This window comes from Camelus ferus, chromosome 16 (genome assembly GCF_009834535.1).
Source record: "Camelus ferus isolate YT-003-E chromosome 16, BCGSAC_Cfer_1.0, whole genome shotgun sequence".
NCBI classification, from domain to species: Eukaryota; Metazoa; Chordata; class Mammalia; order Artiodactyla; family Camelidae; genus Camelus; species Camelus ferus.
In genome coordinates this window covers 48,610,736-48,721,869 of record NC_045711.1, presented here as the reverse complement: position 1 = coordinate 48,721,869, position 111,134 = coordinate 48,610,736, and the positions used below count along the sequence as shown (strand labels likewise).

Below are 111,134 nucleotides of genomic sequence, written 5' to 3'. Positions count from 1 at the left end.
AAGACTTTAATAATAGAGGAAACTGGGAAGGGGTGAGGGCATGGGCTGGAGTAGGGTATATGGAACTCCGTGTAATATCTGCTAGATTATTCTGTAAACCTAAAACTATACTAAAAAATAAAGTCTATTTTTCTAAAAACAATCTAAAAGCAAAGAGACCAAAATAAATAACTTTTTGGTTCTAATTATAAGAGTAATATATATGCTTTTATATCATACAAGAGTGATATCAAACAAAATAACATGTGGGAAGTATAAAGTTTTTATTACATTATATTTTGCTACTCTTGACCTTAATATAGTCTTAGGTACAGACTGTTTGTTTGTAAACAACAAAACATATTTCATTAAAAATCATCCACTGATACTTACACTTTCCTTTGCATGCTGGTGATATTAGATTAAATGCCTTCTTAGAAATGCCATGTCGACTATCTTTTTAAGATTTCTAAAATGTATGTTTTCCAATGTTATCATCTTACTGATCTTACTTAATGGAACTATCTGTGACTCTCTGGGATGTGAGCAAGTCATCTTATGTCTCCCACCTCCACAAGCAAGAACAGTGCTTTCACCTTTAGTCTTCACATTGTGATTTTTGAAGTTTATGGGCAAGTTTTAGCTCCGTAGATACGCGTGGAAACACAAGTCTGACATGTAACATCGACATCAGGACTAAACGTCCCAGGACTACAAACCACTGCAGAGGAAAACACAATGGAATAGATTATTATTTCACTTAGAGGTATTTTATACCAAGAATACCAACTGCCGTCAATGTCACACCATCCCTATACCTATGTTACACTGAGTAATGTTCAGCCAATTAACATATGGAAGATTATTCATGAGTTTTAAACATTGTTATCTGATGATCTTAAAGGTAGGAGGAAGTTAGAATCTTAGCTATTTTTTCCTTTAGTATCAGCATTTTACAGTATCTTCTGCAGTGCTCCATTTATGAGCTCCTATTTCTCATTTTCTAGTTCCTATTTCCAGTTTCTAGGTAGGAACATTTTGCTGTCTTTCACAGTATAGTAGCTTAAGCCAGAATACCACAGAAATGTTTTGTAATACAAAAGACTACATTAGGCAGAATTAATATACATGAAGATGATTATATTTAGAAATCTGGACTTTGAATTTTTACTTCCCTTTAACTAAGTATGTTTTTTGGGAAGAGAATCACTATAAAGATTCAAATCAGTTATGCCAAGTGAATTCTGACTATAAAACCTAAATATTTAGATATTTATACTTTATAATTACCGCAACAACTAGCGCAATTGCTGTGCAGACCTTCGTTTTTCCCAAAGCCTGGACGACAGCTATCCATACGCATTATATGAAAACTGTGGTCCACAAAATGCATAGCTGGTAGAGTCTTCTTAAAGTCATGCTTGAAAATATATGCTTGGCGCCGGAAAAATTCTTCTATTCGATCTCTTGCCTAAGATTGAAAAATACCAGAGAGAAGTACAATTACTAAACTGTGAACCAAATTTCTCCTCTTGTATCAGAGGCAATGAAATGCAGTATAAGCATGCTGTGCTTTACACAGCAGAAGAATTCCTGAAATGATGTGTGTTAATATTAAAAATTAGTCTAGCCTAGACTTTATCAATTATTGTCAATTTATATGTACAAAGGTTAATAAAAATTAAATTGAGGTTAAAAACACTTGTTTTGAAATATTTGCAGCATGTCTATTCCATATGTAGATAACTGGGAGTTCCTTACTTCTAATTCCAAAGAGCCAAGGAAACCAAAACTTTTCTCTAATCAGCATTACAGACGAATGATGCAAATTTTATCTTTTGAGCATAAAGTTTAAATAATTAACTAGTAATAACTAAATGATTCCCATAAACCATGCATAATATTACGGGTGTAGGCTCAGGGACTAGACTAGGAAAGTGAAGGAAATTTTTAGACTATGTCCTTAGCCTCTGAGGAGGTAAAGGAGAGAGCAGGTATTATCATCAGTACGATACAATTCTGGAAGAACTACTGGCTTAACCTGGGATGACATGATTGTAAGGTTGTTCTTCAAGCTGCTGCTTAGTTATCATTTGGAGAACAAAGACCAGTGAACCATCCTTCTGTCATAGGGAAAATACATCATATTAATCTGGGGAGCTATACAATATTGCAGATAACCTATTCCAAAACAAAACATCTTTAAAACAGCCAAGATGCTCAGAATCTGTTTATAAAACTGAAATGAAGCCAAAAATCAGTAAGACTTCATATTTTAAGTTTTTAAATAGCTTTACTGACTATTCAAATACTTTCCCCTTACACTGAAATTCTTACCTGGAGGATATTATGATTAGTGGTATCTTCACAGTCAACAGACTCATTGCATGTACCTTTCCACCTCGGTGCAAAAGGATTAACTGGAGGGGGAAAAACAACATCTTCACAAAAGGATTCTAAGAACTTACAAACATTCCAGTAAAGCTCCAAATGCTGAATTCAGTATGCATGTGTGCATGTGTTTAATCTGTGTCATTCTAGTAATAAAGGAAAGGTTCACAATTTGAATAATTTATACATTATGATTTCACTCCATCTGGGGGCTATTGGAGGTAACTACAAGGCTTTAGAGTGAATAGATGTAAGGTCCTACTGTATATAGCACAGGGAACTATATTCAGTGCCTTGTAATGGCCCATAATGAACAAGAATATGAAAAGTGTATGTGTGTGTACGTGTGTGTGTGTATATATATATATATATATATATATATATATATATATATATATATATATATAATATTAACCTGGGGAGCTATATAATATTGCAGATATCCTATTCCAAAACAAAACATCTTTATATATATATATATATAAATGAATCACTATGCTGTATACCAGAAATCAACACATTGTAAATTGACTATACTTCATTAAAAAAATAAATTAAATAAATAGAAATAAATTTAGTTTGGTTTCTCCCTTTTGCTAAGTTCTCAAAAATACAATTTAAAATTCTATAAGAAGTTATAAGTTAAATATTAGCTGCTTAAAGGCCATATTTATAAAATGAAATTGACTTCTAAAAAGCAACAAATATCATAGGTAAATATGAAGGTAAATAATTAATGTGTTAATTTTTAAAATCACAACCAGGCTAAGACCAACCGTACACTTTAGTTCTTAACAAACATTTAAGGCCTACTATTTGTAAGCTATCTTATATTAATATGGTAATTAATTTTGTAATCAAGATTTAAACTCATAAAATTAAAGAAACATTAAAAAAATTTTACCTTGAAAGGCTATAAACAGCTCATGAGTGAGGCCATGTTTTGGAATTTTAACAAAATGGCATTTATATGATGGTTCTATGATATGGCATGACAAATCAGAAATTAAATTATTCAAGATTTTCTTCAGCACTTTAAAAAGCAGATCATTATATTTTCCTACACAAGATTTTGTGGTAAAACGTACAGCTATCTGATATGCATAATCAGGTTCCCGATAGGCTTTAAAAGATAAGAATAAAAAACAATCATGCCTAGCATTACTTTTCAAATAACAGGTAATATTAAATCCCACAATCTTGCAAACCAGCACAGAAACTTACTTTATCTAATAAAATATTTTAACAGTTTGTCCTCACAAAAAGATAAAAAACTAATAACTTTAATGAAAAAAGGTTATTTTCATCTAATATATTATCTACTTCATACAAGTGAAGATATGGCTTCTGTGGGCTGGCTATATATATGTTACAAGTGTCAAGAAAAAAATAAGATTTTGTCAGGGAGGGTCTTAATTTATAGAAGTGTCACTGCTATCAGCACAGTCCAGTGAAAAGAATCATTAATTTGCTTTTATAGATATGAGCATCAATTTTTAAATTAGCTGGCGATATTGTGATAAAGTAGATTGTGCCTGCATACGCAGACAGTGGGAAGTGGGACGCAGAAAGAGGATTATTTAGGACACACTATTTTGATGTCAATTTTAGAGTTCTCCTAGTCAAATACTCCCCAAATACTCTGTAAGTCATAATGATTATATATAACAGACTCATTTTCACTAAATGAAGAAACCATATACTTAATTCTGACCCAAACTAAATGTATAAGTTAAACTGTGCCTGTATTCTTACCAAAAAGCATAAAGTCATATCTCTGCTTTACTGTCTTTTCTTCTTGGGTTTCTGCTTTGACAGTCTTATAAGAAAGAGTGCATGTGTAAAGTCCGGACAAAGGCTCCAGAAAGTCTTTTACCAGCAGCTTTCCTGTTTTAGTTATATTTATCCTACTAGTTCCTAAACAGAAGTAGTAAATTACTTGGTTATTTAACATGTAACAATTCACACATTATTTCGTAAACTTGAGGTTACAAATAAATACAAAAAATTAAAAATTAATGGGCTATTTTAACTTCATGATTTCAACTAAATCTTAATTCTGTGGTATTGCTCAATGGAAAACTACAGGATATAAGTACACTTTTGAAATATATTTTGGTTTTCTTTAATGTATTTCTTGGCATCTAATTTTGATGGATTTATGCCAGTAATTCAGTAAGGGAGATTACACTGCTTTGTGACACTATGCAATTTTTTCACATAAGACAGGAAGTAATAATGCTTATATTCCAAGAAACCCTTCTAACCATGACAAATTATATATTAATTACCACCTCTCCTACCACAGGTGCTTTTATCACATTTATCACAAGGATAAATTTTAGGTTTTATAAAAACTTCTGAACTAATACAGCTCTGGGGACTAACGTACAAAAAGTACTGCTTTAGTTTTTGCATAAGGAGAAAGTAAGACCATAATATAAATATGATTTAACTATGGAGTAAGTGAAACTGCAGTTAAAATTAAATTTCAATTTGTTTATTCCAGTAAGTGACAGTGCATTTCTTTAAAAAGTGTTTAAATCATTTAAAAAAGGAGATATTAAAATCAAATGATTTACCTGTTAATGGTTTTTCATTAGGCCCAATCCATAAATAGGTGGGGTCCACCGTTTCCTTTTGAGCACGTTTAAAATCAGTACAGAGAAGGACTGGGCTATTGTGATGTAATTCTACATATAATTTCACTGTGACAAAATACAACAATATATAACTACATTATATAGCAAAATTAAATTAAGAAATACACTTCCTACCATTTTGTCCCAAAGTTGCTTTGATTAGTTCTTTTTGGAGTTCACTATTTTAAAAATCAGCATATAATTATAACACTTAGAATGCTGAAGTCCTTTTTGCTTCTCATAGTAGATTTTTAAAACTCTAGACTGCTAGGGAGTCAATTTTTTTCTTCTTTCTGTGATATTATTGTGTTATTTATGAAAAAGTACATAACACATTTACAAGTTGGTTTTAACGCACAGATTCAGAACCTTCAGAAACAAAAACTTTTGAGGTTAGTGGAATCATTTCAAAGATCTGAAAACGATCTTTTTGGTTGCGAAACTATTTTAAAGATGATCATTGTCATCCCCTAGGCAAACTTGATATTTAACTATAAATGTTCTCTGTTAGGAACAATAATTAAGCCGATGTGGAGCATACAAGGAAGATTTTCGGCAGTAACTTATTCTGCTTCGGATTTGATGGAAGCAGAAATAATGTGTTTGGAAACAACACAGGCCCACAAGATACTAGTTTTAAAGCCTACTGAACGCCAGGCTCTGAACATAATGAAGACACCATCCTACAATTTGGTGGTGGCAGGGAAGGGGAGGGTCTCCTTCCAAACACGGAGAGATTCCAAACCTGACAAATGCTATGAACTGGCCTAAAGTTACCTAAAGTTAGCCTTAGTAACCAATTTTCCTTGGGGAGTGTGAGAAAGTTTCATCACAATGACAACTCACATTTGAGCTGAGCCATAAAGGATGTGTAGGATTTCTGGTTAGTAAGGGAAGGGCTAAGGGCATTCCAAACAGAGGGACTTCCAGCCCCGGAAAGCACTCCTCTGAGTGGGCCTCGCACTTTGCTAAGCAACAGGGACACCTGGAAGTAAGGTGGTGTCAGAGAAAGAGGTGTGGATTCAATCCTAGCTCCTTACAAGCTGTGCGGCTTTAGGCAAGGAGATACAACTGAGGTGCAGCAGCGTCGCTCTAAAGATGAAACGATGTAACCATCGGGAAGTGCCGAGCACACGGCAGACGTTCAATAAACGTTCGCTCCATCTCCCTCCGCGGGAAGAACGTTAGCAGAACCACGGCACCCCCGGCTCTTCGGATACACTCTGCGAGTGAAGAGGTCCTTATTACCTGGGCGTCCCACTTTGCCATAAACGAAGCCTTCCTTAGTGATTATGGAAGAACGCTGCCATCCAACTGCGGAGGAAAGAAACCACTGACTTTTTACGTAGAAGAGGAGCCAGGGCTCAGAGTCGGGCAGGGCGGGGCGAAGCAGAGGAGGCAGGATGGGGACGAGGGGAGAGGCCTGGGGGCAGGGCGGGAGGAGCCCCACCTCCTGCGAGGTACCAGAGCACCGCGGAGAGAAGGACCCACGCTCGCATCACGGTTCAGGGGTTAGTGTCGCAGGAGGCGTCGATGGGGCGGGCTCCTTTCTACCTCAGCCCCGGCACGACGCCTCCCCATCTCTCCTCCGCACAGCGGAGCAAACCGCCAGTGGTCAGCCCCGTTATCCGTCCTTCGCTACCGCGAGAGTCGACGCGCAAGAGATCGCGTGCGTGCTCGGGGGCCTCGCGCGCCTGAGCCGGGCGCAGGGCGCGTGGGCGGGGCCGGGGCGGGGCGAGGCGAGGCCAGAGGGCCGGGCCCTGGGCTGGTGCGCGGGAGGCGAGCGCCCCGCCCCCTCGCTCGCACGCGGCTGCCGTCGTGCTGGTGCTTCGTGTCTCCCGTCTGTGGCCATTTCCCCGCGCGCTCTTCGGTTTAGTTTTCTGAGAGATCTGTGAGAGAAGAAAGGAGTAAAAGAACCCAAGGCTTCGCGTCTCGCTCACTTTCTTAGTCTAGGGGCTGAAGAGATCGACGAGAGGAATACCGTCCTCCCAATGGGATAGGGCAGGTAGGGGATGCAATTCCATTAGGACCTCAGGAGGGAGAAGCTTGTGAGAATTTCCACTTCACCGGAAACAGAGAGCCCCTGGTGGGAATTTCCTATGCCTTTCTTCTCATGAACTCTGAAACTGTGCACAATCTTTTTCAAATCCTTACACCCAGTTTTTACCGATCTGTATTCTTCTACCCACAAAGCAAAGAGCCCGAAGAACCACTAGGGTGCCAACAAGGCGTCTCCAGGCCTTCCCACTCTAGAGGAACATTTCATCTTCATTTTCAACTTCAGTTATCAGACGACGTTGAGAGACCCCACATGCAAATTTATCTAGGGATGTGAAGTAAACCTGTTTTTAAGAAACGGACCCTATTGAATGGCAAGATCCCCAAATCTGCTTTTCCGGTGGGTGGGATGGTAAGTCAGGATCAGTGAGCTCCCAAAGAGACCATGCCAGTGTCTTTCATGGTTCCTTCTTGGCTACTAGTTTAGTGGCCTGGAAAGCCGTGTGTGTTGTCTGTTTCTTAGCAGCGGGACACCCTCAGTGGTGGTTTTGAGTAGGCTGGTGGGTAAAGAGCCCAAGGTTCAGACAGGGTGCAGAATGATTATTTGGGGGTGAGATCAAGAGTTTTCAGTTTTCTTTCCTTTGAGCCGAGTCAGTACTTGGACTATTTCAGATAGTCCGGGAGCAACCTTTGTCAGTGATTTCGTTTTTAGTCACTGTTAATTTTACCTACCTAGCATAAGCCATGAAATGTGATTCTTTGAGTCAGATCCACCCATGTCAGTTACTGTGTCTAGATTCATGATTTAGTCTTAACTGTCTCCTTCTTAAAGTGAGAATAATGGAGACAAATTTAGGCATTATCTTTGAATCCCTGGAAATTTATCATTCCAACTTTAGTCAAAGTACATTATTTTAAAAGTATCTTATTAGGGAAGGTATAGCTCAAGTTGTAGAGTGCATGCTTAGCATGCATGAGGTCCTGGATTCAATCCTCAGTACCTCCTCTAAAAATAAATAAACTTAGTCACCCCCCCAAATAAAATAAATAATACAATAATAAATAAGTAAAACATTTTTTAGAAGTGTCTTATTAGCTTCCCAGTTATAAGTCATTGATCCTTGTAAATCCTGTGTGATCAACTTTGAATCCTTTGAGAAGAAACTTTACCAAGTGAGTAGTAGTAGTTTGTTCAAAGTATCCACCCACTCTTTCAAAATACTAACATCTTAACATTAAGTTATGGTACATTTCTTACAATTAATGAACAAATGTTGATACCTTACTACTAAATAAAGTCCATGCTTTATTCAGATTTCCTTAGTTTTTACCTAATGTGCTTTTTCTGCTCCAAGATCCCAGTCAGGATCCCCCATTACATTTAGTCATCATGTCTCCTTTTGGTTGTGACAGTTTCTCAGATATTTCTTGGTTTTGATGACACTGACCTGAACTTAACGGGTCAGATACTATGCAAAATGCCTCTCTATTGGAATTTCTCTTAATTTTTTTCATTGTTAGACTGGGGTTATGGGTTTGTGGGAGAAGACTACAGAAGTAAAGTGCCATTCTAACCACATCATATCAAAGGTACATACTTTCAACATGCCTTATATCACTGTTGATGTTACCTTGATCACCTGGCTCAGGTAGTGTTTGTCTGGTTTCTCTGATATAAAGTTACTCTTGCCACCCCCTTTTTCATACTGTACTCTTTGGAAGGAAGTCACTATGTGAACCCCACACTTACAGAATGGGGATTTATGCTCCACCTCCTTGAGGGTGGAGTAGCTGCATAAATTATTTTACCTATTTATTTTGTAATCTATCCCCTTAAGTATAACTCTCTTGAGTCTGAAATACTTAATTCTGAGCTAATTATTTACAGAGTAGTAACACATTCCACTGTCAAGTATAAAGAATGTTGTAATGGAAGACAAACATTTCTACAACTCTTCAGTAACCAAGTAACTATTCATCCTTATACCATCCCTGTGAAATTTTACAGTTCCTCTTCTGCTACTTTTGATGTGCTATTTTTGCCTTTAGAAACTAACAAACAACAAATTTCCCCTTTCAATACTAAAATTAAACCTAGTGTTTAGAGTATTTCTCTGAAATTGATATTATCCTGTAGGACTCCAACCCATACAAGCTACAGAGTTGCTATCACTGTGCCATGATCTCAAAACAAAGCTAATACAAGTTATTAACTCATTAAAAAACTGTGTTTGTGTATATATATGTATGTGTGTGTGTGTGTGTGTGTGTGTGTGTGTGTGTGTGTGTGTATATAAAATCCCCTATGCCAAGGCATAAAATAGACTGAATGTTTAAAATAAACTAAAATTCATAAAATTACAACAGTCATACTTTAACTGGTAAGTGTGGGTTTATACTGATATAGTCTACTGATGTATAAACCTACCTTAAGTCTCAAATATATTTGTGTATACTAACAATGTAAGTTTCTTACAAGGGTGAAAGTGGTCTCTTTGCAAATCATTCACATTTATCCAATTCAGCACGCTGGGTAACTTATAAGGACTCACCTGAACAATGTCCCTTAGTGTGAAGAAAAGTTCTGCTTTTGAAACATTATGTGGTCATGTCCCCTTTCCTCTCTCTATAGTCAAATGTGTGCTTGACCTCTATAAATTGGGAAGGATGTTGGGACAAGATGTTAACTAGTACGTCTTTGTGCACAAACATCTTTGGGTTAATTTTACTATCTTATTGTGTCCCCCTTTGCTTTAGCACATGTGTAACATTATACGTGTATTTTTGTAAGCTATCTCAGATCCTATTTGGAAGAAGGCAGGATAGTAGAAAATAAACACGCATAAATAACAGTGTGTAGCGTTTTGTGAGTGGTGGCAAATGAACCAAGCAGTTCCCAGAAGGGAAAACAAAAGTGAGAGGACTGCTTCCAAAAATGAAAAAGTTGAGCCGATAAAAGTGCCAAAATGCTTTTGAACCATCAGAACATTCTGAGAACTTGGACCAAGAACTTTTATTATGTGAAATGAAAAACTGAGGAAGAAAAACATAATACAGCGACTGAAGTGCGTTCTCAGTGATTGTATTCATGGCTGTCATCCCCAAATTTAGACCCCAAATTCCAGATTTTGTTCAATTTAAGGCAAACATCTTTGAACTTAAACTTGCAAGAAAGCAATCCGGATCCCACCTCCCGGCATGTGATATCACTCCCCCATCCATTATCCTTTAAAGAAAAACATTTTTAGACAGTTTACTGTCGCGCCGTTTCCATCCTATCGAGGTTTTCGGCTTTGACATTCAAACGGGGGCTGGAAGTGCGGTACCTCGGGCGCTCGGCAGCGAGCGTCCTTTAAAGCCGCCGCCAGCCAGCGCCGCTGTAACCCCGCGCACTCGCCGGTCGCCGGCTCCTGCCCCTTTCAATCTGCGCCGACGCGCGGCCGGATCCCGGGGACTCCCCGCGCTGGGAATCTCCCGCCAGCTGCGCGCTGCGTCCCGGCGACGGCAGGAGCACGTGGAGCGGCCGGGTAGTCAGAGCGGCAGCTCCAGCCCAGCCTAGCCCAGCCCAGCCCGGCGGCGAGATGGAAGGTGAGCCTCCAGCCCGCTTCTTTTCTAAGGGGTCTTTGAAATGTTCATCCGGTGCACGCAACAGAGAGAGTTCCTTCTGAATCTCGGTTTTACTTCTATTTATTTCTTTTGTCAAAAGTAAATATGAGGCATTTCAGAGGGCAAAGTGTGTCGGTTCTTGTACATCTCTCATTTGCTCCCCACCCCCCACCTAACTTTGGAAAGTGATAACTTCTCCTCAGTTTTATTTCTTAGGGGTTGTCAAGGGTCAAGTCTAAGTCTGCAGAGGAAGAGTACTTATGGGGTGTCCCTGAAATGGCAGCAAATCTGAGTTGGAATAAGTAATCCTTTTGGATGGTTTTTTTCGTCCGCGGCCTCGGTGTCCCTTGGAATTAGGCTAGTTTGAGTGATTTGTTTAGAATGAAAGGTGACTGTTTTTTTCTTCTAAGGGTAAATGCTGTTATATGGGAAGCTAAATTGTAAGGCGTTGGCACTTGTGGTTCCCTTGGGACGCGATCTTCTAATGATAACTTATTTACTCAAAGCAAAAATCAGGCTCACGCTGAGTTTCATTTAAATTAATTTTGAAAGTCGTAAAACTATCCTCGCTTTTCAAAAAGTTTTCAGTGTGTACTTTCTTGGGATAACTAAAATTTCATACTACTATTGTAAACTTTTCTATAGTCTTTTCAACAAGTGTTTCTAAAACCTTGAAAATGGCAGATGCATCTCAGGTTGGGGGAGGTGGTGACAGAAAATCAGAATTTGTGAGAAATGTATTCATTCTATTAATAAATGAAATCCTGACACCTAATTAAAATGTTACCTTGATAAATATTATGAATATACTGGATATTTTCTTCATCATACTAGAAGGCTCTCTTATTGCCAATGAACCTTGACTTTTGGCGGCTTTAGGTCTAGAGCATATGAAGTTACTAAATTTGATTGAATACTTTGGGACACAAGATAAATTTTATTTCATAACATAGTTGAGTGCAGGACTGTGGTCCTAAGTCCTTACTTTGTACTTGGGTGTATTTACAATTTTTAAAATTGATTTGGCCCTCATAAACATTTTTTTCTCTAAGTAAAATGCCAAGTGATGATAAGTCAATGAACAGTATGTAGTTAGTATGGATGTAGAAAATTTAAAATGACCATTATTGAATAATGCTTCAAGTATTTTCTTTTATGAAAAACTCTTTAGGCTTTCAATTAGAAAAAATTGTCAGGGTTTAAAAATAACTCTAAAAAATTTGCACTTTGAGTATTTGAAAAATAGTTTATAATGTGTAATTTTTAACAAGTGATGGTTTCATTGGCCAAAAACAGGGGAAAAAATTAGGTTGCTGTACAGTATGAAAAAAATAATTTTAAAAACTCTAATTCTTTGATTGTTACATAATGAGTGTAATAATTGCTGAGATGAATTGCTGAATTTGTTTTTGTTAATCAGTACCCCCATGCTATTTTTCCTAGTCTTAACTGTTTCACTTCTCAAGAATAACATATAGAATAGTATAAGACAGTGAAGATTGGAATATTTCTCTGTAAATGTTAATACTTCTGAATTCAATTATTAACTGAATAGCATAATTTAGGCTATTAAAACCCTAACAAAGACTTTTAGATATGTCTGAATAAAAAAGGAGTGAAAACTTATGTAGAATTTGATTTGGAATGTATAGACTATAAATAGAAAGAGAATGTAGAATATGGATCAATGATAAGTTGTGAGTTTAGATGAGTAGATTATAGCCATAGATCCATAGAGATAGATGTTATATGGTATGCTTAATGCAAAAACTTCAAAACTTATATCAAAAAATAAAATTAACAAAAATGTTAATGATGTGGATTCAGCCATTCTAACGTCAGGTCCTTGAAGGCCAGAGTGTTTGATGTAGTAAAAGATCTGGTTCATTGTAGCCACCCGAGATTGACTAATCTGGCTCATATGTTTGATATTTAAAACAAAGTACTTTTATATTACTTGATATTTTGGTCTCAATCTAGAATTTGACCTATAGTGTATATCTTTCATTTCTTGGCAATATAAGAAAGTAGAGTACTTCAAGGAGTATTTTATGCCTAATTGGAAGATCAAATTAATATGCTACAGTAGTCAGTCATTTCTTTAACATATAAAATTGTCTTTAAAAAATTCATTCTTTTTTTCACTCATTACCATTTTTTGAGAGTTTCTATGTGTAAAAGTGTCAGATGAAATAAAATATTGAAACAGAAAGTTTGTTATATAAAAATGAATCATAGGATAAATCAAAGCTATTATTTTAAAAATTTCTCACAATTTGTGATCCTAAATATTTTCTATCCAGAGATCCTTTTATTACTAAATTTTGTTATTTGTGCTGTAATAACACCCCTTCTGCCTGGTATGGTTCAGGAATGAAGTGGTTCACAAATATGAATTTCACAGGTATTGGCGTATTTCTCAATATAAAACTTTTAATATAAACAATAACAGATATAGATCTTTCTGAGTGTAATTATCACGTAGCCCCTGCTTTATAAACAAGGTACACAAGAGATAACTTTATCTCGGTGACCCAGGTGACTATTCTGACCATCAGGTAATGTGTTGTCCTATAGTATATTCTCATAGGGGTTTTGAACTGTGCAGAGCTGAACGTCCCTACACAAAATATTCCCAGGTTATTGTGTAATTTTTGTCTCCTTCTTGATGTCAGTTTCTGCTTCTCACCGCATGCTTTTGTGGTAGCCGTTTCTCATTTCTACATCCGTTTCTATGTGCTGGATGGTTGAGATTAATAGAGACATAGCCTCCAGGTGGTGGAGTTTACTAGCCCTCCATTATGAACATGTTAAGGTTGAAATGGTAAAATTCAAAGGAACAAAAGCCACAGAAAGGCCATGGGGTCTTGGTAGAATATTATTTCAGAAAATTCCTGTTTGTGCGTCCTATAATCTAATATGGTATTTCATACTTCCGTGTCTCCGCTAAAAATTTTCACCCCATTTTTACCTAGTTATGCCTAATCATCTTTCAAGACTCTTCTCAGGCACTATGACAAAGGACCTCTTTCTCATGACTTTCCCTGGTGCCTTCCGGTGGTCCTCCTACCCAGTCCCTTGCCTGCCTCCAGCTAGGCTAAGTGTCTTTCCTTACTGTTCATACTTCTGCCAACTGTATTCAAATTATTTATTGATATAAGTGTTTATTCCCTCACGGCCTTTAAGCTTCTGAGGACAGACTCCATGTCTTATTTTTGTATGCTCAGTGCTAAAAACAGTGCCTAGTTCATAAAAGACCCTCAGAGTTTGCTGCATTCAATTTTTAAAATGGTGCTGAAAGGTAATACTCATTATCTTTATTATGATGCCTTTTATTTAATTAATTTTGTGTGAGTAAGGGATTGGTGCTAGCAATTTTTCATTAGAACTCAGAAAAATTTTAAAGTACTTACAAGGTATAACAGAAAAAGAAAACAAAAATGTTGTTGGTTTTTTGGCTCGAATATCACTTAATGTCAAATCATATCATTTAACTTTATATCACCAGATTTCAGGATCACAAAATACGAATTGAATATGAGCAAAAATTTGCTTTCTCAATCAGTAAGAACTATAGATGGTGTCATAAAATTAGCATACATTTTCCAGTGATACTTTTTAAATACATTGTTATAAACTTGTCATTAATGTATAAATGCATATATTTACACTTACTTGGGACTAAAAGATTATTGGTAGATCTTTTATCAGACACCCAATATTAATTGGCTCCTAACTCAAGCTGTAGTTCTAGACCATGTGTGAGAAGAACTGAGTGAGTAACACAGAAACCTGCCTGTAGTAAGTGCTCAATAAATACTTTTTTGTGTGTGCTAAAGAGTCATTAATTATTGTGAAAAGAGACTCTAAACATCACAAGGACAGAGAGTACACTCTACTATCAACTCTTCTAAAAATACAATTCTCCCATTAACTAGTACATTCATAATAATTAGAAGTCGTAAGAATGACCCTGAGGCTTTTTGAATCACTTTTTCCAAAAGATGAAATAATGAAACTGTAATTATATTTCTATTATATGTAGATTATTTGGAAAGTGATCTATATATAACTCTATTAATTATCATTACTATATAATCTATCAGAATACTTTAATCCCCAGTGATTCTCAGTGAGATAACTTTTCAGCCTTAATTGAAATCTGCTTTCTGCATCCATAATTAAAGTTCTTAGAGTCCAAAGCGGTATAGAGTAAATCAAAATAATTTGGATGTTACCATATTATATTGGATATGTGTCCCATCTAGGAGAGATGAAAAACTAGATGTTTAATAATGGATAGGAAACAGAATAAAATGCTTTTATGAAACAGTACTTTTTTACTCAATGTCAAAAATTCAAAATCACCTTACCTCCTGACTTTTTATATCAATGGAATTGGCAATGCATCACAAATTTTATTTATTAATGAGTGTTCTTAGAGATAAAATTTTTAGCACATCAAGTTATTTGTGGGTTTATAAATGGAACTTTTTTAAAATTAGAGAAATGGAAAACATTTCAATAGCATCACTGATGAAACAATGCAAAACTGTATTTTTTATTAAAAAAATTTTTTAATTGAGGTATAGTCAGTTTACAATGTTATGTCAATTTCTAGTTATTATTTTTAGTTTTAACTCTTAATTATCTAAATATTATTTAACTAGGTTTCTTGCTTATTTTGATCATTAATACACCTGTAGCCCTGTCTAGACTGTCAGGTTCCAAAGTATTGTGATCTTTTTATCACCAATGATAACTAGTACCCAGCCTGGTCTCTATCACATAGTAGGACTGCAGTCATATTTATTGAATAAATTAATGAATGAGTTGCCTGTATGTTTGGTCATTTGACTATTTATGTGCTCAGCTTTTATGGTTAAGAGAGTAAGGAAAACAGTGTCATGGAAACTAGTTAATTTTGCTGGTTGGTTTGTCAGAGGTGCTGTTAAGGTTTGGTAGAAGACTTTGGAATGTTGGTTAAATCCAATAGGATGAATACTGTTACCTTTTTCTAATCCAATATTGGCTCTACTCTGGACAAAATAATATAGTGAAATCTGACTTTTGAATTTAAATTTTTTGCTACCTTCTTTGTTTCGGTGAAGCACTACAGTTCCCACAATAAACTATTTCTTCACAACAAATGTTTTGATTCTTAAAGTTAAGAATAAAATATTTTACTTAGAGTTCTCTATCACAGCATGATCAGTTTATTTGCAAATTGTCATCTATTTGAGAGACTTTAAAGATATCACAATATTTGGCACATCAGAACAATTTCCTATAATAGTAGTCATGTAGGCTCTTTGGATATGAAAACAAGATCATGCTCACTAACCTATAAATATTTTTATAGATGTGGAGTTACATCAGAGCTGATGTAAAATATAATAGCTCCAGTCTGAAAAACTAATTTTTGTTATATTTAACAACTAATCAATTTTGCTATCATCTGCCTTTATCTCTGCAGTTAAATAATCACTTGCTAATACTCATTAATTAATAATACTGATTCTATGCTTGTGTACCATATAGACAGTACCACAAATGTATATCAGAGTCTTGATTTAAATTTCATTTGACTTTTATGCATATTATTTACCAAATTTTAGTGCATTGAGGATTGTCCATACATAAATTTATTTTCTGACCTCAAAATAAAACTTCTTAACCAACTCTTTGAAAATATCAAAAATTTATAAATGTGAAGTGAGTAAAGTTGTGGTTCTGCACTGATATTTTTTTCTTGTGCATATTTGCTTATGTAAAATTATTTAAATGAGAATACCACTAACTCTCCTATTCCCTGTATTTAATTAAGTGCCTATAAAGGCTTAGGCTAAGATGCTTGAGACATGCTTTTGTCACTGTGTAGTAATCAGCTCCTTAATGACAAGAACATGTCGTGTGGTACATCATGATTATATATAATATATTATATATTATACATTTAAAGAATACTGAGTGCAAGGCTGGAGTATCTCTTGCCTGATTTTATGTTCAGAATTAAAGAATATGGGCAACTATTAGATATTTTAAAACAAAGATTATTTAACACGCTCTTTCAAGTTTCAGGGAACAGTTTAACTAAAAACTATTCTAAAATAATAAGGCAAAACCCTTGGAAGTGGTAATAGTTTTTATATGTGTGCATCTTCATTGGTTTTCATATTGGCAAATAAGACAAAATATATGGACTAATTTACAAGTTGAAGCTGACATAAAGTTGCAACTTTCATCCGTAACTAGATTTTTAGTTTTTGTTTATTAAAACAACCTTATTATTATCATTGTTTGGGTTTTTTTTAGTAGTTAGTATCTATTTGAACTTATTATAATTGTATATTACGAAGATATCACTTTATCTTTTTTTGTATGGTAATCAGTGTAAGATTTCATTTGAAAAAAATTAAGTGCTTCTTTAAGAAAAAGTTTAAAAGCTACTGGTATAGAAACAGATGCTTTCCTACTAAGTAGTCTTTGGATGCCAGTATTGCTTAAGATTCAGCAAGTTCTAAGGAAACTATGACTGTCAGAAATTAAACCCCTGGTCCCTTTGGTTATACAACTTCCTTTGTAGGACAGAGCTTCCTAACTTCATTTTGCTACTCTGGATATTTTGCTCTACCATTCAGACTCTGAGACATAGACAGCCCATTGGCTTACAGGAAATATTTGTCTAAAGCAGTCGTATGCCAGTGGATTCAAGGGAGTCAGGGGAGAGAACTTACTCAGAACTGGCATAAACCAGGAGTTCTCGAACTCTCTTGGTTTGCGAATCATTTCAGCAGGACAAAAGAGTTTATGGTCCATCCTAACCAACACACTTCTGCTTGCCATCATGAAAACTAAATTCTCCAGAGTTAATAGGAATATTTTTGTGAGTAGATGCAAAAATTAGGATGAGACACCATTGTAACATTTTTCATGCATTCTGAAAATAAAACCGTGAACTTCTTTGATAAACAATAATTTAGTATAAAATGGATCCTTGGCATTGATGAATGTAACTTGCTAGTTTGACTCTTTGTGAGTGATCCTGAAGGAATACAGTAATGCACAGTAATTTGTAAATGTTACAGCTTTTGTAACATTTTAGATAGGATAATGTATATAAAAGTCCTAGCTCAGATTTGAATCAGTAGGACTGGGAGACCAGAATACACAAACAAGTATATAGCTTTGAAGTTAACCAAGCCAACAGCATCCATGCACATCTTAGTAAGAGAAATTTGGAAATTCTCAAAGGACTCCATAGTTATTTGTTGCAAACATCAATGACCTAAAGTGGTCCTATTTACCCCAGACCTGATTATAGGTAGTCAAATTTGGGGATGGAGGTACATATATAATAGCACAAGTAATGATTAAACAATCTGATGTTAAGAATTAATATAGTGCTTATATATCTTATAGCTGCTATTTCTATACAGTGATACTTGATAATTGTATGATGGCCCCTAGAAGTGTTCTAGTCAGCCTCACAGTTGAGCAAGAATTGGGATGAGACATAAAAACAAGACAAAATTGTTTTTTTGTAATCATCAGAATACCCTTTTGTACCAAAATCTTATGTAGGACAGATGTTCCAGGCGGGAGAGGGGAGAGGGCAAGAGACCACTGCCTAGGCCTGCCTAGCTGTTGACCCTTTCCTTCCTCTGCCACAGATCAGCCCCTGTGGCAGCCTTTCAGAACTCTGGAGTGCCACAGGACACATTTTGAAAACTACTGATTCAGACCGTTCCATGTTTTTTCTACTGGTAACCCTGTATCTAGACTTTCCTCTTTGAATCCATTTTGAGGATTGCTGCCAGAGTGATCTTCTGAAAGTATCAAGTTATCCCCCTACTCAAAAACCATTTTAAGTATTTCTTAGTTGGGCATTTAAAATAATCCACAATGTGGCTTCACTATACCTTGCCAGTGGTATCATGTCTTCTAATGTGGTTATTTCACACTGCTTAGTATTCCTTGAGCGTACATTGCTTTTCCTTAACTCTCATGTTTCTAATTCTCTTCAAACTCAGGTCCAAGAGTGAACTCATTGTCTCTCCAACCCAAACCAACTTCTCAACACTATTAATATCACCACAGTTGTGCCATTATTGTCCATCCCAAATGCCATGTCTTTGAGGAAGCTGTCCCTCGTCCTAGGTTGGAATCATTCCCTTTTCTGAAACTTGATAACATTTTATGTCTATCTAATGATTTATAGAACCTAACTCCATTTTATGTATAAACATGAAGTATTTTTTGCATTGTTTTAATACAATTTAAATTATCTAAGAATGCAACTGCTACATAAATTAGGAGATGATTCTTTGTTTAGTTCAGAGCTGAGATACTTTTACCATTATTGATGCAGCGTATATCCTGCATTTTTTATCTCTTGCTTTCGTGGTGATTCTACAAACACATCTATCTTTTTATCATATCTTCTAGAATAATTGCTACTTTGACTCTTTGTGAGTGATCCTGTACATTTACATATTGAAATACTAATCATTTTATTATCAATTTATTTCACCTTTATGTTACAGTTAGGGCTTTATTTTTTAAAAAGCTTATATGTGTGGATAGGTTATACTTAATTTATGATGGTAAAAGAAGTATTTATTATAAAGTGTTTTTTCTAAAAGGAGGGGCATTTGGTCTTGGTAAGGTTGAGAACCACTCTAAGTTTACTGAACTACAAGAGACCAGCTGTAGTCTGAATAAGATAAGGTGTACGAAAATCACCTAGCATCCTGCTAGACACAAAGTTAGGGCCCAGCAGATGTTCGGTTTAGTTCATAAATCATTTACAAGGATCCTTTAGACCTTTGCTAAGTATGGTCTATGGACCAGCAGTATTGGCAACATCCGGGATGTGTTATAAATGCAAACTTTCAGGCCAGACTTGCTGAATCAGAATCTGCATTTTAACAAGGTTCCTAGGGAATTCTTGTGTGCACTAAATTCTGATAAACATTGCCTACAGTTTTAGAAGTATTGGTAAAATTCATTATCACTCTCATAACACATGTTGGATTAGTGGTGGATCATCTTTATATATGTATTTAAAATATATTTTTTATTGCTTAAATGCTGGTTTTAAAACATAGCTGAGCAGTGAAAGTTTTACAACATTTAATTTTGACTTACTTTGTAACAACATTCATAACACAGTATAATTCAAAAGTCAGAAATATTCATTCATTCTTCATTCAAAAAATATTGAATGTCTGTTCTGTCCCATGTATGCAAAATATTGGCAATAAGATGGTGAACAAGACAACAGTGCTTTTGCCCTTACGGAATTTACAGTCAGATGAGGAAGGTATGTTCCCAAACAAATAAATATTCTTTAAAAAAATTAAAATTATGCTAAGTGTTATGAAGGAAATAAAATGTGCTAAAATGGAGAATAATGGTTGGGGACAGGGTTGGTGAATCTCTCCTCTAAATAAAAGGTCTGGCAAGTTTGGTGGTCCTCAGTACATAGATGATACTTAGCACCATGGGAATGACTGGGGTCACCTAAAGAGACAATGTATTGTGAGAAGGGAGCTCAGGATTGAGCCTTGAGAAGCATCTAATTTAAGTGGTCAGGTAGAGGAGGAGGAGCCAGCAAAAGAGAAGCAGCTGTGGCAAGACTGGAGAAAAACCAACAGGGTGTGGTGTAACAGAATTCAAGAGAGGAGAATGTTTTATGAAGGAGTGGGTGGTCAGCTATGTTGAATGTTGCTGGAAAGTCAAGTAAGGTGAGGACAAAAAGTGTGGGTTGATTTTTGGCAACATAAAACTTGCCAGTGACCTTAACAAAAGTGGTTTTTGTGCAGTGGTGGGGATGGAAACCAAATTGAAATGGTTAAAGCAGAAACAGGAATAGAGGAAGTCAAAACATTTATACAGACCATTTTCCCTAGAAGTTTAGCTAGGAGGTGAAAGGGAGAAATAAGTGCTGGAGAGAAATGTGGATCAAAAGATTTTGTTTGTTTGTTTGTTTTTGTTTTCCAAAGATGAATGACACAAACTATCTGTAGCCTAAATTTATTGGGGAAAAAAAAATCAAAGATCAAAATAGAAACAGATCTTGAAATCTCAATTCTCAGGAAAATTTGATCAGCTATTTTTGTTACTCAGAAGTTACTTTTTAATTTTTATTTTAAGATATCACCAAAAATATATTCATATTTAGTTGGCACATAACATGTAAATAAATTTCCTCGCCATGAGAATTTTTATATGGTGCCCATTCAATGGATGGTTGGTATAGATGTAATCCATAAAGACTCTATAGAAGAATCCTGAGTAACCCTTGAAATTCAAACTTTTTTCAAAAGTGGGAAGATCCTTCTAAAATTCCATTTCTAAGGTTTGGCATTTTATTTTATTATTTTTTAATGGAGGTACTGGGGTTAGAACCCAGGACCTAGTGCATGCTAAGTATGCACTCTATCCCTGCACTATACCTACCTCCCCCAGGTTTGGCATTTTAGATATTTGAAAATGTTTGTGTTCAATAGATTTTTTTAAAATTAAGGAATAACTTATATAATGAAGTATATATTTCTCATGTATATAGGTTGGTTGATTTTTACCTATATACACACCTTCCAGGTTAAGATATGAAATATTTGTATTCCACCAGAAGATTCCCTTGTGCCCATTTATAATACCTCCCTTCACCCCAAGTAAAATGCTATTCAGACTTCTGCCATCATAGATCAGTTTTCCTCTTCTTGAATTCCATATAAATCATACTGTATGTACTTTATGGTGTCTGGCTTCTTTTGCTTAATATACTTTTGAGATCCATCCATATTGTTCCATTTATTAGTAGTTCATTCTCTTTTATTGTTGAGCAGTATGAGCATACCACATTTGTACTGTTGATGAACATTTGATTGTTTCCAGTATTTATCTATATGTTGAACATTCTTTTTTTCTTTCTTTCTTTTTTTTTTTTTGAGGGAAAAGGTAATTAGGTTTATTTATTTATTTACTTACTCAATAGAGGTACTGGGGATTGAACCCAGGACCACGTGCATGCTAAGCATGCACTCTACCAATTGAGCTATACCCTCCCCTTTATATGATGAACATTCTTATACATGTCTTTTGGTGAACAAATACATTCATTTCTTGGATAGATACCTAGGACTAGCATTTCTGGGTCATAGGGTGGGTGTATATTTAGCTTCGATACATACTGCCAAACAGTTTCCAAAATGGTTGGACCAGTTTACCCTTCCATAGTGTCTGAGAGCTCCAGTCGTTCCACATTTTGTCAACACTTGCTATTGTCAGTCTTTTTAATTTTAGCCATTCTGGTGGGGGTGTAGTGGCCTTTCATTGTGGTTTTAATTTGCATTTTCCTGATGAGTAATGATGTTGAGTACATTTTCGTATGTTCATTGGCTGTTTAGATATCCTCTTTCCTGAAGTGCTGTAAGTCTTCTGTACATTTTTTTTTAAGTTGTGTTGTTTGCACTTTTCTTATTGATTTCGTAGGCACTTAAAGTTTTGGAAACATGTACTTTGTCAAATGTGTATTGCAAATATTTTCTCCAAGTCTGTAACATGCTTATTTATTTTCTTAATCTATTTGATAAATAGAATTCTTAATTTTATCAAAGACTAATTTATCACTTTTTTTCTTTTGGGATTAAGTGCACGTTATGTCCTGCTTAAAAAATCTTTGCCTATCCAAGGCCATGAAAATATTCTCTTTTGTTTTCCTCTAGAAATTTGATTGTTTTAACTTTCACATTTAGATCTATTACCTACTCCAGATTAATTATTCTGTTTTTGATTCCACCTATTTTATAATAGAAACTAGCCATTTTACAGCTACAGAATCAAAATCTTACTTGGAATATGTTGGATTCAATCACATTAGCACAGTTTTTAAAAGTATCAATTGACATGAAATACCCATTCTTCCTTTTCTCTCTGCATGTTCGTTTGCTGGCATGTGATATCCTTGGTAAAATACAAATATATTTATTTTTCTACAACTTTAGAGTAACTGATCTTTCAAGGAAAATAACACTAGATATTGAATTTGTTGTTTTAGACCTGTGCCCTATAATCTATAATTTCTTCACTAGACATTTAATCTAGAGAAAAAATGGAATATTTTGTAAAAAAGGGTAAGGTAAGAGGTATTAAAATGGTAGTGTGGGCTGTATTTGATCTGATGTTCTCAGACAATTAACCTCGATATTTCTTACCTTTACATTAATCCAGGAAAGAAGAGAAGGAGATATTTCATGGTTGGAGAGATTGCTCTGATTTTTAAGTCATGCTCCCTTTTTAATATCTTCCTTTTCTCTCAATCATAGTCACTTGAGGTGTTTGAAATTAATTGAGTTTAAAATTTCTTCTAGTTTTGACCTTCTTCTAAGATCTATAATCTATACAAGAAAGCATTTTAAAACATTATTTCAATTCTTTGAAACAAAGGTGAATCTCAAGAAACGAATCCTGCTTCTCTTCATAAGGTGTCACTGACATTGTACCTTTGGACAATTATATGACTTTATATTTTTTTGTCATTCTTTGTGTCTTAAATTTTGTCTGTAAAATGGGGAGAATAATAAATGCCATTGCACCTGTTTATCTTCCCGAAATGCTATGAGATAATATGAAATCTCATTTAACCTCCTGAGCTAAGTGCTTGATGCCACATTTTTGGAGGACCACAGACAAACAAAACCAGGTCCAAAAGAAAGCTCTCACTACGGTTAGGGAACTGACTGGTAGCATTTGTATAATAACTTATTCTGGATGTTCCCAGAAAGCTGAACTAGGACCTGAAACGGACAGTTTAGGAAATTTGAGTTCCACTACATTTAAGGAGGAACTTTTAAAGCATTACAGTTTTTCTGAAATGGAAAGACATAACTTCTGATTCTTGGAAGTGTCTAAGCAGAGGCTTACAACCCAAATAGGGAGATACTGAAGGAAATTCAAGTATCAGATAGCAGAGAAAGCAGAGATAAGATAGTTAAGATATCCTCTCCCATTCTAATATTCTAATTTCATCGGTTACAGGGATCATTTTTTTTACCCAGAACTGTTCTTGTGATGGTAAGATTCCAGGAATGATTGTATGTGGTAGCAATAAAGAGAACTCATGAAGGACCTTTCAGAAAGAGTAGCTAACACTTCTGTGCCACATTTATGGTCCTGAGTGTTAATGTTACAATTATGAATACATCTTTGTAGTCAGTGACTCCATTTCCATAGTTTTTAGTTAAAAAGTAAAAGTGGACTTTTTAGATTAAAAAAAAAGGTAAGGGGATAGAGGAATCAGTTTACTGTTATAAAGATAAAGAGGAACGTTGACATTCAGAGACAGCTTTCTGGCAGCTGGCAGACTCGGGGCAGGATTCTTTCTGAGATTGACATTTTGCTCTCCTTTAACTTCTTTATCTCCTACTGGAAAAACAGACCAGCAAGTTGGAATCTGATCTCAAAACTAAGAGTAGAACTTTACTAGCTGGTATTCTTAATTGAATGATAATTACTTAATAGTATCAAAATAAAGGCAAGTTTATAGCCATTCGAGTTAAAAATATGATTGCAGATATTGTTACTAATGTAAATATTTGATTTTGTTCATAGATAACCTATTATTCACATGTGAATTTTGATAAAATTTCAATTAACCAGACTCCTGCCATTTCCAAGTTTATATTTTATTTGTAATCTACCCCTTTTCATTTTGCACCACATAAAATGCTAGAATCTCTGAAGGAAAAAAACCCTTTAACAAAAATTCTAACTAGTGAAAAAATTTTAAACAGCATCTTTGTCAAAGAAAAGAGAATCTGAAGCAATAAAAACAAATTTGAAATTGTCATGTCTCAGTAAGCAATGTGATGAGGCTTGTTTTCAATACTGGTAGAAAACTATTTGAGATTGCCAGTAAAGCTTTGAATTTACAGAGTGCTTGGAAGGCTACAAAAGAAATAACCTTTAACTTTTACAGTCCAGTATATATGTGTGCTATATCAGTAACAGAATAGTTATGCTTTTACAAGATGTGTTATTTAAGAGAAAAGATGTCAATGGAAAACACTTAACGATTCATTTAAGCCTAAAACATATCAGGAAATTGGTTAGTTGTGGGAAGAGCAGGAGGGCAAATGATATGAAAGTGTTGATCAGAGTTTTCTTCTAAATTATAATTTTGACTTTTAGATGAGAAAGAAAAATGGGTTTATCTAATGATATAAAAAAATCCTAATGTATATGCTAGGTATGTATTTGTATGCATATGTATAGGTACCTTCTAAAATGTTACATCTGAATGTTTGGCATCATGTGTTTTTTTTTTTAACCCTCTGAAAAGTCACATTAATTTTTTAATCGGTTAAATTTGTAAAATGCTTTGTATGAAAGGTACTGTCTAAATCTTTTATCTCTTTGATTACTGCATTAATGGAAATTGCAACTTTTCCTTGAAATTCCAATTGCAAAAGTTTTAGAAATGTTGATAGAAGATTGTAATTGTTAAGATGTTTCCTAGTATAATATCTTTAGAATTTTGGTTGAAATTTAATTTTTATGAATTAAGTATTGATTCATTAAAATCATATTAATTTATCAAACCATAAAATGGTTTGATTTACTTCTTTTTTCCTGATTCAGAGTTTGAATGTTTGTTTTCAAAGAAATAGCTTTGCAGTGAGTGGTATCCCAGGCAGCAGCAAGATATTCTAAAATCTAGAGCAGACTTATTCAGTAGAATTTTCTGTGCTGGAAATGTTCTTTATCTGTGCTGTCCAATATAAAAGCTACTAGCCACATGTTCTATTGAGTACTTGAAATGTGGTTGGGTGACTGAGAAACTAAATTTTTAAATTTTAATTAACTTAAATTTAAACTTAACTTGGCATATGTGGCTAGTGGCTACTGTACAGTACAGTATTAGAGATAGTATTAAGAATAGATTTAGAGCAGATCTTGACAAACTTTTTCTGTAAAGGACCAGATAGTGAATATTTTAGGCTTTGCAAGTTGTACGGTCTCTGTGGGTTTTTTTGACGGTACTCAACTCTGCTGTTGTAGGACAAAAGCATCCAGAGACAACGCATAAATGAATGAGTTTGGCTGTGTTCCAATAAAACTTTATTTATGAATGCTGCAGTTCGAATCCTTGTAATTTTCAAGTTGCATGAAACAGTATTATTCTGATTTTTTTCAACCATTTAAAAGTGTAAAAATCCCTCTTAGGTCACAGGCTGTACAAAAACAGGTGATAAGCTGTAGTTTGCAGAACCTTTATCTAGAATGTCCATAAGTATCAAAGATAGAGATGTAAAAGTCCACGTGTTCATTTATTGAGTGATCATCACAAGTGGACACTAATTTGGAAGCTGAAGATATAGCAAAGTAGTAATAAAAAATAACATTCAACATCCTTTTACTCATGGAGTTTACATTCCGGTGCAGGAGACATATCTAAAAAATGAACAAATATATGTCAAGTGGTGACAATGAAGAAATCTTAGGAAGAAAAGTAAAGCAAAGTAAGAGAAAAGGAAGTGACAATGGAGGATGACATTTCACATTAGAGTAGTTAAGTAGAGCTTGTTTGATAAGGTGACTTTTGAGCACACACCTGAATGAAGAAAGTAAGTGGGTCAGGTGACTATTTAGAGGAAGAGGATTCCAGTCAGAGGGAAGGGCAAAAGCAAAGGCCCTGGGGCAGAAGCGTACTTCTCCTACTCAAACAACAGGAGAGTTGTAGAAAATTGATGAGATTTGTATTTCAACAACAAAAAAACCCACTTTGGAATTCTTCCTTCGTTGGCATCAAATATTTAAAAACAAGCATATTTCTATCAAAAGCAATATAAGGACCCTTCCTTCTTAACTTTCTGGAGCATTCTTTTTGGACAATAGCTGCCAACTGGTTAAAAAGACCCCAGTAGACACCATCAAATGGAAACTTTTTCAAAGCTTTTTTAGACTAAAGTATGAAGGAATTACAAAATGGTCCATTAAAAACTGAAAAGTTTTTGCTGCACTTAGAAATATTTAACAGGTTTCTGGTCTTTAGATGGGAATTCCTTTACCATCTATCTACTCCTGGACTTCATGTTTTTATAAAGACCCTTGAGTTTAGGGGAAAAAATGCATTCCAGTTTATTTTGTCCTTGTGTTTTAAGTATTTTTTAGTACCTAAGAAGAAACATCCATGTAGCCTGATTACAGATGGTGTTAATGTCTCCTTTAAGTTCTAAATACTCATGTAGTCAGAATCTCCTTTTTCTCTTGGAAACTGTACTCAGTTACTTCTGGTGTTATTCACAGCACACAAAGGCTGCTTGAAAAAAATACTGAGAGCTATTTAAATGTCATTGTCAGAGGTTTAAAAGGTTCAGGGGATCAGGACCTTTTTCCTTTAGGTCACCAAATCAAAAGCCATCTTACTGTGTAGTAACTAAAAGATGTTTTCACATGAAGATTGCTCATGTGAAACTTTTGAGATCGTTTTCTTTCTTTTTTTCCTGTTAAGAATCCCTTTAGTGTGCAGTTAAAAGTTTCACAGTTAGCTTTTTTAAACTAAAAAAAAAAAAAAAAAAAAGAAAAGAAAGAAAGAAAGAAAAGAAAAAAACTATCAAACTTACAGAAAAGTTGCAATACAGTACAAAAAACCTGTTTTTTTTCCGGAAATTTTGAGAGTAAGTTGCTGACGTGAAATCCTCTCACCCTTGAATACTTTAGTGTGTATGTTCTACGTTCTCCTACATAACCACAAAACAACCATCCAAATCAGGAAATTAACACTGGTCCATTACTACCATTTAATCTTCAGGCCCCATTCAGATTTCTCCAGTTGTTTCTATAATGTCCTTGACTTCAGGAAGATTCAGCTCAGAATCACACACTGCATTTAGCTGTCACACCTCTTCAATCTCCTTCAGTCTTAAATAGTTCCTCAGTCTGTCATGACCTTGATGCTTGAGGATAAGCCAGTTATTTTATAAATTATCCCTCAGAGTTTATTTCCTCATGTTTTGCTTACTTGACAAGAATATCACAGAAGTGATGCTGTGTTCTTTTCATAATCGGGAGCACATACTTTTCATTTGTCCTGTTACTGACGATGATCACTTTGCTCAGTTTTAGTAGTGTCTACCAGGCTCTCCACTATATAGTTTCTCTTTTCATCCTTGAAATAAGAAGTTATTTTGAGGAGAAGCACTTTAAAACTCTATAAATACTCCATTTGTTACTACACTTTCAATTTATTCACTTACTTATTAATGTCAATATGGACTCATGAATTTCTATTCTTTTTCAATACTATCGTTATGATTTTGATGCTCTTTTGTCTCAGATTTGGCCAGTGCAAACCCCTTCAAAATGATTTCTATATTCTCTTAGTTCTGTGAGCACTTCCTTGCTTTCTGGAACAACAAAATGTTCCAGACTCACCTGCACTTTCCCTGCCCCAGCCCTGGAGTCAGCCATTTCCCCAAGGAGTCTAGGTCATTTAAGTTGAGAATGAAATTTGGAAGATTATCTGTGTATGCTAGAAGCTGGGGTGGTGTCCCTCCTCCTAGGCGCTCTCAGTGGACAGGGCTAGAGAGTATATGTGTGTATACCTTATATATACACACACGTTTATGCCTATATTTTGTATCTATATATGGTAGAAGCTATGTGTTCCTGCCAATACTTCTGTTTCCAATATGGTACCACAGGTTTCTATATTTTTAACTCGCTTCTCTGACAGAGAAAAACCTGGGTCTCATTATCCTTATTACAGTTTTCGTATTTGATCAGTCCTCCTTTATATAACCAATCATCCATTGCCACTGCCATCCTCTCTTCAGAGAAGTTGCTCTCCTTGCCTCACTTGGGTTCTGACACCCTGTACCACAGCCACTGATCAGTGTGGACACTCTTTTCAGCTGTTGGGGTCTGACATCTCAGTGCAAGGATGCCCCTAATATGTAGATGCCCTCCACCCCACTCGAATTCTGGCACTTTGCGCTCCCATTCACAGAGGTTCTCCTCATTCCATTTGGGCTCCATGGTGCCAGCCCCCACTGTCTCTGTGTGGGTGCCTTGCTCACCCTGTTTAGTCTCTGAAACCGCACACCAGACCACCCCCAGGCATAGATGTCCCCTTCACTGTGCTCAGGCTCTGACTCCTCATCCCTTACTTGGATACCCTCTTCATCCCTCTCAGACGCTAATGCTCCAAGTCATGTAATTCTCCTGCATGGGTGCCCTTCTTATCCTGCTCAGGTTCTGACTTCCCATATTGGCTACCTTCATGTAGAATCCCTCCTGATCTCATTCAGAATGCCCACCCCACGCAGGCACACTCTTCATGCTGGTTGGTCTCCAGCAGCCTGCCCCGGCCTGTTCCCATTCCTGGCATGGACGTTCCTTTCCCCCATCTTGGGTTTTGACACCACGTACCAGGCTACCCATTTGCTTACTTAAAAAATATGTGTATTTTCTCTGCCTTTATGCTTTGCTGCTAACATCTATTGGGTGACATGTTAAATTTTTAAATTAGTATAGACTGTACATATAGTGACCGTATTTTTCAAAACAAAAATTGGAATATGACTGAAGTGTAGTATAGAATATTTGAAAGTAGTTCTATCCTGAACAGTTTTGGGTATATAATCACTAGTAAAGAACAAAGGAGAGTTTCAATTTCGAGTAATGGAGGAACATGTCTTATTGAACCAAACTTCCAACAGATAACAAAATACAGATTCTGGACAAAATATAGAAAGGCTGTTACTTGCACGGATTGGAAAACAAACAAAAGCCAACCTTTTTTATGGTATTTTTGCCCAAGGGAAGGCCTCAGTTTTAGCCTCAGGGTGACCAAAACACAGTTTTATTGGTTTAAAAAATCATAGCAATCATAGTACTGGGAAGTAAAGGGAGAAATCCTAGAATGTGTGTAAATTCTCTGGCTGGACTAAATCTTTAGCTAATCCTTGAACTACACATATATGGGTCACATCCTGAGCAATCCATCTGAGGCTAAAGTGACTGAGCAGAGATTTACGCTTCTGCAAGAACAACCAACTTGTCCCAGTTTCCCTGAGACTGTAAAAGTTCTGTAGTCTGGGGAAACCCTCAATCCCAGATATAGTGGGGCATTTGGTTACCCTAGCTGCTACCCACCACAAGTGACACAGAATTTGAGTTTATGTTAACTATACACTTTAAAAAGCAAAATAAACAAAGAAAAACTTCTATACTCTTGAAAGGAACATAACAGCTCCAGAAATTCTGTAACATATTTTTGTAATGTCCAGGGTACAACCCAAAATTATTTGGTCATATGAAGAAGCAAGAAAATGTGACTCATACCCAAGAGAAAAGGAAATCAAAGGTGCTGATCCCAAGTTGACATAGATTTTGGAATTGGAAGACAAGAATCTTAAATAGGTATAATGATTATACTCAAAGATGCAAAGGAAAATATGCTTATAATAATTAACAAATAGGAAATTTCAACAAAGAAACTATAAAAAAACAATGAAAATTCTAGAACTAAAAATTACATTATCTGAAATAAAAACTCATTGGACAGGCTTGACAACAAATTAAGATGACAGAAGAAAGAGTAAGTGAACTTGAGGATTTATCAATGAAAGTATTCAATCTGAACACCAGAAGAAAACATTGGAAGGAAAAAGAACAGAGAGAGCCTCAGGAAGCTGTGAGAAAATACGAAAAAGTCTAACATACACGTAGTTGAAGACCTAGAAGAAAAAGGAGCAAGAAAATGGAAGAGAAAAAGTATTCCAAAAAACAGTGGCTGAAAATTTCTCAGGTTTGATGAAAAACATAATTTTATAGATAAGTTCTGTAGACCCAAGTGAGATAAATTCAGATAAAATCACACCTAGGCATATCATAGTCAAACTGCTGAAAACCAAAGGTAGAGAGAAAATCTTGACAGCATTTAGAGAAAAAAAATACATATGGGAAAACATCAGTACAAATGTTCTCATCAGAAACAATAGAAGCTGGAAGATAGTGGAATGCTGTCTTTAAAGGGCTGGAAGAAAACTGTCAACCCATCATTCTATGTCAAGTAAAAATATCCTTCAAAATTGATGGCAAAAATAAAGATATTTCCAGAAAAATGAAAACTAAGCAAAGTTGTCACTTACACAGTTGCCCAACTAGAAATACTAAAGAAAGCTCTTTACTAAACAAAGACAACACCAGGTAGGAATTCAGATCTTCATGAAAAAATAAAAAGTACCAGAAAGTTTACGTATGTGGGTAAATATAAAGTACTAATTTTTTCATCTTAATCACTTTAAAATATAATTGCTGTCTAGATGATTCCTTTTATTCTCCTTGAGGCACCTTTTAGGGAGGATATAGGGAAAAAAATAGTCCAGCTCCGAAGAGGAGCTGGACTATTTGCTAAGTCTTCCAAAACGATGTCTTTATTTAATTGAGAATGCTCAAATCTGAAAAAAATTTACTCTAAGTAGCTAATATTTATAATCCTTTTCTTTTCAGATATAAAACCAAATGTGGAACTGAAAAGCACTCAGGAGCAGTCTGTGCCCACAGGTAATGTCAGGTCTTTCCTCTCTAAAAATATACCTTTAGTGAATAGACCGAAGAAGGAGGAATATTGTGATTGCAGTAAAAATGTGTTGGGGAAAACAAATGTGATTGTCTCTTCTTGATACAAAGATAACCCATCTATTTAGATCACATGAGTTCCTTGGCATCACGGAGCCAAATCATACCACCTAATGTTAATCGCTGTTTTCTTTCTCTTCTAAAATTTTTTCAACTGATTGGTTTCAATAAACAGTTTTTGTTGAACAATACAGTAACTTATATTTGAACAACCTGTGCTTTTCACTCAAGAATGGTGGTCAGCAAGCTTTTTTTGGTAAAGGGCCAGATAGTAAATATTTTAGGCTTTGCAGGCTGTATATGGTCTCTGTTACATATTTCTCTGTCTATTTTTTACAACCCTTTAAAAATGTAAAAACCTGGGACCATACGAAAACCGGCCATGTCTGCATTTGGGCCTCGGGTCACCGTTTGCTGACCCCCTGCTCCAGAATAAACTATAAACATTTAAAATAATCTATTTCCTAAGAATAACTTCTGTGTTTTCTCCATTGATTAACTCATTTGAATCAAAGCTAATTTACCACTTAAATGCCTTGTTGTGTTACTGTAACCCTATGTTTTAGTTGAAACTGTACCTCATACTGGTTGTTCAGGTGCGCACTGTATGCCCATCATTTCAGGCCTGAGAAAAGTAAACTATTATTTAGAGCAGTATTTTAGAGTCCTTGTGTCTTAGAGTACATGTTATAATATGCAGAAATTAGAAACTTTACTGATAAATCAAAACCTGAGTCCATGATGACCACATTTTCAGGACCTCTTAATCATGGATTTTATGAGATCTATTTCCATTTCATTCCTACATTCCAGTAAAAGTCCTGCTTCGTGTGTTCAGTCCTGCCTGCAGCTAAAAGGATCCACTAGAGTTTCTAGTCACCTCTCCTACTTCAGCCCCTCCTTAGCGCCACCGGATTCCGTGTCTTTGACTATTTGTTGTATATAATAGGTTCTCAGTAAATATTTTATTGAATGTTGGAGAGGAGTTTGGTAGGAAGTGGGTATCTTTTCTGTTCATTTCTTTTGTTATCATCTTTTTGTTAAGCTCTCATGTTTAGATATGAAATAATTCCAGCTACATTGTTCCTTCTTCCTTCCTTCTAATATTATCAATATTTATTATAAAAATTATATTTTTGCTAAACTCCATTTTTAATAAGTTTGCTGTTTTACTTAACCATGCTTTTGTTATGTCTACTGCCTTTTACTTGCATATGCTTTGTATTTCCCTTAATCTCTTGTCCAAGTCTACATTACAGACTTGTATTACCTCTTGTCTAAGTCTCACATTATAGTTGTGGGCTTGTCTTATTGACATCTGCGAAGTATAAGCTCTTTGAAGACTTACGGAATTATGACATTCCTATCTGTAGCCCTGTCAACATTTAGTAAATGTTTGAAGAAGTAAAGGAACTTAGGGGCCAATATGTTTTCCACAGAATTACATTCATAATGTGAACAGAAAGGGAAAATAGAGTTTGGTATACAGAAGCTTACAGGCTTTCTCTCAGGAAAGCATCTTTCCCAAATTGAATTATGCCAGTATTTTCAGACTTTATTTGAAAATTTGTTTCAGACTTTATTTGTTATCACTATACATTAATATTAATAATATTTATATTAATTATGCTGTATATTATAATTATATTAATAGGTATAATTATATATTATATTAATATTTCTTGCTTATAACTAGCAATGGCATCCTACTGAATATTGTGAGGTATACCGAAGGAGAGAGAATTTCTATGCAGAAGAAACTTAAGTGCATTTTAACTCAGGCGAAAGAAATATTCAAGAAAATTATGTCTAATGGAAAAGCACATGAACCCTGGGCATATTTCTAAACCTCAAGAGGTTTCACATAGAGCCTACTTGGGGTATGTAAAAGGGATATCATCCATCACTAAGGGATTGGGTGAAGCTGAAATGGGAGTCTTAATACATGTTTATAAAAATCCTTTAAAATTGACTGTATCATTAAAATTCTTTTTATCTCCTAGAAGGTTCAGTGCTTTTGAATGACTACGATTTAACCAAACCTCATGAAACAGAAAATGTGGATGGTGCAGAAGGCCCAGCCAATGAAGATGAAGACATAGGAGGTGAGCCATAGTGTACAAACCAGAAACTAGAGATATGGTTGAGGCTCAATTTGGAGAAGAAATCAGGAAATATGCAAGGAAACTTGCATTTGTGGGTTGAGTTGGGAGAAATTCAGTATTGTTCACTTAACAGATATTTGCATTTAATCATTTGCTACAGGATAATTGCAAATTTTGAGAATTTAAGGTGCCTATTCAGTGTGCAAGTTATACTAACTTCATATTTCAATAATGTGTTTATTTTACTCTTTTCCATCATGAAAATTCTTGTTCGTTAGGAAAGGTTTGTCTGGGATGTTTTCCACCAGTTCTCCAATTCTCCAGACACCAACTGGGCATCCAACAATTCAATTCAATTCTTACGCTAGCTTCTAGAATTGGTGCAGAACCCACAGGTTAAGGGTTCAGTCTCACAAGACTGCCCTCCCTTCAGACAACAGTTGGAAGTACCAGGTCCCCAGATTACCTGCACTTCTGTTTAACTTGACCACAAATTCAGGATTTCCCACAACCACCCCTCAGGTTAGATAATTTGCTAGAATGACTCACAGAACTTAAGAAAGTACGTTACTTACTATTACTGGCTTGTTGTAAATGACACAACTCAGGAAAAGCCAAATGGAAGAGATGTGTGGAGCAAGGTATGGGCTGGGAGGGTGTGGAGTTTCCATGCCCTCTGTGGGGGCACCACCCTCCCAGCACCTTGATGTCCTCGCAGAAGCTCTCTGAATCTTACAGTTCAAGAGCTTTAATAGAGTTTAATATCCAGTCCTCCCTCCCCTTCCTGGAGGTTGGTGGATGAGGCTGAAAGTTCCAACCCTCTAATCACTTGGTCTTTCTGGTGACCAGCCCTTCCTGAGGCTGTCTAGGGGTTCCACACTAAGTCACCTCAGTAGCATAAACTCAGGTGTGATTGAAAGGGGCATGTTATGAAGAGCAAAAGACACTCTTACCACTCAGGAAATTCCAAGGGTTTTAGGAACTCTGTGCCAGAAACCTGAGACAAAGACCAAATATATATTTTGTCTTTGACCATGAATCTCTTACAGCAAAAGGATCATAAAAGTCAAAAGATATTGGCACATTACTAGAGTCACATTCAGTCTGTAATAATTAGTCCAGTCTATCATCACTTCATATCATCAGACACATGAAAATGTCTCCCAGGGTGAGACCAGTCAGATTTGCAGGCTTCCATTTGATCTTGTCAGCTTCCAGAGACAGCCGTGGTCTCAGCAATACATGGTTTCAACTTCTCTAGCATCCCTTATTCCCTTGCTCTGAGCCCCTCTTGAGATTGTAATATAAATTGGATTTCCTCTATTACATAACCCATTGATTCATTCCTTTACCCTTAACTACTATTCCTCCTTCTCTCCATTTATTTATACCTAAATTTTTCCACCTCTGAGAGGAGCTTTAGATTCAGCCACTGTGCTGGTCTAGATTTCAGGCAATAATACTAGTCTAGTAATTACTTCCCCTTCAGTTCACTTCTATTCCGATACATAGAGTTACTTAGGTACAGAACGAGTGGGCTATTTTTACCGCCAAGCAATAGCTGCATTCAGTGTTAACCTCGGTTTTGCCAAATGGAGTGAAGGCACAGCCCACCCTTTCAGGCCTTTAGGAATTCTGACATAAGGGTTTAAATCTATAGTTACAGTTTCTTGCTTAGGAATCATCCCTATTTATGGCTCTTGTAGTTATGCCCCAGTCCTGTGACCACAGGGCATCAGATAGGAAAGAGAAAGTTGAGATATGTGGGGAAGGAAAAAAAAGTACAGTTATCATACTAGTCTTTTCTCCCCTTGGGAAGAACCATGTCATTATCTTCCTCCCATGGGAAAATTGCACAGTCATACTAGCAGCCTGTCCCCACCCCCTCTTCCCCAGATCCACCAGAGGGACAGAGGGATCTGTCTAGTGAGGACAGCACTGCCATAGCCCCTCTTATGTTGAGTGTGAACACACACTCATGAAGACATGTAAACCAGCCCTTCCTGTCTACATCTCCCCCTGTTCTAAACAACCCATGTTTCCACTGCCTAGTCCAGTTCTCTGTGAAACTGTTATTCTCAGGAGAATCTCTCTCTGCTCACTCATTGTTTGACATCATGAGTTGTAAAGTATGTCCCTTGGTCTGAAAAAATGTGATTTGGTGATCCAGACTGGTGCAATATCTTCTGTTTCAGTTCTTTTATAGCACACTGGTCATTTGCATCTACCACCAGGTAAGCAAAGCCCAGTCCAGAGTCAGTGTCTATTCTGTGCAAAGCCATGTGTAGCCCCACTAGGCTACTGGCATTCGTTCAGGGTAATCCACTTGCCAGCTATGTGTGAGGTCTTCCCCTGAGGAATCTCCCCCATTGCCATCTACAGCCTCTATTTCTTCTAGAACAGTTCTTGTTGGCATTTTGAGCCACAGAAGGTGCAAAAGCCATATGTCCAGATTCAGCCCTCTGTGCTGCTTTGGTCCCCAAATGTCTATCTGTTTCATGGACCCAGGTGCCCTCTTCAAGTTAATACACTGTAATATGCACTTGTTATTGGTCACTGTGCAAACCTGGAAGGGGGTTCTTCTGATGGGCATCAACCTGTCCTACTTTAATGTACTCCTCAAATTCCCATAGTGATTTCTATAGGACTCTGCCCCATATGGGCATCCCTTTAATAGATCAGATTTCCATTGCCCTCTGCCTGTCAATATTGGCAGGCTATTTGCCATCACTCATGAGTCAGATAAAAACCAAAACATAGAGGCTTTTATTATTGTCCAATTCTTCCATCACTGCTGGGAAAACAGCTTGTAATTCATCCCACCAAACCATTTGTTTTTACTTCTTCAATTGGAGTGGTAGTCTTCCAAACCAGATATTGGCCATTCGCCATGGAACTGCCATCCATGAACCAAGCAGCTCTTTGTTGGTCAGTCGAGAGCTGTTTATAGGGCACTGTCCAAGTAATGATAGAATCCAGCAGCTCCTCGCACAGTTCCAAAGTCAGTACTGGGAAAAAGGGGGCTCTTTACTTGTGAGCATCTCCTTTTTGCATTCCCTGTGTAGCATAATCCTGTATAAACCATTTCTATTTGATTATGGAACTCGTCTGGGCACTGCTCTCCCCATTAGAGCATTTTTATGACATCACCTAAGACATCATGGATATTTCAGATATTAAGGTTATTTTTTGTCCTGCAATCATAAGGGCAGTTTCAGTTAATGTCTGATGTTAGCCTGCTAATTGCCTCTCAAATAGAAATTCTCTATTCCATCATCCCAATAATTGTCCTTGGGAAGTGCTTGCAGGCTTTTGCCATGAGCCCCAATCTATGCTCCATGTAGAGCTATCACACGGAATTTGTCCGCACCAGCACTCCAGCTTCTCTTCTCTGCTGTGTGGACTTGGGCAATCTTAGCCATTCCCTTATAGCATGTCCAATTAATATTGCTAGAAGGATAGATTTACATGCCTCTTGTTTTACAGAACCAGTTCCCTAGTCAGATAAAACGTCCATCCCCATGACACATTCAGGTAAAGGAGATAAGTCCACTTCAGCCATGCCAGTTTTCCTCCAGACTTTCACCTTAATCCATCAGCCTTTGTATTCCTGACTGTAACCTGCATTAGGACATCATCAACAGGTTTTGGTTTTACAATATTAGGTAAGAGAGTTGTTCCCTAGTCAGACATACTGTCCATTCTCATAGAACATTCTGGTAAAGGAAACACAACTTCTTTATATAGCCTGTTTAAAACATCCCAATTTTCATCCAAACCTCCACCTTAATCCTATCAACCTTGCATTTCGATATTCTGTCAATCTAATTGAAGCCCCTTTTAGGGCTTCACTAACAAGTTTGGGTACCACAGGGCATGAGGCACCCATGTCAGGGAGTTCCAGAAACTTTTCTCCTCCACTCCCTGACCATTTTACCCTTTCATGTACAAAGGGCTTTGGGACCCTAGTGAGAGGTTGAGTCAAGGGACCCTGGTTCTTTTGTCATGACAAAGATTAATCTGTCTGACTACTGCCCTGGACAGTTTCTGGTCAGATTTCTCATTGCAGTCTTTGCCCTCTGGATTTTTATTTTCCTCTACACTGGAGTGAATAGAGTGGACTTATTTGGGGCCTTTTAATGTAAGGGAACAAACAGTGGGTCCCTTTGGTCCACCCAACCTTCCATAGTGCTGTATTACTAACACCTTTGTTTCAACTCCATCAATGTCCATTTTATTTATTCCATTTAATAACTATCTAAATATTTTCACCCTGCTGAGGTGAGTCCTTTGACTCTCCCCTTTGTTTTTCTTCTTTATTTTGATCCTATCAATATTTCCTTTATTCATCTTATTTCTTAGTAACCATTTACAATTTTCCACCTTGCTGAAATTGTTCCCTTGACTCTCCCTTCTCCCTCTCCTCATTTTCTTGTTAATTAACCTAATGTTTTTATTAGCATCTAAAAGACCCAAGAAGGGAAGCTGAGATAGAAGATTCAATAAGGCTTCTCTGACTGTTGCTTGATTTTGCAGCAGTGATGTTGACTGGGATCCCCACGCAAAAAAGTTCTGCTGTTTTGTGTTTTCTTAGCTTCTCTTTGTCTCTTTGGCTTCTATTCTTCACAGGGCCAATTATATTAACTGTATTTTCTTATTTTCTGTATTTTTGGTACTTTGATGTTTGGGAGTCTTACAGACTCAGAGAAAGACACCCTTCCCAGGGATGGCCAATTCTTAGGGATAGCAAAGGGCATGGCCAGGAACACGTTTTTCATATAGAAACCAATCAATTTAGAGTTTGTACCCCCTGCCCCCCAACCATCTCCCTATCTAAATCTCATGCACTAGCTAATATTTCCCCTGCTGGAAAACAACCCAGGGCAAGTACCAGACAACTAGAGACCACTCCTGTGTCCTGAAGCCTGCTGAAGTTATTCAGACCCTCCAATGCTAAACTATTTATCCTGCCTACTTTGCCTTTTCTCAGAAATTCCACCAAAGACTCTAGCCTGGGATTTCCCTTCTTCTTTTCTGCATCCTGACTGACACTGGTGCTTCCCCCTGTGACCCTGAGTGGTATGTGGTGACCCCCTCTGTGGGCTCTGTGGGTGTAATAAACTCTTCCTTCCATGCCTTGTTCTCAACTCCTCCTGTGGCTACACCAACTTTACCATACTCTCCAACATGTACATGCTTAGAACATCCCCTTAATCCACAGCATTTACCATGACCTGGGTAATAAACCTATTCAGTGAGTGAGTATCTTGGTTTTCATAAAGCCAATCCCATATGGCTTATATATGAAACATGTCAGCTGCTTCATCTTGGTTGTTCTGCTTGGCATTTATAGAGGGAGTTGGACAGTCCTCCTTCTCAGCGTAGACAGACTTACGGTGGTTTTTATCCAGACCATCAGGCTGGCTATTCCCTCAGGAAAAACCTGCTGTATGTCTGTATCATGTATAACCAGCTGCGATCATTTCCTAGTGAGCTGTGGGTCCTGTATCAACCCAATCATGCCCTTCCACTCTGTAGCATTCAAAACTAAAGACCATGCCCCTAAATTCATCACTCTCACTATCCATTTTAGTGAAGGTTCTTCAGGAAGCTGACGATACTGAGTTACCAAATGAGACAACTCCTTCACACCATCCCCCTGGCTTCGGTAGTTTCTTGGTCTTGCCCTCCCCCTGCATGAACTACCTTCTTGATGACCAGAAGTCTTAGAGGTACTCTGCTGTTCCCACAGTAATTTTTCCCTTTGGGAAGCTCTGAGCCTGGTGTCTGAAGCACAGAGCAACTGAAATCTGAGCTTAGTCCATCATTAAGGCCTGACCCAGAACTCTCTTTTCATTTCATTTTAGCTATTGCAGATAACAGCAACCAAAGAATTGTACATTTCACTTTTTTCTTATTAGTTTGCATTTCCTTACATATCCAGTAAGTCAACTTCCCAAGAGTTGGATCCATCTCTGAATACCCTTGGTAATTTTAACTTTAGTAACTGATCACAGTGCAACTGCTGCTCCATAACATAGGTGACCATGTGGACAAGGATCAGAAATTCTTCATTCTCTGTTTTTTCTTCCAAACGACATGTTTCCATGAGCCAGGACTGTTCTAGCAAATCCCACTCCTGACACCTATTCTTTGATTTCCAACACCAACAACTGATTCTCCAGACACCAATTCACCATCAATACAACTCTGATACTAACTTCTAGAGTTAGTGCAGAACCAACCCACAGGTTAAGGGCTCAGTCCCACAAGACAGCCCTCACTTCAAACACCAGTTGGAAGTACCAGGTCCCCAGATTACCTGTACTTTTGTCCAACTTGACTACAAATTCAAGATTTCCCACAACCACCCCTCAGGTTAGATAATTTGCTAGAATGACACAGAACTTAAGAAAGCACATTACTTACTGTTACTGGTTTATTGTAAAGGATTCAACTGAGGAAAAGCCAAAGGGAAGAGGTGTGTAGGGCAAGGTATGGGCTGGGAGGGTGTGGAGTTTCCATGCCCTCTGTGGGGGCACCACCCTCCTAGCACCTTGATGTCCTCACCAGAAGCTCTCTGAATCTTAATGGTTCAAGAGTTTTTATAGAGCTTAGTATCCAGTCCTTCTTCCCCTTCCTGTTGGTGGGTTGGTGGGTGGGGCTGAAAGTTCCAACCCTCTAATCACTTGGTCTTTCTGGTGACCTGAGGCCATGTAGGGGCCCCACACTAAGTCACCTCAGTAGCATAAACTCAGGTGTGATAGAAAAGGGCTTGTTTTGATTAGCAAAAGACACACCTGCCACTCAGGAAATTTCAAGGGTTTTAGGAACTGTGTAAGGAATTGGGGACAAAGACTAAATATATTTTTGTATTTTACCACAGTTTGGAAAGTTCATAGAAGTAGAAAGAAAAAAGAAAAGCCCACTTCGGTCCTACCACCCAAATGTAGTCTGTATAGCACTGCGGCATACTTCCAGGCTTTTTTATTTTTTTATTTTTTGGTGAATTTCAAGCACTATATTTATATTAACATTACAGAAATTTATGCCAATATTTATATTGACAAATCTTATCACTATTGCTTTCTGAATATCACTCAGCTCTCATCTTACTGTCATTTCTTCTGAGAGATTTTCCTTGACAACCCAGTCTCTATTTTGACACAGTAGCCTATTTTGATTCTCTGCCTGCCACTTGCAACGGATAATTTTAGAGTTTTGTTTATTTGCTTATTGTGTCTCTCACTCCACCCTTCATGACCCAGAATCTTGAGCTTTCTTTTTCACTCTAGGTATTTGCTGACCTAGAATAGTACTTGGCCCATAGTAGATGTGCAAATATTATTTGTTAAGTTAAAAAAAAATTTCACATATCCCCCAACATTTTTTCCTTAAAGGAAGAAAAGAAAAAGACAAAAATCATTTCCCAGGATCTTCTCCTTTTGTCTTAGATTCTTAAGGGACCAAGAAATGGAGTTCTATGTCTAAAACTTCTGAGATTCAAATCACAGCTTCAACTAACATTCCAGCTCTGCCTAGCTATACATTACTTTGTACCAGTTCTTAACCACAGAGACTGAAAAATGCTGCCTGGCACAGGATGTGGTCATTTGTGCTGAGGAAAGGCATATGGTGTTCTACCAGCTTCATGCAACTTTTTGAAGGTGACATCCCTGGAGACACACTCAGAATGAGGCAGATGATAACTGTGCCTTTGGCTTGCACATTTCTGAGTTAGGTTTCTACATTCTGGTAGGTAACACCATGAAGTTTAGGTTTAAAATAATGATCCCTTTACAACTTTTGGTCTGGGAATTTATAATTTATGTTAGAATTTGCTCTGGGTTCTGAAGTAGCCTAAGAGTTTTATGTTTTTGGGTAGTCAGGGGGAAAAACAGATTAAATACTCAAATAGAGACAAGAAACCAAATAGTTCCACTCAACAATAAGAATTGAAAACAAATGTTGTAAAAAGCCATGTGGTGCAGCACATCCCTAGGAACCCACACAATAGGTTCCTGGCCTCTGTGTTTGGACCCTGCTTCAGAAGTGCTTCCAAGGGTCACCTTCAGCTGCTATGACATCTATGCCGTTTCTATCACCTTACCTCCAACTCCCTGTCCATAGATTAATGGTGTATCTGTGGGCTTCCTTAGTTGTTAGGGGTCTGGGAGTGTCATGGAGTTCGTGGTAGAGACTAGGAGATATAGCCAATCATTCTAAATAATTTGGGAAAGAGAAGAAACAGTTCTTTCCACTAAGCCTGACTTAGAAATGAATAGGCTAACTTTAGCATTGAAAGATTAATCCGTCATTTCATGATTAAGCACCAAACTGATTACTATACTGCAGTGTAATGTAAAGCTGGCATCTAATCTGGGTCATATACCTTTGGAAAGGTTTGGCCCCTGCTTTTTAAAAAGATATAATATGATCATTATATACAAATTATTTTATGATCATTATATACAAATTTATGCTAAATTATAAAATAATAGAATTGGAAAGTAGCGTTGCCTGGTAAAAGATATCTAATAATGTATCTTAATATATATTAAGGCACCTCTGCCATATTCAGCATAGAGAAGCATTAAGACTAGAGTTAGGATTATACTTTTAAAGGAAATTAGGGGAATTTAGCTATAATGTAATAATTATTATAAATAACTTTAAAGCCTGCTTTAGAGGATCCTAGTCTATTTAAGTTTAGTGGAAGCATCTTTCAATTGTCCTCTAAAAAGTTTTAGAAACTAAGACCAGACTTGGAATGTTTTAAATTCTGAATATAAAATAATCATGCTTATTTTAAAATGTCATGTGCATCTTTCTAATTTTCCAACTCTTAGAAATGTTATAAAAAATTAGAAACACTCATTTTATTTTTCTCTTGTGGAAAGACAGACTAAATTTGTAGGGGGGAAAGTCTTTACCCAACTAGAATTGTTGTTTGAGAAACAAAATATTTGGGAAAAAAACTTTTAAAAAGTGTAAAGGTTTAACTTAAATCTACTTGATTCCCTTACCATAGATATTTGATTTTTTAAAAAATGTATATTCTAGAAACCTAGTGCAGGAGCTGGCAGTTTTTTTTTCTGGAAAGGGCCATATAGTAAATACCTTAAGCTTTGTGGGCAATACCATCCTTGTTGCAGATTCTCAACTCTGCTGTTGTGGTGTAAATCAGCTGTAGCAGATACAGAAATGAATGTGCATGGCATTCAGTAACTTTATTGATAAAAACAGGCAGTGGGTCAGATGTGGCCTGCAAGCCATAGTTTGCTGACTCCTGGCCTAGTATATTTATTTATGTGATGACTTAAGAAAGCTTTTGGTCCTTGAAAAGAATAAGGTTCATGTAAACATATCAAAAGGACATCAATGGGGAGACTGACACTATTATTTTTAAAATTGGAAAAATGTACATCACTAACAGCTCTGTTTATCATACAGATATAGAGTGGGTATAGCTCTGTACTACAATTTATGTAAGTTAATTTGTTACAGATAAAACCATATGTGGGTTCACTGTTGTGTTACCACTTACTTGGTTCCTCCTTTCTTCCTGAAAATTTAAATCTGATAGACTAATGCACTGGAGATATTTACACCCACTGGTTTATTTCCTTTGTGAGGCCTTTTTGCACGGTCCCAGCTCCCCCAAATGTGGTCTTAGAACTGAGATTTTGGAATGTGTTTAATTAGTACTTATTTAAGCCTAAATATACTCTATCTGGAATTGTTGGTACATGACAAACTTTTACCCCATTACATTATAAACTTTTTGAAAAAAAGAACCCTGATAGCCCACATTTACATCTTTCTAAAAATACCTACTTAGGAAGTGATATAATCCACCGGGATTTTTGAAGAGGTTGGGAGTTCTTCTTGGTCACTGATTCCTGTCAACAGTTATTATTTCTCTTCTTAGTAGCAACCACCTCCAACTGTTGTCAGACTGATCTTGAGCAGTAGGAAATAACCCAGGGTTCCCCGGGTCTTTAGTTTTGTTTAGCATTGAATGAGTGCTGGGAGTATCATAAGCACTTCACTGAACACAAAGGATCTTGGGACTTTCCTTGTGGATCTAAAATGTCATTGAGATACTATAATGTTAAAAGCAGAAGTTAAAGCGAGATTCATAACATATCATGAGAGAGAACATCCCGATTGCTTGTATCTGGCCTGTGTTCACACCAACCACTAAAACATAAAGCCTCTGGACATCAGGGCTAGAGGTAAGATGTGTCTTAATGGCAGTGTGCCCAGGAATATAACTAGGTAGTGATGATATACGCAGTGGTGGAATGTCATCTCAGCAGGGCCCTGTGAAAAAGAAATGCAGCTCAAGGCAGAGTGACTGAGGTGGAACCTCACAGCTGTTTGTTTCAGTCCTTCTTCTTCTGAAATTGGATCCCCATCTCGGCCATTTCCCACTTAGAAGAGGGAAGGAAAGTTTCTGTCATTCGTATGTATGTTTTGAGGTTGTGATTCTCCACACATACGTTGATGGCATTACTTTTCCTCTTTGAATAATTAGGGAATATAAATTTGGCTATCAGTGGGGGAGGATATAGCTCATGTGGTAGAGCGCATGCTTAGCATGCATGAGGTCCGTGGGCTCAATCCCCAGTACTTCCATTAAAAATAAATAAATAAATAAACCGAATTACTTCCACCCCTCTCCAAAAGAAAAATATAAAAAGAAAAAAATTTTTTTTTGGCTGCCAGCTCCCTCATTTAACATGCTACTGGCCTCTGTTTTTCAGCATTCTCCTAATAACCACCATCTCTTTCTACTTACACTGGCGGTTTGTTCTGGAGCTGCTACTGGGCTAAAAGTGCACAGTATAGCTCAGCATCCAACAACATGAGCCATTTATCCTGCTTAAGTTGCACGTTTGCCCTTTGCATTAGTTTTTTAGGGCTTCTATAACAGATTACCACAAACTGGGTGCTTTAAGCAACAGAAATTAATTCTCTCACAGCTTTGGAGGCTGGAAATCCCAAATCAAGCACCACCATGCTCCCTCTGAAAGGCTCTCGAAAAGAATCCTTCCTTGTCTCTTTCTAGGTTCTGGTGGCTCCCAGCGATCCTGGGTATTCCTTGGCTTGTTCCTCAGCATAACTCTAATCTCTGCCTCCGTCATCACATGGCCTTCCTCCCTCTGTGTGTCTCTGTATGTCTTCTCCACTTATAAGGACACTAGTAATTGGGTTAAAAGCCCACCTTCATCAAGTGTGACCTCCTCTTAACTAATTACATCTACAAAGACCTGGTTTCCAAATAAAGCCACCTTCTGACGTTCCTGACAGACATGAACTTTGGGGATACACTCAGTGCACTCCACCCTTCATCTCTAAAATCTTTACAACCAAATATCAGATATACCTGGTACTCATTGTGAGATGGATTTCTTTTTAATTAGTTGTGCAGAGGTGATCAATCAGTGCATTTATTTAATTTATTCCTTTGTGTAAGAGTTAGGATCGTGCTTGATTCCATGAGGAAAGTTGGATTTGATAATTTTTTGAAAGGCCTTCAATTTTCTCTGTTGTGATACCTTGTGTGATGCTTAGGCCAAAGAACTTTAATTAGAAAGTTTGCTGAAAAAATAATTCTTCCTCCCTTAGGAGATAGAGCTCCTATCCTCAGTAGTTTTCCATGTCAGGGTCTCAATATCTTTTGAGGTGTACAGCTTTTTTTTTTTGCACTCATGAGAAATACAAACTATTCTGATGCTTCTGAAAGGGGGAGAAAAAAAAACCAAGCCACACTTGTGGTTTATGGATGCTAATTACTGCTACATTTAGATGTGTGAAGGAGGGGTCTATGGCTGGAGGGAGCTGGGAGAGACCGAGTCAGCCTCGCCTAGGCGCTCACTGAGGTTCCAGCGGTACTGCTCAGCACACGCAAGTACGTGTTTCAAAAGGAAGTGCCGTTTTTTATCAAAATATTACATCTCTCAAGCCCAGATCAAGACCTGTCGCTCATGGGATGCAGGGGTTATCTTACAAAATCAGCAGTGCTTTGCTGCAGAAGCTCACTCACAGGGGATTTCTGTAAGTGCTCACAATGGGCAGAGAGGCTTCACGGCTCATACTGTGTCAAACGGATAAGTTCTGCTGGTGATAAAACCCAGACACCTCTCCTTAACTCTTTTTGACAAAAAATACCCCTAGATTCGCTCTTTTTTTTTTTTTTTTCTTTTAACCAAGCTGTGTAGCAGATTGAACTAGGAAGATATTTGGCATCTGCAGAAAAGGAACGGACAGTTGTAACAGATGACAGAAAAGTAGGTCTGCCCACTGCCCTTCCTGGGTCCGCCGAGACTCTCTCCCCATCCTTTGGCTTTTCCTTAACTGCAGAGCAATAGTACTAGAGCCTCCTTGGAGTGGAACCAGGATGAGTGTGGAATAAAATGTGGATTCCAGTCCAGTTGGTCAGCAGTACGTGTGAAACGCCTGTTTGTGCCTGCCGACTCTCACTGCACCTGCTCTTGCCAAGTGAGTTCAGCTGCTCAGACTAAGTTTGGCTCCAGGCATGGTGACCCGGGCCATTGTGTACCCTGGTACAGTTTGGTAACCACATGAATGCATCCTGCTGAGGGGTAAGGGAGGCGTCCCAGCGGTGTGCCAGAGTCAGCTCAGAATGGCTTATTCAATTTTCAGTGAGCTGGCTGACTTTTCGTTGATAGTTTGAAGCGGGCCGTGGGCCATGGTATTTATACCACTGACATCAGCAAATGCTATGAATAAGCCCTCCCCCCACCGCTGTGAGTGGGTTCTTACGCATTTCCCAGCACAGCATTGGACTGAGGACTGAATGAAATCCTGTTCTGGCTCACTAGGTCATCGTTTTTCATAATTCGTCAGAGGGGCTTTTTTTTTTTTTGCACAGAGGAGAATAGTGTTAGAGATGAGAAGAGTCTGTGAGATGTCGCCACAGCATACTGGGCAGGATCCAGAAATTTTATCTTTAAAGTATGGGGGTCACATTTTGACAAAGTTGATGAAATATAGGAATTTCTTGGTAGATACTGTTACAAAAAGCACAAAGCAACAACAGTGAGGTTTAGACTAGACACAACTGACCTTACATGAAACTTTAAGTCTCGCATAATCGTAAGTCAGTTACTTCCTACCTAATCCCATAACATGTGAGTTTTAGCTTGCTCTGATCAGAGAAGGGCAGAAGAACCGACAGCTGGAGGCAATTCACACATCCTCTTATAATCAAATTGATGCATCTTACATAGTGGCAGGGCCTTACCGGACTTCACTGTCTCCCAGAGAGTGGATGATATGGCAAGGACAATCTTTTTTTTTTTTTTTTAAGGACAGTCTTATTTAGTCTTATTCTTCTTCTGTGCCAAAATTTGGGGTCTATTGTAAATGCTCAGGATTTTTCTGTTTTTCTTTCTGCCTTTCCATCTGACCATCCATTCATCCATTCATCCCCTGCAGTGCTCCCAGTGCACACTGAATAACTGTTGTTGATTAAATAAAGTGAAGAAGAGCATGTGGGCACCTTTGGGCATTGGAGCCTTTTTTTAGCGGTGTTCTTCAAACTGGGATATGGGGAGACTTTCCAAGGATTACACAGAAGTGGGTAATTTTAAGAGAATCAGTCGCCAGATCTTTACCTTCAGCATGTCCTCTTTTCTAAAACTGATCTCCCCTCGAAAGCCGCTGTCATTGAGACTTTTCTGCACATCTCTCATGCATCCCAAATCTTACTTCTTTGCATTAAAGGGTAAATATTTCCAGGATGCCAAACAAAGAGTCACTTAGATCATTTCTCTAATCAAGCTTTTCATAAATGCCTGCCCTCTCCATCCATCTCATTTAGAGATGCATTCTGACCAAATTTTACTTTTTATATTTAATAATTATTGATCAAGATCTATAACATACCTACATTGTTTTCATCAGTTGTATGCTAATAATTATAATGATAACTCAATCCTGAAGAATTTTTTTAACACATAGTACTTCATGGTAATCAAAATATATTTATTTATACATAGTTATTGTTGTTGAGATGTATGATACAATGAACAACAGAAGACTCAAGCATAGAAGAATAGTACGTAAGGATAAAATTCTACAGGGAAAGGGAAGGGGGAGGGCATAGCTCAGTGGTAGAGCACATGCCTAGCATGCAACAGGCCCTGGGTTCAGTCCCCAGTACCGCCATTAAATAAATGAATAAACAAACCTAATTTCCTCCCCCTACAAAAAAAAAAAAAAAAAAAAAAATCTATGGGAAAAGGGAAATGGAGAGAAGTTCAAGGAGAAAGTTCCTGATTTTTTTCAGAGCTTATTCATGTATTTTTAAATTTATGAGGGAGGAAATCAAATCACTAATATTTGTATTCCATTTGTACCCATTCAAAAGGGTGAAACATAATTTTTCAGAATTCTTTTGAGAGTACTTGAGCAAGAAATTTGAAAGCCAACCACTGTATGTAAAGTATATAAAGTGTATCATAAAGGAGCCTGAGCCTATTTAAAGGCCTAATACAAAGATTCTCAAGTTGATACCTCAAGGTTTGGGAAACCTCTCAAAACTATGTGAAATTTTGTGTTTATCGGTACGAGTACATTTTTCTAGGCACAGAGTAAAGTTCTCAGAGAGGTAGGTCCACAACCCAGAAAAGATGCAAAAGCCCTAATCAAAATGTATCAGGTCTTAGGGCTTCTTGAGTTTGCTTTTTTGTAACAGTTTCATATGTTATGGTCGTATGCTTCCAACACAGACACTTTTGGTTCCATTCTGTGGTATATAAAATAATATATACTAATTATGAAAAATCACGAGATAGGTACAATCCCCCTTTCTTCATCATCGACCTGAAACCTATCCTGGGGCAACCTTTTAATTTTATTCCTTGCTGGTTCAAAGGCCTTTCCTTTTTCTTAATTTTGATAGAGAATGTTGGAAATGCTTCATCCATAGAAAAATGCTGGACAGCAATTTGGAAAACTATTTTTAAAAGAATAGACATCATCTGCCCCTGACGATTCTGTTACGCGGTTTCTTCCAGCATTTAATACTCAGCAGTCTAGTAATAGGCTGATGTAGTATTCAGACTTAAAATTAGGAAAATTACATTTGGAAGTGACTGACAATGCCATAGTTTTAAAGCTTTAGATTTTAAAGTGTCACACACGGAGCAGGTGAATGAAGCTGTCAGAGCCAGGCCTAAAGGAGGACCCTGGTAATCCAGCCCTTGGTGTATAACCTTCAAACACCAATAAACAAGATTATCTGGATTTAACATGTGACCTTTTTCATTCTGACTGGTAGGTCCAGATGTTCTCTCGTTCAGCTGCCTGGTTGAAATCTGCTTTTTAACTGACTGCTGTTGGATCAAGATTTGAGGTTGCAGAAATGACAGTCTTGAGAAGCATATTCTGCATGAGTGATGCTGTCTAAACAGTAACATATGGAAATCCATAGTTTAATAATTAAAAATAATTTGTGACCTTACCCTTAATAGATTTGTTGGTTATGTCAACTGAACAAGTAAAAATGGGATCGCGGTAGATAATTTCACTATATTAGTCAGTCTGGTGGCATTAAAAACGTTGACGAGATTTGTTAGAACCAGCGTTTTCTGCACCTGCGTCTGCAGAAGAAGAAGTCCCAGCCATGCCTTTGTTACCCTTTGTTACTCCTCAAGGAAGTTCAGAGCAGCCTTAGAGAAGATAGGCAAGGCTCTTTTTCAGCCTCTCTTAAGTCAGTCTAGGCTTCTGGCCATGCTTGTCAACCACCAGAACTTGGACACAACTTAATATACCTTTATTACCTCTCTTCATTGCTTGGAACCCAGGACTACTTCTGGCATTTTTATATGAACTTGTTTCTTACTCACCATCAACTTGATTTTCCAGTTCTTGGCCTTCAAGTTGCACCAGTTCTCTGTTTTAGACTATATAAAAAGATGATTCTTTATTTTCTTCTTCTCTTGTGGGAGAACTAAACTCTCACATTTCCTGAGTGAACCCTCAGAGAGCTTCCCCAAGTGCTTCGCACCACCACTAACTTGCAGATCAGGGGCAGCTCTCACTAGTTAATTAGTAGCCATAGGCTAGTAAAGCACACTAGATGATTAATAGAATAGCAAGTGAGACATAAAAAGGTAGAAAAATACAAAATGTGGCAAAGAACTACTACAGTTAAAAAATCTGGATCTGTATGGATTTTAGTACAATTCAGAAAGAGAGCGCAAACCAGTAGTTACTTAGGTATTTCCTGAAGTGGGTAATAAAATAATTAAGTCCTATAGGAGATGTCCTATGAGGCCAACTGTTGTTTTAGCCTCTTTCCTACTGCTAAGTAGCAGATACAACTTGTGGTTTTTTTTAACACAACATTTATTAATTTCTTTGAAAATGAGTTGGCATGAAATGAATTGCATAGGAGCAAAAGGAGTTAAAGATACATATGAGGATTTGTCATATGAGGTTAATCATAGCTCAAAAGCTACACTTGCTATGATGCTTTTTGTCATAGTTGGTGAATGATTAGCTAAACTCTCCCCTCTTGAGACAGAGTCAGTATCATTGTAGCTGGCTATCAGTTGTTGTTGGTTTTTTTTTTTAAATCCTTATACTGTTCTTTTTTTAAAAAGGAGTTTCAGTGTGGTTATAATTTACATACCATTAATTGTCCATTTCAATGATATTTAGTAAATTTACAGGGTTGAGCACCTGACACTATGTTTTAGAACGTTTCTATCACCCTAAGAAAATTCCTAGTACCTGTTTGTAGTCAATCCCCATTCTTACTCCCAGCCCCAGGCAACCACTAATTTGATTTTTGTCTCTATAGACTTACCATTTCTACACATCTCATATAAAAAGAATAATACACTATGTGGTCTTTTGCTTCCGGCTTCTTTCACTTAGCATAATGTTTTTTTTTAAGTTTATCTATGTTGTTGAATGTATCAGTACTTTGTTTCTCTTTATTTCTGAATAGTATTCTATTATATTGATAAAGTACATTTTGTTTATCCATTCACCAATTGATGGACATTCTGATTGTCTCAATTTTTTGGCTTTTATGAATAATCCTGCTATGAGCATTTGTGTGTAAGTCTTTGTGTAGAAGTATGCTTTCATTCCTTTGGGATAGTTACCTAAGACTGAAATTGCTGGGTTGTATGATAAATGTATGTTTAATTTTATAAGAAACAGTCTATATTAATTATTGATTACAGTATAACAAATTATCCCAACCCTTAGCAACTTAAAACAATACAGATTTATTATCTCAGGAATACAGGCACAACTTATCTGGGTCCTCTGCTTCAGAATCTCTCATAGGCTATAATCAAGGTCACCAGATTGCAATGTCACCTGAAGGCTCGTGTAGGGAAGGGTCAGCTTCCCAATTCACTCATTTGCTTGCCAGGATTTAGTTCCTTGAAGGTTTTTTGGACTGAGGGCCTCATTTCCTCACTACAGGTTGGCTAGAAACTGCCTTCAGTTCCTTGCCATGTGGGCTGTCTAGCCTACTTTATCAGAGAAGCAGCTGAGAAGTACCAGAGAGAGAGGGAGAGAGAGAGAATGAGAACAAAATGGAAGTCACAGTTTTTTATAATATAATGACAGATGTGATTTCCCATCACTTTTGCCATGTTCTGTTAATTGGAAGCAAATCACCTAGTCCCAACCCACATGCAAAGGGAGATTACACAAGGATCTGAAAACTAGGAGTCAGGGATTATTGGGAACCATTTCAGAGAGCTGCCTACGATTCTGCCAGATTTTTTCCAAATGGCTGCACCACTTTTCATTCCCACCAGCAATGTGTTAGGGCTCTGTTTTCTCCACACACTCACCAAAGCTTGTATTCTCTGTCTGTCTGATGATAGCCATTCTGGTGGGTGTGAAGACATATCTCATCGTGGTTTTAATTTACACCTGTCTAATAACTAATGACGTTAGCATCTTTTCATTTGCCCATTGTTCATTCGTATGATTTCTTTGGTGAAATGTCAATTCAAATCTTTTTCACATTTTGTAATTGGGTTACTTGTCTTACTACTGAATTGCAAGATATTTTCACTTACGAATCATGTTTTGGTATCAAATCTAAGAAATTGATTCCAAGATCGTGAAGATATTATGTGTCAGCTGCTATGCTAGGCCTTTATATACATTATTTTGTCTAATTTAATTATGGTAACAACCCTATTAGGTGTAGATATTATCATCATTATACAAATAAGAAAATTCACAGAAGACAAGTGACTTGCTTAGAACACCCAGCTAGTTAGTACAGCGTGAACCTAGATTCTGTCTTACTCCAAAGTTCATGCTCTTTCATAAGAACTTTTTTTTTTAAAAGACATTCAGGTCTATCTTCAGTGGGCAAAATAAGAGTGAAATACGATATTGTCCCTTCCTTATAATTCTCAGTACCCATTCTGGTGCTGTTTTAATACTGTGACTAGAAACCTCTATTTGTGATCATTAGGAGTTGCCTTTGGAACTAGAAAAGGACATGCACTCCAGTTTGTTGGCTGGATTCCATCCTAGTTGTATTCTGCCAGGCAGTATTCCCTCTGCAGCTTCTGGTGGAGCGAGGATGCATCTTTGCTTGCAGCTTGGAAGTATGTCACTGGGCAGCTGTTAAGCAGTTATTCTTTACCCCCAGGGATGAGCATGTTCCGGCGACAAGATAGCTTATTCTCTCATGTGCTTTTAATGTTGTACGTTCACCTAGGATAAGTCGGCGCTGAGTTCCTTCTATTGTTTCTTAGTGCTCTATCCAGAGGGAAATGGAGGAAGAAAAGTCCACATAACATGTAGCAGATGGTAAATTTTATATTATTTTGTATATATTTTGTTTTTATTAATTTAATGCTTAAAAAGAGCAAGAATCTTCTAATTCTTAATCCTTATGCTTATTTCTTTCTCTTTCAAGAACCCTTTATACCCTTTGGGTCTGGTTGGTGTGTCTTAAGTTAAAAATACATTTTATTGTTTTCCTCGGCTATGGCCTAATAAGGCTACTTTTAGGCAAGATTACAATCTGCACGATTTGGGGGGAAACATCTTTAACCTTAATTTTGTACTAGAAGCAAAGAACAAATAGTTGGTTACTCTTTCCTTGCTTCTTGTCTTCTTTCTCTCCTTCCTCCTATTCATTTGGTAAGCATTCACTGAACTGTGTACCAAACAGCATGCTAAATGTTAAGGATGCTAGCGGGATAATATACAGACATTGACTCAAGGAGCCACTATGCAGAAGGGGAAACGGGGACTACGGTAGGAGGAGCAGCTTTGGAAAGGCAGTCTAGAAGAGAGAAACAACCAGCTAGGTTGCAACTTGTTGAATGTCAGACAAGCATAAGAACCCTGAGGTGACTGGAAGTATCTGTTGGGCTCAGCAGGGAGAAGTTGGCTGGAAATGCAGATTTGGGGGTCATCAGCAACAAAAAGTTGTGTCAGGAGAGTAAGTAAAGTGAAAAAAACAAAAAGTTCAAGAAACAAGCCCCTTGAGACTATTCACACCTAGAAGGCAGAGAAAGAGGAGTAAACATGGAAAATAAATGAGGTAGGAATAGAACCAGGAGTGAATAGAGTTCAGGGAAGAGGCTCCAGAAGCAGAAACAATTTTTTGAATGTTTCTAAGAATTATGTTTTAATATGTTTTACATTTTTTAATTGAATTCTGTTCAGAGAGAGAGTGATTAATTGTATACAAGGGAATTCTGAATGAAAGAAAGACTTGTCGGTAGCATTTTGTTCCAAAGTAACAGAGTAGGAGGGGCAGAAGCCAGACCACACCAGGCAAAGAAGTCACCTGGAGAACTGGTGACCACTGTGGCCCCTGGGGCTTGTGCTGAAGCACCGTGAGGAGAAACTCTGCATGCGGCAGCTCAGCTTCAGTCTGTTGCAAACGAGTTAGGGAGTGCTCCAGCACGCTGACTCGTTTAGTCTTTGGCGGGCCTTCTTACCATCATTGAATTGGTTCAGGCTGCCTAAGGAGTTCATTCATTCATCATTTATTCATTCGATACCTGTGGTAAGTGAGCCCTCTGAGAGGTACTATGGACACAAATATTTTGAAAACTTGGCCTCTGCCTTGAAGATACTTCTAGTCTAGATGGGAAATAAACGTGTTAATTGTCATGTAACACAACACATGCTATGTATACCAAGAACTACTTATGCTCTGGATATAGAAGACATTTTCAGTCCTTCCCTTACCCATGATCCTGTTGTGACAGTCAGAATGTTTTTAACTAATTTAACTGTATTTGGGTAACAATGAATTTTTTTAAGAATTATATTTTAATATGCTTTAAATTTTTTAATTGAGTTCTGTCAAAAGAAAGATAGAGTGAATAATCTATCCAATTTGAAATTATGAATGAAAAGAAAGGGAACTATTAATGAAAAGGAAGTTTTTTTCTTCTGGATTTATAAATGAAATGTCTACCAGGTACATACTTTAGTCTACCTCTAGTGTGATTAGGCAACATCTAAAACCTTAGCCTCTTTTTTTTAAATTGAAGTATAGTTGATTTACAATATTGTGTTTCAGGTTTGCAACAAGGTGATTCAGTTATATATGTGTGTGTATGTGTGTGTGTGTATGTATATATATTCTTTTTCAGATTCCTTTCCACTATAGGTTATTACAAGATATTGAATATAGTTCCCTGTGCTATATTGTAGGACCTTGTTGTTTATCTATTTTATATATAATAGTGTGTGTCTATTAATCCCAAACTCCTCATTTATCCCTCTCCTACCACTTCCCCTTTGGTAACCTTAAGTTTGTTTTTATGTCTGTGAGCCTGTTTCTGTTTTGTGAATAAGTTCATTTGTATCATCTTTTTAGATTCCACATGTAAGTGATATCATGTGATATTTGTCTTTCTCTGTCTGATTCATTTCACTTCGTATAATAATCTCTAGATCCATCCAACCTTAACTTTTTAAAATGTATTTTCAGTCATAATTTTTCAATGGATAGCAGTTACTTCTCAGAAATATAAATATAAAATAGTACACAGGCTAAATAATCAATAGAAAAAGTGCGTAGTTATCAGGGATAGAAATGAAAAAATACAATTGTGTACTTTTTTATAGTTAAGAAGGCACTTCTGTGCATCATGTTTTTCAATCCTCACAACAACTCAAGATAAAAGACTTCACCTGGCCTCAAGAAAGCTGAAGAGCTTGGCCCAACTGAGCAGCTGGACCCTTACCCACTGCTGATGTGCAGTATACTCCTGTTGTTAAAAGTAATAAGTCTTCTCTCATTCTAAAAGGGAAGCAAATAATAGCACTGAAATTATTAAGCAAAATTATTTTTACTATTATGGCAATGAACGAGCTATTTGATAGTCAGATAATAAGGCAAAGATTAATGTCATTAGTAAAACTGAGGATGGTTCCTTTGCAACTGAGAATTTCTTCCTGTTTTCACACTAACGCTCTTGAATTTGAAGTGACATGATTTACTAATTACCAGTTTAGCTTCTTTAAGGACAATTTAAAAGTCTGATAAGAATGTGTTCTATTTTATTATCCAAACTGCTACCTCTTTTTTTGTTGCTATTGAGATAATGATGTTTTATCTCTTATTAGTCTGATTCACCTTTTTCAGTTTTTTCCTAATTTTAAAATAGGTGTTTTAAACATTGCTAGATGTCTGTCACTTTAGAATCTAAAAGAAGAGAAAAATGAAAACATAATGGACACTATAAATCAATGAAGAAAAGTTTTATTTTCATTGATGCTTTATGATTTTACTGGTTAGCAAAAACAAAAACTTCTTATCCTTTAGTTTTCAAAATAACATTAGTTCTTCTCCTCCTCATTTTATACATAAAAATGTAAATTAGGAAATGAAAATGACCCGTAATTTCAGTGTTCTTGTTCATAATACAAAGAAGCCATTGTGGGAAAGGAGTGGAGACATTAATTTTATAAGGAGAACTGTTCTAGTTAATCTGTTTGTACTATACTGAGTGATAGCAGCAAACTCTGTAGGCTAAATACCTACAATCCATATATCTCCCATTTTGCTCTTTAGTGCTTCAAGCTTCTAAATCCTATTAACAGCTGTCAAAACCTGGTAAACTATTTAGATGCTTTCACAATTTGTTTAATTGGATAGTTAGAAAATGGCACGCTAGAAAAGCCCACTCCCCCTTTCTTTTAGCCTGGCTGAACATCTGTAGCATTAGGGCCTCATTATCTCTGAATTGGCATAGCAAATCAGTGGCATCATTAAAATGCCACATTAAGATGATTAAGCTTCTTTGTTATCCAGTTGACTTTTGCATGTGCTGAGGATTTCATGGTTATGACCCCCAATCCTTGTAAAACACTTAAACAACATCACCCTTTTGTGTACTTCCCTGTCTAACAGCCCCTATCTCGTTTTGTCCCTTCTCACAATATCTCTGGCAAACTTGAGGCTATTACTCCAAACTTTGTCCTTCTTTGAGTTGGATCCTGAGATCTCATAGTTCAGAGTGGAAATTCAGAACCTGTTTTTTTACACTGGAAAACTCATACTAACAACATGCCATCGAAGACACCCAAGTTGCCTGCTCTGTTTCCCATCTTTGATAGGTTCTTCTCCCCAACTGAGCATTTTATGTGCCTGTAAAAACAAACTGAGGCACAGTTGGCTGAGACTGCTATTGCCCCTGAAGGATTTAGATGTTGGATCCTTTCCAAGACCCATTGTTTTTGCAGTGTCTCAGGTGAAACCAAAAATGTCTACTCTGGAGTGCAAGCCTTTCATGTGATAACCATCACCCCAGGAAATGAAACCATGTGCATCAGCCCCAGTGAGCCAAGCCTTTGTTCTCTTCAGCCTACAAAATTCTCTCTGGGGTGTGTGTGTGTGTGTGTGTGTCATCTTCCTAAGAGGCCTCCAGAACATAGACAAAGATGGAGCAATTGTACCCCAGAGTAGCTCCTTTAGAAAGAAGTTCAGCTTAATCTAATTTTCTATGGGTTAGATTCAATTTAGACATCTTTTCCCCCCTCTGGGAATGTTTAGCAATTACCTTTATCAGCAGTTTGTGGTTTGGTATGTTCTTTTTTCCACAAGCTCAATTATAAAAAAATTTACTCAGGAAGCCTTTAACATTTTTTGATTATAAAATATATCATACATACAAAGAGGCAAATATAATTACATGCATAGTTTAAAGCATAAAAACAAAACAAGCATCCATGGACCCACCACCTGGCTTGAGAAATAAAATATTGCTAGTGCCTGAGAAGATTCTTGACAGTCTTTTAAGTGGCAATTTAAGTCACGTGTCTAAGAAACTTGATACATATAATAAGAGGCTGGAATTTACAAAACTAAATAAAATGGGAGGTTGTTCACATTACAAAAGGTCTGCTCACTTTACAAAACACTTCAGGATACTGTGGGGCCACTCCTCAAGTATATTCAAGTATTTCTTGCCAGTCTTTAAATTTTCTGCCTTTGTTAACTGTTCGGGTGTTGGCAGCCACTGACAACTGCAAATCAGTGGAAAATGACGAGAAACATCTCTGAATGTGTAGTGTAAATCTGTGGAACAATATTATTGGTTTTACCTGTAGTGTTTTACAAACACAGAAGCAGGAGAATTTTTTTTTTTTTTTATCAAGAAAGACTTCATGGAAGAAATGGCATTTAAACAGCATCTGGAAGTTTGAATAGGATGTTGATGTAGGGAAGAGCATTTTAGGTAAAGGGAAGGTTAGAGAAGAGGCTTGGAAAACCGCAGCTGGTAAGATTGCTGCTGTGTTTCTCAAACGTTAATGTGTGTAAGAATCCTTGAGGATGTGTTAAAATGGAAAACCTGATCCAGTAGGTCTGGGGTGAGACCTGGGAGTCTGTATTCCTAACAAGCTCTCTGGGGATGCTGGAACTGCAGATCCAAGGACCTCACTTTAAGTAGCAAGGTTCTAGTCTAGGGAGAAGGATGATTCAAGGAGACAAGTGAAAAATGAGATGATTAGATCAGCTTGGGGCAGGTTCTGGACAGGCCCTTGAATGTCTCACTAACAAATTTGAACTTCACTCTGTAAACAAAATGAAATCATTGTAAGTTTCTGAACAAAGGTTTTAGTGCTACCAGATGATTAATCTGGCAATAAGATATAATCTAAAATAGAGGCTGCTTACACCATGGACCAGTTAGGAGGCTAACGGAGGGGTATATTCATGTATCAACTGTTTACTGTATATGTACATTATGCAGAGCACTGTGTCAGACTCTCAAATAGTGGTTCTCAAACTCCACCGTGCATAAGATTTACCTAGAGAGTGTGTTTTTTAATGCATGTTTCCAGTCGCCACACCCAGATTAGTAGACCTATGATGGGACCCCAGAATTTTCTATTTAAAACCCCCACAACCTATGGTCTTACAGATACAGGTCAAGCAATGTCATAGGGATTACTGAGTCTATAAAAACAAAAACAAAAAACCAGACCTGTGTAGCTTCTGATCTCAGCTTACATGTCCATATGGGAGATGAGGTAAGTTTACAAATAACTCAGAAAAGGAAGGAACGAATTATTTTATAGCTACAGAGATCAGGGAGGGCATAGTAGGGGAAAATGGCGTATTAGTTTGGCCTTAAAAGATGTGTAGGATTTTGATCTGTAGCAATGTTGGGGAAAGACTTTTTAAGCAGTGGAAATAATAAAAGGAAGGTGATACTTAGAAGTTGCTTAGTTAGGTTAGAGACATCTGAGTATTCAGCATCAGCATTACAAAGATAGGTTGGGAGTCAGATATTGAAAGGCCTTTAAAACTCTTTCTTTCTGAGTTTGGGCTTTATTTTGTTGGCAGCAGATAGAATTGACGAATTTGGACAGAGTCACGAAATGACCAGGGCTCTAGTTTAGGAAGAACCATCTGGTGGAAGCGTATAGAATGAACTGGAAAGGAGAGGCAGAGGGGGCTGGGAGAGCAATGTGGAGGCTACTGCAGGAGTGAGGAGGGCAATCAGGGTCTGAGATTTAGGGTGATGGGCGTGCAAAACAGTGGGGAGGAGAAGAAGATTGGAGAGATGGTACAATGGGTGATTAAATGTGGGGCACAAGCAAGAGGAAGGAAAGATGATGCTCAAGATTCTAGCCTGCATAACTGTGATGATACCTAGGAGGCCTTTGGGATCAGAGAACTGAAGAAAAGGGGAAGATTATACCTGGAGATCTGTATCTGGGGATTAATCATATAAATTGCTAGCTGAAGCCTTAAGAGTGGATGAAATTGCCATAGGGGAGGTGGTGCAGAGGGAAGAAAAAAGAGGGTTGAGGACAGTATTTAGGAGGCAGAGGGAGGAAAAGGAGCTAGAAAAAGAAGCAATTAGAAGGGTGAGGAAACAAGGCACAGTTTCACCGAAGAAGTAGGAATATAGTGGAACAACAAGCGGTGGTCAGCAGTGTTGAGGGCTACAGAGAAGTTGGGGAGAATGAACACAAAAGGCTGCTGGATTTAGGAATCAGGAGATTATCGATGATCTTCAGAGGAGCAGTGAATCAGCATTAGAATTGGAGGCAGAAGCCAGATCACAGGGAATTTGACATCAGTTTTGAGACCGTAGAGACAGTAAGCATAGATTACTTTTGTATTATATCTATCAGAAAGAAATGTTGAGAGAGGATGAGTTTAGTTATGAGGGGCTGAGAGGCTAAAGGAAATTGCAAAGGGAATAGAAAAGAGGAGTTGTCATTGGAGAGCCTGCAGACATAGACTCTATTGGTCTTGGAGACTGATGTGATGTAGAGATTGGAAGAAAAGGATTCCAGTTTCAAGACTTGGAGGCTGGAAGAAGGAAGATGTCATATGTAACTAGAAAGAAGTAATACATTAGAAGCAAGTTTGGGTTCAAAGATGACAAGTTTGACTTTAGACATGTTTATTATTATTTTCAAGGATACTAAGTAGAATGCCCCGCCCCTTTCCTCTGCTCCAGGAAATCTTCCTCCCAAGGGATGGAATGAATCTCTTCGTTGGACAGACTAGTGTCTCTCCTGGTAGTTTTGGTGGACTATATTTGGAGGCTGGGTGCTAAGCCCAATAATCTCTCAGGAATCCCTTTCATATCTTAGATACGAATCTATTCTAACATTCAACTCTGTTTAGCTTCACATGGTAAACCATTAAGAAATTGCTGGTCCCCAGTAACCATGCAGAGATGCCATCCGGGTCTTTTATCTAAAACTAGTGAGACTCCAAGGGCAAAACAATAACTATAGCCGGAGCTCTTTTGGTCCAAAGTCCAAGGGACTTCCTTGATGCCCTGTCCATGTGACTCTTACATGTTCCCTTAGGGCCCTGGGTCTCGATGTCTTCCTTATTCTACAGCTAAGTCCTAACGGGAAAAAGCCAAGAATTTCTTTTGAGCCAGGTCAGTGTCATATTGAGTTCTAGGTCAAGCCCATGAAGCCAAAATCCTGAGGGAAGGAGCAACCCTCTTACGTCTTGCATTTTCAGGAAGACTTGAAATATTGATCTTACTAGTTTTCATTTGTCACTGACCGCAGAATGGCCTGAGTCTGTTCATATTAACATTTTATAGCCAAAATGAAAAGGATCCTTTTCTGCTGGCCCTTTCTATGTGCTGTTTTTGGTTTTCAGTAGCTGAAGTTTTCCGTTGAGGTTCTTTTAAACGCCTACATGCAAACTGAAGAGCACTCAAGCTTTGGTGGGATATCACCCACAGCTGGAGTGATGAAGGAAGGGAGGAGGGTACCAGCCTCAGGTGCATCCTTCTCTTTAAAAAAAAATTAAAAAAAAAAAAACCGCTTAAGCAAATTCCATCTGACAGCAGGCAAAATGTGTCCAGAGAAAGAAGGGAATGCAACTCTTTCCATGTAGGAAATGGCTATCAATTCATATAGAACCTAGACGCATAGGATGGGCAAATTTGGACACATGCTGGATATCTCCTACAGCCCTGCGTCTCTTCTAATCAAAGAGTGAAAGGTTGTGAACCATGAACCGTGGTAAGAAGCACTGGAACAGCGTTGCAGCAGTGGCTCCTCTGTTGGTGGTTAGACCCTGTCTTGCTCTATTAAGCAAACACAGTTAATATAGATGAAAGGTAACCCTGATAGAAGTGAAAATTGAAACTTGAGTTGAAGGTAGCAAGCCAGGCACAGCTGCAGTCGTACTTCCTCCTATGTGGCAACAGGAGCTGCATTTACTGGTGTTGTTTGGAAGGGATGTCGTTTTTTTAAAATATCTTTGCTTCAGCGTGTTTTGGTTTTTAACGTCTACACCACTGATGAAGGAGTGTGGAATATGTCAGTAAGGAGCCATGTAGGCTTTGCATGTCCAAAGGTGAGGGCAAATCCAAGTTCAGTGTTCTAATCACATATTTGCTATTAACTGACTGTGTAACCCTTGGACAACTCACCAAAAACATCTCCATTCCCGGGTTTCCTTATCTGAAAAACAAGAAGGTTGGATTAGATGATCTCTAAATTCCCTTCCAGCCTTGAAATTGATTTGTGGTTCCTCACGGAGCATTACAGTTTCCAGTTTCTAAGAATGAATTTTTCAAGTTGTAAACATTTATGCAGCATGTTTTGTATATGAAAAATCTCTTTTAAATGTTTATTATTATTACGTCAGGCAAATATTTGGGTTGTCTTAGTGTCAGTACATAAATTTTCCTTCTTTATTTCTTACGTTCTTCGGCTTCAAAGAGTGTTGCAACTCTTTTTAAGACAGTGCCTGATCAGCCAACACACTTGGGCCAGCCCCTCCTCTCCTATCCTGTCCTACAACTCTAGCCCTCCCTAACTGGGCTGTAGGTGGTCCATTTACCTGTGTCAATGAAAGGGACTCCTGAGAAGGTTATGTTAGAGGATGACTTCTCCTTTTATCTTTCTCAACAGTATTTCACTAGCACTGCCGGCTTCCTCTATGTTCAGTGTTGTCTCTTTATCAGTTCCAAGAGAGATAGAGAGATAAAACTCATTTTAGCAGTTCATATACATGGAAGAGGGGAGAGGCAATGCAAGGCTAAAAATCAGAAGGAAAAAAAAACATATTAACTATTCAACTCTCAATCTTAGTGGCTTCAGTTGGATGCATTTGAAGGATTAAAACAGTATTATCTTCTTGAAACCAAAGATCACATCAGCTTGCCTTTTAACTGCAGCCACCGAGAAAGGTAGTAGATCTGAGAACCTTTCTTCTCCCCCAGCACTGGAGAAGAATTGCTCAAAATGTGTTTTTCATAGTTGCTTTGAGCAGTCATAGCTAAAATCTGTTATCTCGAATTTTCTGGATGGACTAAAATGCTGTCATCTGTGTGTGTGTGTGTGTGTGTGTGTGTGTGTGTGTGTGTTCTCCCCAGACTGTGGCTCTGAATTCAGATAATGAGTGATCTTCCTAATGGTGTTTTCTTGCCTGGTAGATGTACAATATTATGTTAGCTTCACTTGGTATTTAATTATCAGCTGTGGGTCTCTGCTCTCTGAGCTGCTTTGATAGCTCCAAATACAATCATTGTTCATTTCTTGCATTTTCCTCCCTGCAGATGATTCAATGAAAGTGAAAGATGAATACAGTGAAAGGGAGGAGAATGTTTTAAAGCCAGAGCCCATGGGAAATGCAGAAGAGCCTGAAATTCCTTACAGCTATTCAAGAGAATATGATGAATATGAAAACATTAAGTTGGAGAGACATGTTGTCTCATATGATAGTAGCAGGCCAACCAGTGGCAAGATGAACTGCGATGTGTGTGGATTGTCCTGCATTAGCTTCAATGTCTTAATGGTTCATAAGCGGAGCCATACTGGTAAATAGTCTCCTTTATCCATTCTTCCGTAAACTGTCCTAATGCAGCCACATGAGAAGTGAAGTGGTGGAATTTAGGGCTTACTTTTGATTATTCTTGCTTTTTGCTTTAATTCTGTTGCATCTCTCCTTCTCTGCATTTCCATTACCCAGTGATTTGTAGCCCTCCTTCACCATGCATGTGGCAAACATATTGCAAATGCTGTGAATAAAGGAAGACTGTAGAGAGCACGGTGTTCTAGGTCAGCCAAATATTTTTCTTCAGTTAATAAGTAGGAGTTGAATTGTGTGATACACTTCTTAAGCATCTTCCATATATTTTTGCATAACTTTTAAAAAAGCAGATCTCCTTATTGTCTTGGGTTCAAATTTGGCAGATGAAAGGATGTAGTTTTTATTGACAGTTCAAAAAATTTATTTTCGGACAACAAAAAAGCAGTCTACAGAAATGCATACAAACACAACAGTCCCACTGAGCCAAATAGACTCCATCTAACATCGGATCTAAAGACTTTAAAAGGCATTTCTGGCCCTCTATACCTTATGAGAACTTGGGTCTGTGACTCTTTTTACAGATTGAGATTATATTCAAGAGGAATGCTAAGTAATGTAAAAACAAATCTAGAAAGCTCTTCTAAAGCTACTCTTGTTTTTGGGGGTTTTTTTTTGTTTGTTTGTTTGTTTTGCTTTGATCCAAGACAAGGTGATACCTTAAGTAGCCTTGCTAGGTGAGTGCTTTTTCCCTTCTAGAGGGAAGATTCCATAAGTAAGTCTTATGCTTGCCTTGAAATGCAGCTCCCATCTGATCCCAATAAGAACAGAAACTATCTGAAAAAATGAGCTTTTGCCATAGGCATCTAATCTGTGCATATGCTTCGCCACTTGCTGGGTGATCAGAAATCTCCTTTTTGTCCTTTTTAAAGGTGAACGCCCATTCCAGTGTAATCAGTGTGGGGCATCTTTTACTCAGAAAGGTAACCTCCTCCGCCACATTAAACTGCACACAGGGGAAAAACCTTTTAAGTGTCACCTCTGCAACTACGCATGCCAGAGAAGAGATGCACTCACAGGTCATCTTAGGACACATTCTGGTAAGTGAGAGCAATGAGCATTCCATATCTAGTAAATGTGTGTTCCTCAGTGCCCATGGCGGAAACTAGAAAGAGTTAAGTATGGAGGTTTTAATCTGTCATTCCTGTTCTGAAGGGTTACAACAGCAGAGACCTCTAGGGCTAATTACACTTCCATTAAGGCATTAATTGCTCTCCGTCTGGCTCAATGGGGATGATCATCAACCTACCATCTTGGCTCCCCTAGAGAACAACACAGTCAGACAGGAAAAGCCTGCCCTATAAAAACGCCTTTTTAATTTTTGCAAAAAAATGAGAGCCATCAGTATTTTTTATGGTAACTTTATTAAAAGATTGTTTCCCTAAAAATACACACACTACTTTTCAATCAAAAGTCTGGATAAAGCAGAGGATGTACAGTTTGTAAGTTATGTAAAACCATAAACTGGGTATAAATTATTGTTGGGGGTTAGTTTTGGCCATTCTGGGCTAAATTTCTTTTTTTTAAATTGAAATGTAATTGACAGTATAACATTGTATTCATTTTAGGTGTATTTGAACTAAATTTCTTAAAGCCAAGTTTGTGTTTGATCAGCCTATTTCTTTTTAATCTCTAAAAGATGAGCAGCAGTAAGAATTCACAAAAAGCTGTGTTCTGTCTTGATGTTTTCACTCCTTATTTTAACCACGGAAGATCATTTTTTTTTCAACATTTAGAATTTCCCTCCTAGAAAAATAAAACTGAGTTTATTTTCAAATTTGGGACCTCATGTTCTTGATGTTATCTGACAGAATTTTAAATGAAGAAAAAAAAAAGGTTGTTTTTATGTCGATCCACATACCGCTTTGACTAAAACCCAGCCCTAAATCTGCAAGTGGTCACAATTTAGAGACTAGGGGTTAAACAAGTCAGCCCCCACGAAACCCACCATGAGAAATCCTAAATGGCAAAAGAAGGGTTTCTGTTACAGCTCATTGTTCAAAGAGTAGTGAATTAAGACTGAGTTTAGTCCAAAAAATTAAAATAGTTCTCTTCAGCTGCTTTTTCCAAGTTAAGATCCAACAAAAAGTAGTCATTTTAAAGATGGATTCTAGAAGACCCCAATTTATGCAGAAACTTAACAGTTTTAGCCCTAGCAAACCTGCATTTATTTTAATTTGGGATTCCATAAGGACCTTTTAGTGCTTTAAGTCCCAAAGACGCTGTTTAAACAGAGCAAGAGGATGAGAAAATAAAAAATCTCAGTCCCTAAAACTCTGAAAAATTCATAGGGTACATTTCATCAGCAGATCAGAAAGGCCAGCCCTATACACAGAGTTGAAGTTATTACTCACACATTTAAAAACAATGACACATTTGGAGGAGATAGGAGGATAAAGGTGGCCTGAATTGTATGGATGAACTTTTGAGGAAGCCTTTGCTTTATCTTAGAAATTGTGATGAAGTCATTTTTGCAATTCCTTCTATTTCTGTTATTCAAAAATATCCTCACTTGATTAGCTCAGTTGTTATTGATTTAGCCCAGAATTTGCTATAGCCCAATGTGGGCAAGGACAAGCCACATTAATCGAAATATGACAATGCTCTAAGAAGGCCGAGGAGGGAAGGGTATAGGTCAAGTGGTAGAGTGCATGCTTAGCATGCAGGAGGTCCTGGGTTCAATCCCCAGTACCTCTTCTAAACATAAATAAATAAACCTAATTACCCACCCCCCAAAAAGAAAAAAAACTAACAAATAGGCTGAATGGCTAACTCCCATGAACTGTAGCATTCTTTACTTACAGCAGAAGGGATCTCTTCCTATTTCATTCTTAAACCACAGTAACCTCCTTGAAAAATAAAAAAGTCCCCTTTTTACTTTTTTCCTGAAGAAACAAAATTGGATCTGGAGCCAAAACATTGTGCTCAATAATAGTCATCAAATCCAAATCCTTTAATTTGTGAAAGGACCCTATCCTTTCAAAGAATCCTCTAATATAAATAATTGTAGACTGTACCTTATTTCAGTTAACTAAATTTAAAAGTAATGTAGATGCACAGGTATCCAAATCCTCGGGCTTCTCTCAGCTTCTCTCTAGTGGACAGTGTTCGCAGGGCCCCAACACACCATTTGTTCTATAACCCCGGAGGGTCACTGTGTGCCCCTTGTGCTCTCCTTATAGTTGAGAAACCCTATAAATGTGAGTTTTGCGGAAGGAGTTACAAGCAGAGAAGTTCCCTTGAGGAGCACAAGGAGCGCTGCCGTACATTTCTTCAGAGCACTGACCTGGGGGAGACCGGTGAGTTCACGCAACACCCGTTCTGCATACATTTAGCAAGCATCTGCTGTCCTAGGTAGCAAATAAAAAGCAAATATCCTGCTCCTGTGGAGTTGTATTTTAATAGGGAAAGACAGACTAGAAACAAAGTGAATTAGTAACTAATACAGTGTATTAGAAGGTAATGATTGCTCTTGAGAAAAATGAAGCAGGTTACTGGGGGCTGAAGGTGAGTTAGGGAAAACGTCAACAAGCTGAGATTTTAACAGACTTAAAGGCATGAGGAGAGAGCCCCTGCCCATAACTAGGAAATAGGAAGTGCAAAGGCCCTGGGGCTTGAGTTTGAAGAAGTGTAGATAGTCCTTTGTGGCTGGAGCAGCAGAGTGAGTAATGGGACACAGGCCAGAGAGGAAATAGGAAACCAGATCTTATCAGGCCTTGTAGACCATTGTAAAGACGTTGGCTTTTACTCTGAGTGAAACTGAAAATCTTCAGAGGACTTTGAACAGAGAGGTGACATGATTGGACTTCTCATTTAAAGAAAAAAAAGTCCCTCTACTTGCTATGGAGAATAGATTGTATTTGGGACAAGATCAGAAATTGGGGAGTCCAGTTAGGAGGCCGTTGCCATAATTCAAGCAAGAGAAAATTGTGTCTTGGTAGTGGTAGCAGTAGTGCAAAACCTTCTAATTCTATATCATATAGTTTAAAGATAGAACCAACAGGATTTCTTCACAGATTGATATGGGATGTGATGAAGACTGCAATTGCCATTAACTGAAATGGCAAAGATTGAGGGGAGAGGCACCCAGAAGGGTGGCTAGGGCAGAGTCCATTAAAATCCACAAGAATTTTCTTTGTTTCATATATGTCTATGGCAAATCATATACTTGTCTACTTATATGATTCGTTGTGGCGCCTATATTTGGCTTTGGGAATTTCATATTTTATTCAGTGCTTTGAATTGCATGCCTAATGGCAACTGAAACACTGGATGTCTTTCCATACAATCAATTGTGGTTTTCTTTCTTTTCATTCTTGAGTTGAAACAAACTGAAACCTTTTTTTGTGCCACCTCTCTGCAATTGTCCTTTGACCCGCATGGTTGCTTGTCAGCCTGGTTCTGCAGCTTGGGTTGTCTGATATTTGTATTTGGTTACTTGAACCAGTTGCTTATCTAGAGTAGGTGTTAAGTCCTTGTGGGATTTGGTGTTTGACAGCAGTAGCTGCAGTTGGAACATTCTAAGACAGAAAGATAATGATAATATGACAGAAATAATGTGAAACTCAGGAAAAATGGAGTGGAAATCGTGAGTAGTTTAACTGTACCCATGTTGAGTGAGAGGAAACTTTTGTTTTAGATAAAGCCTATTTTATGGTGTTAGGAGCTGGCCAACTGAATTCCGTTGGTTTGCACTGCTTCTGCTTTTTATCCTGATGGCATCTTTAGTGTTATCAAGGAGTTGGAGTTCCTCCTTATTTCTAAAGAGAAATGTTTACTCTCTTTCCAAAAAAAAAAAAAAAAAAGACATAAAAAACTTGGGTTTTGACATCTTAAGCAACATGCTTAAAGTTGATCAGGCAGTCCTTGGCCATCTTTACATGCAGTTCCACATTTCAGACAATAGACGAAGCTCTTACTGTGAGAAATTCCCCACAATATGAAAATCTGTACTATTCCAAATAGAATCATTATTATTTGAAGCTGGAAGGATTAAAAAGAGCATCTAATCCTACCTCATCATCTTAGAAGTGAGGATAGTGAGACTCCTCCATGACTTACTTAAAAATCACTAGAAATTTCATTGTTTTCATGATTAGGAATTTTTTTTTTATTTTAAAAGACATAGTGGGATCTCATTCACATACCATTAAATTTATCCTTTCAAAGTGTACAATTCAGTAGTTTTTAACACATTCACAAAATCATACAACCATCACCACTGTCTAATTTCATAACATTTTTGTCACCCCAAAAGAAGCCCTGTACCCCTTAGCAATCACTCCCATTCCCCTCTCCAGCCTCCAGCAACCATTAATCTGCTTTCTTTCTCTGGGGATTTGCCTATTCTGAACGTTTCATGGGAATAGAATCATAAAATGTGTAACCTCTTATGTCTGACTTCTTTCACTTGGCGTAATGTTTTCAGGGGTCATCCACGAGGCAGCACTTCATTCCTTTTTATGGCTGAATAATATTCTATTATATGGATTTACTGCATTTTATTTATCCATTCATCAGTTAGTGGACATTTGGGTTTTTTCCACTTTTGGAAAATGTGGCTCAATTAGTTGTATTTTTTCAAAAGTTATATATTTTCTAGTTAGCAAAGGAAATATATAGTAACACATGTACTAATAGGATTGATTGTCCTTTGAAGTTGGGGGAAAATCAATAAACTATCCTCTATGAACAGTAAGTTCAATATTACTGACTTTGAAGTAAGATTATTACCTTACTTCTCATCTCCATAACCTTTTTTAGGAATTCCAAACTAGAAAAGTATCAAAAGAAATGTTTTTGCTGTCTTCAGTGGTATAAGGTGATTCAGGAAATACTGAAATACAGAGGTTGAGTCAATTTGCATTTCATGGGTTGGTTTGATGGACGCATGCAATGCACTTTAAGTATCAGCAAAAAAATAATGGGTTAACTAAGTCAGCAAGTTTTGATTTTTTTTTTAAAAGCAAATATGTTGTTATGGTAGTTTCAGGTTACAAAATGTATAAAGTCATAGCTTAGTCAAACATAATAAATACTGCAAGTCAGTCAGCATACTAATCTATCTTTTATATTTCAAATAGTTGTCATGATTTTTCCTGAAATCGAAAATATAAAGAATGTTTTACACAAGTCAGTCCTTTAATAATTGCCACCGCTCCCTACATGGTTTCAATTTCTGTTTCGTTCTTAAAATTGGGGGTCCCAACCTGGACAGAGTGCTCCCTTCTGAGCCTGACCAGTCTGGCGTCACCACTGGTCCCTCTCATCCCTTCATCCCTAGCTTTCAAAGTGATGATGTGCCACTGTGGACATGGCGCTTTTCATCAAATGATCCTTGTAAACTGAAGTGCAGCCTAATGTGAGAGCCAAGCCTTGGGACATACCTCCCCTCATCAGGAAGCAGAACAGATGAAAAGGCCTTAGACTGGAGACCAGTCTGCAAAAGCATGCCGTGTTGGGCAACAGGACTTCTGGCCTTGCTAATCATTTTCTTTTGTTCAAAGAGCATTTCCTGGATTCTCATGTGCCAGGCTCTGTGTCAGAGCTGTTGGTAAAGATGAGTGACAGTTAAGCCCCTACCCTTGAAGGACTCACATCCCAGCACGGGGCTGGGCACTTGATCTGTTAATATAATACGAAGGTCTCATAGAGACACATGTGATTGTGTTCCTTCAGTCCATGTTTCTGCACCAGACATTATCAAGATACTCCAAGTCTGCTGTCTTAATGTCATATATAATATGAAAAGAAGACCACAGATTTCATTTTCTTATTAGCTTGATCCTTATTCCAGAAAAGGACAAACAGCTGGTATAGAGATTCACTTAGCCACATTTCACACAAATTATGAATACTTGGAGCGGGACATATTTTGGTATGACAGTGAGTTCTAGAAATACCAATACTGAATAATTTATTTATGAATCTAGGAGTCAAAACCTTTTATCTTCATTCTCATTGTTGCGGTTGAGATAATATAAGCATGAGAATTTCAGGATAAACATATTTTTACCAAATAACAGTCCAAAGAAAAAGCTTAAAGTGTTTAAAGCATCTATTTTCCCAATAGATTATTCTTAAAAAACAAAACAAACAAAACAATACTAACTCACAAATAGTATTCATTTTACTTGCTCAAAAGGCAACAGTTTTATGTAACTTTTTTGTTAGAACCTGCCTCACTCTTTGATAGCAATCTCTTGTTAGACAATTCTTACTACACACTTTGTTCCACTCTCCATTAGTTACTGGCTGACCACACCACAGAAGACAGGAAGCAATGCCTCTTATTTGAGCTCCATTTAACACTTCAAGATCTAATGAAGGATTCTGAGCAAAAACAAAAGCACAACAAATTAATAATTAAATCTGCAGTCATTTTCAGATAGAAATGGCATCGTGCAGTTAACTGAAAACCAGAGGAACGACTAACACTTGTGCAGAGATTAGAGACAGTCACCTATTCTGTAATTATGACTTCTTATGAATGTTATTATTTATTTTTTACACATGTCTTTAAAGTCACTTTTAAAATGAAAATTGGTATATCTGCTTTTTTTCCAGTAAGCAAGTGACATGATGGGGAATTGATCTAGAATTATAGTCCCACTCCTCCTGTGCTCACTCATGAACCAAGTGTGCAAATTGTTTCTTGCCATTATTCCATATCCCCACACCCACCCCTTACAACATTAAACTGCCAAACACCACCCAGGAACGGATTTCCTATTTCGTCATTTAAACCCATTATCTTGTTCCCTTACTATCTTGCTAAACTGGTTTCCCTCTGCTAACATTCTGAGACGTGATGTGCCAAGATAACAAGTCTAGACTGTTTATATAAATAGACAGTTGGATCTTAAAGTTGAAGCATAGGACCGAAGCTAATAGTCCTTTTTTTCCCCCTCCCTTTTCAGTGTACTGCCTAAACTCCTTGTAATCCCAAAGAGATTGATTGTCTTAACTCCAGAGCATTTCTTTGTGTTTCAGAGGCCGCTCCTTTAGTACAGCAGCTGTCCAACAACTGCAAGGCAGTTCAGGGAAGAAAGTGAGAGTGCACCATATCCAACTGAAATTTTAGCCTTTGCCTGACTTGCCAGTTAGAAAACACGGTTAATTTAGTAGAGATTAACTTAATCTCTGGAGTGTGTTCGCACATACAATGAAGACTGGAATCTTGGAGTTGATATTTTGTGCAAATGACCCAGCGGGAGGGTGTTGGAAGCCCTCTAGATCGGTGGTTTCAGAGGATTCGCTTCAATCTAACCAGAGTTGTGGAAATGGGAAAGTCTCCACCCATGCCTCAAATTATCTGTCTATCCATGACATTCCAGAATTTTATCTTTTTAAATGTCAGTCATTTGGTCACTGGTTTACAGAGTAAGATTTACCTAGAAATGACTGTCAAGACAAGCTTGGTGAGTTAACCAGGGATAAAAGATGATACTATCTCGGAAGGTTGCCATTTAGCGGCATGCCCTAATTACGTTATTTAGGTCAGTGTATCCCCGCTTTAGCATCCTCCCAGATATAGAGTACACTGAGTATGTGTCCTCAGAAAGATGCTTGTGGTAACTGATAATGACTTTGGTTAAACGTAGACAGTGGCTGCTGAGAGCCAAACGGGAAAACTAAACTGGCAGGGCAGACAGATCTCTGGGTAATGATGGGGCCGTTAGAGGGGTGACTGAAAAGACTAAATAAGAGTAGTGGTAAAGTGGATGGGGATAGAGTTAAAACTTCCCTAAAGGACTGTTTTTCATCCTTATTTCGTTATAAGTCTTTTTGATAATGAATACATAGTGGATGTGGGGCGGGGGGCGGGGGGGAACCTTTATCTGGATTTAATCCTCTCAGAGTTGCTGGAAGCAGAATGAATGTTCCTAGTCAAAGCACAAACTAAGCTACCTCCCTGATGCTTCTAAGAAAAAGCCTCTTTATAACAGCCTCAGGAACTTATTTCAAATCCCAGGCCTTTGTCTTTCATCTCTCTGCTCTTGGGGCTCTGGGTAGTGCCACATCTGGTGGTGGTTTGTGTGAAAGGAAATAATATGTATAATAGTTTCCTGTTTGGTCATTTAAACCTATCCCTGTGCTGGACAGAATTTGACCCACTTCACTCAATAGCAGTGTCCTGTCACTAAAGTACCTGTTACTTACAACGCTCAGTCAGCTGAAGTTCCAGCGCTTTATCACCAGCCCAAAAGCTGCCCGGGGCCCCTTATTCAGACCATTATTGTCTTCATTTGCACACATAGTATTGTTATAGCTTAAACTGGAGGTTGAGATTTATTTCTTCAGAGCATAGAGTTATTTTTGATAAACTCACAAGGTCTCATTCATATGGTCATTATCACCATCCTCTTCCTTATTTTTAGAGCCGGATTTCATTTTATTCTTGAATTTTCAAAACCCTGAGCTTTATAATTTATTGTGTAATGACTGGCAAGGAGTTAAAAAAAAAAAAAAAAACAGAACCAAAAACATGCCAATAATAAATTGAAAAATATTTAATACTTTGAATTCTCTTTTCTTGATTTGACTTTGGTTCTCTCACCCTGGTCATACTTGACAGTCTTGCCTTTGAGGTCTTCCTCTCTCTTTCATTGACTGCAGAGGTGGTCAGTTTTCTTCTCTCTGGGCGTGTCCATTTGTGGTTCTGCATGTCTGAGAGACCATGGAACTTGTGACATTATTTCTGTATGTTAGAATCTCTTCACACAGCAAACTCTTCAACTACAGAATGAGCACTGACAATTCCTAAATCTGGGTATATATTTGGGGGGAAAAAATTCCATTCTGCAATCATCAACTTACTTTTTCACTCTAGTCCCTTAAACTGATTTCAGTTTCTTCTTCCTTAGAGACATTAGGAATGTACAGATGCAACATTTTAGTCTGGACCTCTTGAAATGTTTATGATAAAACAGAGGGAAATGTTTGTAGCATCACAACATGTTTGCTTAGGGCAGGGGTAAGCAAAACTAGGACCCTAAGGCCAAATGCTGTCATGGCCTCTATGTACACAGGGGGTTTGACATTTTTAAAGGTAGTGGGTCAAGGGAAAAACCAAAGAATATGGAAAAGAGACTACATGTGTCTCACAAAGTTCAAAATACTTACTAAGGTTTAAAATACTTACTATTTGGCCCTTTATAGGAAAAAGTTGACTGATCCCTAGCTTGGGCTAGTATCACGTGTTAAAATTTAAAGCCTTGTATTTAGAAAAGCTGGTATCTCTTTGAACTTCAGACATAAATTATTATTGGGGACTGCCTGCTGTACTAAATTGTACTGTATTTATTCCAATTTACTGTTTAGTTGATTCAATGTTGGCACTATTTGTATATTCTTCTAGTGGTTCTCAATTCTGGCTGCATCTTAGAATCATCTGGAGAGCTTTAAAAATACTACTGCCCAGGCCCCTCCACCAGAGATCCTGATTTAATTGATCTGAAGAGGGGCCTGGGCATAGGTGGCTGTAGGCTCTGCAGGTGGTTCCTAATGTTCAGGCAGGTCTGAGAACCACAGCCCTGCACCACTTAAAGGTCTGTTTGTGGACTGACAATTAGACCATATTCTTAGGCAGTTTTTATTCACATTTTTCATTAGAAATATAATAAAGATGCATGATACAAATTGCTCTTTAATTTCAAGACAGAAGTGTTGCTCAGGGAAATTTTAACTGAGACAGTTTTGAAATGTGAAGAGCATATGAAACAGATAATGCAGAGCCCAGAGAAATAGAACTGAAGAGATAGGAACTGAAAGGAGCATGCTGGAAAAAAAAAAAAAAAAGAAAAAGAAAAAAACCACTCAGAATTTCAATACACAAATCACTGAGTAGATTTCTTGCTGTCTGGGTAAGTGTATCTATTTTCAAAAGTGCTATTAACATAAACAGAGCAGTAAATCTGGGGCACCATACTTTTTTTTTTTTCAAAGTTGTTAAGAAGAATTATATCAGTCTGCAGGTGTCACACGCAGTTACTCAGAATCAGAAAGAAAGCTGATCGGGGGTTAGAAGATCTCCATCTATCTATCTTTTTGCAACCAACCACGTCCAGGCTGTTTATTTAATACTTCCTCTTGCTAATGAAGGTACTGGTTGGGGATGGGTCGGGCTTTCCCATGTCAGCATAAGGCTGCAAGATTTGAATGTGCCCTGGTGCTGGCTTCACTGACCACAGCAGGTACCCCAGGCAAGGCTCTGAGCAGTAATAACAGGTAACAACAGAATGTGCATCAGACTTCTGATATGTTTCCTTCCAGTTTATTTCTTTTTCTCCCCATTTACCAACGTGTTCTTTTCCCTCTTCTTTTTTTTTTTTTTTTGTTTTCTGTTTTTTGTTTTTCCAAACCAGCAAGTGCGGAGGCAAGACACATCAAAGCAGAGATGGGAAGTGAAAGAGCTCTCGTTCTGGACAGATTAGCAAGCAATGTGGCAAAACGAAAAAGCTCGATGCCTCAGAAATTCATTGGTAAGAATACAACCCTTTTTCCTGCTGTTGTTAGCAGATAGTTTGAATGAGATAACATAGGATGCTTACTACACAGACCCTTCCTAGTTTAATCTCTGTTTTAAAAAAAGGTAATTGATTTTCCACAGTACACTTCTATTCTTCAGGATTCATTTTGATAACTAGAGCAAATAGAATAAAGTATTTTAACTAAAGAATCTTAACTACTGCAGATGGAAGTATTTGGTATCCAATTTCCTAAATGGGGTTGGTGTTAAAAATGCTGTTCCTTCCTCTTATTCTGAATGACATATGTTGCATGAGAGAATTTATGCAATTTACACCAGTAAGATGTTCGAGATAGCATTTTTGTAATCTTTTGTAATTATATTTTACAAGTTGGTTCCTTTATCATGCTCAACCTTTTTTCATGCTCTAAAACGTTTTACTCTATTTTCTTAAATTTGATTGAGAATTGGTTTTAAAAGAAATTGGTTAGGAAAACAGATTTCAATAACAAGGTTTGATTTAATCTTTTGTCTCACTGGAGTTAATTTTTATGCCATTGGTTTTCACATTGTCAAAAAATACAGCAAGAAAGAGATGGCTAAGAAATAATTATGTCCATTAAAGTGTTCGGACTGCCAAATGGCAGAAATATTTTGCTGAACTCTGCCAGATGTTTACATAAATGTGACTATGATATTTAAAATAGATTTGATTTTGTGAAGTAGGCAGCTGAATTGAACGTATTGGTTTTGCTATAAACTGAAAGTCGGTGATATTGAACAAAAATAGTTATCACACGAAAATAGACCTCCCTCAACACCAGTATTTTAGAAACCTGTCAATCTGTTTTTCCAAAGCTACTTGCTGCTGCTGTTGTTTTCTTATTTCAGTCCTTTTGTGTCCTTTTACAGATATTAAGTGTCTGCCTGGTTTTTAAATATGGTTAAATTTTTTTCTGGTCTAGGTGATTTTAAAATTCTGGTCTAGTTAATTTTTTAATTTTATGTGAGTTACAGAGATATACTGAAAGAACTCATGCATTTCAAAACTACCTAGCTTGGTATTTATGCTTACTTATTTCATTTTGAATCGCTGAGAAGTTTTTGTATCCTTTTAGTCACTTTAAAAATAAATTGTGTCAGACTGGAACATTGTGCTGTGCACCAGAAATTGACACATTGTAACTGACTATACTTCAATTAAAAAAAAAAGAATAAATTGTGTCAGACTAAAGTTGGTGCATTTCAGTTTAGAGAGACCCCCCTTCCTCCTTACGGTCCTCCCTCTCCTTGGTGAGAAATGTCAGGGGGTATGTAGTGACTTCCATATGGAGTTTAGGCACAGTGGACCAGTTGTGATTCCAAGAAATTGTTTTAAAATATTGCTCATGTATCTTTTGAGCTTTTCTTATATGAAGAGGTTCTGGCTGGAGTACAAAAGGAAGCTTGGATTGCTATTCTCTACCATGAATGTAATTTAATTTGGGGGACATTTTGACTCTAGAAATAGCTGCAGCTGATGTGGGGAGGAACATGGGGAGAAATGGACAAGAAAAAAAAAAGTAAGGTGACTTAATTTCAATCCAGTTACGGTCAACACATGTTGGTCTAAGAAAACTAAAATATGAGAGAAGATACCTAGTTCACGTAGTTGCCCTAAACCTGTCATGGAGCTGAAGACTTACTTAATATAATAAAAGTTGCTTTGGTATTTTCATGGATTTAGAAACACAGTCTCATACGTCCAAGTCCATGCCATTTTGCTTATTGCGTCAGGGATCCGTTCCGTTTGTTTGTTACCATTGCGACCAGAGGATTTTCACGCCTCCATTTCTAGACTAGATGCCGAGCTTGTAGGTGCTGCTTTCTCTTATCTTCTGAACCGTCACGTTCTCTCTGTGCTGGAATCAGGAAACCCAGCAGAGTTCGTTACTGATTTGAGCTGAGGCAGCAACATCAGGACTGCAGGACCCTGAAGCTGGGGGAATATATATATATATATATATTTTTTTTTTAATTGTGGTAAAGTACAGTAGGAAGAGCACTGGATTAGAGGCCAAAAGACCCAGGTTCTGATTCCAGTCATTTCTTAACCGTGTGTATTTAGGCAAATCACATAACCTTTCTGGGCCTCTGTTTACTCATCTGTGAAATGAGGAGACCAAACAGGTGATGAAGTGATCGAGAAAGTCCCTCCCAGCTCCATTATTCCACAAGTCTGTGAGAGGAATTAGACAAGCAGCAATTATGAGCATCACTTTTGGTGTATAAGCCCATATGAATAACTTCAGATAACTTTTTTCTCAAGGTTGTACAGATATGGTATTTTTATAATATAAACCATATCATATGTTTTAGGTTTTTTTTTTTTTTTAGGAATATGTCATCAAATCTGAGAATCTATAAAACAGCTGCATTAGTTCAACATTGATATATTTTACTTGGGGCATTACCACTTATTCATTCGCTCCTTCATCCATGTATTTATCAGGCAAATGGTTCTGGAGCTCCTGCCATATACGTGATATTCTGGTTCCTAAGCACTGTTCTAATCTCCTAGCATGAGCTTATACCCTGAGCCTTTTTTTTTTTTAAAGTACAAGAAACCTCTTGAATCATTTAATGGAATCAGCCTTTTTGATAGAAAATAATACTACCAATGGGGAGAAAAGGAACACTATGACAGTGTGCAGCACGTGAGATGAAGTGATATCAAACATATGGGGCTAAGGTTTTCCCTCCGTCTCTTCTCTTGCCTCTGTTTCCTCTCCAAGGTGCCATTTTCTGAAAAGATTCAGCTGCTAGGGAAATGGCAATGGGTAAAGTGTGGAGGAAGACTGAGTCACTCTCTTTAATCCTTACTAACAGTTGCACAGGACTCAGACCAACCTTGGCTTCCCTGATCTCTTGAACTGTGAAGGGAAAGGGGAAATGATACCGTCAGGTCAGCCTGCTACTTTCCTAGCAGGGTAGAGGAAATTCCCAGTAGAAGGCGTATTTCATCTATTAGAGATGAACTGAGGAAGAGGGAGGGATTGGATTAAGTCTGAATGCATAGAAACACAAAAACATAGTCAGAGTAAAATTAAACTGCCCAAGTAGGAGAAAAATCCCAATTCCCTATTCCCCGAGAGATTTTGTATTGCTTTCTGTCAAATGGGAAATAAATTGACACATATCCTTTAGAAATCAGCAACTTTACATCATAAAAATAATTCTTAGTTGTTCTTTCCAAAGGACAAGAAGACCTTACTTTTAGCACCTAACCCCTTTAGGAGTTGTCCTTTCTCTGAATCTTATTCTCCTGTTGCCAGTTGCTTGACTGTACTTCTAACTAGGCCATCTTCAAATACTTGGCTCAAAATAGAGGCCAGATTTCTCTCCTGGAGGGAGGAGGAAAATGACTACATTTCTGCATATTTCTTCTTCTGATTTTCATTCTTTCTCCAGAAACAGATGTGTTATTCAGACCGAAGTGGTTACCATAGCATCTCCCTATTTTTTTTATTTCATGTATTACTTTATTTCATGTATTACTTTATTAAAGGAAGTTTTCATGTTGCAAAGAACATGAAAAAAGATCTCACTCACCCTGGGTAAACACGTTAGTGAGGTTTTGACACTTCAGCAAACACTGTCGTTTCTCCCTGTGAACTAACTAATGAGAAATTGTCTGCTTTGGTTAACAGAGCGACAGGAAGCAGTTTTAATACCTATTTCTAAAAGCAAAAAGTATCTTCTCCCACCCCTTCCCAAAGGGCTCAAATCCCTAATCCTATAAGCATCCAAAGTCATAGCATTTTAGAACTTGAAGGGATATTAGGAACCACCCAGTGAAGTTCTTTTAAGGGGGCTGGGAAGGACGGAGGGGTGCAGCTAGTGACAGAGCAGGACCAGACCCGGGTCTTCAAAAGTGCTACAGTGCAAGGCTGTCCTGCCCCAGGAGGTCACCCAGAGCAGTGCTTGTCCTGTGTGCTCCCCAGGAGACTTTGGATAGGGAGGAGCTGGTCATTGGAAGCTGGTGGAAGAAAAATCCTTGAGGAGGGCAGTCATTCTCTCTTCAGGGTGTGTTTTCTTGAGAAAAGAACTGTGGTGACTACATCAGGACAGCTGACTATCAAATAGCACTTCATGGTATCTCACAGAGGACAAAGGCTTCTGCAGCCACAGAATGTGGGCTCCAGCTCAGTTTTCCTCACCACCACCCCCACAGCTCTATTCTCTCTCCTCCTTTCTGCTTCTCGTTCTGTGGCTTCCTACCCTCCTCTTTCCTCCTCCTGGAAGAGGTGTTAGCCACTTTAGTCTCATTTAGATTGAGATCAGAGCCATTGTCATCATCAGATATTCCATTTGCCCTACTTACCTGCCCCTTTTTTTTGCAGGGGTTGGGGAGATATATGTGCTTGGAGTAAGAGTAAGCGATGGTATACATGGGACACTGTACGGAGGTAGCCGCAGACACATTTAAGTGACCTGAAGAAACTTAAATAAAACCCAGATAAGTCACATTACCCCCTCATGATGACCATAACTTCGGCACTGTGTTCTTTTTCTAATGTTCAAATCATTTCCCCCCATCTTCAAAAAAACCTTTCAATGGCTCCTCATTGGAATAAAACCCAAACCTCCCAGGCGTTCTGAGCCTTTCACAATCTGTCTCTAAGTTATCTTTTTTAAATGTATCATTTCAGCCAACTAATCTTTTAATTCAGCGGCGATGAACTACTCCCACTGCTATGTAATGATTCTTTCCGTGCTCACTGTCTGGAATGCCCTCCCTCCCATCTGCCCTTAAACCTGCCCGTGGTCTGCATTCCCAAACTCGCCCGAGTTCTCTCTCTTCCCTGGTCTCCCTCTGCACTCAAGGCGAGTTTAACAGTGTGCTTTTTGTGATATAGATATGTAACTGTCCACCACCATCACTTGCACCGCCTTAGATCACAAGGAGACTTTAGAGGAAACAATAGATTAATATTTGTTCCATGTTACGTGGCATATTTGAGACGTGCTCTGTATTTTTCTCTCTCCACTCCCTTGGCTACTCTATACTTTGTTCCACCACGTAGTATTAAGGATACTGATTTGTAATGAAATTTTGTAAATGCTGCATCTCCTATTGGACTGCAGTTATGTTTGTATTCTTCAAAGCACCTAACATGGTGTGAGGCAAATAATAATAATAGATCTACCACCCACTTACTGAGTGCTTACACATGCCAGGTACTCTGTTAAGCACTTTATGGACATCACAACAACTCTGCGCATCCTATTTCTTGACTGCATGGTGCTGGTCCATATGGAACGAAGCATAGTTGCTTTTCTATTGCTTATGGGAGCCATCCCGGCAGAGAATCTGAAGTCACAGCTGGCGGTGGGATTGTGCAGCTGTGGGCAAGGTAGCAGCCAGGAGGCAGCAGTTAATGCTCAAACACATACTGAGTATGTAGACCCTTGGATCACATCCTGGTTCTCTGTTGACCAACTGAGCAATCTTGGCAAGCGAATCAACCCGTTTGTACTTTAGGTTCTTCATGTGACGAAGAGATGAGAATTCATCTCGGATAAAATGAGACAATATGCAATGTACCTAAGACAGCACTGGGTATATAGTAGGGACTCAATACATAGTGGCTCTTCTTCTTAGTGTTATGTGTAAGGCACAGTGCTGGGTGCTGTGAAGTACAGGAGTAAACAGATCAGGGTGGTGGATCTTGTCCGTCGACCCTGAAGGCAGAGGTCTGAATCCACGCACTCAGGTAAATTCTGTTTTAGCTCTAGGCTGTGATTCTGTGCTTTCAAGTTGGCACTTAGAAACCAACAACCATGTATGCCCTTCCCACATTGTAACAATTCAGGGCAGGCAGTTGCTCAGTTTAGAGTCACCAAAGCCTAGAGAGTAGGGATTGACACCTTTAAAAGGAATCCCAGGTAGGGAACAGCCCAACCAGGCAGCCGTGGTTTCTAAACTTAAGACTTGCTGTTGCCATGTGTATCTGCATTGGAAGAAAACCTCTAATTCAGCCCGGAGCTGCGATCATTAATCATTCAAAGGTGTGGTACGATTTTGACTCGAAACTGGACCAGAGTCTCCGTGCAGGTTTGGGAGCAGTTACACTCTTGTGGTTTGACTAACCTTTTTTATGAGTGTGTTACTAAAGAAACGTGAGCTGTTGGCTTTTCAATTACTGTAGCTTACCCCTCCTGAGTTTCATACACATTGAGTCATCGTGTCTACAGGTGACTGATAATCATCTGCACTACTCAAGTTACCGTAACTCAGAGATGAGGGGATCTGATGAGTGCACTTGTGCGCACGTGAAGATCTGAGGCTCTCCCAGCTTCCTAACAATGAACAATGGTCTGCGTTAACCACAGAACTCAGTCACATATTTCCACTCATCCAGGGGTTTATTTTCCTCTCCCTGTTTTGCCCCTTACAACTTCAGCACTCAGCTGTTTTCTGACATGTGCTGCAGGTGGTACAGACAATGAAATTGGAGGCCTAGTTAAGTAAAGCACACTCTTGGGAGAAAGGATAAAAGCAGGGTTTGTGATGTGCCTGCCCCACCCCGGAAACTTTCTGGAGCCTCTCTGTTAGGTGAAAAGATAAAAAGATTCCCAGGGCCCCCCAGTATCTGGGGACCCCAGTAGAGCTAGCCACACTGGAAGATCATCAGTAAACTTGAAAAGGCCAGGAAGCCAAAGTTCATCACTTCGGTGTTGCTTTCAGGGGGCTGAGTATTTGTGACTTTAGCTGGCTTTCATGTTCTCAGTCTCATTCTTCCAAAGAGCTCTGATCCAAGATCTACTCAAGCTGGAAGCTGAAAAGAAGAACCATTTTTATTGAGTTGCCAAGGCACAATGATTTTCTTTGGGTATTTTTTTCTCCCAGGTGTCTGTCTGGAAACCATCGGTTTGGCCTTAAGGTAGTGGGGACGCAGACAGTTTCGTCTGATTAGATTAGATCTTTTAGCTGGTCTTTCTGGCTCCACTTTCTCACTGTTCTGATCCATCTTATACATTGCTGTTACGTTAATATCCTGAAAATAACATTTTGACCACCGGCCTCTCTTGCTCAACGGCCTGTCATGATTTGCCATTTGTCCAAATCTAAACCCTGCGGTTGGTCATTCAGAAGGCCCGTCCTTGGTCCTACCACGTGTTATCTTTCTTCAATACCTCCCAAAATGTTGGATGCCAAGTGCCAGGAGGTTCGCAGGGCATTTGAAAACCCTGATCTACACGGCAAGAAAGTTATTTTCTTTTTAGTTCTCTTACAATCTCCCTGATTATACCAAGGAGAAAGATTTAGACTTAATTAGATGATAATTGTCTTCAACATAAGTCGCACACTTGGGAATCTGTTTTTAGCAAAGAGAGAGGGGATCTTTGTTTCCAGGTACTTAACAGTATGTGATCAAAGTGCAATAAATTGCCGTGTTTCGTTGTCTTTTTTTTTCATAGTTACCTTCTGTTTGTGGCAAGTGATTCTGGTTTTCCATTTATGTTAGTGATATAAAGTTTCCTTAAAAAACAAGTTTCTTTTAGCAAAAAAGAAAGAAAATGTGAGGGGGTAGGGTATAGCTCAGCAGTAGAGAGTGTGCTCAGCATGCATGAGGTCCTGGGTTCAATCTCCCATTACCTCCATTAAATAAATAAACCTAATGATCTCCTGCCCACTCAAAAAAAAAAAAAAAAACCACACAAACAAAAAGTAATAAAAGAAAAAAATTAAGAAAAAAAAAAAAAGAAAATGCGAGCTGATTCAAACAAAATAAAAAACCCGAACATTTACCAAAGTGCTTTCTAGGTGCCAGGCACTGTTCTCAGCGCTCAGTTGACGTAGATACAATGATTACCCCCATTTGACATGACCACGCGGAGCCAGGTTAAGTAAGTTGCCCAGGGTCACACAACTAGTAATGAGACAGCGTGAAATCCACACCATCTGACTCTAGAGCTCACGCTCTCGGCTACCACATCACCGTGGGGTGTGAGTACTGCAGAACGTGAAGGGTAAGTGAAGTTTGAGAACTGCTTTATCCCACACGTCCTGATACAGCTGGAGCCAGACTCGCCTACTCCTCCCTGCTCTCGTCCTGGCTTGTCCCGCTCGCCGGGCTTCATTCACGCTCATCCCTCAATTAGGGTTTCTCTCCTGCCTCTCTGAAAATCTACACCCTACCAGCTCATCAAGACTCTTCTCATTTTCCACGAACGCTTGCCCTTCCCCAAGTACTCCTGAATTTTTTTTTTTTTTGCATTCACTTAACATTTAACTATACATTTGGTACCAAACCGCCCTGTCCTTGCCTTATAATTCTTTTACAGAAGACATGTTACCCACCAGCTTAAATACCTCAAACATGGCATTCAGAATAAAATCAAAAGCTTCCATAGAGCAAGACAGCCCTTTCACAACTTTTAACATTTACTTTTCTCCAATTCCATGTATCCAGGTCTTATTTCTCTCCCCTTTGGATTGGAGAGGCCTCAAGAACAGAAACTTGGCTCTTCCAGTCCTTCCTGTTTTCTTGTGTTTTTTCATCCCTGGACTCTTTACTGTATGGCAGTGACAAGTCTGGGAATCACAACATGCCTAGGAAATGTTAGAGAGGAGAGGATTTGGTTCAGCAGATCTCTCAGAATTCAGCATCTACGGAGTGGAAAAGCATCAGGAGTAACCGTAGCCTCACTTCCACCCCCTGCCACGTCTTCCCCGCTTTCTCTTGCCCCTTCCAGCCACTCCCCATTGCGCACACCTGCCCTCGCTGCAGACCCCGCTCCTGCCTGCCCTGTGGCCAGAGAGCCTCTGTTTTCTAACACACAACACCCACACGCCCTGAAGGTGGCTAAACTCTGTTTTCAAAATTTCTCAGCAGTTTGACATGAGAACTAGGAGAGGGTGACCACAAATAAATTTTTCAGTTAAATGTGAGATAAGCCCTAATGATCACCTATGCATCAATGATACATCTTTTCAAGCAAAAGAAGAATAACACCCTTTGTGAAGAGGACAAAGATCATCGTGCTCTTTCATCGAGAAAGCCTTTCTAAAAACCCTCTACACGTGAAACCCTTTTATTTAAATTTCAGTCAGGATGGTGACTGATGTGTTTGGGGGGAGTGGTAAGTTGGAGTGGTAAGTAGGAGTCCCCTATTTTTTCTGCCTCTGCAGCTATTTGAAAAGCTGCCGAGGCCAGTGGCTGAGCATCCCCAGGTTTTGCAGCACTTCTGGCCCCCGGCTCCCTAGTATTACAAGCAGAAAGTAACCAGCAGGCTAAGAGTTTGGGAAATGACTGTCTTAAGAGTTCAGAACAGCAGAGGTGCGGAGGTCCCCATGCTCCTGCACGCTGGTAGCTCCCCTGCCTGCTCCAAGCCCCCTCCTGGTGTCCTCTCGTTTCCTTTCTCTCCAGAGTTCCCTTCTGACATGAGCAGTGGGAACAGCTCCTGTGGTAGCCTCACTTTAATGACATCTCTCACTCTCCCTTTTGTCTGCTGGCTTAAGTTATTGTGACCATCCAGACGTGTGCCGTCAAGCACTGCCCCCTGAGCCGTTAGCACCGTAACGGAACCTGGGTTCGGCCTGGGCTGGGTCTTCCTTAGCAGGCCACTTGTCCTTCCTGTCTTTTCATGGACCCTGGAAAATAATCTTACAAACTGTCTGCCTTTGTGCCGTTCCTTCGTCACTCTTTGTCTCCCTTGCTCTAGGTGAGAAGCGCCACTGCTTTGACGTCAGCTACAACCCCAGCTATATGTACGAGAAAGAGAATGAGATGATGCAGACCCGAATGATGGACCAGGCCATCAACAACGCCATCAGCTATCTCGGTGCCGAAGCCCTGCGTCCCTTAGTCCAGACACCGCCTGCTCCCACCTCGGAGATGGTCCCAGTTATCAGTAGCATGTATCCCATAGCTCTTACCCGAGCCGAGATGCCAAATGGTGCCCCCCAGGACCTGGAAAAGAAGAACGTCCACCTGCCAGAGAAGAGCCTGCCTTCTGAAAGAGGCCTCTCCCCCAACAACAGTGGCCATGACTCCACGGACACTGACAGCAACCACGAGGAACGCCAGAATCACATCTACCAGCAAAATCACATGGTCCCTCCCCGGGTCCGCAATGGGATGCCACTTCTGAAGGAGGTCCCCCGCTCTTATGAACTCCTCAAGCCCCCACCCATCTGCCCAAGAGACTCCATCAAAGTGATCAACAAAGAAGGGGACGTGATGGATGTGTACCGGTGTGACCACTGTCGAGTCCTCTTCCTGGATTATGTGATGTTCACGATTCACATGGGTTGCCACGGCTTTCGTGACCCTTTCGAGTGTAACATGTGTGGATATCGAAGCCACGACCGCTATGAGTTCTCGTCCCACATAGCCAGAGGAGAACACAGAGCCATGCTGAAGTGAACACCAGGCCCACAGGTGACGCACGCCTGAGCAGTCAACAGCATTTTTAAAAACTGATAATACCCCAACCTAACAAATCACTCTCAAAACAAACTCAGTTCCAAACCCCTTTCCATACCATTTTTTAGCATCCAAAGGGTCTCATTCACAGGGGCAACAGAGAACGGCTGTCCCCATTCAGAAGTTGTTTGCAGATATAACACGTTGCTACTTTTGTGAAACCTTCGTTCTCCCATCAGGCACTGGAATTTTATGATGTTTAAAAGCCAATGAAGTATTTGGTCATTATCTTTTGCAGCAATAGAACAGGCCTCCTTTGGAGTTTGCTGCCAACTGGAAGAGTCCCCTGGTTGTGCTGCATGAGACATTTCTTCTGAGCTACATCAGCCATATGTGGAAAAGCCTTTTTGTCACATGCTGTGGTCCACAGAGAAGAGCTGGCCAGCAGGCCTTGCTGGGAAGACTTGCCCTTCTGCACTTCACAAGGCTGAAGGGTTAGGATATAATTTCCCCACCTCAAATGACAGTCTAACAGTAAGGAAAAGAAAAGCCATAAAATAGGTTACCAGTAACCAACCCCCAGTCTCCAAGCATCAGATCCACTTAGCATACAAGCAAAAAAAAAAAAATCATCTGACATAAGACTTCTACTCTTTATCCTCTCATCTCCAATTAAAACCTGCTCTGAGTCAAAGCATTCATGGAGAGGAGAAACTCCGTATCAGAAGAACCAATGGTTTACATACAGACCATCACTGGAACCCCAGGAGGTTGTCCACTAGGGGTGATGGCATCCATTTCTGATGATCAAGATTGGCAGGCGTGGTTCTGGGGGGTGGGGGTGGGGGTGGGGGAGAAGATTTAGCAGCAGCACCTAGGATGGAAGAGAGGCAGGAACCACCACCTGAAAGCATTTCATCTCCTTCATGGAGTATTGCTGCACAAACCCAAAGCAAACTTGCCAACAATTTTTTTGACAAAAAAACCCCCCAAAAAACAAAAAAACAAAGAATCCAAAAAGTATGACTTCATTTTCCCTTCCCCACAGGAAAGGAATCAGGGACAGATGCCATGATCAGAGCTGAGCCTCAGGATGGGGTGAGGAGGGGAGCACCCCTGCTGCCAGGTTCTCCTTGGTCAGGCAGATTGGGGTCCCACCCTCCCCCCATTTTGAGTGGAGCTGTTGTGTTCCATAAAGATTCCTGAAAGTCTGACCTTGGTTCTGCAGATGCGTCAGCCATCTTCATCATTAATTATGGGAGACATGCTATCAAGGAAAAGGGTTATGATAATTGTAAAATTAGCACTGGAATAGGAGTCATGAAATCTGTTCGCCAATTCCATATTTGCCACTAATTAGCCAAATAAATTGGGGCAGATGACTTAACTCTTAAAATTAAGTTTTCTCAACCATAGAATTAAGACTTGGATTGAGATGTTCTCTAAGATCCTTTCCAGCTTTAAATTTACATGATTCTGCAGTAACCACAATTATTTTTTTTAAACCTCTTAATGTAAGGACATTAAGCAGAAGAGGATGTATATGAATATGTGTTTCGCATTGCTTTGGTGTGAAAAGGGTAGTATTGTTAAGTTTTTCCTTTAACCACTGAGTTGTGAGTGTGAGGAGGATGGTGCGGAGGAACAAAAAACAGGAAGGTATTTTGATCTTGCCCCAAAGTATACACACAAACGGGCACCTGCAGCTGCTTGCCAAAGCCCTTTCTTCTTCTTCTTTCCTTTTAAAGAAGTCATGTTAGGGAAAATAAATTCTGCTTCCAGGGACAACTTCATGGAACCTATTTACAAATGAAGAGTCAGCTGTGTGCACATTTCTACCAGAGCCAAGAATCCCGAATTCCTGGTAGATTAGCGTTGCATGTATCTGCCTTGATATTTCGAAAGGGCTTATGCATTAGGCTCGAACTCAACTTGTTTATGTGCTGCCAGTAATTAAAACGTTCCACCTCAGACTGCACAAATGGCTTAGCCTTCTTTGTAGCGTGGCGTCTGTCTCAGGAAAAAAAGACTTTGTGAAATTCCATGGCAACGGTCCCAACATGTTTGAGATTTCAGCGAAAAGACTAGACGTATTTCGGTGTGTAGTCTCCAGTACATCACTGTATTTCCGTAATCCTGGACTACGGCTACACCAGGTTGCTTATACCCATTGTGAAAGAGGAGCTGCTCATTATATTCTTGAAATAGCACACATCCTGTTGACTCTTCAGGGGACAAAAGAGAATTTGGAAGCAAGGATTAGTAGGAGAGAAAGCTAGGGGAAGCGAGCACTTCCACCGGATTAGTGGGAAAGTCTTTAATGAAGAGACCAACTTCTGCACCTTAAGATAGCAAAACTGAGGCCTATCCCACGAACCTGGGGACTCTGTGTAGACATGACCTTCATCTTCCCTGTGACTCATGGATTTTCCGAATGATTTCCATTCTTGAGGTCAGTTTTCTGAGTGGGGTCGACCACTCACACAGGCTGCACTTTCCTTGTAGCGTTCTGAGCCTAGACTGGGACACACCAAGTCCAGAGAAAACCTGTTTCTGGAAACTCGACATTCTTAAGTCTTAAAATTGAACCAGCTGGTTTGTCGTGGTTACCACCATACAGGTAAACACATACTCCTGCAGGCACTCCTGATCCTACTTAATGCCTTTCCTTTGCTGAGGGTGGGAAAGAAGGTGAAGGAGAATCTTAGCAAGAGGCCCAGAGAGAAGGGTGGGGTAAGAGTCACATCTGACCCTGCTGGACGGTGAGGTCCTGGGGCAGCTTCAGATAGCACATCTCCTTTCTTCACCAGAGTCCTGAGGAGCATAAGCCTGGTAGGTCTTCTCTCTCCATTTCCCACCAACCCTCTTACTTGCCAGGCCTCCCACCACACACCCAAGAGGCTGAAATCTGAGGAACGATCAAACCCATTAGAACTTTCCTTACATCCAGGATGGCAGACTCGGGGTGAGGGTGGAAAAGGATGAGACCTGGCTCCCCTGATGTTCCTTATCGCTCTCCGAGGTGTCGCCTAGATGTTTCCTCCTGGCAGAGAACTAAATAGAAGTGTCTCCCCATTACCCTCTACCACCACCACCAGGGGGAAAAAAGATATTAATAAGTCCACCAGTCTACAGATCCTTTAAGTCATTCTCCCAAAAAGATATTAGCCTGGATACAGATAAGCTAGCTAATCTCATGCCCCGTTACCCATTCTGGGCTGTTCCTGACCCAGCTTCTGATTTTGTCAGTGACAAAATATCTCACCTTTTAAATGCAGGGCTTAACATTTTGCCAGGCCTAGGTGTAACATGACCCCTGATTTCTTTTGCAAAGAGAAAGGTTTAAAAACACAAAGTCATGCTCAGTCGAAACATTATGTTATTAACAAATCTCACATCCATGTAGCTTTTTCCAGGTAGCCTCTGTATCACCATTCTTATTCTCCTCCCCTGTTTTGTTTGTTTGTTTGTTTGTTTGTTTTGTTTTGTTTTTTCTTTTTACCCCCTGCTAAATGTGAGGTTTAGAATGTTTTCAGAGAACAAAAGCAGTACTTCTGATATATATCCCAGGCCACGCAGTAAGACTGTAATGGAAATGCTGAATGTTTAATGTGTAAAGTCCTAACTTTAAAATGTACCCTCCTGAGACCAGGAATGTTGGTCTCTAGTGGAGATCTGGAAACTCCGGGATACTCAAGTTTTCAGTCGTCATGAGTCCAAGCTCTTCCAAAAAAGACTCAGAATTAGGAGTTGGGAACTCAAGAAGAGAAAAGAAAGTGGAGTGATGAAAATTTTGTCCTAGAAAATAGAATCAGACTGTGCAGAAGAAGATAAGAGATAACACAGTGATCTCTCTTATCTTTTAAAGAATGAGGAGCTATTTTTGTGCTCAGACAGAAAGTATAGTTCAGAGAATCTCTATAGGCAGAGGTCAGAAAAGCAGAATGATTTGGGGTTTCAGTGCCTGTAAAGAGGACAATTTTGACCTGAAACCACACGCTACACTTGGCCATCCCTGGGAGAGGACTCTGTTCTCTAAACCTAACAGACTGAACAATTTTGAGAATGATCAGTGAACTCAGGGTTGGAGACTGTGGACTTGGAAGAGCCTAGAAGAGAGATGTATGCTTTCATCTTGTGTGAGCTCACAGCACAAGACTGTACGTCTGTTTCCCCAAGCTGTGTACAGCCTGTGCCACACTGTGTCATCAGCATGAGAAACAGGTCGTTGCACTTTGAAGAAGCTGGATGCAAGTTTCCTCTGAATATTACAATAGTGGACTATCTTATCCACTGATATTGAGTAGTTATTTGAAACTGGAATGTTAATATTTTGATTAAAAAAAATGTAAGGACATAACAATATCTACCTCTCAAGGATGTTGTGAGGTTTTATGTAATTTTGTCTAGTGGGTAATGTTACTTTGTTTGTGTGGGGTAGGGTGGGGCGGATTATGTTGGATGGTTGCAAAATTTTCACTATATGTCCTGTATCTGGATTTAAAGACATGGAAAATATTCAAAGACCAGACTAGGACCATAATAGTAATTCCCTTGCCAGTGGAGGCAACTGACCTCTAACACACAGTTTCCTTCATGTTGTTTTAATGCCTAAGAGTAAAGACTGTGCTGAACCTTAGAACCAATGTATGTGTTACCCACATGCTACAGATACTTCATGGCTTTGCAGCCAGGGAAGTAGATTAGCTTTCCTCCCTCAGCATCTTAGGAGTCCTCGACTATTAATTCTCCAAGCAACTTAGAGTTTCTTCAAACTGCCCTCGCTGTCCATCTCTCCATCCACCTCAGTCTAGAAAGCCCGGGGAGCAGTCCCACGATGCCACCCACCTTCTCCCAAGTTCACACCACCCATCTGCGGGGCCTCCTTCATAGTGTGAACGTAGGTTCAGCTTTGCTTCTTCCTCTCCTAAAGACTGAGAACAAACATTTTAACATGTCAGGAAAATGGGGCAGCCTTGAAAGTGACTGATCCCATTGCCAATGACTCATTTATTCAAGGACTTCTCCACGTTAGCAGACAAGGCCCTTTTCGGTGGGCCTGCTCCTGTGGGTTCACAGAAACCAAATGACTGTGGGTTGCAAAGAATTAGCAGGTCATTTGAAAAGCAGACATCCCTTCACCCAGACTGTGGTTTTGCATGCTCAAGTTCTCAGTCTGTGAGCTTTGGTGAGGGATCATTTTGGCTACTGGAAAAACCATAGCTTATTTTTAATTTCTGCTTGCCAAAGCCACCACACGTGTGGTCTGTGGATGACCCTTGTCTGCAGAATGATGAGGCGGGGGAGGGGTGGGGAAGGGACGGTGGTTTGGGGCTCAGGGCAGCCTTCCCACCAGGAGTGAGGGAGGGAGACCTTGCTGAGTGGTTTTGACACAGGCTGTGCCCACAGCACTCTCATCTGGGTTTCTCAGAAATGCCCTCTCTGCTCAGCAATGACCTTCCCTCTTGACTCCTCTCACGTTTTACCTGGAGTCTAGCCGCTTGGAACCCTGTAAGGTGCCCTCCTCCTCTGTAAAGACTATGTAAAGAATCAGCTTCTGAAACGTAGCAATGCTAACCTTGCCAGAACCCTAACAAGTACATCCCTGCGTCAAAGACCACCCTGCTGATAGTTTTCAAGATTTTTCTATCAATGTTTGATTTTTACCCTGAAAAATAAAAAAAAAAGTACTGGTGTGTTTAAAATTAGTCATTGTGCCTGCCTCTCATTTTGTTGTTACCGCTGTCAGAAAATGGAAGGGTTTAGTTCTGCCCCCAGGAACATTTTTCTTAATTCAGCCCCTCTATTTCGTAAAGTTCCAATGCCCAGCTAAATGGAATTATCATCAAAATAAAACATCAAAAATAAAACCTGATGCCTGGCTGAGCCCGCTACTGGCATCCTGCTGCTGGCCACCCTGTCCCCATGGTGGGGTCCCAGGTGCACTGATTAGTTCACTAATGGGACCCAAGGGGTCCTGGGGATACGGTGCCTCCCCAAATACCACCCCACCTGCCCTCCCAGCAAGGATTCTTCCTAAAAGATAGGCAAGTCCTGATTTTTCCATTTCTGGGGTCTCAGAAACATCTCCCCTGGGAAACTCAACTTGCAGTTGAACTCAGCCACACTGAAACATAGTCTGCAGGTACTCGGAGGCCCAACTCTAAGGTCTAGGACTGGAGAGAGTCCTAGGAGGATGGCCCAGGGATAATGCGGCTCTCTTCCTGGCTAGATATCCTCTGTTCTCTCTCAGAAAAGGTCAGAAAAGCTTCTGAGAGCCTCCCCTCAGCCTCACCCAGAACACCTTCCCCTCCTCCGGGGTACAGGCAAGAGGAAGCCATTTCTGAAGTTTTAGGATTGGCTGACCTGGGCCAGGCTGGTGGCGGCTTTCGCAGGCTCTGTGTTCAGCACCATCTCCCTCGCTTCAGCACCACCAGACTGTCCTGAGGCTCTCCAGCCGGCTTTCCAGTCTCAACACTAAGGGTAGGGGGAGAGGAATGTCATTGCAGCCTGCCTTTGTATTGGAACATGAAATACATTCCAAAAACGGCCCCTCGGTGGCTGATTTTCAGCCTTGGAGAGGATGGTATGTGGCCTTCCCCATCCTCACTTCCTTCCTAAAGCAGGGAGAAAAGAGAGAGGCAAGGAGACTCCCCCTTTGTCCAGGAGGATGCTCTACAGCTGGCTGGCGCTGGCACAGGGGCCGGGGCTAAATGGACCTCCTTCCAGCCTGAGGATCCTTTACTAATTCTTGGGAACTAAGTTGATGCTTTAGAAGGTGGTGGGCCTGGCAGGTGGAGGGGGGACCACCCCACACCTGCACCCTCCCCCTCCCCCATCACTCAACACAACCAGACCATTCACCCACCTGCAGGCAACTGCCACCCGAGGGCAGACAGGGGGACAAGGACCTAGCTCCCTTCCCTCCCTCCCACTCCCTAGGATCCAGAGTCTGGGAAGAGTGGAGGTGAGAATTCTGGGAAGGCCAGGAACTGAGTGATGGTGGAGGAGCTCTTGCAGTCAAGACCTGACACCAGGTCAAGCTGCAGAGCATTCCCGGTCAGACAGTTGTTTGCATAAAAGCCAAAAGCCACTGCACCTGGGGTGGGGAGGCCCTCTGGGGAGGTACTCCCTGGCTCAGGGGAGAGGGGGAAGGAAGGTGTCATGGAAAGTCCCTGAAGGACACGGGGTGTTGAATTTGCTGCGGTTTTGTTTTTAACTCTGTCTTGACCTGTGAAGTAGGCAGCTGCCTCCCTTCCCCCCAAATAACAGAACTTCCCCCAGAATAACATGAACAGAACCAAGGAAAGAGCCTGCAGTGGAAAGAATGGAGGTTAGAGGGCCTGCGGGTGATGTAAATTGCCCCCCTTCCCCAGGACTGAGGGGGCAGGAAGCCCCAGAGCAGTCTTTTCCCATCACCTCGCCTCCCCCCTCAACCCCACCCCCAGGCCCCCTGGCCCAGAAGAGCTGCCTAGTCAAATAAACCACAGCCCTGGGGCGGCTGGTGGATGGGAACTAGGGGGGCAGAAGCCACCTCACCCCCAGGCTGGTCCTTCCATTGCCTCAATTCCCATGCTATGCCCCCCCGCCGGAATCACAGTCTCAGCACCTCCACCTCCCTCTCATTCACAAACCCTCACTGCCCTCCCCTAGACTCCTAGGGATGTGTGTGTGTGTGTATGTGTGTTGGGGGAAAGCAGGCAGAGTCAGTGGATCCAGCAGAGCTCGAAGTCTCAGTAAAGCAAATGACGGCCTAATGCAGGCTCCAACTGAGCATTTGGACTCCTGGGTTCCTATCCTAGCCCTGCTGGTGACCCTGGGTACTTTGCTTTCCCTCGCTGGGCCTTGATTTACCCCTGGAGTCAGGGATCTCTGAAGTACTTTCCAACAGAGACTCAGCCTGGCTCCAGCCAGGCTCTTCCCATAATCCCGAGACAAGAACAGGAGAGGAAGAAGGTCCTATTCCCCCTTCCTTCTTTCCCCATCAAACTCGGGCACTGGGAGGAAGGAGAGGCGCTGAAGCCATGGTGATGGCGGCCTATGATTTTCCCAAGTGGTCATAAAAAGCTGTTCTATGAAATTCCCATCCTGACCCACAAGGTGGGGGTGGGGACAGGGAGGTGACAGTGGAATAGTGGGAAACTCTGAATATGGGCAGTGAGGTTGAGTCTGAACCCCGGGCCCCTGTCGGCTCTCAGGACTTCCTCTTAACTCTTGGTGGACCCAGTGACCAGATTCCCAGGTTGGGGCGCCTGGGAGAGGAAAGCGAAGGCCAGGCGGAGGGGGGAAGGGGTGCGGTGCGGTGCGAGGTGGGAGTTGAGGGGGGTGTGAGGGGAGGGGCAGCTGCACTTCTGAGAAACAGCTCGGCGTCTGAGCAGCCCGCAGCCTAACCCCCTGCCTGCGGCTTCACAGCTCGCTCCTCCTGCCGCCCACGCCGCTCGGGGCCTCTCCGGGGGTCGACAGCCCCCGCGGAGGCGGCGGCTGCTGGGGAGGAGCGACAGCTCGGGGGACAGCGGAGTGGAACCCTTGGGGCGGGGAGGAAGAGGGTGGAAAATGGAGGAAGGCGTGGGTCGCGTGACACCCTAGGAGTGAAAACCCATCCTTCACTGGGGTCCCGAGCGCTGGACCTTGGCACTCCCGTGTGTCCCCCCCTCCTCCCCCAGCCCAGGTACACTCCCATCACACCCTGAGCAGGATCCAGAAGTGAAACTGCTCAGGGTCACAGCCCAGCGCCGCCGCTGCGCCCCGCCCCGCCCTTCCGGGCACTGCAGCCTTGCAGGATCTCCCAGCGCTCGGGCGACTGCAGGGGAGGAAACTGGAGGAGGGGAAGGGGAAGTGCCCTGCGGGGCAGTCTGCAAAGCGGGGCCTTCTCTCCTGGGGGTGCCCGCTCGTAACCACGAGTGGGAACCTCGAGAGGCGCAGACCTTAACAACGGGAGCAGAGAGGCACCCGCACTTCACGCCACGGCCACTGGGTGTCACTGCAGCCGCGCGGCTGAGCGGGCCCCGGCCATGGGAGACGGGCGCGCGAGTTCCAGGGGGCGGGAAGACCCGAGCCCACCGCGCCCACGAGGCCCTGCCTGGCCTTCGCCCTTGGATCCCCTGAGGTGCCTGGATGCGGCGTTCAGACCTCCTTACACCTGCCTGTTCTCTACAGGCCTCCACCCAGCCCACCGACTCGCAATGGGGAGCAAACCCCTTTGCCCCACGACGGATGGGCTCACTGCTGTGGGGCCCTGCGAGCCTTCTCCCGCGGGCTGGGGATCGCAGCGCATCCTCGGCGGCGCCGGATGCGGAGAAAGTCAAGCCCCGCAAGCGCGCCCCCTGGCGAAGCGGGTGGGCCTTTCCGCCACAGAGACGGAGGTGGCTATTCTCATACACATACACACACACTCAGTTTGGGGGAAGGAGTCCAAAATGTGGGAACCTGTATCAGATTGATGGGTGTAAGAGGGCTGTGGGTAGGCCAAGGCTGGAAGAAAGGAGATAACCCTGGAATGTTTCGGAAAATTGGGGGTAGTGCCTGCTAGTAATACCACCTTCTACCTTGTAGTGGATCTAACTCGGGATGAAGGTGGGGCAGGTAGATGCAGAGGAACGTGTCCATTGGCTGTGGGTCTTTGGGGTGCACGAGGCCCATTCTGTCCCTATGTACAGCTTCCCCTCTAACTCCAAGGTCACAGGGCCCAGCTCCATTACAGAGACCCTAGAGGGATCCATGTGGTGACCCTAAAAGAGTGTGGCATTGGCCTCACACTCTCCCTCAGTCTCCCCAAAACTACCACAAGAGAAACCCAATCCAAGTAAAAACAAACTGCTTACCATGAAAACAGGTACCGTGAGGTCTGGCTAAACAATCCTCCAGCAAAGCAAAGAAAAATCTGCCCCTTCCTGGGGGCAGCTGCAGCCCTGCAACAGGACGCTAGAGGCCATCATAGCTTAACCATGTGGAATTGAATTTCAGGCTTCCCTAGCCTGGTACAGCACAACCCTTCTCAGCCCAAATGGTACCCCAACTTCCCAACACCCCTTCCGGTATGGAGATCATGGGGGAGGGGAGCCTGGGGACCAGCCTCAGCCCCCAGGAACCAACAGGACAGGAAAACAGACTCTGCCACAGACCCTGCCACAGACCCTGCCACTGTGCAAGGTGGACCATCCCCTGACATCTCCGGGCCCCCTTTTCTGCCTGCTGGACTAAATCAGTGGTTCAGTAGTAGAAGCCTTTTTTCCAAATATACCATGAAACTGAACTCTCAGATATGAAGGTAGTAGTTCTCCCCAACCCCCACCCTCAACCTGTCACCCAACCCCTGCTGGAACCCTTGGACTCCAGGAAACCATTAGAAAACTGCTCATGTAGACAGTTCAGAAGAAAGAACCCTTCTGAGTGCCCTTGTGCTCCCCAGCCTCTCTCCTTCCCTCCCTCCCTCCTCCGTTTGCCTGGAACGGGAGCAAGAGGAAGGAGCCAGGCAGGGTCACTGACCCGATGTTGAAACCTCAGGCCTGCACCAGGAAGCCTTCCACCAGTGAACTTGGAGGCTGCATAGATTTCATTGACCAGGATGTCTAGGGAGCAGCGAGAGCATGAACTGGCCAGAGCTTTTTCTGTCTTGATGCCCCTCCCAGGGCATCCTAGGAGAGGTGGGCTCCCCTAGAATCATACCCACCCGTTCCCAGAGTCCAGAAAGTTGGCACCAGCCCTCCCTGCCCTCCATACCTGAGCAGGCAGGGAGGCCAACCCTGTGGCCATACCCTCATACAGGCCCATGGTGCTGCCAAGAACAGCTCTGTACCCCAGCACCAGACTCACAGGGCCACCCTAGCCCCAGGAACTGGTGTCCCTGGTGTGCTGCAGGCCACTGAGGGCCTGGCCCCTGCATGTGGGCCCTGTATCATCCTCTCTTGATGCCTGGGTTCTCCTCAGCAAGGGGAGATTATGAGGAATTTCCCTTTTTTCCCCCAAAGTCTTTCTTTTTCTGATTTCTGAAATGTTCTTTAATATGCACATTATTTTTTTGTAATCAAACCCAAGAACTTAATATTGAAAAGACATTATCTGAGACACCAGCATCTACCTCCTCCACAATGCCCCTGCCTCCCTCCCACCAGTCCAGATTTCCTCATAACCACAAGCCCCCACTAGCCAGCAGTAGCTATCCTTGGCAGTTCCTTCTGCTGTCTGGCCTCTGTGGGTCACGTTGCATCCTCAAAGCTGAGGAAGTCTAGCTGCCGATTTCCAGTACTCTGCTACTCTGCTCAGGGCTGAGCCAGCTGCTACCTCTAAAGGCCCCCAGGTCCCTCATAGTGTCCAGCACTGAGAAGGGTGAGGACAGAGAACAAAGGACAGGACAGAGCGGGAAAGGGCTGTTTTCACCACCTGGAAGATGGGCTGAGTCTGACCTGTGTTCCTAACTCCATGTCAGACCTCAGTGGGGAACTCTTTGAACCTCAATTTGCCACTTATAAAATGGGAATGGTATCTGTCTCACATACTCCAGTTAGCTGACTGACAGAAAAGCTTGGTCCCCTGCCCGGTACCTCAGGCAGTGAGGGGACACTGTATCCTGGGTTTGAGTGTGTGTGGGTGTGTGGGTGTGTGGGTGTGTGTTTGGGCAGCCTAAATCCCTGGATATGCTTAAGAGGTGACTCATTCTGACCCCTGTACTCTCAACCCAGCCTGGACCCCCAGGATCCATGCTTCGGAAGTGGCCCTGGGCATCCGTGGCCAGCCACACAGCCAGCACCAGCCAGCTTGGGCCCAAGGAACAGCCATTGATGGGATGGTTCTGAGAACTGTGGCAGGTGGTGGCAGGTAGCAGGCAGCCGGCTACCCTGTCCCTGCCTCCCCAGGTCCTGCTAAAAAGAAACAAAATCTGCACCTCTCTCACGCCTGGGCTGTAGTAAATCCTTCAGGGAAAATTCCCAGTAAGTTTCAGGCTGAGGATGGAGGAGGCCTTTCTGCCCACCTCTGTCTGACAGACCTGGCTCTCCAGCCTGGGATTAGCCAAGGCTGGGGGTGCCTCGGACCCGAGTGGCTGCCAGGGCTACCAAACCTGGCCCAAGGGCTGGCTATGGTGGCTGGTCCTTCTCAAGGTCACCTCAGGGCCACTACCTCCCCACTTTACCCCCAGCCAGAGACCAGGGCTGCAGAGAAGGGGTGGGCTCTCCAGGGGACGACCCCCTACAGGCCACTTAGGAATTCTGCCTGGAAGTCAGCCAGGCAGGGGTCGCCAAACAGCACAGACCTGGGTTGAAATCCTGGCTCTCCCACTGATTGGGGCCAGTCTCCCCACTGACTCACCCATTTCCTTGCCCACAAAACCAGATCCCACCACCTCATGTCCAACCAATCTCAAAGATTTGGGGAGACAGTCTCCATTACATTTTTTAAATTTTTATTATAGAATTTTCAAGCTTATACAAAATTGGAGAATAATGTAATCAATCCTCATGAACCCATTACCCAGCTTCAAACATCAAGTCACGGTCAACCCATGACTATACTCACACTCCCCCTCACCTCTGGGTTATTTTATTTTATTTTTTTGGGGGGGGTTATTTTAAAAGCAAAGCTGAGACATCATTTTACCCATAAATACTTCAGAATGAATCTCTTAAAAGTAAAGACTTTTTAAATTTGTCTGGGGGGGGTTTGGGGGGAGGGGAGATAACTTTTTAAATTTTTATTTTATTTTTTAAACTTTTTATGAGGGGGAGTTAATTAGGTTAAGGTTTTTTTTTTTTTTTTAATTTATTAACAAAGGTCCTGAGGATTGAACCCAGGACCTTGTGCATGCTACACACACACTCTACCACTGAACTATAGCCTCCCCTAAAAAGTAAAGACTTTTTTAAAAAGCCATAACCACACTACTATCACCCCTTAAAATTTAAATTGACCTTAATTCTGTCATATTATTGAATATCTCATCAGAGTTCAGATTTCCCTCATTGCTCATGAATTTTTTTTAAATTCTATTTTATTGAGTTATAGTCAGTTTACAATGTCATGTCAATTTCCAGCGTAGAGCACAATTTTTCAGTTGTACATGAACATACATATATTCATTGTCACATTCTTTTTCACCATGAGCTACCACAAGATCTTGTATATATTTCTCTGTGCTATACAATATAATCTTGTTTATCTATTCTATATATATCTGTCAGAATCTACCAATTTTGAACTCCCAGTTTGTCCCTTCCCATCCCCCTCTCCCCCTGGCAACCACAAGTTTGTGTTCTATGCCTAACTCATGAATTTTTTTTATAGTTCATTAGTTTGGATTTAAATCAAATAGGTCAACGTGTTATATCTGGCTGATACATGTCTAAATGTCTTGAAATCGAGAGAATCGCCCTCTTTTTTCTTGGAATTTTTGTTGTTGTTGAAGAAACTGGGTTATCTGTTCTATAGTTTCCCACTCTGGATTTTGGTAATTGTATCCCCATGTGTATTGTATCCCATGTTCCTCTGTTCCTGATATTTCCAACAAACAAATACTTGAGTCCAGGGGGTTTCAATTCATGACAAAAACAATGCCTCGTGGGATTCATGTGTCTGGAGGGAGAGCCTATCTCTTTGTGATTTGAAGGCTGAGCAGCAGGTTCAGGAGTTGCTAATCCAATACCTTTCTTATAAAGCTCCCCCATCATCTAAGAGCTAAAACCATAAAACTCCTAGATAAAAACAGACTGGTATGGGCAGTGGGCAGAGGCCAGAACCAGCAGGGTCTATCTGCACTTAAGTGAAGGCCTGGGAGAGCAGGCAGATTGATATTTTGGAAAGATCCCTCTGGATGTTGAAGGCCAGACTGGGAAGAAAAGCCAGGCTCAGAGGGCTGAATGCTGTGGGATTCCACAATGGCTTTCTGGAGGGGGTAGAAATAACGGTAAGGACAGAAGGCAGATCTGGGGTTGGGGAGGAGGGAGAGGGGTTGAGGCAGGGGTGCTGCACAGGGACCTGCGGGAGGTAAGGTAACAAAGCCATTGTGTGACTTGCTGGTGCTGGAGGACACATAACTGTGTTTGTCTCATTATCCCACCAGGCAGCCCAGGACTTGCTGAGGCTACGGATGCTGTCTGACCCATCTCCAACTCCCAGGCCCTGTTAGAGGGATCCCCATAACTTGAAGTCCTGACAGAAAATCTCACCTGGATGACAATCCCTTGTCCATTCACTCATTCAACAAGCAATTCTTGGACACCCAGTTCCATGCTGGGCACTGGAGACTCTCAGATGACCTACGGCACCTCAAGAAACATCCAGGCTGACTGGTGTGTACCCTCAATCACTCTGACACATTCTTGAGGCCTCCCCGTTTCTACCCCAGCCAGCCAGGTCTTGCCAGACAGAACTCACAAGTGTACCAAAAAATAATCTTTATTGTCACTAGTATAAAACAGAGAAGGTCAACTGGCCTTGCAGTCTGTACGAAGTGTGGGGCGTAAAGACCACCTGGGCTGCCCCCATTTCTCCCATAATGCCCCGCCCCAGAGCAGTGCCCAGGAGCTCCGTGAAGGGGAGGGGGCCACCCAAGGGCCTTCCCTTCAGAAGTTAAGGGTGGCCTGGGCGGGGAGCACTTTCTGCCTGAGGCAGGCAAAGGAGCAGGGGAGAAAACCGGAGTGGGGGAGCCCCCGGTCCTTCACGATGATCGTGTCCCCACCTTCAGCGCCGTCGGAGTCCAGCCTGTGAGCCGAGGGGGCGGCGGGCCGCCTGGAGGGGGCTGAGGCGCGGGCCTGCTGTGTGCTGGTCAGAGGGCCACGCGGGTGCAGCAGTGGCGCAGCAGGCACGGCAGGATGCCGCGGTTCAGCTGGTGGAACTCCACGAGCTGCAGCAGGTCGGTGAAGCGGGTCTGGCCCTCGTCCATGCTGAAGTAAAGGCGACCCTCCTCCTCGCTCTGGGATGTGGCCATAGCGGGTGGAAGGTCAGGGAGGGGCACGAGGCGCGAGGGGCTCCCTCCAGGGCCAGGGCTGAGGTCCCCATTGCTTGTGCGGGAGAAAGGAAAGAGCGGGAGACCCCAGACACACCAGGGGCCAGGGGCGAGGGGATGCTTCTTGAGGGGGCCTCATGAGGATGGGTTGCTGGGAGCCCTGGGTCTCCATGGCAGGAACCTGGGACTACTCACCGGCAGGATGAGGTAATGTTTGACTTTCTGCATGTGGCACAAAGAGAGGACAAAGCCCTGTGGGTTCCGCTGACTCTCTCGGACCAGGAAGAGGCTGCCAGGAGACAGGGCCACATCACTTAAGGACACACAGCTGCCACCTTGACCCAGGTCTCTCTTATCCCTGGCTCTGTTGCCCTGCCCAGCCCTGCCCCTTACCCGTCTACCAGGCCCTGCTGCCTGATGAGCCGCTGGCTCTCCTCTCGGGAAATGCGTCCATGAAACCAGGGTTGGGTGCGGTGGATGGCTGGGGTGAGGGGAGGCAGATGGGCGGTCACACGGGGCTGGCGACCCTCATACTAACCACCCCCGCCAGGAGTGCTCAGGGAAGCCACGGCAGCCCCCACCCCTGGGGACCCAGTGCAGGACTCTCACCCACCTGCACTGAGGCTCGTGCCTGAGCTTGGGGTGGGCAGGCTGAGACGGTGGTTCGTCTTCTTCTGCAGAGCAGTGGGGGACACGAGAGGTCAGGGCGTGGCTGGGGTAATACCAGTCCCTGAAGAATACTGACCCTCTTTCTGCAGCCAGGGGCCTCCCCTCACCCCTGTCTTTCTTCTTCCCATGCCATGGAAACCCCACAGGACAAACATGCAGATGAACGCAGACCCCTCACCCTCCAGGCCTGGGCCTCCTCCAGGGCTGCGCTCAGAGCCTCCCGGGGGTTCTCGATGACACGCCCGGCATGGCCAGAGAAGTCCATGGCCACCAGGGTGTTGTCTGAGACGCTCCTCTGCAGGCGGGATAGGATGGGGAGGGGAGGGGTCAGAACAGGACCCAAGTATCCCTGGCTTGGGGCCTGGGTGCCTGCCCCCAGCTAACACCCCTGTGCACACTCACCAAGGGCGGGGAGCCCACGCAGGGTGGGCGCAGGTGGCGGCACTGTGCCTGCTGATAATTCTTATACAGCTGCACCCCGTACTGAGAGAAAGAGAGCTGGAGGTCAAACAGGTACTGGGGGCTGGGCTGTGACACCCCCACCCCCATTCCCGACCAGAACACCCCAAGAGCAAGGCTACATCTCTGCCCCTAGATAAGGGACTTCCTGAAGCCAAAGCTGTGACTCCAGCCTTGGACCCAGGATTCCGAGAGAGCAAGGCTGTGATGCCCCCTCATTCTGGAGACTTCCTGAGGGCAGAGCTACAACTCCTCCCTCATGCCAGGCATCCCAAGGGCGCGGCCCGCTCTCCCATGTCAGTGCCAGGACCTCACCTTGAAGAGGCGGAAGGCAGCCAACCAGCAGGTGCGGCTCTGCTCATCCTCACTGCAGAAGACGCGAAGCCCCTTGTGGCCATTTCGAAGCTTATTTGGCTGTGAGGAGAGGAAACTGGCTGGTCCCATATCTGCCTTAAGACCAGATATTGTCTCCCATCTCCCGCCTCCGTGGGGCTGGGCAGGGTGCAGGAAGAGGAGTCTGGGGGTCCCAGAGGGAGCTCAGAAGCCCCAGGAAGGATCCTGGGGACTGAGTGGCTCCCGCTCTCTCCCAGGCCAGGCCAGGCCAGGCCAGGGTCTTCACCTTGATGCAGAAGCCGAAGTCCGTGGGCATCCCATAGAGCTTGCGGCCCTGAGTCACCACATACACGTTGGATTCGTTCACATCTGCTACATACTGCAGGTGCCGCGGGTCCTGCACAGCATGAGTGAGCAGGACTTAGTACAGACAGACCCTGCCCCCTTATGACCACCCCACTAAGCCAGCTGAGGAGAGTTCAGTCCCAGAGAGGGCAGAGAAGTACCCCAGGTCACATAGCAAATACAAGTAGAGCCAGGACTTGAACTCAGTTCACCTGCCTCTCCCACTGCTACCTCTGGGGGCTGGTAAGTTGGGAGGGAAAGAGGAGCAGCTGAGGGGCTCAGGGCCTAGGGCGTGAAAGGACCAAGAGTTGTAACAGGGAAGGGGCAGCTCCTAGAAGGACCAGGGGTGGGGTATCTGAGGGGCTGGGGCCGTCACCCTCAAGACCTCACCTTGGAGGTGCCCTTTGTGGAGTAATACAGGCCAGATCGGCGGAGGAAGCAGAAGAAACGTTTCCAAAGCTTGCGTCCTGATCCCCGCAGCTGCAGGAAGCCCTGGATCTCTGGGAAGCTGCCTGCATTCAGGAAGTTCTGAGGCCAGAGGGGAACAGGGTGAGAGGCCTGCAGGTGCCCCTGAAATACACAGACACACAGACACACACACACACACACACACACAGGCCTTCCCAGGGCCTGCCTTTACGGCAGGAGGGGCTCCACATGCATTTATTGTCTCCATTTAACAGACGAAGAAACTGATGCTCAGGCAGGAAAAGTGACTTGTCCATAGTCACTTAGAGCTGTGCTGGGTGTTCCAGCCCACAGATGAAAGGCACAGGCTTAAGGGCCAAGAAGCAATGAGCAATCCTGGGGAACCACTGATATACCATGAAATGGGATGTCCCCTCACCTGGATGAGGTCCTCGTGGGATATGCCCGTGTGTGTATCCAGACAGCTGGAGACCATCTTTTCTGGGAACAGGGAGTGCTGAAGGGAAAAGGAGTCAGGAGTCAGGGGCTGAGGATCCAGGAAGGGGATCAGGTGTCCCAGCGCCCAGCTCCCCCCAATAGCACATACTCACCGGGGTGCTCTTGAATAGCTCGTACTTGGCAAAGTTTTTCCGGAAGACGAAGCGGCTATCTCCTCCAATGGGCCAGGCAGCCTGCACCTCCACCACCGACTCATGGTCCTCCAAGCCCCGCTCTGGGATCAAGGGCAAGAAACAGGGGTCAATGGAGACCAGCCAGGCCTCCGGGATGAGCCACCTGCCTAGCCCAAGGTGTGAAGCATTGCCTCCTGGTCCAGGCAGCGCCCCTGCACCCCAGCTCACCCAGTGCTAGATGGGGGTGGCACTCCACCAGCCCCCAGTTCTCATCACTCAGGGAGTGAGATCGCTGCACCAGCATGTCACACACGTAGCGAGCTGTGGCTCCCGCTGCCACCTCCACTGACCGGCATGCCCCATCTTCGCTGTACACCTTTATGACCTGCACCCCAGGAGCGGCAGATGACTCGAGGAAGGGCAAAGGGTGGTTCTTTCCCCTTCCCCACGTGCTCTACCCTCAGGGACCCCTGAGGTCCAAACCCCCCACCTCCTCCAAAGTGGCACAGTGTCCACCCCATCCCATAGCACCTCATGCTCCCTGCCTTCCCTTTCCCAGGACAACTCACGTGAGGACAGCTGGTGTCTCTAGGGAGCAGCCCCCTTGCACAGGAGGGCCCCCCAAGAATGGGGGTCTGTGAAGGAGGACTGCAGAGCTCAGGAAAGGGGTTGGGGATGGAGGGTAGGGAGGTTGACCGCAGCTCCTCCTCACGAAGAAGTTTCCTGGGGGTGAAGGGGAGAGGGGAGGAGTTGACTAAAAGACTCTGTGTGTCACCCAGTGCTGACAGCTCCCCGCAGCCTTCCTCAGCCATCACCCCATTTTACCTGCCGGTCGGAATGGGCAGAGGCTGGGACCTTTTCACCTCCCCAGACAGGGGGACATCGGGAGGCGGGGGAGTCCCAGGAGGGGTCCCAGGGGCCAGGTACAGGTCTTCCGGGGAGCTGCTGAGATGAGGTGGAGACAGACCCAGCTCCATGACATCTGAGGGAGAAGACGGTGGGGCACACAGCTGCTCCTGTGCCCTTGTCCTGGGGAGAGGGGCCAAGAAGACCAGGACCTCCTGACTTCATCTTGCTATCAAGATGCCCCTCAGAGTTTACACAGCACCTCATTGCTCCCCCTCTACCTGGAGTTCCCTGGGGCCTCTGGGGAAGGGTAGCATGAGCGCTTTTTACAAAAGGGGGCCCTGAGCCCCTGAGAAAGAAGCATTCTCATCCCATCAGAGGTGAGCCAGGGAGTGGGACCCGGTGTGTGGACTCCAGATCCAAACTTAGCCTTAGCCTCTTCCTGAGCCTCAAGTTGCCGAGGAGAAGGGCTATGAGGGTCCCAAGCCAGGCAGCAGCAACAGACTCCACAACCCCCAGCAGGTCTGGGGCTTGGGGCTTAGTGTCACCCCTCCATTTCCGAGCTTGGGGGACTCACTCCTGGGCTCTGCCCCGGGTTTTTCCAGCGTTTCGTTGCCAGACCTGGTTGCCAGCGCCTGTTGTGGCAACGCCTGCCCAAGTGCTGAGTGACGCCCAGAAGGGGAGAAGGAGGTGGGGAAGGACAGGAAACAGGAGGGCAGGAGGCAGGCTCAGCTGCGGTGGGAGGGAGAGGGCTAGCCTGGGGGCCTTTTCCCTGGCAGCCCCTAAAACTTGTGTGCCTCCCCCAGGCCCTTCATCCGCCCAGTTTTCTTGAGGCCTCCATGCCAGAGCTACTTCCTCTAAGAAGCCTTCCTGGATTTTCCACAGTCAGTCTGAAGGGCTCCCTCTCGGCACTGGGCTGGGGCCCCTGTGCCAATGACTGTGCACCTGTCTTATCCACCCACTGGTCTGAAGACACGCGGACATCCCAGGCAAGGCCAGGGCTGGCCCATGTCTTATCACACATAGGTGGTACACATGCGTCCAGGACGAGTAAGGATAAAAGAGATGGGGCAAAGACAGAGGCCCTGCATACCCCTCCTCCACAGAAACCAAGACCCTTTTTGCTGAGCTGAAATCTGGGAGGCCCTAGGAGAACTCTGTTCAGCCTCCTGCCGGCTCTCCAGACACTGGGCCAGTGCAGTTCAGTTGCCTCAGGCACCTGGGATTGACCCCCTCACCCCAGGATGAGGCAGGTCCCCGACCCTTAAGTGAGGGCTTTAGGAGATTTGGGGGACAGGTGAGTCAGGGTGGGGCGGGACAGCACTGCCTGGGGCTCTCCATTCAACCTTGACTCATCAGCACAACTTCCTGGCTTAGGAGAAACACAAACAACCCTGCTTCTACCCACCCCACCTCTACTCCTGCCCCCAACCTAGGCCTGGGAGGAGTAGGGGAGGGCTGGGACCAGGATGGGCGAGGAGGAGGATGTGGGCTGGAGGCTCCTCTGACATCATCTCCTCCTCCCCGCCCCCTTGGCCTACCTCCCACTCCAGCAGTCCAGGTGGGACCTGCAATGGGGCCCAGTCTGGTAGTCACCACCCAGCCCAGGAGGCCCCTCACCCAGGAAGGAGAGAAGAAAGGCCCGGCCTGGATTCAGAAGCCCATCTGGAGTGGAGCTGACCTTTCAGGGATGCCCCTCACTTGCTCATGCAAAATAACCCAAGAAACATGCAGTGTTCCCTCTCCTGTCTGGGGCCCTCTAGACTTTCCTTCCAGCCTTAACACCCAGGGCTCAGCTGGTCCAAGGGATTCATCCACATCACCCCGGGGAGATGACGGTCCTCCTAATTCACCCTCCTGGGTGTCCTGGCCAGAGGTGTACTCAGGAGCAGGAGTAGAAAGTCAAGACATAGATCAGACAGAGAAAGGCCAGGTGGCAGAACCAGGGAGGGGGCTCAGGGTCCCGCCAGGAAGGGGAAGACACACCTACCATCGAACATCAATAGTCAGTCACCAGCGCATCAACACCCAAACACAAGGCCCCACTCCCAGCCACTGTCTAACCCCTGGCAAACCGCCCCGTGACTTCATTCCAGGGAGAATTAGGGGAGGGGTTGCAGGGGCTACCCCCTCCAGGAAGCTGGAAGCCAATAGTGGGGTGGTCTGGGTCCTCCCCCATCCCAGAGAGAGGAGGAATCAGAGGTTTGGAAGAGGAAGGGGAGATTTAAATCGGATTGGAGTCTCGCCTCTGTGGGTGGGAGGGCTGACTCAAAAGAGGTTTAGACTTCACATCCCTTCACTTGGTTCTCCAGACCCTTCTAAGGGCAAGCCAGGAGTGGGGCAGTCAGGACAAAAGAAATGAGGGTCCTACTCGGTCCTAGCTGTAGGGCCTGGGCAGCTCCCCCACTTCCACCCCAGGAGACCTGAATCTTTCAAACTGGGGCCCTGGGAAGGTTATATTGAAGAAAGCAACCCCTCAAATCAGTCTGACTCCTAGCTGCGTCTTCCCCAGTAGCCTCTCCGGCCCGGGCGGCTCCTGCCCCACCCCTCCTTCCCGCCCTCCCTGCCTCCTGCCTTCTTGTTTACTTCCTGAATCGGGCCCCACCTGGCCAGCCTGGGCGGGAGGCAGGGCCCAGCGTATAGGGCCGGTAGAAAACAAGGCCACCTTCGGTGCCTCCCAGGGGCTGGGGAGGGGCTGGAAGAGCAGAGGCCTGGAGGTGGCGGGAAGGCCCCCGCCTGGCCCAGGATCCCACGCCCCGCCCCCATCGGGATTGACTGTAGTGGGGAAGGCTTTACCTGGGGGGAGCTCTTGGGGTGAGGGCCCAGGTGAGGAGGCGGGAAACCCCTAGGTGACCCTGAGTTGGGGGGAGGGCCCAGGACCCTGAGGCCCCGCCCACACCCTCACTAGGGTAAAAACGCCCAATGGGAGTAAGGGGGGCAGCTCTTTTAAAGTTTAATTTCGGAAGAATGCTAGAGTGTCTGTGGAGTTAATTATTACAGGCTGCTTGCCTTCACAGGGCCCCCCCCCCGCAGCAGGATATTGGGGGAAGAGGGGAGAGCAGAGTCCAGGATCGGCAGACCAAGGCGGGGCACTGAGGGGCAGTGGGGTAGGAAGGCCTGACAATGGCGGGCAGGTGCATTCTCCATCCTCAACGTGCCAAGGAGACCCAGACCTGGTCTTTCCCCTGCCTATTCAGACAGACAAAGCACTCTGCCCTCCAGCACACACACTCCCCAGGCCCCACTGCGCTGCAGACCCTTCACCGTCAAGCCCTCCAACCTACCAAGACCACTTCTTTCTGAAGCCAGGAGGGACCCCGGGGCCTGCCTCATCCCCACCTTCCCATCCGAGGGCAGGACCCTGGATTCCTGAGTAGGAGACGGAGCTCTAGCAATCTCGAGAATCCCTCTCCTACTGCCCTCCAAATTTGGGGGTACCTCACTGCCCTCGCGGAGCCGTCTGTCTTTAAGAGACTTCGGGAAACTCATGCTGGGGTCCAATCAGACTGAGCAAGGAAGAGACTTGGGGCAGCCCCCTCGATGTTAGGACTCCCCTCCCAGCTCTCTTTCTGGGAATGTGGGGAGGGGCTAGTTTCAGCGGGAAAGCTGCGTCTCCAGAAGAGAATCTGAGATCTTGCTTGGGCTGGTGTGTTTGTGTGTGTGTGTGTGTGTGTGTGTCTGTGTGTGTTGGGGCAGGGTGGGGGCTGGGGTGGGTGCAGAGAGGGACAGAAGGAATTGTGAGGACAGGAAATGAGAATTAGGGAGACTGAGGGCAGATGGTGAAGAAGGGATGGGATGGGAGACTGGAGGAGAAGAAAAAGTGAGGCCGAATCATTCCATATTGACAGATCTGCCGGTACCCACCCCCAAGATAAAGTGCCTGCTTTGGTCCTTACCTGGACCCTAGGCGTTGGTACACCTGGCTGGGGCCACCGGTTTAGGGAGGAAGACGCCAAGCCCTTAACTACCTGTCCCCCTTCTGTCCCCGCCCTTGGCCTGACATCACTGAAGGGGGAAGGGGAGGGGGAGCCAGGCAGCTGCCCGTCCGCCTACCTGGGCAGCCAGCCAGCCAGCTCCTGGCCCTGAGACGGGCGCAGCCTGGGGCCCTGGTGCGGCTGGGGGTGGGAGCAGGTTGTCGCCTGGGACCGATCTCAGTCCCCTTACCTGGAGGAGCCCCAGCAGAAGTAGTAGGACACAGGGTCCAAAGTCTGGTTCTGTCTAGGGACCTCAGATTCGTGGACTTGACTTCAAATCCTCTCCCTCTTCTCTACAGGTGGGAGGGTGTCCCGACTTTGGTCGTAGAAGTAGGGGGAGGCTGAGCCCTGTTGTCCAGGTTCCTGGCCCAAGGAAACAAATTATCTTGGGCAGGTGGGGGCGGGGCCTGGGGGAGGGGCCTGGGAGGAGGAAGCACAGGAGGAGGGGCGGGGACTCCCTGACACTGCGCTGCCTAGGATTGTTTTTGTCCTTCTTAGCCTGGCAGTAGGTGCCAGGGGAAAGACAGTCGAACTGAACAACCTCAAGAGCAAAGATCTAGAGTCCTCACAACCTGGGAGGGAGGTGCTGGGGACTGGAAGGTCAGGGGCCTGGGCCTGGAAACAGCCCCGTCCACTCTTCCCCATTGCCCTCCCTAAACCTGGTCTGTTCATTGGCCAATTTAGGGGGCCTGTCTGCGGCTCTGGGTCCTACCAACCGGGGCAAAGGACACTCTTCGAAAGAGGGAAGCCAGCCAGAGGGGTGGCCAGCAACATGGCCTGCCCCGTGACCTCCAGCCATGGGTTGGCCACCCAGGATGCACCCTGGCCCCCCAGAGGACACCAGCATATATCCTCCCTTCTAAGCAAAGTCCAGGGTCTCAGCTTCTCCTTCTGAAATAGAAGGGGTTAGGCAAGGTCTCATGGTGCGAGAAGAGATTTGGGGAAAGCTCTGGCCAGGTGCCAGGGGACTCCCCTTAGCACTCTCCTTCAGCACTAGGCAAACACAAGAGTGGAGAGAGGGCCTGGAAGGCTGAGATCAAAGGCAGCAGCCACCTCCCAGTCCAAGTGGGTGACAGTTGAGTAAACAAACAATTCATAGGGGTGATAAGAGGTCTGCCCTGGGGGACCATGGAGGAGTGGCTTCAGGATCAACTTTCTCCAAACTGGGTTTTCCTTGGAAAAACCAGTATGAGTGGACTAAGCAGAGAAGTGGAAGAGGGGGCAAGGTCACCTGGGCCACAGAACAGCTTGTACAAAACATGGTCGACAATTCACTCAATCATTCCTTCATTCACTCAACTAATGTTTGTTAAGTACCTACTATATCCCAACCCCATGCTTGACATTGGGGATACAGGGACCCACAAAACAGACTCCACCCTTATCTTCATGCTGCCCAATCAGGGAGGCTGATGTTAATCAAAGAATCACACAAATAATGAGAAATGACAGGTAACAACTATGCTGGGAGAATGACTTACCCAGGGAGTTAGGGGAGACTTCTCCATGGAAATGACAATTGAGCAGAGGGGACATTGTCTGTGGAAGGGAAGAGATTGGGATTGGTGGGTGGGAATGGGAGGGGACACATTTCATGACGATGGAACAAGGGCCAAAGCCCTTGGCAAAAGGGGACAGAGCATGCAGAGGCAGAGTTGGGGTGGAGAAGGAAGGAAAGGAGGCCACACAGGTGCCGCTGAGCAGGTGTGGAAGGTGTGGGGAAAGGCTTTGTACTCAGTTGCCAGTTGCGTTTCTAAAAGTGTGGCTTATGAGCAGGCCTCCAGATTTCCCCAGGCTTGTCTGAAAAACAGATCCCTGGGCCCTTCAAGTACTGAATCTTGGTCTCTGGGGCCAAGACCCAGGAATGTGTGGTATTGACAAGCCCTCAGGTGGTTTTCTGTAAACCGGGTTTAAGAGCCATCCATCCTGTCTGTCCAGACCAGCAGAAACTAGGGGCAGAGGCCAGACCCTGCCGGGGTCCATCTAGGCTTAAGTAAAGGCACAGAGGAGCAGACAGATTTATATTTTGGAAAGATCACTCTGGATGTTGAAGGATAGGTTGGAGAGGGAAGCCAGAGGGCTGAGGGCTATAGGATTCCATTTATATGACTTTCTGGAGGGGGCAGAATTATAAGGACAGAAAGCAGATCTGGGGTTGGAGAGGTAGGGAGAGAGGCTGACAGCAGAGGAGCTTGTGAGGAGGCAATGAAGTTGTTGTGTATCCTGGTCATGGTGGTGTCTGTACAACGGTGTGTGTCAGGACTCACAGAAAGATATACTTGGGGAAGGGTATAGCTTAAGTGGTACAGCACATGCTTAGCAAGCACAAGGACCTGGGTTCAATCCCCAGTACTGCCTCCAATAAATAAATAAATAGGTAGGTAGATAGATAAACCTAATTCCCCACCCTCCAAAAAAAAACTTTAAAAAAAAAGTCACCCAGAAAATATAAAGAAAAAAATTGTAAAAAATACACTCAAGAGAATGTGTATTACAGTGTATAAATTATATCTGAGTTTCTTAAAAAAGAAACAACAACAATAACAAAAAAGAATAAAAACCTCATACGGAAAAAAATAAAATCCTCTAGAGAAAAGTGAAAAAAAAATTTTTTAAGAAAAAAAAAAATACTCAAGCTTGGAACTCATGGAGAACACGTTAGCCTCAACCAACAGTAAAGGGTGTCAGCGATTGTGATGAAAGAAGTCTTATCTAAAATAAAGAAATGATTAAATTTGAAAATGGAGACATGAAAAAGACCCTAAAATTTTTTCAAATAAAAAAATGAATAGATTTATAGATCAGTGGAACAGAATTAAGAATCCAAGTATAAACCCTTACATTTCTGGTCAATTGATTTTTGACATGGGTGCCAACACAATTCAACAGGGGAAATGACAGTCTTTTTGATAAATGGTTCTGGGACAACTGAATATCCACATGCCAAAAGATGAATTTAGATCCTTACCTCCCACAATGTACAATTAACTCAAAATAGATCAGAGACCTAAATGTAAGAGCTAAAACTATAAAACTTCTGGAAGAAACTTCGGGAGAAAATCTTTCATAACCTTGGGTTAGGCAGAGATTTCAGATATAACAACAAAAGCACAAATGACAAAAGAAAAAACTGGTGAATTATACTTCACCAAAATTAAAAAATTTTGTGCTTCAGATGACATCATTAAGAAAATTAAAAAAAAAAAAAACTTTTTGGGGGAAGGGTGTAGCTCAGCGGTAGAATGCATACTTAGCATGCACAAGGTCCTGGGCTCAATCCCCAGTACCTCCGTTAAAAATAATCATAATAATCAAGTAAAAAGTATAAATAAATAAATAAACCTAATTACCTACCCCACCCCCACTCAAAACAAAACAAACTTGTGAAAGACTGGAGGAAAATATTTGCAAATATATATCTAATTAGGGAATTTGTATCCAGAACACAATTGACCCTTGACAATGCAGGAGTTAGGGGTGCCAACCCCCAAGTGGTTGAAAACCCCCAGTATAACTTTACATTCAGCCCCTCCCCCCTATATCCATGGTTTCACGTCGTCAGATTCAACCAACCTTGGATCATGTAGTACTGTATTATATATTTATTTTTAAAAATTCACATGTAAGTGGACCTGTGGAGTTCAAACCTGTGTTGTTTAAGGGCCAACTGTATATAAAGAACTCTTACAAATCAATACTGAAGAGACAAATAATCCAATTAAAAATGAGCAAAAGATTTGAATAGATGTTTTTCCAAATAAGATATATGAATGGCTCATAAGCACATGAAAAGGTGTTCAACATCATTAGTCGTTAGAGAAATGCAAATTAAAGCCACAATTATATACCACCTCACACCCATCAGGGTGGTTATAATGAAAAAGACACATAGCAGGTTTTGACAAGGAAATGGGGAAACAAACCATCATGTATTGTTGGTAGGAGTGCAAAATGGTACAGTCACTTTGAAAAACACTTTGGCAGTTTCTCAAAAAGTTAAGCGTAAACTTACCATACAACCTAGCAATGCCACTCGTAGGAATCTATCCAAGAGAAATGAAAACACACGTACTTACAAAGACACTTACATGAACATTCATAGCAGCATTATTTAAAAAGCCCCAAATGAGAAACTCAAATGTTCATCAACTAGTATTGAATAGACAAACAAAACAATGCATCCATACAATGGGATATTTCTCAACAACAAAAAGGAACAAACTACTGGTACACGCGACAGCAAGGATGAATCTCAAAAACTTTAAACGGAGTGAAAGGAGCCAGAAGCAAAAGACCACATCATATATCATTCCATATATGCGAAATATCCAGCAAAGGCAAATTTATAGACAGAGAGCAGATCAGTGGTTGCTTAGGGCTGGAGCTGGGAGCTGGAGTGACTGCAAAG

General features: G+C 41.5%; 3 protein-coding genes across 14 annotated transcripts; 1 reads left to right on the top strand and 2 right to left on the bottom strand.

The window, feature by feature from the left end:
* Nucleotides 1-513: 513 nt before the first annotated feature.
* ZPBP2 (zona pellucida binding protein 2) lies at nucleotides 514-6,694 on the bottom strand. Of its 6 annotated transcripts, none has more exons than XM_006176339.2 (8): nucleotides 6,463-6,694; nucleotides 6,261-6,326; nucleotides 4,953-5,078; nucleotides 4,126-4,287; nucleotides 3,275-3,493; nucleotides 2,317-2,399; nucleotides 1,270-1,450; nucleotides 514-700 (listed from the first exon to the last, which is right to left on the bottom strand). In XM_006176339.2, exons 1-8 carry the CDS (start codon nucleotides 6,509-6,511, stop codon nucleotides 606-608), a joined length of 981 nt encoding a protein of 326 aa, XP_006176401.1. In that variant the 5' UTR covers nucleotides 6,512-6,694; the 3' UTR covers nucleotides 514-605. The 6 variants fall into 6 exon arrangements, with proteins under 6 accessions (XP_006176401.1, XP_032313822.1, XP_006176402.1 ...); XM_032457931.1 differs by having other exon boundaries at nucleotides 1,300-1,450; XM_006176340.2 differs by lacking the exon at nucleotides 3,275-3,493.
* A 3,666-nt stretch (nucleotides 6,695-10,360) lies between these two features.
* IKZF3 (IKAROS family zinc finger 3) lies at nucleotides 10,361-84,960 on the top strand. Of its 3 annotated transcripts, XM_006176341.2 has the most exons (8): nucleotides 10,361-10,598; nucleotides 31,143-31,196; nucleotides 33,275-33,376; nucleotides 61,930-62,190; nucleotides 63,113-63,280; nucleotides 65,423-65,539; nucleotides 73,607-73,723; nucleotides 83,422-84,521. In XM_006176341.2, the coding sequence occupies exons 1-8, from the start codon at nucleotides 10,592-10,594 to the stop codon at nucleotides 84,123-84,125; spliced, it is 1,530 nt and encodes a 509-aa protein (XP_006176403.1). In that variant the 5' UTR covers nucleotides 10,361-10,591; the 3' UTR covers nucleotides 84,126-84,521. The 3 variants fall into 3 exon arrangements, with proteins under 3 accessions (XP_006176403.1, XP_032313821.1, XP_006176408.1); XM_032457930.1 differs by lacking the exons at nucleotides 10,361-10,598; nucleotides 31,143-31,196; nucleotides 33,275-33,376; ... (1 more) ...; nucleotides 63,113-63,280; nucleotides 65,423-65,539 and adding an exon at nucleotides 72,758-73,343 and having other exon boundaries at nucleotides 83,422-84,960; XM_006176346.3 differs by lacking the exons at nucleotides 10,361-10,598; nucleotides 31,143-31,196; nucleotides 33,275-33,376; ... (1 more) ...; nucleotides 63,113-63,280; nucleotides 65,423-65,539 and adding an exon at nucleotides 72,759-73,469 and having other exon boundaries at nucleotides 83,422-84,960.
* A 13,532-nt stretch (nucleotides 84,961-98,492) lies between these two features.
* On the bottom strand, nucleotides 98,493-107,105 carry GRB7 (growth factor receptor bound protein 7). Of its 5 annotated transcripts, none has more exons than XM_032457926.1 (15): nucleotides 106,917-107,105; nucleotides 102,732-102,935; nucleotides 102,476-102,629; nucleotides 102,135-102,291; nucleotides 101,886-102,007; nucleotides 101,714-101,791; nucleotides 101,257-101,394; nucleotides 100,808-100,918; nucleotides 100,504-100,602; nucleotides 100,132-100,212; nucleotides 99,908-100,024; nucleotides 99,674-99,734; nucleotides 99,454-99,541; nucleotides 99,256-99,373; nucleotides 98,493-99,027 (listed from the first exon to the last, which is right to left on the bottom strand). In XM_032457926.1, exons 2-15 carry the CDS (start codon nucleotides 102,881-102,883, stop codon nucleotides 98,881-98,883), a joined length of 1,623 nt encoding a protein of 540 aa, XP_032313817.1. In that variant the 5' UTR covers nucleotides 102,884-102,935; nucleotides 106,917-107,105; the 3' UTR covers nucleotides 98,493-98,880. The 5 variants fall into 5 exon arrangements, with proteins under 5 accessions (XP_032313817.1, XP_032313818.1, XP_032313816.1 ...); XM_032457927.1 differs by lacking the exon at nucleotides 106,917-107,105 and adding an exon at nucleotides 106,806-106,829; XM_032457925.1 differs by lacking the exon at nucleotides 106,917-107,105 and adding an exon at nucleotides 106,649-106,741.
* Between the last annotated feature and the right edge of the window lie 4,029 nt (nucleotides 107,106-111,134).

Excerpts from the sequence above, each read along its gene's own strand:
- IKZF3 (XM_006176341.2), top strand. Across the intron at positions 31,197-33,274 it reads GGAGCAGTCTGTGCCCACAG|AAGGTTCAGTGCTTTTGAAT; the intron begins GTAATGTCAGGT and ends TTTATCTCCTAG. Across the intron at positions 63,281-65,422 it reads TCATCTTAGGACACATTCTG|TTGAGAAACCCTATAAATGT; the intron begins GTAAGTGAGAGC and ends CTCTCCTTATAG.
- GRB7 (XM_032457926.1), bottom strand. The coding sequence starts at position 102,883 with ATGGAGCTGGGTCTGTCTCCACCTCATCTCAGCAGCTCCCCGGAAGAC. Across the intron at positions 101,792-101,885 it reads AGCTATTCAAGAGCACCCCG|CACTCCCTGTTCCCAGAAAA; the intron begins GTGAGTATGTGC and ends TTTTCCCTTCAG. Across the intron at positions 100,919-101,256 it reads CCACAAAGGGCACCTCCAAG|GACCCGCGGCACCTGCAGTA; the intron begins GTGAGGTCTTGA and ends CATGCTGTGCAG.
- ZPBP2 (XM_006176339.2), bottom strand. The coding sequence starts at position 6,511 with ATGCGAGCGTGGGTCCTTCTCTCCGCGGTGCTCTGGTACCTCGCAGGA. Across the intron at positions 4,288-4,952 it reads TAATGAAAAACCATTAACAG|GAACTAGTAGGATAAATATA; the intron begins GTAAATCATTTG and ends ACTTCTGTTTAG. Across the intron at positions 3,494-4,125 it reads ATATGACTTTATGCTTTTTG|CCTATCGGGAACCTGATTAT; the intron begins GTAAGAATACAG and ends TATCTTTTAAAG.